Here is a 120,233-nt window from a genome sequence, read left to right as displayed (position 1 = left end):
CTTTTTTCTCTATCACTTTGTGTACCTGCAGGTCAAGACGACCCGTGCCAAAATGTCATGTTTTCCCTAGTTCAACGAGAGCCAAAACAAGAAAATCAAATTTCTTGGTTCTTCCATCGCTCCGGTTTTCCTCAAACACAAATTTTATTTTGTTTGCATTTTGTTCCAGGTAAAGATCCTATGAACAACTTTTCAAATTGATGTTTCGTAAATGATCTCATGTGTTCGAATGAAAATCTTCCAGAGAGAATATGTTTTAGTAGATTGATAATATTTCTGACGTTAAAATAGAAAAAGGAGTCAAATCCCATTCCTTCGTATGAAAGTCTTCACGACTGTTATATTTCTGACGTTAAAATAAAAATGAATCAAATTCCATTTCTTCGTATGAAAGCCTCCAAGACTGTTATATTTAAATATACAAGAAGACTTCGTTATTTTGAGCAATTTTATCTCTCTATTTGACTATCTATGACTTATAATCAGGTCTACAATGCATGTAATGAATGAATTAATATAAAATGAATGAATATTGTTGACTGTTTTTATGACAGTATGTGTGTCACGTCTTTAATACATATTCGTGACCTGTAGACTTACTTAACTAACTTGCCGTCATAGCAAAATGTTTTCATGCTGTTTTATTTTCTTCCATAGTTTCCATATTTTGACAACCAGGATATGAATGACACGAAAGCGCAGATACTGACATTTCCTCCAGTTTCTACTGCGTATTGTACGAATAGCTGAAAAATTGTCTGATTTAAGCTTTAAGTTAATCTCGACAACCGCAGAAAATAGTATACTATTTGTGGAGTCGGTTAATGAGACACAATTCTAGAGAGAATATCTATACTAGTACGCTGCACATGTAATTATCAACGACGTGTGGAGTCTCACGAAATGGCATCATCACATTAAAAGATCAAAAGTTTGACACGAAATATAGTACAATTCCATAAATTCTTTCACTAATTTTTCTTCCATATAAACCATTGTACAAAACAGCACGGTAGTTTCATGTACTTGATAATGTGAAATATCATTTTAATCCAGTTGTATACATCAGACCAAGTTGACAAATGTTGAATTATACACACTCATATACAGTGGCTATACATATTTAACACTCATATACAGTGACTACACATATATATTTAACACTCATATGCAGTGGCTATACATATTTAACACTCTAATACAGTGGCGTGGCTATACATTTCACACAGTCGTATACAGTGGCTATACATATATATTTAACACTCATATGCAGTGGCTATACATATTTAACACTCATATATAGTGACTATACATTATATACACTCATATACAGTGGCTATACATATTTAACACTCATATACAGTGGCTATACATTATACACACTCATATACAGTGACTATACATTATACATACATGTACTCATATACAGTGGCTATACATATTTAACACTCATATACAGTGGCTATACATTATACACACTCATATACAGTGACTATACATATATATTTAACACTCATATGCAGTGGCTGTACATATTTAACACTCTAATACAATGGCTATACATTTTACACACTCATATACAGTGGCTATACATATATATTTACCACTCATATGCAGTGGCTATACATATTTAACACTCATATATAGTGACTATACATTATACATACATGTACTCATATACAGTGGCTAAACATATTTAACACTCATATACAGTGGCTATACATTATAAACACTCGTATACAGTAGCTATACATATTTAACACTCATATACAGTGGCTATACATTATACACACTCATATACAGTGGCTATACATATTTAACACTCATATACAGTGGCTATACATTATACACACTCTTATACAGTGGCTATACATATTTAACACTCTTATACAGTGGCTATACATATTTAACTCTCATATACAGTGGTATACATTATACACACTCATGTACAGTGGCTGTACTTTATACACACTCATATACTCAGTTCCAAAAGAAAGTGTGCATTTTTTAAGTTTAAATATTTCAAAAAATTCCCCGACGTTTTTGTTTCATTTTTTCATACACTAACTCTCAGGTATAACTCAAATCTAAAATGCACACCAATTTGTTTACGAACTGATTTAAATTTTGGTACCAAACATTATAAGTTTTCATGAAAATAACCGAGAAAAAATAACAGAAAACTAAGTGCACACTTTCTTTTGGAACTGAGTGTATAAAGTGGTTATACATATATTTCACGTGAAATAAAAGCTTACATTAAACCACTAAACCTCATTTTTTGAGGATGTCTCCAAAAGAGATTTTTTTCTGAATTATGTCGTATTAGGAAGAAGATTTTCGTCGGATTAAAAAAACTTTGACGGGGCCAAAAACTATCCGAATCAGTATCCGCTCAGGCAGGCGCATCAACAAAGTAAACATTGCTGTCGTTAGAGGTACGGTAGAAGAAGATGGTTGATATGCTATTTCTCAAATAGATCACACGAGAAGAATTTCAGAAGGGACCGTCCATCATATTCTGACTGACCGTTTGAAATTAAAGGCCTGTCCCCCATTTGTTGACACCAGACCGAAACTACAAGCGTTTAAACTGCTTCAAAATCATGCTTAGAAAATTTCTGAGCTGCACGTTGGAGACGAGACTTGTAGTCCCCGGGCTACTATAGACATCCCTTCACCCCCTAGGGATTGTTGTTCATTATTATATTTTGAAAACTATAAGTCTGAAGTATATTTTGCAAGATGTTTGCCAATTTTAAAATTGAGAATGAAGTCGTGACAGCGATGAATTTACGTTACCTAATAATATCCCTAAGAGTCAAGCTTATCTCAAGCTCTTGATTTAATATGTGTTATTACAGTTCATACTCGAGAAGTAATAGCAAAATGTGAAGGTAAATAGTATTCATATACTTTATTTATCCATTCAAAGAACATAGGTACAGTTCTTCACAGCTGTAATGGTACAGTATCATAATTGTAATGTCCGTTACATACGTTACAATAAATATAAATATTTAACTCTAATGTCCATAGATATATGTGAATTATAAATAAACTGTATTTCATTTAATAATTAGTAAATGTGCCTTTTACAATAGGGAATGTGTAAAAATAAAATGTAACATCTGTAACTTACGTTACTTGATACTATGTTATTACAATCTGTGAAATGTCCCCTCTACATTCATCGTAAAATCAAACCGATATTTAAAGAGCTAAAATGTAGCGTTCCTTACGTGAAGAACAAATGTATGAATATATATATAAGAATTTCCTGTGACGGATGTAACATACATGTTACATATGTTACCACAACAGATATCTAAGTAATATCAGAAAGCCTGACAAATGAAAAAAAGTTATATAGTAACATAAACATTAATAGCTCTACATTGACACAGTGAAACACTGTTGTATATAATACATACTTGATTTGGAATCATACCATAATTATACGTTATTGCATGTAACACATTACATTTGATGTAGGTAAAGATTACATTAATGTGTTTATCACAAGAACTTGCCATCCAGCTGGCTTACGGAAGGTCGGTGGTTCTACCCAGGTGCCCGCTCGTGATGAAATAATGCACGGAGGGGCACCTGGGGTCTTCCTCCACCATCAAAGCTTGAAAGTCGCCATATGACCAAAAATGTGTCGGTGCGACGTTAAAACCAACCAAAAAAAACAAAACAAAAAAACTTGTAGAACACGAAATGCCGCCCCCCCCCCGCCCTCCCCCACCACATGATGCATTCAGCAACTGCACAAAGAACAGAAATTTTACGGTCAGTGACCTTGACCTTTGACCTACTGACCTCAAAATCAATAGGGCCATCTGCTGTTCATGATCATCCATAATTGTAACGAAATTCCCAACAAAATCGTAACTGTACGTCCTAGAGATGTTCCACGGATGACAAGCGCAATACGACGGAGTATTCGGCAAAAATGTCGGGATCTGAGGAGCAGTGGTCAAAATTTCGAATGATCCGTCGTTATGACACTATACGTTCCATCAAGCAAGCCAAAGCCACGTATAACTTAAAACTCGCAGACAACTTGAAACCTGCACATCCTCTTCAAAAGACTGGTGGAATACACAGAAGCCTTTCATAACTAAAGATTCTTTTGTTTTTATTCCACCCCTCATCGATCCAATCATGAATATGCTAACCACAAGTGACACGGAAAAGGCTGACCTTCTGAATACGTATTTTGCAAATCAGACTCAACTAAATGATGACGGTAAAACTCAACCGTATCCAACCATCCATCCTATCGAACGCCAGCTATCATCTGTGACTCTTATCCCGAATGAAGTTGAGGATGTTCATAGAAACTTGCAAATAGGCAAGGCTTCTGGTCCCGATGGAATTAGTAACTGTATACTGTGCGAGGCATCTCGGCAACTTTCCGACCCTCTCTGCTCCTTATTTAACTATTCTCTGCATTCCGCTAACGTTCCTCTGTCCTGGAAAGACGCTAACGTGTGTGCTGTTTTCAAAAAGGCGACTCCTCTCTCCAAAACAACTATCGGCCTATATCTCTTCTCAGTTGTGTAGAAAAAGTATTTGAAAAAGTGTTATTTAAACATATTTACAACTACCATCATGACACAAATTTTCCCACTCCGGCGCAGTCTGGTTTCTTACCCGGCCATTCCACTGCCAGTCAATTGACCTTCCTCTACAATACATTTTGCAAAGCTCTAGATGAAAGGCTTGAGGTAAGGGCTGTCTTTTTTTACATCAGTAAAGCTTTTGACAAGGTTTGGCACTAAGGTCTTCTTGTAAAACTACTATATATAAATGCAGGTATTACTGGATCTCTACTAGAATGGTTTTCAAATTATCGTTTCAACAGACGCCAACGAGTTAGCCTTCCTGGAACCTCTTCCACTTGGGAAGGTATTGGTGCTGGTGTCCCCCAAGGATCTATTCTTGGGCCTCTTCTTTTCTTGATTTTTATCAATGACATTGTAGTTGACATTAGCAGTGAGATCAGTTTGTTTGCTGGTGATACTAGCCTTTATATTATTGTTGACCGACCTGAACAGGCAACTCAGTTACTATAGACGGACATCCAGAAAATATCCAGATGGGCCGATACATGGTTAGTACAGTTCAACACTGCAAAATCTGAATCTTTACTGTTATCTCGCAAAGCGAATCAACATTTACATCTACCCCTCTTTATGTCAGGACTCCAAATTCCTGAGGTTTTCTATCATCTACATCTTGGTGTCACTCTGTCAAATAATTGTAAATGGCATCATCATATCACTTACATAACATGTAATGCTTGGAAAAAGGTTCATGTTATGCGCAAGCTGAAAATGGTCTTAGATCGAAGATCTCTTGACGACCGATTCTGGAATATAATAATAATAATAATAACTTTATTTTCTGAAGGCTACATACTATGTGTACAAATACAGATATTATATAGCTTATTTCCAGTATGGCCTTCAACTGATATACATTCACACATGCACACAATCATAGTCAATTTATAATTAAACATTTATACAAAAATACACATATCAGAAGTACTTAAATTTTCTCGACAAACACGTCTCAAATTAAAGAAGTCTTAAATAAACGTAATATAACAATAACTATGTTTTAAAAGAATTACCATGCGTCTCAAAGATTATACATGACAATTAAGATGTACAAAAAAAAAAGTCTGTCCCATAAGATAATAAATAGTTCCAGATTTGAATAATAAGATATATGCAGATGTAATCTGGAACAATTGCACAGGATATGAAAAGGAACAACTTGACAAAAATGAAAATGAGTGTGCCAGAATCGTAACTGGAGCCACCAAGTTAGTATCACTGCATGACTTAGACAATAGGTGAATTGGAAAACACTTGAAGATAGAAGGCGCGACCACAGAATTATTATGTTTTTCAAAATGTGCAGAGGCACCGCTCCTTCGTACCTGATCAGTCCCGCCAGTCGTTAATTCAGTTTCCAACTACAGTCTTCGTAATTCCGGTGATCTCCGCTCGGTGGCATCTCGCACAACGCAATACTTCGATTCCTTTCTTCCTTTGACTGTACGCGAATGGAACGATCTTTCGGATGACATCAAGAATGCACCGTCGCTTAAAGTGAGTTGAAGAGGCGTCTAAAGGCCGACCAACGTCAAACTTCCTCTTATTATTATTGTGGAAGTAGAAAAGCACAATTTTTTCATGCTAGACTTCATATGAAATGCAGTGGACTTAATTATCATCTGTTCTTACGAAATATTGTGAACTCTCCGCTTTGTCAATGCGGACAACCCGAGACCAGCCCACATTTTTGCTTGAATGTAGACTGTATTACCTTCCTCGGCATGTTATGTTAACTTCTGTTGGTAATTTTACCCATTCTATCACTGTTAACACCTTACTTTATGGTGATACTTCTCTGTCTGATATTGTCAACAGACAAATCTTCACAGCTGTCCAACAGTTTATCCTTGGGAGCCATAGGTTTGTTTACTTGACTTGCGATCTGACCCCAACACTGTTCTGACAAGTCTATCTCCAGACAACAAGACTGTTAAGTATATAAAGCTAGAAGTGGTTTGGGGCAACTGAGCTTTTTCTCTACATTTCTTCTCCCTTCCCTTTTATTCTAGTGAATATAGTTCCTTATACAGTATTTTATACCGTCACCTTTATCGTTACCTAATTTTGCTAAAATATTTTAAATACTAATAATGCAATATAATAATACTTTTATTTCATCTTTTCTTTCCACTTTTGTGCATTTTTTTTCTTTCTTTCTTTTTTTTTCCCTTTCCATGAATTACTCAGCATGTGTTGCACATTATAAAAGCCATCCGTAAGATAATAACCCCCTCTCCTCCCTTCCGCACAGATAATAACCCCCTCTCCTCCCTTCCGCACATTTAAATACTCTGTGGTTTAGGTTGCATAATTAATACACATGTACCGAGCTGTTGATACGTAACTTCATACGATATCGAACTCGAACCCGATTCCTCTCGATTCGTATTCATTTGCTCCACACATTATAAAAATCAGCCAAAATTGACTCGCTTTCAAAAAATTGCTGAGATAATTACCATAGTTTGTCAAATTATTGCCCCCCCCCCCCCACACACACACACACCCTGTTCCTACGGCCCTGACAATTATGTTAGTATTTTCCTTATTAATAAAACGATTCTATCTGTACATTAAGTAGTGTAAAATGTTATACATTCTCGTCATCCTCTTTAACTAAATCTTAAACTAAATCATGTAAGCGAAAATGACAGCGTATTGCGACTTCACAGTATAATGGGCGTAACATTATATCACTAACAGTAAGATATGTTAATCTAACGTTTTCTTTGGTTGTTTTTTTTTTCTCCAGCAAAGTGCACACCGTCCATTTTCTTTATACAATTGATAAAAAAGGTGTTGCTTGTCCGTTAAATTTCGTAAACTTCCGGCTAATTTGGAAACGATCATACACCGTGCTAATGTGGGTCTCTGTCTTATGTTGGTAAGTTGATAACTAGTCTTCTTCTCCTTCTCGTTCGCAACTACACTGTCAGACCAGTAGCCTCGATGAAACTTGTGGTCTGCCGCAGATCCTCAATGCCTCCTTACAGTTTCTGGTGGATTGAGGTATCTATCGGCCAAGTCGCAGCTCGCCCCTGGTTATGCCTTTTACATCTCTGAAGTATATGCTCCGCAGTCTGATATTCCTCACCACATGGACAAGTTGGCGATGGTGCCATTCTGTATTTCTTGTACATGTGAGCATTGAGCTTGTTGTTCCCTGAGCAAAAACTGACCGGCATCATTTGTTCAGACCGATCAAGGAGATGAAAAGCATCTTCCTCTATCCTTGGTCTCGTTAGTGCCTAGATGATGGTGACTTTCTCCTTGTAACTCACAGGTTTTGTTGGTTGTTCTGACGGAGCTCCTAGCTTAGCCAGTTTGTCTGCCTTTTCATTGCCTGCAAGTCCACAATAGGATTGAATTAACTGAAGTGCTACTTTGCAGGTTATACTCAGGCTCTGCATGGCTAGCTGCGGAGCTTTATTGTTGCTCAGAGCTTCCATGACAGACAGTGCATCTGTGAGAAAGACGACCGAGGAGCTTTCTTCTGCCGAGTCTTCAACCATTGGTTGGTTGGTTGATAACTAGTGATTCAGAAGTAAAATTCATTGTCAACCGGAGTGCTTTATGACTTTGTTCATGGTGAGATTTTAGTATAGGTGAATGGTCCGGCGTCCACCGTCCTTCGCCAACAGTTTAACTTAAACATCTTCTCCTTTAAAACTATTAGACACAATTGCACCAAACTTGATCAGCAGCATCCTGGCATGGACCCCTATCAAGTTTTTTTTTTCAAATGGTCCGCCTTGGCCCCAGAGCTAATAATAGAAAACCTTTAAACTACTTCTCATGAACCGCTCGATTGATTTTCATCAAACTTGGTCTGTAGAATCATTGTAACGTCCTCTCCAAGTTTTAAACACCTGACCCATTTTAAGGGCCGCTAGAGTTAGAATTAGAAATACTTTTAAACAATTTCTTCTCGCGTTCAGAGCGCCAGATTGATCATCATTGGACTTGCTCTGTAGCATCATTATAAGGTGGTCTTCTCTCATATTTCTTCAAATGGGTGTAGTCGGCCCTTTTAAGGGCCTTCTTTAGGGCTAAAAATAAAAATATTTTTAACGACTCCAGGTACCCCCTGGAAAATATTGAAATACGGGTATGAAATGGTGGCCTCTGGTGCATTTTTTTGGTCTAAATTTTAAGATATGGGAGGGGGTCCCCCCTTAGTTTAGGGGGTCAGTGGGCTGTCTTCCTGGAAATTTTTGTAATATAGATACGACATGGCAGCCTATGTGCCTATGTGTCACAGGGTGAGAAAAATGTGCAGCCAGACCGGGACTCGAACCTGGGACCTCGGAATACCGTTCCGATGCTCTACCGACTGAGCTATCCGGCCGCCTACACATTTTCTCCCCATTTTAATATTCACGTTCTATACCGTGACATACTCCCCCGCTGTATGAAATTCGTCCTCGAATTTCTAATGGGATACAGAACAAGGTAAACATGATCTCGCAGTATATTCAGTCACGGTCCCACGTTGGGCGCCAAATGTCACAGGGTGAGAAAAATGTGCATCCAGACCGGGACTCGAACCCGGGGCCTCGGAATACCGTTCCGATGCTCTACCGACTGAGCTATCCGGCCGCCTACACATTTTACCCCGTTTTAATATTTAAAAAAAACGAGGAAGAATATCCAACAGGAAAAGCCACGTTCAAAAAACGCAGCCTCCCCAAAGACACACACGAACAACTCTCGCACACCACACTATACCGTGACATATGTTACATTTTTTTGGACTCAATTTTGAGGTACTGTAGGGGGGACCATGTAAATTACTTATCTTTTTTAATCCAAACATAATGTCAATGTCTCGAAATGGCAAAGGAACAAATGGAAAGACGTAATTAGTTGAAAACATTATGTGAAACGCGATGGGCTGTACGTTCTGAAGCATTATACACGTTCAAATCGGCATTTTCTATAGCCTACTCAACTTCCGGACAGTTGGTCGCAGAACATGGGGATTCAAAGGTTAGAGCGTATCAATGCACCATTGAGAAGTTTGACTTAATTGCGACATTAGTTACAACTGAACATGTTCTATCAGGCCTTGTCGGTCTATGTAATCTTGTATCTGGCAGAGACTAGACGATGAAAAACACGCTGGGTTGGAAATAATAAGGCCTCGTCCAACATCACCCAAACTCAACGTTTAAACAATTCTGAACGTGTTTGCTTCCATGCCGGTGTCAACTGCTACAGCTGAGCGATCATTTAGAACCATGTGTCGGGTGAGACCTACCTAAGGAGCGCTATGATAACTAAGAGGCTTTCTGGTTTAGGACTCCTGTACATGTTTTCGTTCTTGTTGGATTAAACGTTGCACCGATACATGGCAGGTCATATGGCGGCTTTCCAGCTTTTTAATGGTGGCCGGAGGAAGACCCCAGGTGCCCCTCTGTGCATTATTTCATCTCGAGCGGCACCTGGGTAGAACTGCCGACCTTCCGTAAGCTAGCTGGATGACTTCCTCCTGAACATTTACAGAGAAAAATAACTATGTTCAAAGACAGTACTTGACATATTTTCCCAGAAAAAAGATAGGAAACGGAATTTCATAATCAATGAAAATATGTAGAGTATTTACTTTGAATATGGTTTTACCATTTACGCCTTTTTCAAAACTAAACCTTAATGTGAGTACATGTCAGTACTGTACACTATATATCAATAAAAATGCAAATTGATTTTAGTTAAACTTGAAAATTAATTAAGATGTATGACTCAATATTACATAAATGCGACTCATGATAAACGGTTTAAAATCAATTTTAAACGCGCCATTGGCCTTCCTCATTTTAAAATTTTTCCAGGGGGGCATGCCCCCCGACCCCCCTAGAACGTTCACACCTTCGGTGCTCAAACCGCTTTGCGTACACGTTATTTTACCCTAGCTACGCCACTGAAATACATGTATGAAATGGTAGCCTCTGGTGCATTTTTGGTCTACATTTTAAGGTATGAGAGGTGTCCCCCCTCCCCTCATTTTAGTGGGGTCAAGGCCAGGGCTCTAAAACGAAAACAAATAGAAAAAAATCTCTATACTGTATACATACTGACAGATCTCTGTTGAATTTAATGTATCAGTAGACTCTACTAGAGCTATAGGAAAAAAATTCATTTTTTTTTTCGTTATAGGATTGAAAACAGTGGTTCTTAACTTTTTTAATATGGGTCGGGGCCCGGGGCCATGGGACGGGTACCTGTGTTTAAAGCCTTCGTGCGACGCTGCTTCAACTTGTGATGTCACCCGGCGGGAATTATACGGAAGTTCTTGTTATATTACGCATGCGCAAATTAATCAAAACAAAAAATATGGCGTCTAGCAAAACTACGAAGGAAAAAATCCAGTAAAAACTTCATTTTAGAGCTTTATATTACACAAACAAAGAAGTATTTTTTGCACATGTATTGTCTACAAGAATGCTAGACCTTGAGGTTGTACCCGAACGATCTCTAGGAAACGAACAATGGGAGTTTATATTGGGTGAGTCTCAACTGTTGTCAGTGACCCAGAAATTACGGTTGTCAAAAACGTAAACAAACCACTTTCCCCTTGATAAAGACGTTCAGTTCAGTATTCTAAACATTTCACAGCTTACCATAGAAAAAAGCAACTTAGAAGTGAAAAATAAATCGTCTGATTTCATTTATGTGTCCTACACAATGGGTTGAACTTGAAGGTGAAGGTTTTCTCTAAAACAGCTGATGTTCATCAGGTCTAGTATATTCCCCGATTGGTGCATCATGCACCGATCGGTGTATCATGCACCAATTGGTGTATTAAGCGATACACCAATCGGTGTATCAACACGTAGGATGCTATTTTAAAACAAAATATTTCGAGAACCGGAAAAAACCGCATTCCGATACCTTCACATGTTGTTGATGAGATCGGCCATTTTCTGTCGTCACAACACTTTTTCTGACAGACTGCTGCGTTTCTTGCGTTATTTACATTGAATGCACTGTCACATAATTATAATTCATTGACAGGTAAACAAACCTTATTTAAATACCCCAACTAATGTGATTTTTACCCAAATTTCCTTCAATAACCTTTGCCTTAAACAATCGTAGCCGTGTTGGAATCGGATCTACGCTTATAAAGCTACACAAATTTCCCAGCATCCCAAAATTTGAATGACATGCGTATTACCTTAATATATATGGTGTACCTGTAGCGACATAATAAAATAAGAAATAAATTTTCACAGTGTCAGTTTTGAAACCTCGTAATGTTCAAACTTAATTTAACAGTTGTATTATCAATAAGAAGTGATATCAAAATTAGTAACATGTTGGTGTATTAATGATTTAAGGCCATCCTTAAAAAATTGTTTGTTTGCAGTAACGCGACCCAGAATTTTTAGTGTGGGTAGGTAGGTAGGGATTTTTTTTTTTTTCGTTTTTTTTTTTTTTTTTTGTATGCTAATTGTACAACAACTGCATTTTCTTTTTAACCCTCTGGTTTATACACCTTTTGGGTACTAACACTTCTCTGTACAATGCTAACTTGATTGTAACATATCTGCAAGGGTGATAGTTTTCACATAGTATGAATACTAATATTAATATCACCTTTTTAATAACAATAAAAATAACAGATAGCCTGACACCAGTCAGAAACAGAGTTTATTATCTCCATATGAAACTTAAAAATTTAAGATTATCAATATATTAAACAAAAATAATTGGCGAGACCTTTTGAATGTCCTTGCACTGGCTGGGGTAATAAAAAAACATTACATTCCTTAGGATTCCTACTCCAATGGACAGCATTGAAGTACATAGCAAAATCTTTGATATTTTACCCTGTAGACCTGAGTCTGATTACTAGCACCGCACTCCTTCAAAGCCTATGTATCATGTAATTTTTAGACAATACTTAATTGTTTTACATTGTTTACTCAGGGCTAATATTTTAGGGAGAAGTCATTTCTTCCTCAGCTAAGATTATGGAGAAGTGGAGAGATTTTAGGGAGAGGTGGAGTGATTTTAGGGAAACGTGGAAAGATTTTTAATAGCGCCATGACATGCAAGTTGAAAATGGAACTAAATATACTTATTTTTTTGTATTATTTCCTGTCTTTGTTTAACTCTATTGATTTAAAGTAAATAACAAATTCACTGAAAATATCACTGATTCTGTTTTCTTAACCTTCAATGTAAACCTAATTTCTTATCCTTTTGAATCTAATGTGATTAAACTGCAAATTATAATTTTTTTTTCACTCTTGCAATGATTACCTTAACCAAGAAAAGCCTAATCTGAATATGAATACAATTAAAAAAAGCTAGGTTAATTCCATATCAGCAAAAAATAAATCAAGCTCCCAGTGCTAATGCACTCAAAGTCAAAACACAAAAACCCATAAAATCATTTCACAGTCACTTCTTGAATTAAATACATGTCAATAGCAGTGACATCACTATGACATCACACAGAATACAGTCTTCTTTGATCTGCTGGTATCTTCTTTGATCTGCTACTGTTGGCACATTAAAAGAAACAGTTGTCAAACAGGTGAAACCCAGTTTCTGATGGCAGGTGTCAAAAATTTGCATGAATTTCAGTTACATTATTTAAGTCACAGAAAGTTTCAGTAATAATAACTATGTTTTTAAAGTCTGGGTTTTGAAAAATAGGAAAAAGTGGACCCATGGAAATTTAATTTCACTTAAATAGGAAAATCTAGAAATGTAAACATTATGGATTTCTTTCGCTGGTTTTAGTCATTGCATTGAAAGGATGTTTAACTTTTGTAAATAAATTTTCAGGTAAGAAAATTTTGTTTGTCTAATTTTTTTGACGTTTATTGTGCTCTTTCCAAGTGACTTGTGCAGTGTCACTGCACTTTTATCCTCGGGGCAGATTAAAAAGATTACGCAACGACAAAAGATCGAAACTAAAATTATTATTTGTTTGCAAAATTGTTTGAGAAATTATGATAGAATGATATCCAAGAATTTATCTATCCCAGATGATTTACGTACGAGAAAAATCATTATTTTACAAATCTAAAACGTCTGCAGTATTGCACAGATAACACTATGTACCACGATTTGTTGTGGAATTTTCTAAACAACTTCTTGCATGAATTTTTTGTAGTATATCAGGAAATCGGCAGGGCGTTCGGTAGACCCGAGGTTCTGGGTTTTCACTCGCTCTTATCGAGAAAAACTCGTATTTAACCTGCACAAAAAATGTCCCGTGCGTCGGCTTGACCCGAGGAAATTTTCTTTTATGCGTCTGAGTTTGAAAGTACTGCCCCTTGTCAATCAAAATCCCAGTGAATTCCAATATTGTTCGCCGCCATAAGCGGAAGTATGGCAGTAGGCGGAGCTTGGTGTATTAATCAGCTTCTGGCAGATGTCAATCATGCCACGCGCCGACTGACATGTGGGCTTCTCGCGGTTTGTATTTGGTACAATAATGTCCGTCATTGCCAAAGGTATTTATTGATCAATGTGTAAAAGTTAATTGATAAACAATGCATAGAAGAGCAGCCTATTATCGTATTTGTGTCACTTGTTCATTAGCGGTATACAGAAAGCGTAACATTCACATATTTTGTTTCTTATCGGTCATATCGATTATTCATGTAGTTGAACCTCAACGAACACTGTCTAGAAAAACTTAGCGATACAAATAGTTACCCAAAAGAAATAACGAAACAGGAAAGAATAAAAACACGGCACCGATAAAAAAAAAAATCCGAGTTTTGGGTTAAAAAATTGTTTGAGTCGCGGCGATATTCGTGAGTCGGTCGCGTTACTGCAAACAAACAATTTTTTAAGGATGGCCTAAGCCATTATGTTATATAAATCAAGAGTGGATCAAGGAGTTTGGTTAATAATTATCTAAAGCTTTAATTCCTTTAATTTCGATATTATCTGTCCTCTGTGATGATTAGCATGGATTTAGTGACATCAGACATGTGTCATTTTCTGACTTGCTTTCCCTTGTTTACAATCTGTTAAAATATGTATTATCACAATGGCATAAGTGCATTTATTATTACATTTTGTAGCTTATACAACACTTGCTTAGAATTTTTTTTTTTTTTAAAAATCATTATTTGCGGTAATTTTATATTTTGGTTTATGTCATTTTTTTGGACACCATACTTTAGTCTAATTTTCTGACAGATGCTGATTTTTCGAGCGTTCAGGCGCCGAATCAAAGGGAAATCACTCAAAATTACCCGGCTATCAACATGGCGGAACACATGCTGCAGTGGCATTGAGAAATCTTAAACAAAAATGCTTTTTAACACTAGAAATTGTTGTGTACGACAATAAATAATATTTAAGTAGTACATGTGAATGTGTTTTATCACTACGTTACCTAATACAATTCAAAAATAATGAAATAATTTGAAAACTTCACCTCGGAGGGTTGTTCTTTAGTTTTTCCCATGATGCGGAAATATCAAATACATGTGAAATAACGGTCAGTTGATAAATTTTCTTAGCCAATACGCTGATTGGTGTATTGTTGAATACACCAATTGGTGCATGATACACCGATCGGTGCATGATGCACCAATCGGGCAATATACTAGACCTGTTCATGAGACAAGACTGAGGAACTTAATTTTTTTAGGTACCTTAATATATGCTATTTATATAAAATTACTGTAAAAAATATTGTAACTGAAGATGTATCAAAGATAGAAAGTTGTCACATTGATCAGTTTGAATCAATTCCAGTTCTAACCAAAGAAGTATAAAATACACAGAATGGCAACCGGCTGTAATCTCGCGTGAATCGAGGTTATCTTAGTAAAAACAAACATCGGCGAGCATGGAGTTACAATATGTACCTTTAAAACTACATTTAAAATACATGTTAGCTCCTAAAACAACAATAGTTAAATTTGAAATAGTCTTATTTTAGACACAAAGTACATGTTTATTGCCATCAAAAGAAGCGTGGTCATACTTTGATAATATATTTACCGATGAATAATTGCTTTCACATACAAAATGGCGCGTGGAGAAAGCGTCACTTCCGGTAAACAAGATCTCATTCAGTTATCACGGGATGTTGGCGAGATCTGCTCTATATGCCTTTCAAGTTGCCGATCTTTTTTTTTATATCTCTTTGTTCTAACTTCTATTCCCATGACATCAGTTTTTCGATGACATAAGGAATCAAATGATTGCCAAAAATAGGAAAGGAGAATAATTAAATTGCCTGCTTGTCAAGCAACAAAACAATACAAGACTTTCACTTTGTGTGTGGTTATTATCCAGAAATCTGATTTTTGCAAGTTCATTGCGGATAAAAACTGAAGTTAATTGAAAGCTCCTGCTCGCGTTTTACGAATTATGTATTCGATTGTTCATGCCAATCACGCTTAAAATCTATACTGTACATTGAATTTAGTACAAAATCATCTTCTATCACGTGAAACAGATATTCTAATATGACTAACAATGCTTTAATCATCACAACGATATAGTGTTGACGTCACATCAACATGATATTTATAGCGCCATGTATACATCTAGAAATAGCGCTTTTAAATTTGATCAAATAATTTACTTAATAGCATGTTTAAAATGAAATGTCACATTGAATAATTGTCTTGATTAATTTACATATATATTAAGTTGGTTATTTGCTTCGCAGAATAATTCACCATCTTTTGCACCCAAACTGATCTCTTCTCTTCCATTTCCGGTCCTGGCGTGTATAAACAAAGGAGGGTGATGACCTAACAGTTGGCGACATGCATGCGTGAAGAAACAGTTCTGTCATATTTGATCTAAATTTTACAATAAAATACATAGTAGAATTGAAATAATTTATAGCAAAACAGTGTTTTAACACAATTTATACACTAGGGCAGTCTAACGTCATTCGAAATAATTCACTCGGGCTGCACCCTAGTGAAATATTACGCCCGGCGTATAACCGCCCATCATGTATAAATAGTGTTAAAATACCATTTTGCTATAAATTAATTTTTGATTGTTTTGATTTTATCAGCATTTAACAATATTCAAGGCCATTTTATATATTTTCAGTGAGTTATTGGTAAGTCCTGTTCAAATTTGCGTTTATTGAATATCATTGATTTTTAAACTTTGGCATCTGACATAAATTGGCCAAGCTTGATGACACTCATGTTGACCTTTTTACCCAACCAAAACATTTATCAAGGAACAGGGGTCATATAAATCAGAGCGCAGTATTTTTAGCCCACCATCATGATGATGGTGGGCTATTAAAATCACTCTGCGTCCGTGGTCCGTCCGTCCGTCATTCCGTCCGTCCGTCCGTCCGTTAACAATTTCTCGTTATCGCATCTCCTCAGAAACTACTGGGGGGATTTTGACCAAACTTTGTCAGAATGATGTATTGGTACCCTATTTGTGTCCCCCTGAAAATCAGACTGGTTCAACAATTTATGAGTGAGTTATGGCCCTTTGTTTATTTCTATAATTTATATAGATTTATATAGGGAAAAACTTTGAAAACCTTCTTGTCCAAAACCACAGAGCCTAGGGCTTTGATATTTGGTATGAAGCATCATCTAGTGGTCCTCTACCAAGATGATTCAAATTATTTCTCTGGGGTCAAATATGGCCCCGCCCTGGGGGTCACATGGTTTATATAGACTTATATGGGGAAAAACTTTGAATAACCTCTTGTCCAAAACCACAAGGCCTAGGGCTTTGATGTTTTGTATGTGACATCATCTAGTGGTCTTCGACTAAGATTGTTATAATTATACCCCTAGGGTCAAATATGGCCCCGCCCTGGGGGTCATATGGTTTACATAGACTTATATAGGGAAAAACTTTGAAAATCTTCTTGTCCAAACCACAAAGCCTAGGGCTTTGGCATTTGTAATGTAGCATCATCTAGTGGTTCTCTACCAAGTTTGTTCAAATTATCCTCCTAGGGTTAAATATGGCCCCGCCCCAGGGGTCACATGGTTCATATAGACTTATATAGGGAAAAGCTTTTAAAATGTTCTTGTCAGTAACTACAACATTCAAACTTGGACCACATGTAATTTTTGAGTGGCAAGATGAACCTTGACATGAGTTGACCTTGATTTTGACCTAGTGACCTACTTTCACATTTCTGTTAGCTACAACCTTCAAATTTGGACCACATGCATAATTTTGTGCACTGGAAAAAACTTTGACCTTTATTTTGACCTAGTGACCTACTTTCACATTTTTGAAGGTACAGGCATCAAATTTGGACCATATGCATAGTTTCCTGTTTCAAAATGAAATTTGACATTGATTTTGACCTAGTGACCTACTTTCACATTTCTCAAGCTACAGCCTTCAAATTTGGACCACTTGCATAGTTTTGTGTACTGAAATGACCTTTGACCTTTACATTGACCTAGTGACCTACTTTCACATTTTTAAGGTACAGGCTTCAAATTTGGACCACATGCATTGTTTTGTATTCCGAAATAAAATTTGACCTTGATTTTGACCTAGTGACCTACTTTTACATTTCTCAAGCTACAGCCTTCAGATTTGGACCACATGCATAGTTTTGTATACCGAAACAAACTTTGACCTTTACATTGACCTAGTGACCTACTTTCACATTTTTGAAGGTACAGGCTTCAAATTTGGACCACATGCATAGTTTTGTATTCCGAAGTAAAATTTGACCTTGATTTTGACCTAGTGACCTACTTTTACATTTCTCAAGCTACAGCCTTCAAATTTGGACCACTTGCATAGATTTGTGTTGTGTATGGAAATGAAATTTGACCTTGAGCTAGTCAGTAAGTCTTGAAATTTGGAACACTCAAAAATGGCACATTGGTGGGCGCCAAGATCACTCTGTGATCTCTTGTTACTGTATGGTATAGGTTTTTTAAAAAGCATGACATGACCAGTAACAACAAAGATGGTTGTGTCTTTTAAACTATTTCTGTGCTTCTAAGTGATTAAATAAGACTAAGAGTGTCACTGAAGTACCAGTTTTGGGATTAAATAAAATATGTATTAAACGGTTTGTTGATATTAACTTATTGATTTACTTCTCAATTTTTAAAAAATTAAATCATGAAATGAGGACACGTGTAGAACTTTGTTTATTCTACCAAAATAATACGTGACCGCTGCTTGACATGCACGGGATATGCAGATTAACTGGAAATACTGACATCGTCGAAAACAGATATCCATCGAAAACATAAGTTGTGGGGATATAATTTAGCCATTGCCAAGATGTCCCTAAGCAGCCTGTTTCTGACCACCTATTTTCGACCGTCTTAAACTGTATGATAAAAATCTTTACCAGCCAAATTTAACAGTTGCGATTGTTTCATTGTTTACAGCGGAGACAGAACATACATTGTACTAGAAACTTATTCTTCCTAACTTATGATACTTAGAAGTTTATATAAATTCCTTTTTTGTGTCAGTACCATGTTTTCAGAAGACTTTTCTTATTACCAAAAAAACTTTCATGTTCTCTTGGCTATCACTTATCTTTACTTAAACCAATATTCATTATTTACATATCTTTTGCACTAAATGTATATTCCTTAATTAATGTTTCCTATCAAGATTGTGAAGCATACCATACAAAATTATTATACCAATGCAACTCTGATGCCTTAGTACCCCAACAACAGTTTTCTTAATTTTCAGAGCATTTTGAAATATTTGGAGATTCAATAGCTTAGCAGTAAAGTACATTGTCATCTTTGACAGTTATCAATGTAGCAGATATGACACCTAGGTTTTTTCTTGTTAATGTGCACATGATATAGCTCTTTATATAATGCTTTTACTTTACCCTACCTGTCAGACAAGTGTACCTACAGTATACTGATCTGCCCTGTTGTTTTGATGTTTGTTACCAGACCTGATTTGTGAGTGTACAAACAAATCGTCCGTTGCAAAGCTATATATGCTATATCACAATCCTCTAATATTTTTATGACTCTAAGTCAAATACTTTTTTAGATGCATACAACACAAACTTGCATACCCTCTATGCATATTTTGGACTCAAAGGCCATAACTCCAGTCTGACCAGGAGAAATCTTGAACAAAACCCCAGGTCCACAACTTCACATGCTGAATACTATTCCTATGATGTTTCATCAACATAGGTTAAATACATTTTAAGATACATGTACGTTAGACACAAGTTAATGCTCTTTTAGAATATTTTTGACTAAGTCTAGGGCCATAAATCTTGTCTGGCTGGATGAAATGTCTAACAAAGCCTGAAGTGCACGATATCACATGCTGTATGATATTCCTGTAATGTTTCATAGACGCAAACTATAGACATTTTTTATTCATAATTTTACTGAGTCAAGGGCCATAACTCTGGTCTGGCTGTGTGATATCCCAATTAAAACATTGGGTGCACAACTTCACATGCTGAATAAGAATTCTGTTAGGTTTGATGACTCTGGGTCAAATACTTTTTTCCTTCAAAATTTTGAGTGGGAGGGGGTGCACAAAAATAGGCAAAAAAAACCAACCTCTCGTGCTACAGCTTGCAGGTTTTAATCATTTGGAAATCCTTCATTATATATTTTAGGTATGCCATTTTACCAAGCAGTAAATATACTGAAAAGACAAGACCGAGTGATCAAAGGAGTTCAAGTTTGGTACAGCAATCAGGTAAATAAATAACATTTCCTAGACAGAACAAGTACATACTGTCATCCTACGAATATAACACGCACATTTTTATGCCCCCAAAGGGAGGCATATAGTTTTTGAACAGTCTGTCGGTCTGTCCGCAATTTTCGTGTCCGGTCCATATCTTTGTCATCGATGGATGGATTTTCAAATAACTTTGCATGAATGTGTACCACAGTAAGACGAAGTGTCGCGCGCAAGACCTAGGTCCGTAGCTCAAAGGTCAAGGTCACACTTAGACGTTAAAGGATAGTGCATTGATGGGCGTGTCCGGTCCATATCTTTGTCATCGATGTATATATTTTCAAATAACTTGGCATGAATGTGTACCACAGTAAGACGACGTGTCGCGCGCAAGACCCAGGTCCGTAGCTCAAAGGTCAAGGTCACACTAAGACGTTAAAGGATAGTGCATTGATGGGCGTGTCCGGTCCATATCTTTGTCATCGATGGATGGATTTTCAAATCACTTGGCATAAATGTGTACCACAGTAAGACGACGTGTCGCGCGCAAGACCCAGGTCCGTAGCTCAAAGGTCAAGGTCACACTTAGATGTTAAAGGATAGTGCATTGATGGGTGTGTCCGGTCCATATCTTTGTCATCGATGGATGGATTTTCAAATAACTTTGCATGAATGTGTACCACAGTAAGACGATGTGTCGCGCGCAAGACCCAGGTCCGTAGCTCAAAGGTCAAGGTCACACTTAGACGTTAAAGGATAGTGCATTGATGGGCGTGTCCGGCCCATATCTTTGTCATCAATGGATGGATTTTCAAATAACTTGGCATGAATGTATACCACAGTAAGACGACGTGTCGTGCACAAGACCCAGGTTCATAGCTCAAAGGTCAAGGTCACACTTAGACGTTAAAGGATAGTGCATTGATGGGCGTGTCCGGTCCATATCTTTGTCATCGATGGATGGATTTTCAAATAACTTGGCATGAATGTGTACCACAGTAAGACGACGTGTCACACGCAAGACCCAGGTCCGTAACTCAAAGGTCAAGGTCACACTTAGACGTTAAAGGTCATTTTTCATGATAGTGCATTGATGGGCATGTCCAGTCCATATCTTTGTCATTCATTGCTGGATTTTAAAATAACTATGCATGAATGTGTGACACAGTAAGACGACGTGTGGCCACAAGACCCAGCTCCGTAGGTCAAAGGTCCTAAACTCTAACATTGGCCATAACTATTCATTCAAAGTGCCATAGGGGGCGTGTGTCATCCTATGGAGACAGCTCTTGTTTACCAAGATTCTGGTCTCGAAGGACCAATGTGTCTTATATATGGGGATAGAAAAACACCAAACATTTCCCCAGACTCAAAAATTAAGAAAATCGATCTTTGTTTACACCGTGTACCTTAATATTGAAGAGAATTCAATAGGGGGTAAATGACTCGGGCGTAGCTAATAGCCGGTATCGGGACCCGGCATTTTGAATTACTTTTGTATCAGATGTAAAATTTAGAGCTCACGTTAACTCTTAAGATATCATAAATAAATGCTGTTTTTCATTAAAATATATTTTACAACGCATTTTCGTAGCTGATCATTAAGTTTTTAACAAGACCTGTGTAAAACTTTCCCGGCGTATTTTCACACATTTTGAAACTCCATATCAGGTTGCCTGGAAATCGATTATCTAGTCTTTAAACATAATTTTGATAGTTGTGTTTAATCCTCCTGTACATCGAGAAATTTACGCCCGAGACATTACTTATCTTACACCTACTGTCACAATCTGCAAACAATTAATTGTTTTATCATACCCGGAGGCAATTGTAAACATGTGCATGCGATATTTTAGGCTGAGCCAATATGTCGCTGATCCGTATTGTTCAAAACAATTTGCAAACCAATCTTAAAATTACGTCATTTTACCGCCGTGTGCTGAAGTGTACTTTTGTTTTCACTGGCATCAATTTTCATGGAGCGATCAGAGGAGGCGGCAGTTTAGTGCTTACACAGAGTTTATGCTTTTCAATTTAAATACTTGCACAACATGCAAAAACATCGACAATGATTTAGCAAAAACCGGCGAGTTTGTAGAAACTATAGCGAATTTTGGACAAACATAAGTTCTGATAAGTGATAAGTGGGTATAAGCATTTTTCCAGAATTCTGCTGATATTTTTTCACTGCGTCCTATACAAGAGTGCGCCCTGTAATTGGCCGATTACGGTATATATGTTAGGTATGAACAGACATTAATACCAATTTGATTGGCATTGTCAGGGGGTGCAATCCTGAACATATTTTTTGCTAAGTTTGCAACTTGTTAACCAGTGTGTATTTGGCCAAGTAGAGAGCATTAAAACTGTATTTCAGAGGATTTTAGTCCTTAACAGATTTCTCACCCTCTGACACTAGGATATTATACGCTGCATATTTGGGTATTTACGTAATTAAAGTTGCAGAAAACCCAATTAAATCCATACAGTGTGCGTACTGAAACACAATTTAAATTCCTTATACCTAGTTCATTAAAAATTGCTTGTGTATGGCATTTTCTGTATTATATAACGGGTACGAGTCTTGACACTAGACAACAGACTGGTTATACAGTTGCTGTTTATCAGAAAAATCACAGGACCATTCAGTCTGATTGGTGTTCTATGGACGCTTTGTAAACAATAATTATGCCGATAAGCTAATTCTAGTACTAAAAGAGGTCACAGAAAAAAAACATTGTTGCAGCAAAAACAAACAAAAGGATATTTTGTTGTTCAAAAAAGACAGTTGTCTGTTTGTGATGATATAGTGTGACTGATACTGGTCAACATCTTATGGGAGAGCACATCATTTTGGATATTGTGGATGAATTGATCTCCAAGTCCAACTGTATTAAAAGTGCAAAAAGCACAATGGAACAAAGTATCCCAGAAAACATTAAATATTAACCCAATACCCAATTACTTCTGAAAAGGCTGGGTAATAATACTTTTTTTACCCAATTCAGAATTCCAATACCCAATTAAAAAGTGATGGGTAAATACCCAGTTGCACCAAAAGCTTGTCTGGAGCTCTGCATGATTTTACATGCGTAACTGTTATTTTAAGGCAGTGCTATTAATTATAATTTATAGCCGGTAAGTCGAAAGCAGTTATTTGTTGAAAATGTGTTTTTAGCTCACCTGAGTATTTTGCTCAGGTGAGTTTTTTTAATCACCCTTGGTCTGTCATTATCAACATAATAATGATTATTATGATAATAATGACTTTGTTTCAAGGGGCAGTTGGGCATGCCAGTCTTCCCTGAGAAACAGAAAGTATTAGATTATGTATACAGAAAAAATACATAAGTAAACAATAACACTGAAAGACATGACACAGCATAATAAATAGTTGAAATTTGATGTCACAATAATGAATTCTCACAACTCATGGGACTGTAACAATTTGTTGCCCACCAGAGAAGCACTGTTTTAGGTAGATATTCTTAAACAAGTTTAAGTTTTAAGAATTCCTTATGTCAAAAGGTGGTACTGGTAAGTGTCCAAAGTTTAGATCCTGTTCATGCAAATCTCAAGTTAAGGTTTTGGCACATTTTGCCTCAACAACATCTCCTGTGAAATTACTGGCAGAATTACACCAAACATGGTCTTTATTATCTGGTCATATAACTCTCACAAGTTTGTTCAAATGGTTCTGCCAGTCATGCTTTCCTTGCCATGTTTTCTCATTATGTCTCCTCCCATACCCCCCACCGCCACTGGGGGAGACATATTGTTTTGCCCATCAGGCAGTCCGAGCTCACATTTGCATACTTGGGTGGCTCTAGGAACAATAGGTAACTGTACTTTTTCTTTGTTGTCATTCATTCCATAAGGCTTTTATGTGGCTATTTTTCTCTTATATAGCTAAAAGAACAAAAGAGAGAACAAAAAAGTAGCCACAAAAGTATCCATATGTATGAATGTCCGTCTATCACACTTCATTTACGATTAATAACTGGAGAACCATTTGACCTAGAACCTTCAAACTTCATTGGGTAGTAGGGCTTATGGAGTAGAGGACCCGTATTGTTTTTGGGGTCACTCCATCTAAAGGTCAAGGTCACAGGGGCATAAACATGGAAAATCATTTCGGATCATTAACTTCAGAACCACTTGACCCAGAATGTTGAAACTTCATAGGATGATTGAACATGCAGAGTAGATGACCCTATTTATTTTGGAGGTCACTCAATCAAAGGTCAAAGTCACAGGGGCCAGAACATGGAAAACTGTTTCCAATCCTTAACTTGAGAACCGTATGTTGAAACTTCTTTGGATGGTTGGACATGCCAAGTAGATGATCCCAATTGCAGTCAAACATCTGTAGCTGTTTGACTTTTTCTCCTGTCCCCTATTGGCTTCTTGCCTATTACTACTGTGCATTGGGGGAGACATGCGCTTTTCTACAACAGCATCTTCAAGTTAAATATTCGTTATCATCAGCTTACTGAAAAACAGCAAACAATATCTGGGGGAAAGAAGTCAAGGTATACAAAGTAACAACAACTGCTTAAGAAATATTTAGCTCATATGCTTTTTTTTTTTAGGTCACCTGAGCCAAAGGCTTAGGGTGAGCTATTGTGATCGCTCACCATCTGTCGTCTGTCCGGAGACCGGCCACACTTTCATTTAAACAACATCTCATCCTAAACCACCTGGCCAGTTTTGATAAAACTTCACAGGGATATTCCTTGGATAGTCTTCTTTAAAAATTGTTCAAGGAATTGAATTCTGTTTAGAACTCTTGTTGCCATGGCAACCGAAAGGAAAATCTTCGATTATCAGTAAATAGGGTGTTATAAATATTTTCTTGATAAGAATAGGTTTATTCCTATTAAAGGTACTGAGCTCCAGATTTCGGCTTAAGATGATTTTTCTTCCAAATTGAAGTTTGGTCATATTATGAACATTAGCATACAAGTTTTTTGTTTCTAAACGATGGTAAAAATGCCAAATCAAGAATAAAAAAGATGACCACGTCGGGAATTGAACCCCGACCGCTCTGGCAGTAAAAGAAGTTTTCCACTGTTGTTACCAATACTGCTATGGAGTATTCAGTGTTTAATCTGTGTTAAATATAGATATTTATAATCGAGGCAGTTTACCTCGAGCAAAGCATTACAAACACTTTTCGATTTTCATCGTAAAAAGTAATAAAAACAACTAATTCTCATGTGTTTCTGTTACATAACTAGTCTGTCAGTATTTAAATTTCAAAGCATTCTTAAGAAATACAGAATTAATTTCTGTATTTCTAAAAAATCTTTTTTTGTTGTTGTCGAATGGGGGCCTCCGTGGCCGAGTGGTTAGAGTCGTTGACTTCAAACCATTTGCCCCTCATCGATGTGGGTTCGAAACCTCATTTGGGGCGTAGAATTCTTCACGTGAGGAAGCCATCCAGCTGGCTTACGGAAGGTCGGTGGTTCTACCCAGGTGCCCGCTCGTGATGAAATAGTGCACGGAGGGGCACCTGGGGTCTTCCTCCACCATTAAAGCTGGAAAGTCGCCATATGACCTAAAATTGTGTCGGTGCGACGTTAAACCCAACAAAATAAATAAATAAATGTTGTCGAATGTTCTGGAGGCCAGTGCCTTTAAAAAATACGTAACATAAATATAAATACATATAATATATTTAAGTGCTTAGATGACATCCATTCCAAAATAGTTATAAAGTACAGTGCATTCACGATGCTACGAATCGCAATTTAACGAAATACCGGTATACTAGGAAAAGGTTTTGTGGTCCCGTCTGCTTTCCTTCTTATTTCTATGTTACAAATTCGCGGTTTTACGAAAATGCAATTTTACGAAAAATGCGCTCCTACGAATGTATTTTTATGCCCTTAAAGCATGTTTTCAACTTGTTTAAGTTGCGATTTTACGAATACCTGTATCCTCTAAATTTTCACACCTTCCATAACGGCGTGAAAACGCTTTAGAGTGGAAAGTGTCACTATCATTTGGCTGGGCGTAAACAGTAATTAAAGTGTGAAAACTTAGTAATAAAATTCGAAACACATACGCTGTACACTATGGCAAAAGTTAGTGGTTATTTTTTTCTCCTATAACTATCAGATCGGATGGCATACCAGTCACACTTGCTTCGATATACGTCTCAAACAATCACTGCATAATGAAAATAAAAAAAATATTTAAGTCCTGATCGTCTGTTTATAGTCGTTTTATTATTCCAAACAATTCATTAAAGGGTAGCTGAGGGTATCGGAATATGCAGTTTCGATTTTTTGTTCTTGTGCAACATTGTACCCTATATATGTTTAATGTATAGTGAATAAAAAGTGAAGAAAAAAACCCGTTTTACATTCCAGATACCATCTGAGTTCAGATTTGAATAGGATTTGTAGTAAACCTAGATGTACATATAAAATTGGTATACATGTATTCCTATACGAAAATCACGTTTAAATATCATGGGTTACGACGTGTAGATATTAATGTGTTGTATATTTCCTATGATACGCTTGAACGAAAATGCGATATTACGAAAAAAACGCCCGGTCCCTTGGCTTTTCGTAGGATCGCGATTGTACTGTATATGACAATTCAAACTGTTAAATAAATAGAGGATATTACATGAGTGTCTTTTCAGATTGAATTTATTAAATGAGTTGAATAAAATATTAAAATGCGAGGCACTGCCGAGCATTTTATCAGTTTTATTCAATGAGTTTAATGAATTTGGTGTTGAAAGTCAAAATGTAATATTCTTTGTATCACATGTTAGCTTTTTCTGCTGAAAAATAAAAAATTCTACTTTCTCTAACTATCATAAACAAGTCTGTTTGATCAACATCTCCTATACTTTTAATGACGTTGGCATCAAAGCTTTAATATAACAGTAGTGTATTATCAATTTCATGTAATGGCTTTATTTCACTCCAGCTACGTGAAACATTTGATAAAATATCATGTATGAAGATTATTAAAATATATATATATTTCAATATTTTACGAGCGTGGAATTGTGCTATCAGTGACTAGAAATAGATTCATATTGGAATGGGTTGAATCAAGTCACAGCACAGGAATACTTTGTCATTAAGTTAAAAATGGTACAACACTTGATTCCACTATTTGCACTAAATGAACACATGAGTCTTGGCAGGATATCTTGTTACATTCGTTCGTACTTCTCCGCTATATGGGAAATCGGCAGTCAGAGCTTCTCAACGCATTACATGTCACAATCAAGTTTCTTGTCATTAGTAGGTCATTAGACCAGTGGGTCAAAATAGGCAATTTCTCAGGAAGTATAAAGTGCCATATTTAACAACCGCAAGTTAACCACAACATCTTGTCACAGTTCGAGTGATTACTTATTGTGAGGCATTTTTAGAACACAGCGTTATTGCTGAGAGTTAAAGTATCTCCTCAAAAAGAAATCAAGTGGTTTGCAGTTGTTTTCCGTATGTATATCGTAGACTTTGTGTAAATTGTCATGTTTGCTTGTTCCCCGGTGTATCCAGATGTTTAATGAATTTAACGAAGCTAAGTGTTGGAGGAAGTTGAATTAGTTGTCCGTTTCACTCACACATGAAATGAAGTTTATTATAGGAATTGCACTTCCTTTAGTATCTGTAGTCCAGAGAAATAATTTTACACTTTCAAGATGGGCGTTCAGATTCAGTTGAAAGTAATGATTTCATACTGATCGGAATGACATTTTGTTTTGTTATAACGTAGCAGTATGATCAATTTCCAATCCCTGATTCCAAATGGCTGCTTTAAATAAATTGTTGTCAAAGAATTGAAAAAAAAAAAGTTTGATAGCACATTGAACTTATTTTCTATCTGTACAAAGGCGAATGTTCCCGGTGTTAGGAGACAGTAATTGTGAAAATACTTCATCCTGCACATAGAACCCCTTGGGGCGTTGGGGGCGTGCTCCCATGCAATGTTACTGACATCTCAATGCAGTAAACCACTTTTTGCACCAAGGTTAGACACCGAGGTGACAGACTTAAGCTTTGTTAATAAAAAAAATATTCAACTCCCATGCCTCATCTTAGCTACTGTAAACTCAGATTCATTGTTATATTGGGAAGTTGTCACTTGCTTGTGGAGAACAAATTGGTAAGTGCACAGGTATATATTTCAGTGCTTTTTATACGCCCATTTGAAAAACGGGACGTATTATGGGAACGCCCCTGGCGGGCGGGCGTGTGGTATGGCGGGCGGGCGGGCGGCGTCCACAGACTTTGTCCGGAGCATATCTTCTACATGCATGGAGGGATTTTGATGAAACTTGGCACAGTTGTTCACCATCACGAGACGGAGTGTCATGCGCAAGAACCAGGTCCCTAGGTCTAAGGTCAAGGTCACACTTAGAGGTCAAAGGTCAAATTCAAGAATGACTTTGTCCGGAGCATATCTTCTTCATGCATTGAGGGATTTTGATGAAAGTTGGCACAGTTGTTCATCATCATGAGACGGAGTGTCATGCGCAAGAACCAGGTCCCTAGGTCTAAGGTCAAGGTCACACTTAGAGGTCAAAGGACACAAGAAAGAAAACTTTGTCCGGAGCATATCTTCTTCATGCATAGAGGGATTTTGATATAACTTGGCACAAATGTTCACCACCACGAGGCGGAATGTCATGCACAAGAACCAGGTCCCTAGGTCTAAGGTCAAGGTCACACTTAGAGGTCAAAGGATACAAGAATGAAAACCTTGTCCAGAGCATTTCTTCTTCATGCATAGAGGGATTTTGATATAACTTGGCACAAATGTTCACCATCACGAGACGGAGTGTCATGCGCAAGAACCAGGTCCCTAGGTCTAAGGTCAAGGTCACACTTAGAGGCCAAAGGTCAGATACAAGGATGACTTTGTCCGAACCATTTCCTCTTAATGCATGGAGGGATTTTGATGTAACTTGGCACAATTATACACCATCATGAGATGAAGTGTCATGCGCAGTTCCCTTTTTAGAATTACTTCCCTTTGTTGTTACTATAAATAGCTTATATTGTAACTTTTTCATTACTAGTCGTAGGGAAAAATTGAGACCACTTTTCTGTAGTACAACATGCATGCTACATCCAATTATGAGGTGTATTTTGACCAATCTCTACCTGGTAAAGATTTTTGTGTGGACTTACAATTTTTTTTTGGATTTTTTTTTTTTTTTTTTTTTTTTTTTTTAAGATTACCTTCCCTTAGTTGTTACTATAAATAACTTATATTGTAACTTTTTTATAATTGACCGTAGGGAAAAAACAAGACCACTTTTCTGTGGTACAACATAGATGTTACTTTCAAATTTTAGGTGTATTTTAAGGTATCCCTACCTGGTAAGGAGTTTTTTTGTGGACTTAGAAAAACAAAAGACTTACAATGATTACTAAACAACCACAAAATTAAAATTCCATTTGCAAATACAGGTGCTAGAGTAAAGAAATTTGCTGTGACGGGTGTATATTCAGGGCCCTCGTTTGCCGATTTTTGGGGCCGAAATTCGGCCCCATTCCCCCCTCGAAATAGTATGTTTCTTTCCCCCCAAGTATAGAAAAATTCCCCCTCGAAAGAAAAAAAAATCAAGAAAAAAATCGATACCCGATAGTCTTAGGAGCCCGGGTCCGGGAGATTTTCAAAAGACGCTCAAAGGACCATGATAATTGCCTGTGCGTCACTCGGGACCCGGAGACATTTTCCTTTGATAATCCTTCCTCTTATCAGTCATTTCCCAAAGTAAAACTATGTCCACGATAAACACGTGTATTCAAAGTAAACACTCGCGGTCATGCCCTCCTTCCTGCCTTTGATCTTCTGCTAAATTCCCGCCCTTTATCCTGTGGACATGCCACGCTGATTTTTCTTTATCAGCAAGTTACGTCACGGCGAGTGCACATAGGTAATGAGAATCAATGAAGTGTTAACATTAATTCATTGATAAAGCGTTACCCGTATTGAGCCTGCATACTGTCAAAAAAGGCGCCAATTATTAAATTATCGTAATTAAGCGACCAGCTGATTACCGAGCATGTGAAAAGTGTCCTGCAAGATTTCTTCATGCAAACTTTAAATTAGATCATTGTTTAATGATTGTACCTTAACTTCAACGAGAAAATCCACAAATTTAAATGAATTTGGAAAGTAAAAATAAGTATAGAATGTCCATTCACGATTCTAATTACACCCGATGACATATGCAATTTTTCCAAAATTCACTTAAAAACTTGACTTTCAATGCAATTTTTAATGAAAAGTAGCATCATTATTTGAGGAACTATCTCTGGTTTACCTTAGTGGACCAAGTAACTGGCAAAAAACAACATTTCAGACGACATTCCAGAAGTGTACCAGTATCCGGATAGTACGTTTTTGGATACATTTTTACAGAGTGTTTTAGCACTTTTCTGCTAACAAACAAAAATATTGAAGAAAAACCTCATCAAATTAAAATGAATTTTGATAAAAATTTATTTACAATATGAGATTATATGACCTGAAACAGAATTGTTATTATGCTGTAACATGTTCTTGGTTGTAGTAGCTATTAATTACGTAGTATTACTTTATAAGAAAATATAGTCAATTGTATCGATGTGTTGGGGCAGGACTCTTGTATTTTGAAAAGGGACCCTTCAAAATTTGGACCCAAGGGTCCCGGGACTCTTTGGTTTTCAGGTCTAGTGGAACCCCTGGTTTTACTGATCCGTATAATACGCTCGTTTTTCAGTTCCCCGGGTGCGTGTATGCAAAGTTACTTCCCTTTGAAAAAAAATGTTGCATAATGTACATCATACAGTAAAAAGATCACAGATGCAACTGGGGCGAAATGCGCAAAAATAGATTTGCTTTTTAAGCAGCATGCTCTCAAAAAACAAACTACTGTCACGGACACCGCTGTTTCATCAGGGCCAGACATGCACAATCAGGTAGATATGACGAAGGGAAGCACTGCTCCGGCTGCTGCTGAGACAATGTCCGTGGATACTGCTAGTGCTTCCGTTAATGACGACATGTGAACCTCGATTGGATGTCACCTAATTGATTTAATAAAAGAAAATAAAAGTTGCCTGTTTTCAATAGATTATGTTCTGTACAATACTTCAGATATATTCACATTAGTTTGATATCTGTAATACTCAATTGACCTTAATTTAAGGGGTTATGTTCAGATGTCATATCTCCAGAATGAATTCCCCCCTCCCTTGAAAACGACGCGAAATTCCCCCCTCCAAGGGCCCCGGCCCCAATCCCCCAAAATGTAGAGAGGGCCCTGTATATTGTGACATTCTGGCACTCTTGTTAGTCTTAAAAGCACGGTTAGAGGGGCTATGAGGGTGGTGTTTAAATAATTAGTACATAGAACAAAGGTCACTTTTACTAAATACTGTTCTTAAAATTTTTGAGATGTATGACGTTGAGCTTTCTTGTTTCCTTGACAAGAATATGTCACTGATACATTGGTCTGCATCTCAGTTTGGTTAATTTTTCGTATGAAAGCTGGTATCTCAGTAACTTCTAGTGGGAAGAATTGAAACTTTACACACTCATTTACTGTGGTAATCTGACCTGCAAGTTCTCATAACTCTGTTCAGCTTTTTATGCAGAACAGTGCCCTTTGCCAACTTTAAGCAGTATAAAGAGATACACAGAATTGTTGTCCATTTTAAATATATCCTTATGTCTATGTTTTTATTATCTTAACCCTTTTTTATTATAACATTTTCAGAATATTAAGGCGATGGTGTCCTCTGACAGCTCTTGTTAACAAAGGATATTGAACTGTCTGTTTTCCCAACAAAACACTGATACTCCTCCACACAATTTTGTTATGATATATATTTATTTTGTAATGAAAAATGTTGTTTTGAAAGAATATTAAGTAGCCTATACATAGTTTTTGTAACATGAAAATGAAAACTACTTAGATATACTTTATTGATGTTATATTATTATTTCTTGGCTTGTATGAAAGCATTAATGTTAAGAGGGAATAAACATTCTCATTAAAAATTACACAAGCTGCATTTACGTATTAAAGTGCACATAGTTGTAAACATTGTGTCACTTAAAATGCATTTACTATGATAGATGTTTGTACTAAGTGTTCTAACTTCAGTGACGTCAGATTGTCAACAGTTTGACGATAATCGGCTTTAATTGCAAGTCATGCCCTCAGGTTGTTATCATATTTACTGTATTTTCATTACATACGTAACTTTATGTGCTTGGCTATGTAAAGTGCCTAACCAATCATTGCTCTTGAAATATTTTATGTTGTCTAATGAATAATTAAAGCTACACATTTAGGCTCACATCAGAATGATGTGTGGAAATAAAATAAGGGTTTGTCATGAAACTGGTATATCTCTGTTTGAAAAGTATGCCACAGAAAGTATCTTCAAATTCTATTGCTCTTTAGGCTTGTAAAGATTGACTAACCTAAACAAAATTACATTGGCTTCAATATAAAAATGTCTGCCAAATCTCAGTGTTTGATACAATTTAAAAGTTTGAAAAACATTAGGCTATTAATTTTCATTAAGCTGCCGTATAAGTCAGTTGGTATTTTCTAATCATCTACCAACATTCATAATATTAATCAATTTGTACATAATCTAATGATGTACTAGGTCATTTAATTTGTATATAATCTAATGATGTACCATTGTATATAATCTAATGACGTACCAGGTCATTTAATTTGTATATAATCTAATGATGTACCAGGTCATTTAATTTGTATATAATCTAATGATGTACCAGGTCATTTAATTTGTATATAATCTAATGATGTACCAGGTCATTTAATTTGTATATAATCTAATTACGGTATAGACCAAAATTAATGCTTTACAGATCTGAATCATCTACCAGCATTCTTAATAGAAATCAATTTATATTTTATCTGTGATCCATAACCTAATGATTTACCAGTCTGCTCTGTACAAGTGATTTAGTGTATTCTTATTTTCTACAAGTCTGCTTTATAGAAATCATATTAATATGTATCCTAATGTTCTAGCAGCATGCCTAAATCAACATGCATAAACTTAGCATCAACCAGTCTGCTTAAAATATCAGTTGATTCATTAGTGTGTTTATTCTAATTATCAACCAGCTGATGTCAATGAATTACCTCAGGTACCAACCTGTTTAAGAAGTTAATAGAAAGCATTTTTTTATATTTTATATATTTTAATGAGCTACCAACCTTTGTAATATATATTAATGGTAATCTAAGATATGGAAAGAGAAAATCAGCAATTTTGGTCAATATGAGGCCATGTGTTTGTGCAGAAATTTTCCCATTCATCTCTCTCCAGTTGTTTTTCATCATCATTACTGGACATACAAAAATTTTCTTTGCTTCTATTCAGAACTAAATATCCTTGCAGCTTTTGGCTCAAGTGGTCATTTACAGTTTGACCATTTAAGCCACATGCTAGCCTCTTTTCTTAAAAACGTACTCCGTGTCATATTTGAGCACAGCAAATTGCTGACAAAATTTTGAAGATCTGAATAAACTAAGGCTTGCAGATTTAGTATTTTTTAATGGTTCACTTTTGCACATGTAGTTAAAATAGCGTTTTCTGTGTAAACATTGTAAAAAAAGTAATGCATCAAATAATTTCCGAACAAATGAATGTTGCATCTGGTATCAAATTGGTACAGTTTGCATCTGCAATAAAAACTGTTACAGAGTTTGATTAATTTTAACCAAAAGTCCTGTTTAAGTTGTTGTAGAAAGAAGTTTGCACAGTGTGAAGCAGCTTCCTAGTGTGTCAGAGTCCTTTCTATGATGTACTGAGTCTTGTTTTATTTTATGAGTCTTTAAAGCGGCATGCCTCGAGATCGTTCGACAACAAAACAATTTTTTTTTTAGGTATCTTGAAATAAATACTATTTCTTAAGAAGTTACGGAAACACATGAGAATTTGCTATTTTTTACTACTTTTTACGATGAAAATCGAAAAGCATTTGTCACGCTTTTACTCCAGGTAAACTGTCTCGATTATAAATATCTATATTTTGAAGTCATTATTCACTACTTCAGCTATAGCGCTATTGATTACGATGACGGGAAAAATGTCTTTATTGCCGCAGTGGTCCAGGGTTCGATTCCCGACGCAGTCATCTTTTTTGCTTGATTTTGAATTTTTAAAATATTTTAAAAATTCATATTCTAATGTGACCAAACTTCAATTTGAAAGAAAGATTATTTTTAGCCAGATCTGGAGGCATGCTGCTTTAAATTTGGTTGACAGTCCTGTTTTTAAAAAGTTTTACAAAAATGTTTGCAGTAACAAAAAAATATTAAATTTTGTATGTTCTTAATGTTGAGCCCCCTTGGATAAATGACACTATAGTAACTATGTCTAAAGGTGTTTGTCTTCCATCTCTTATTAAGGTGTAGAAGTTGTCAGTTGCTTGTTGAACACTGGTTGAGATATTTACTGATTGTAGTTAAATATGTATTTTTGAAAATTCATTAGATATTTTGTTCTAATTGTTTGAATTTTTTTCAGGGACCATTGAACATGGATTTGGTGATATATTTGTCTCAGGATGGGATTCGACTCATATTTGATCCAGTCTCACAAAGGTTAAAGGTGAGAAGGCCCTCTGTTCATATGTAGTAAAACTCAGAAGCCAGCCTGCTAGATGCAGGTCTTCTATAATCTTAACATATAACTTTTGAACCTTTTTCCTTTGGAAACGTGGAGTTGAATATATTTTTCAAAGATATGTTCATAACTGGCACGAGAGGTAGTGATTTGATACAGTGTTTTCTGGTTTTGCAGTGTATATGAATTAGAAATATATAATCAGATGTCACCGCCAGGCTTCCATAGTTTTCAGATTACACTTATTTTCAGCTCACCTGAGCACAGAGTGCTCATGGTGAGCTATTGTGATCGCACTGTGTCCATCGTGCCTCCGTCGTCATACGTTTGTCATCAACAGTTTAAACTACATCTCCTCCAAAACCACTGAATGGATTTGGATGAAACTTGGCCTGGATGTTCCTTCTTTTGTCTAAAATGTTTGGTAATATTTTGACTCCATACTTCCATCAATTCTTTGAATGGTCAAATGCGCTGTCACTCTTGGTTTTGAAAAGAGTCTATGTGCCATTAAATCCGTGGATTAAGATAGAATTTTAGCGTAACACACATATATTTCTATTAATAAATACAAATTTTAACTACGCAAGCATATAGTTATAGCAACAGAGGTGAAACCTCTTCCAATAACATTCAGTAACAGTTCTAACTCTCACCAGAAATGCAAAAAGGAAAATTGTAAATGTTTGATCTGGGAGTCTCAGTTAGTTACAAAAAAGTTTACTAATTTGAACTGTTAAGCTTATTTTGGGGACATTTCAAATTCTGACAAACTTCTTTCAGCAAAGATTTAATTTGTTCTTCATTATTCCGTCTGCTTGAATAAATTTAAGGAATAACTTGACCAGGGGAATGTTCTTGTTAAGGAAAGGATATTAATATTGAAATAATATCAGGTTGATGAAAGAACGCCTTTTATGTAAAAATCATGCAAACAGCTTAGAGAGACAAATCCGATATAAATTAAACTGTTTGATCTGAGAGTCCATCTTGCGATATATTAATGGTCAGAATCAATGAATTATGGGGAAGAAATGTTCATTTTGTATAATAAGGTGATTGGGTCGTGATATTGAACAATTATTCTATAAGTGGATTGGAGAAGCTTGATTAATTTCAAAAGTCGGTGTCAAAAGACCGGCACGCTCCAAGCGGAAAATATAACATTTATCTCTTGTAGTCATCCCCCAAAAAGACAAGATGAGAATTACGGTGTAATGTTGACTGCTCGTTATTGAATTGATGAAATATCTCACTTTTCATATCATGTCTGGGAATTTCGGCTGTTTTGAATGCGATAGGAGGGGACAATACCATGTCTCCATGTCTTGCTTTGATGAAAAAGATGTTCGAATTTTACTGTGACAGAAATTAGATAATATCAGATTTCTTTATTGTGAGATATCCTTTTCAAAGAAGAGAAATTATTCTGGCTTGTGTCAACCCTTCACTGACCCACGTCATGCATTATGTCATGGTTCATGACGGCTTAATCTTTCCTTTGCCATTTTAAATTAAAAAAAGTTATATTTCAGTACGTCTCATCTTATTGTAGAAATATGAGTGTTTGTAAAAGTTCCACAGATTTAAAATCTATGCCTTGTTTTTGCTTTAAATGGGTTTTTAAAGATTTATCTAGAATCTTCTGCGGCTTTTGTTTAGAAGTAGAAAAAGTCAGCCTCATTGTCTTGTAGATCAGTTTTCTTCCTTGTAATATTTCAAACCAAAGTAGGTCTGGTTTTATTCCACAGTAATAGTGTCTGATAACACCTTTAATTTGATAGTAAATAATACTATTGTCTGTATTTTGTCTTTGAAATTCTGTGTCTTTACTATGAGATTTAAAGACCATTAATTATTTTGTTTTCACGATATTCTTTTCTTATTTCTTGAGATCACTGATCAATACTTCAGAGGAAAATAAAGAAAATATCCGAATGATAAGTTAGTGATATCTCAAAAAAGGCATATTTATTCAGGGATCAAATTTAGCAGTTGCTAACTCAAGAAATTCGAGTAAGAATAAAAAAATATAAGAATAAAAAAATACGAGTAGGAAATCATGGCACTTGAATCAGTTTTGCAAACATGTTCGAAAATCGACAAATTCGCTCAAACTGTCCTTTGTGCTTTAAAAACTCCTTTGTTGTTAGTTATTTTACTGATAATCATGTGACCGCTTGTCTTTATACAAATGTAGTTATTTGATATCTAAGTAAGTGTCTAGACGATATTTGTTTTCGTTTTGGTCGGTGATTTGCAACTTGAAAAATCGAGAGAAAAATAACATGTGTCTTTGGGAGAAAAAGGCCCATGGAGACCGAAAATGCTAGCAACACTACGGACAGTGACCCAAAAGAACCTAAAACTTTTTAGTCCAGCCAAAAGTCCGAATAAACATTGAGTACTTTGGATCTTACTTCCGACAACAGGAATTTGTCAGTGGTCTAAAATTTTAGAAAGTAAGGTGTCTCACTGGTACATTGACAAACAGTGACTTTATTGTGAGAAATTTTCATGTCTGAAATAGTCAGAAAGTGGATAAGTATGAATTAATAACAAAAACTGTGAAAGTTTTTAGCTCACCTGTCACAAAGTGACAAGGTGAGCTTTTGTGATCGCACGGTGTCCGTCGTCCGTGCGTGCGTCAGTCCGTAAACTTTTGCTTGTGACCACTCTAGAGGTCACATTTTTCATGGGATCTTTATGAAAGTTGGTCAGAATGTTCACCTTGATGATTTCTAGGTCAAGTTCGAAACTGGGTCACGTGCCGTTAAAAACTTGGTCAGTAGGTCTAAAAATAGAAAAACCTTGTAACCTCTCTAGAGGCCATATATTCCACAAGATCTTCATGAAAATTGGTCAGAACGTTCACCTTGATGATATCTAGGTCAAGTTTGAAACTGGGTCACATACCTTCAAAAACTAGGTCAGTAGGTCAAATAATAGAAAAATCTTGTGACCTCTCTAGAGGCCATATATTTCATGAGATCTTCATGAAAATTGGTCAGAATGTTCACCTTGATGATATCTAGGTCAAGTTCAAAAGTGGGTCACGTGCCTTCAAAAACTAGGTCAGTAGGTCAAATAATAGAAAAACCTTGTGACCTCTCTAGAGGCCAGATTTTTCATGGGAACTGTATGAAAGTTGGTCTGAATGTTCATCTTGATGATATCTAGGTCAAGTTTGAAAGTAGGTCACGTGCCTTCAAAAACTAGGTCAGTAGGTCAAATAATAGAAAAACCTTGTGACCTCTCTAAAGGCCATATTTTTCATGGGATCTGTATGAAAGTTGGTCTGAATGTTCATCTTGATGATATCTAGGTCAAGTTCAAAACAGGGTCATATGTGAACAAAAACTAGGTCAGTAGGTCTAAAAATAGAAAAACCTTGTGACCTCTCTAGAGGCCATACTTGTGAATGGATCTCCATAAAAATTTGTCAGAATGTTCATCTTGATGATATCTAGGTCAAGTTCGAAAATGGGTCACGTGCCATCAAAAACTAGGTCAGAAGGTCAAATAATGAAAAAACCTTGTGACCTCTCTAGAGGCCATATTTTTCATGGGATCTGTATGAAAACTGGTCTGAATGTTTATCTTGATGATATATAGGTCAAGTTTGAAACTGGGTCAACAGCAAGCAAAAACTAGGTCAGTAGGTCTTGAAATAGAAAAACCTTGTGACCTCTCTAGAGGCCATACCCTTGAATGGATCTTCATGAAAATTGGTCAGAATGTTCATCTTGATGATATCTAGGTCAGGTTTGAAACTGGGTCACATGCCTTCAAAAACTAGGTCAGTAGGTCTAAAATTATTAAAATCTTTTGACTTCTCTAGAGGCCATATTTTTCAATGGATCTTCATGAAAATTGATCTGAGTGTTCACCTTGATGATATCTAGGTCAATTTCAAAACTGGGTCACGTGCAGTAAAAAACTAGGCCAGTAGGTATAAAAATAGAGAAACCTTGTGACCTCTCTAGAGGCCATATTTTTCATGAGATCTTCATGAAATTTAGTGAGAATGTTCCCCTTGATGATATCTAGATAAAGTTCAAAACAGGGTCACGTACCTTTGAAAACTAGGTCAATAGGTCAAATAATAGAAAAACCTTGTGACCTCTCTAAAGACCATATTTTTCAATGGATCTTCATTAAAATTAGTCAGAATTTTTATCTTGATAATATCTAGATCAAGTTCAAAACTGGGTCACATGAGCTCAAAAACTAGGTCACTATGTCAAATAATAGAAAAAACGACGTCATACTCAAAACTGGGCCATGTGGGAAGAGGTGAGCGATTCAGGACCATCATGGTCCTCTTGTTATAGTTTATTCTTAACTTGAGTCGGTAACCATAACAGCTGTACATAAAACAACAAAAAGAGTATAAAATTTAGCACATAAACAGCCTTTAAACAATTGCTAGTGGAACCCAACATTTTGCTAGTGGAAAAAAAATGGCACTAGCAAAAATTGCTAGTGGGAAAAAAAGTAAAAAAATGAAATACAACTGATTTAATTGTTCTCAATAATAAAAGCTCTACATTTGAAATGAATGTTACGTTATGTAAGTTATTGTACAGAATATGAGTAAAAAAAATTTTTTTTTAAACCCACATTATTTTACCCACAATGTGACTTTAGTACAAAAAAAATATCAGCTTCCTTGGTTGCACCACACATGTACTAATGCAAGAAATATCGGCTTCCTTGGTTGCTCCACACATGTACTAATGCAAAAAATATCAGCTTCCTTGGTTGCTCCACACATGTACTCATGCAAAAAAATATCAGCTCCTTGGTTGCTGTACACATGTACTCACTCCACACATGTACTCATGCAAAAAAATATCGGCTTCCTTGGTTGCTCCACACATGTACTCACTCCACACATGTACTCGTGCAAAAAGAAAATCAGCTTCCTTGGTTGCTCCACACTTGTACTCATGCAAAAAATATCAGCTTCCTTGGTTGCTCCACACATGTACTCATGCAAAAAATATCAGCTTCCTTGGTTGCTCCACACATGTACTCATGCAAAAAAAAATATCAGCTTCCTTGGTTGCTCCACACATGTACTCATGCAAAAAATATCAGCTTCCTTGGTTGCTCCACACATGTACTCATGCAAAAAAATATCAGCCTCTTTGGTTGCTCCACACATGTACTCATGCAAAAAATATCAGCTTCCTTGGTTGCTCCACACATGTACTCATGCAAAAAATATCAGCTTCCTTGGTTGCTCCAAACATGTACTCATGCAAAAAAAAGTTTTTCAGTAAGATACAAAACAAACCCTCAACATCTGCCAACATTATATATGTAAAGGTTTTTCTATAAGAAAAAAAAACTTGTCAGATTATAATATGTTAAGTCTGTCTATAGAATGAAAAAAAAAAAACATCTGTTCACTTTCATGAACTGTAAGGCAGAAGCCTTGTTAAGGCTTTCTGTAAAAAAGGAAAATACAGTTCAAATAGTTCAAATAAATATAATCCTCCATTTTGTGTAATTGGTTGCCATTTTGATAAATGCTCATAACTTTCTTATATTTAAGCCAACCTTGAAAATTCTTTCACTTCCACGGAATTAAGATTAGAACAACCTTGCCATAAAGTTTTGTAGAAAAAAAAATCACTGTCAACTTGCATGATTAGCTACATATTAAACTGTTTACATTTGTAAGACTTGTTCAGTAAGCAGAGACAGAGGACGACTGTGTTAATTTGTAAGATTCGTTCAATAAATTGAGACTGTAGGAAGGCAGTGACATTCAGCTGAAGAAGGTTTTATCAAGCTTCCACCATCGGTCAGTGTTCTCAGTTACATACAGCAGTTGTTCTATGAAGTCCTAGAACTCTTTGTTTGTAATTGGCCAGGAAGATGTTCTATGAATTATATTTCAAGCTATAATAAGAGTTCCTTTCACAAAATAAAAGGATGCATGGTACACTCACCGATGTCTTGCTTTTATCAGCACTGGTTGTTTTCGGTAGATTTGTGATTTGCTGAGTTTATGTCATTTCTATCAAACATAGACCAAGATTTTTTGCTGCTGACTTGAGCCAGAAATACAAGAAGACTTTAGATCTGAAAGATGTTACAGTACAATAATCATATCATTTTAGAGACCAAGATATCATGAAATACTCAGTAAGAACGTGTGAACCTAACCAGTGCATTAAAACAGAATTAAATACTCAAGGCAGTCATGAAAGCAGTCCCATTGCAGCCATAAATTACAATCGGAAATAAAATATTTGTTGGCAAAATAAAAGATACATTTGCAGCAAGTTCTCATTGTTCATTTACTGACCCTTACAAAAAATGCATAATTTATTGAATTAAAATGTCTTTAAGTGGACATTAGCAAAGAAATGCTGTTATAAAAGTCTGGTCATTCTTGGAGTTGATGACATTTTTCAGAAATGACAATTTTACTGAAATGCACCCATAGAGTGTTATATTACATTTGGAACAAAGCAGTGATGGTGCAAGATTGAGCATTTAATATCCCTTTAAAGAAATAAAAGTCAGCGTGAAGATTATAAAAGAAAATGATTAAAGAGAGTACAGTCATTAATGCATTTTGTGGTGTTTTATGTGCAGTATTTTATGGTGAATATATATTATTATGAAGGCATAAAAAACATAAATGAATTGTTGTTGAAATGATATTGCAAAAAATCATGAAAATGTGTTGGCGGGCTTCAGTGTGACTTATTAAGTGTGATAAAAGTGATGAATTTAGTACTGAAAACCCTGGTAAGCATAACAGGGAAAGTACCGGAAAAGTACGTAGTTGGTCGTAGTTGGTAGAGAATTTGTCCCAAGTGAGGATATAGTTTTCTCTTCGAGGATTAGACACAGCTAATTTATTAGTGGAAACTGTGGCTTACTTATGAAATTACTTATGAAATAACATTTTAATAACAAAAAAGGAGCACGTTTATACTGTATGTTGTAACACACGTGAAATAATGGGATACAAGTTAGGAGGCAGAGAAGAGGTCCCATGCAACAATGTTTTCAAAAAAAAAAAAAAAACAACTTTCATTGTGATGTTAGCAAAATGAAATAATTAGTATTTAACAAAGAATACTGCACCTCACCATGATTCAGCTTAACCCTTGTTACTTCATGAATATCATGTACATGTAAAAACAATAAAATGTCATACAAATGACTATAAATATTAAATACCACCTCTGTTTTGTGGAGCCTTGATAGTCTCTGTCTGTCTGTCAGTGTCTGTCTGTCTGTCTATAGCTTATCACTGCTTCTCACAAACCTTTGGCAGGATTTCAATGAAACTTCACACATATGATGTTTGGAGATAAGTTTTGCATATCTTCAATTTGTCCTGCACAGATTATTTTTTGAGTTTAAAGCTTCTTGAAGGTCATTTTTTAACGAAATTTTTCTGGACTACTTCTCCTGTACTGTAGGTGGACTTTGATTGAAATTTCATAGGAATGATCAGCCTTGTTTTGCACATAATTTACAGGTTTTATGGTCATATGTTTAATATGAACCTTAGATTATACATAAATGCTATGTCGGAATTGTTCTAAAAAAATGCTGGCCAGATTTCAGTGAAACTTTACAGGAGTGATTGGTTTGAAGCTCAGTTTTGCAATTTGCAGGCATGTCTACAGGCCTGTGTCAAGCTTGTATATTTATAATGGAATTATGGCCTCTGAAGATCGTCTTTGATTGAAATTTGTCTAGACAACTTCAATCTATACTTTTGGTTGGGTTTGAATGAACTTTCATAGGAATGAGCAGTACCACATTCTTTTAACTACCTGACAAAACCTGCCTTAGCAAAATTAAATACGTGGGGATACATATTTCTTTCAAAAACAGTGTAGATTTTTAGCTCACATGAACCAAAGGATGGAACTCTTGAAATGCTCCTCATTAATAGGCAATGTATTTGTTAAAACATATCTAAAGAAAGGAAAAAAAAACAAAAATGTCATTTTTATAGATAGTTTAAATTCACTTTCATTATTATACTGGTTATATTTTTTTTACAATTTGTACAAGGAATGAAAATAAAAGTTATTCAGATATTAAAATAAGAAATGAGAAAATATAATTTGGAAAATAATTCATCTGTTAAAAAATACAGTTGTCTTCATTAGACTGTTGAAATCTTAACACACCGGGGTTTTAGGAAGGCAGGGGTCATTGTGAACTCTATCCTGCTGGACATATGGACGGAATAACACCCCTTCATCTTATAAAACAGTTTTTAAAGCTAATAAAACACACAGTGAACAAAAGCTGGTGACAATAAAACTGTTCCTGCTTCTGTTATAACTCTTACTTTTGTAAACAACTTTGACCCCACACTGGTAAATTCACTGGAGTTCAAAATAATGACCCGGTTCAAATTTTTCTTTATGAAGTGTCTATTGTCAAAACGCATTGTGGCACACGACTTTCAGGACATGGTTTCGGTCATTTTTACGGGGCAACACAGAACCTCTTAAAACAGTAATTAAGCAAGGGAAAAGAAAAGCTCCAATAATTGATGAAGTTCTTAACATTAATGATACCATGCTAATTTCAGAAGGGGTTGAAAAATGACCATAGTTAATTAGGCTTTTCCATATTTGCACTTTAAAGGTGGTCAGTCACGTTCATGCATTAAAGGTGGTCAGTCACGTTCAGGCATTAAAGGTGGTCAGTCACATTCAGGCAACATTTTATGACATTTTTCATATATATTATATTCTGTTAGAGATTTATTTAAAGAACAAAAAGACACAGTTCATAGAGTTAGATCCCTGTTAGAAATATATGGTTTATTATTTTTTAGCTCAACTATTCGAAGAATAGGGGAGCTATCCTACTCGCCACGGCGTCGGCGTGAGCGTGATCGTCACACAAATGTTTAAGTTGACGTACCACCCCAAATATTATCAGAGTCCATTGAGATATTTCATATTTTGCATACTTGTTAACCATCATGACCCCAGTCTGTAAAAAGGAGTAGACAACTCTGTCAAGCATTTTGACTGAATTATTGCCCCTTTTCGACTTAGAATAAATGTTGAAGTTTGCATACCACCCCAAATATTTTCAAAGTCCATTGAGATATTGCTTTCATATTTTGCATACTTGTGTACCATCATGACCCCAGTCTGTAAAAAGGAGGAAGCAACTCTATCAAGCATTTTGACTGAATTATGGCCCCTTTTCGACTTAGAATAAATGTTAAAGTTTGCGTACCACTCCAAATATTTTCAAAGTCCATTGAGATATTGCTTTCATATTTTGCATACTTGTTTACCATCATGACCCCAGTCTGTAAAAAGGAGTAGACAACTCTATCAAGCATTTTGACTGAATTATTGCCCTTTTTCGACTTAGAATAAATGTTGAAGTTTGCATACCATCCCAAATATTATCAAAGTCCATTGAGATATTGCTTTCATATTTTGCATACTTGTTTACCATCATGACCCCAGTCTGTAAAAAGGAGGAGGCAACACTATCAAGCATCTTGACTGAATTATGGCCCCTTTTCGACTTAGAATAAATGTTAAAGTTTGCATACCACCCCAAATATTTTCAAAGTCCATTGAGATATTGCTTTCATATTTTGCATACTTGTTTACCATCATGACCCCAGTCTGTAAAAAGGAGGAGGCAACACTATCAAGCATTTTGACTGAATTATGGCCCCTTTTCGACTTAGAATATGCTTATTGTAATGTTTAAGTTTTACTCATAGCTTATATTATACTATCAAGCACTGAGAATAGTCAAGCGCGCTGTCCACTGACAGCTCTTGTTAGTAAATTTTGTAATTACTGCCCTTTAACATGAAAAGTATTTAAGAAATTGACTATTGCTTTTGATTGCATTATAATTCCTTTTTTAGCTCATCTGATTTTTTGAAAAAAAATGATGAGTTATTGTCATCACTTGAGCGGTTGTCGGCGTCGGCGTCGGCGTCGGCGTCGGCGTTGCCTGGTTAAGTTTTATGTTTAGGTCAGCTTTTCTCCTAAACTATCAAAGCTATTGCTTTGAAACTTGGAATACTTGTTCACCATCATAAGCTGACCCTGTATAGCAAGAAACATAACTCCATCTTGCTTTTTGCAAGATTTATGGCCCCTTTTGTACTTAGAAAATATCAGATTTCTTGGTTAAGTTTTATGTTTAGGTCAACTTTTCTCCTAAACTATCAAAGCTTTTGCTTTGAAACTTGGAATACTTGTTCACCATCATAAGCAGACCCTGTACATCAAGAAACATAACTCCATCTTGCTTTTTGCAAGAATTATTGCCCCTTTTAGACTTAGAAAATCAGTTTTCTTGGTTAAGTTTTATGTTTAGGTCAGCTTTTATCCTAAACTATCAAAGCTATTCCTTTAAAACTTGCAACACTTGTTCACCATCATAAGCTGACCCTGTACAGCAAGAAACATAACTCCATCCTGCTTTTTGCAAGATTTATGGCCCCTTTTGGACTTAGAAAATATCAGATTTCTTGGTTAAGTTTTATGTTTAGGTCTACTTTTTCTCTTAAACTATCAAAGCTATTGCTTTAAAACTTGCAACTCTTGTTCACCATCATAAGCTGACCCTGTACAGCAAGCAACATAACTCCATCCTGCTTTTTGCAATAATTATTGCCCCTTTTGGACTTAGAAAAATCATTTTCTTGGTTGAATATTATGTTTAAAACAACTTTTCTCATAAACTATCAAAGCTATTGCTTTAAAACTTGCAACAGTTTTTCACCATCATAAGTGGACACTGTACATCAAGAAACATAACTCTATCCTGCTTTTTGCAAGAGTGATGGCCCTTTTTAGACTTAGAAAATCATGGGTAGGACAATATTTCTATTATACAAAAAAAATCAGATGAGCGTCAGCACCCGCAAGGTGGTGCTCTTGTTTGACATTTGCATTTAATAGATATTTGGATATTTCAACAATTTGAACCAAAAGACAAACTTTGAAATAGTGTGTTGTTTCCGAATTCATTCATTTCCAATTTGCTTAACCAAGATAGTCAAAGGGAGGTAATATCAGTTTATCAAACTTTCATTTCTAATGAATTGCAACTAAGTATATATTTTGTCTATGTAATTAAGTATTTGAAAAATATTGGGCAACTAGTATAGGAAATTCAAATTTTAAAATTCTTTAAGTAAAATTCTAACATGTACTAAACAGTAAGTGAACAAAAATAAGAATAAAGCATTTGATTAAAATCTGATTAACCACCTTTAAGCAAAATCATCAGGAAGTCTCCTGATTGTTGTGAGATTTTTATACGCCCAAAGGGATGTATTATGTTATACCCCCGGTGTCCGTCCGTCCTTCTGTCCGTTAGCAATGTCGTTTCCACTCTGTAACTCTTGAACCCCTTGAAGGATTTCAATGAAACTTGACACAAATGTTCACAACACAGAGACAACATGCAGAGCGCATGTTTTGAATGTCTCGCTTCAAGATCAAGGTCACACTTAGGGCTCAAAGGTCATATCAGTTTGTTTCGTGTCCGCTCTGTAACTCTTGAACTGTTTGAAGGATTTCAAAGAAACTTGGCACAAATGTTCACCACATTGAGATGACGTGCAGAGCGCTTGTTTCAGATGACTCACTTCAAGGTCAAGGTCACGCTTAGGGGTCAAAGGTTATATATGACTGCTTTGTGTATATTGCTCTGCATTGCAGTACTCTTGTTTTTATTTGGCAGATCCCTTTTTAGCTCGACTATACGAAGTATAAGGAGAGCTATCCTACTCGCCCCGGCGTCGGCGTCTTTCCGCGTCCCCACCTTCGTTAAAGTTTTTTAACACTTTCTCTTTTTAGCTCACCTGAGCCAAAGGCTCAGGGTGAGCTATTGTGATCACTCACCGTCCAGGGTCCGTAAACTTTTACTTTAAACGACATCTCCTCATAAACCGCTAGGCCAATTTCAGCCAAACTTCACAGGAATATTCCTTGGGTGAAGCTCTACAAAAATTGTTAAAGAATTGAATTCCATGCAAAACTCTGGTTGCCATGGCAACCAAAAGGAAAAACTTTAAAAATCTTCTTTTCAAAAACCAGAAGCCCTAGAGCTTAGATATTTGGTGTGAAGCATTGCCTAGCGGACCTCTACCAGATTTGTTCAAATCATGACTCCGGGGTCAAAATTGACCCCGCCCCAGGGGTCATATGATTTTACATAGGAAAATCTTAAAAAATCTTCTTCTCAAAAACCAGAAGCCCTAGAGCTTAGATATTTGACATGTAGCATTGCCTAGTGGACCTCTACTAAAGTTGTTCAAATCATGACCCTGGGGTCACTTGATTTTACATAGATTTCTATAGGAAAATCTTCAAAATATTTTAAAAAATAAACCAGAAGGCCTAGAGCTTAGATATTTGACATGTAGCATTGCCTAGTGGACCTCTACAAAATTTGTTCAAACATGACCCCGGGGTCAAAATTGACCCAGCCCCAGGGGTCACTTGATTTTACATAGGAAAATCTTTAAAAATTTTCTAAAAATACACAAGAAGGCCTAGAGCTTAGACATTTGACATGTAGCATTGCCTAGTGGACCTCTACAAAATTTGTTCAAATTTTGACCCTCCCCCTCCCCCGCCCCGGGTCAAATTGACCCGGCCCCAGGGGTTACTTGATTGTACATAGGGAGATCTTCATAAATTTGCTAAAAATAAACCAGAAGGCCTAGATCTTAGATATTTGATATGTAACATTGCCTAGTAGACTTCTACAAACTTTATTCAAATCATGACCCCCGGGTAAAATTGGCCCCGCCCCAGGGGTTATTTGATTGTACATCGGAAAATCTTCCAAAAAATTTCTAAAAATCATCAGTTTGACATTTGAAACATGTAGCTCATATTACTCAGGTGAGCGATCCAGGGTCATCATGACCCTCTTTTTATGCCCCCGAAGGGAGGCATATAGTTTTTGAACTGTCTGTCGGTCTGTCAGTCTGTCGGTCGGTCTGTCTGTTGGTCTGTCAGTCTGTCAGTCTGTCCGCAATTTTCGTGTCCGGTCCATATCTTTGTCATCGATGGATGGATTTTCAAATAACTTGGCATGAATGTGTACCACAGTAAGATGACGTGTCGCGCGCAAGACCCAGGCCCGTAGCTCAAAGGTCAAGGTCACACTTAGACATTAAAGGATAGTGCATTGATGGGCGGGTCCAGTCCATATCTTTGTCATCGATGGATGGATTTTCAAATAACTTGGCATGAATGTGTACCACAGTAAGACGACGTGTCGCGCGCAAGATCCAGGTCTGTAGCCTAAAGGTCAAGGTCACACTTAGACGTTAAAGGATAGTGCATTGATGGGCGTGTCTGGTCCATGTCTTTGTCATCGATGGATGGATTTTCAAATAACTTGGCATGAATGTATACCACAGTAAGACGACGTGTCGCGCGCAAGACCCAGGTCCGTAGCTCAAAGGTCAAGGTCACACTTAGACGTTAAAGGATAGTGCATTGATGGGCGTGTCCGGTCCATATCTTTGTCGTCGATGGATGGATTTTCAAATAATTTGGCATGAATGTATACCACAGTAAGATGACGTGTCGCACGCAAGACCCAGGTCCGTAGCTCAAAGGTCAAGGTCACACTTAGACATTAAAGGTCATTTTTCATGATGGTACATTGATGGGCGTGTCCGGTCCATATCATTGTCATTCATGCATGGATTTTAAAATAACTACACATGAATGTGTGACACAGTAAGACGACGTGTCGGGCGCAAGACCCAGCTCCGTAGGTCAAAGGTCCTAAACTCTAACATCTGCCATAACTATTCATTCAAAGTGCCATCGGGGGCATGTGTCATCCTATGGAGACAGCTCTTGTTTCTACTTATCTCTATATTACTTGATTGATTTGATTCAAACTTAAAATAGTTATTCCTCATCATCACCCACATCATCTGACATAGGGCAATAACTCTGGCACCAATTTTTCATGATTTATCCACCCTTTTTTACTTAGAACTTCAGGTTAAAGTTTTGATGCACTTTCGCTCTATCTCTGTTATTGCTGAATGGATTTGATTCAAACTTAAAATAGTTGTTCAGCATCATCACCCCACATCATATGACACAAGGTGCATAACTCTGACACAAATTTGTCATGAATTATTCCCCCTTTTCACTTAGAATTTCAGGTTAAAGTTTTGATGCACTTTCACTCTATCTGTGTTATTACAGAATGGATTTGATTCAAACTTAAAACAGTTGTTCAACATCATCACCCGAACCATATGACACAAGGTGCATAACTCTGGCACCAATTTTTCATGAATTATTCCCCCTTTTCACTTAGAATTTTAGGTTAAAGTTTTGATGCACTTTCGCTCTATCTCTGTTATTACTGAATGGATTTGATATAAACTTAAAGTAGTTGTTCAGCATCATCACCCACACCATATGACGCAAGGTGCATAACTCAGACACAAATTTTTGTTGAATTATTCCCCAGTTTTACTTAGAAATTAACGTTAAATTTGATACATTTTCACTATATCTCAGTTATTATGAAATGCGTTTGATTCAGACTTGAAGTAGTTGTTACACATCATCACCCACAACAATATGACACAAGATGCATAACTCTTGCACCAATATTTAATGAATTAATTGCCCTCTTTTTGCTTAGAATATACTTATGTAGTATTTTGATACACATTACCTCTCTTATTACTTAATATTTTTGACACAGACTCAGGCTACTGTGCAATATCTTCATACACCATTGGAGTCATTAAACATTCCAGTGACAGCTCCAGTTTCCTCAGATGTGCCCAGTTTCACTATCCAGCATCGAAATAGTAGAGCGCGCTGTCTCCTGTGACAGCTCTTGTTTGTTCACTTACAATAATTTTTAGCTCGACTGTTCGAAGAATAAGTAGAGCTATCCTACTCACCACAGCGTCGGCGTCGGCGTCTCACCTTGGTTAAGTTTTTCGTACCAGTCCACTTTTTGACAAAGTCTTTTGAGATAAATAAACTTTCAACACTTGTTTACCATCACCATGGCCAGTTGAAGGCAAGAGCACATAACTCTATCAAGGATTTTGGCTGAATTATGGCCCCTTTTGACTTTGAAATCTTGGTTAAGTTTTTCGTACCAGTTTCAGATTTTGACAAAGTCTTTTGAGATTAAGCTTTGAAACTTTCAACACTTGTTTATCATCACTGTGTCTAGTTATAGGCAAGAGTACATAACTCTTGAATTTTTTTTTTGAATTTCTTCCCTTTGTTGTTCCTGCCCTTGGGGCTTCAGCAGTTAGGTTCTTTAAATTTTGCACCCATCCTCTGATGTAACCCTTTCGGGTGTATATTGCCCTGCTTGGCGGTGCTCTTGTTTTATATTAGAAAGTACTGTGGTATATAACTAAATGTATGATTAAGGGAGTATTATAAGAGAAGATTGAGTATTTTCTTGAAATTGTAAAAAGTGTTATATTACATCATTAGTACAGTGATGTGAAAGTAATAGAATTTTAGCTTCATATTTCAGTATATATAAAATTCTGCATTTTTAGGTTTCTTTTCTTTTTTTATGCCCCCGAAGGGAGGCATATAGTTTTTGAACTGTCTGTCTGTCGGTCTGTCCGCATTTTCGTGTCCGGTCCATATCTTTGTCATCGATGGATGGATTTTCAAATAACTTGGCATGAATGTGTACCACAGTAAGACGGTGTGTCGCGCGCAAGACCCAGGTCCGTAGCTCAAAGGTCAAGGTCACACTTAGACTTTAAAGGTCATTTTTCATGATAGTTGGGCGTGTCCGGTCCATATCTTTGTCATCGATGGATGGATTTTCAAATAACTTGGCATGAATGTGTACCACAGTAAGACGACGTGTCACGCGCAAGACCCAGGTCCGTAGCTCAAAGGTCAAGGTCACACTTACACTTTAAAGGTCATTTTTCATGATAGTTGGGCGTGTCCGGTCCATTTCTTTGTCATCGATGGATGGATTTTCAAATAACTTGGCATGAATGTGTACCACAGTATGACGACGTGTCGCGCGCAAGACCCAGGTCCGTAGCTTAATGGTCAAGGTCACACTTAGACGTTAAAGGTCATATTTCATGATAGTGCATTGATGGGCGTGTCCGGTCCATATCTTTGTCATTCATGCATGGATCTTAAAATAACTACGCATGAATGTGTGGCACAGTGTGGCGCAAGACCCAGATCCGTTGGTCAAAGGTCCTAAACTCTAACATCGGCCATAACTATTCATTCAAAGTGCCATTAGGGGCATGTGTCATCCTATGGAGACAGCTCTTGTTTCCAAACATATTTGATATTTCCATGTAGTCTGAAAGAATTCTGCTTTGATTTTTTCATTTGCACAGTGTAATTACAGTTATTTGATAATGCATTAAACAGAGGAAAATACATGGGTGATTTTTTCTATAATTAAATTTATATAATGAGTTGAATAAAATGATAAAATGCGAGGCTCTGCCGAGAGTTTTGTCAATTTTATTCAATGAGATTAATACATTTTGTGTGGAGAGACACAAATGTAATATTCTTTTTTATCACATATAAGATTTTCCTACTGAAACATCAATTTTTAGCTCACCTGAGCCAAAGGCTCATGGTGAGCTATTGTGACCGCTCAATGTCCATCGTGCGTCGTGTGTCCGTCAATATTTTCTAAAAAAATCTTCTTCTTTAAATCTACTGGGCAGAATTACACCAAACTTAACAGGAATGATCCTTGGATGGCCCCCTTGCAAAATTTTTCAAAGAATTGAATTCCGTGCAGAACTCTGGTTGCCATGGCAACCGAAAGGAAAAATTAAAAGAAATCTTCTTTTCAAAAACCAGAAGCCCTAGAGCTTAGATATTTGGTATGAAGCATTGCCTAGTGGACCTCTAGCAAATTTGTTCAAATCATGACCCCCGGTGTCCAGGGGTCACTTGATTTTACATAGGAAAATCTTAAAAAATCTTCTTCTCAGAAAACAGAAGCCCTAGAGCTTAGATATTTGACATGTAGCATTGCCTAGTGGACCTCTACTAAAATTGTTCAAATCATGACCCCGCCCCAGGGGTCACTTGATTTTACATAGGAAAATCTTCAAAAAATTTCTAAAAATAAACCAGAAGGCCTAGAGCTTAGATATTTCACATGTAGCATTGCCTAGTGGACCTCTACAAAAATTTTTTCAAATCATGACCCTCGGGGGTCAAAATTGACCCCGTCCCAGGGGTCACTTGATTTTACATAGGAAAATCTTCAAAAATTTTCTAATAATAAACCAGAAGGCCTAGATCTTAGATATTTGACATGTAGCATTGCCTAGTAGACTTCTACAAAATTTGTTCAAATCATGACCCCCGGGGTTGTACATAGAAAAATCTTCAAAATTTTCTAAAAATAAACCAGAAGGCCTAGAGCTTACATATTTGATATGTAGCATTGCCTAGTGGACCTCTACAAAATTTGTTCAAATCTTGACCCTCCAGGGTCAAATTGACCCAGTCCCAGGGGTTACTTGATTGTACATAGGGAAATCTTCATAAATTTGCTAAAAATAAACCAGAAGGCTTAGATCTTAGATATTTGATATGTAACATTGCCTAGTAGACTTCTACAAACTTTGTTCAAATCATGAGCCCCCAGGGTAAAATTGGCCCCGCCCCAGGGGTTACTTGATTGTACATCGGAAAATTTTCCAAAATTTTTCTAAAAATCATCAGTTTGACATTTGAAACATACAGCTCATATTACTCAGGTGAGCGATCCAGGGTCATCATGACCCTCTTGTTTTTCTTTCTTTAATACCGAGTAAATTTAACCAACATCTCCTATACTTAAAATGACGTCAACGTCAAAACTTTATTACACTTGTATCATATGAAAGTTATGTAATGCCTTTATTTTATTCCCACGATGTCAGACGTGATAATAAACAATATTAAAGACCACAAACTAATGAATTATTAATTGTAAAGAAAAAAAGGACAAAGCCAAGCATAAATAATTTACAATTGTTTATTTCAAAACAAATTTTAAGATGAAATACAAAATAGTAACTTTTCTGTACTGGATGAGAGACATTATTGTAAGGCATTGTTATTGTTTTATGTACAGAATAAAAATATTTTAAGTATTTAGAGGCTAAATTACAATTTTTGATAAGTTATAAAATACCTATTTTGTCTAGTAATAAACAGTTTTCTCAGCTTCTTTATGTGCAGTTTATAACTTTTGTCTTGCAATATAAAGAACAGATATTCGTAAAATTGTTTACATTGAATTTTTATTGCATTTTAGTAAAAGTAGAACTGAGTTTATTATATATACCATACTAGATTTCTTCAAACTTTTTGCACTTGTTCAAAGTTTAATTACTAGGAATTTAATGTCAAAGAAAACCCTGTTCAAAGGGACATAACTGGTGATTGCTTATTGTGAAAAAGTGGAGGACTGTTATAGTATATGAAAAAGAGTTGTAAAAAAAGAAAGAATCCCAGATAAATAGATGCTATTTTTTAGCCCATTTGCGCATAAACTTGGAGCCAATGGTATTTTTCACTCATGCAATGTAATTTACATAAAATAAGACACTTTACGCGCTCATATTCTCATGCTTCGAGTTGTTTACTTGAAAACGAAAGTTGGGGGTTTATTCTGCAGAACAAGACTGCAATCATTAATGTGAGGGTACCTGACTTCAGTTTATTTGCATTTCACTGCATACTATTTAAAACAATTTTTTGTTTTCGTTGTATTGAAGCCAATGTATGGATGTCCTGTGGAAAATAGGTCTATGACAGAGTGAAAATCTAGAAATGGTATCAAAATGGACCTGAAGTAGCTGAAATTTTATATGAAACAAAGATGACAAATAACGTGAAATAATTAAAATTGATATCTTTATCTTGCATTGTCCAAAAACATTTGTACCAGCTGATTTCACTTCAATATTACATTGAAGTTAATGATTTTGATATGTTCTTGAGAGCATTTTGCAGTTTTAATAACTAATGTGGAAGTTTTATATCTTTATTTTAGGACATTGAGACACTGTTTATACCAGCTAAGCTGACAAATGGAACCTGATGTGATATTATATTAGCTGCTGTTGTATAATTTCAGGTGATAGAAGTTAACTGTTTGAGTAAAGTCAAGTTAAAATACTGGTAAGTATTATGCAATCAGTATCTTGCCAGATTTTCACTTAACTTAGTTTGTAATAGGAAAAATGTTCATGTGCAATAAACAAAAATTAAACCCTCATGAAAATCTCTGCTTTTACAGTAAATTAAATCTGTAAAAAAAGATTCTTTTGAAGCATAATGCACAACCATGCAGAATGATAGCACACTTTGTTTTACTGAGGTAATGAATTGTGAAACATGACTCACGCCCTAACTCGACTGAAGAGGAACTCTATAAGACACTAACATTTAATGGACTTTGTGATCCCAAATGATCAGAAACGATAACAAAAATAGATAAAACTTGAAAACCCTGTATATGCCACTGTCAGTATTACATTTTGTCAGTAGCGAGCAACTTGTGAAAATTATCTGATACATGTAATGAACTCTTTGTGAGTTTGATTAAGGTAGAGGACACATTTCATTGTTTTATTTACTTTCAGTGGGGTACATTTCAACACTAGTCAGATACACCCCACTATAGAACAGATAGACCAGTCATTTGGAGCAACCCACCCAGGAGGTAATCTCATTGTTGTTCCTCTTAGTGTCCTAATATCTTAGCAGGTTATTTTACATTTGTATTATTGTATGACAGTGATCTAACAGAAACTGTGTTCAGCTGTAGTGCTTGGTCCGAAGTTAAAAAATCAAGTTAGGAGAATAGTCACAGATTGCAGCCTTGCCACTGGTCAGTTTGAAGATACAGTCAACCAATCAGATACTTGGGATTTTTAGACTGGTCCCCAGATTCAGTTTTAACTTTAAAGGTCTGAAAACCAGACTTTAAAATGCTGAATTATTGTTTTGCTTTATTACTGTTTGATAAAAACAAGTTATAATGAAACTTTGCATGAAGCTAGAGACATCACAGCAAAATTTTATCAGCTTAAATATATACATATATACACATTATACTGGTATGGTGTACTGAAAATATGGCAAATTCAAACATTGATTATGGGCTGTGTATGGTGAAGAAACATCACAGATCCACACTGTTTGATTTACCATGTCAGTGCAAGAAAAAAAGTGAACATTTGCAAGTTGAAAGATCAATACACGTTACTGTTACATGTATTATGAATTCTATTGTTTTCAGTTTACAACTCAGAGAAGCAGCTTTTTGTGTTGAATTTTAGAGGACTGTCCTTTGACTTTCCTATTGAGTCAAAGTTTGAGGTAAGAGTCATAAATTCCTAGGCATGAAGTTTCATGATTTTGGCCAGAACACCTGTTTGATAGGGATATAAATTTTTAGGTTTCATTTGTTGAAAATAAAATGAATTGGAATTTTACTTGTTTGTTGAGATTTAATTACATAGATTGATGCAATCATAAAATTGATGCAATTAGTCCCACACACATAAAATTTCATTAATAAGTTGACATTATTTAATTAGTCTTTAAGTATTTAATTGTTGAAAAAACTTTTAGAACTTTTCTGTCACGCTTGTTCATCAGTCTTGATGGATTGTTAAACTTGGTCTGTAGCATGGTTCATTAGTCCTTTCTCAAGGTTTATATGATCCTATTTTAACCCTTTTAGGGGCCACAAGAGTTAAAAATAGAACAACTTTTTCTTTTGGACGTCTGCATTGATTATCACTGAACTTGTTCTGTATAGCAACTTTGCATGACTGTTTTGTTCAGCTGGTTCTGCTTAATTTATTTTAGAGGCTACTGAAAATAAAAAAAAACAAAACCTTAAACAACTCATTGCCATGAACCATTTGAAATATCTTCTTTTAACTTGCTCTGTAGCATCCTTGAATGAATCTTTCTCAGTTTCATTGAAATATCTCAGCTTGACTGCAGGTTGGGGCTGCCAGAGCTAAAAATGAAATGCTTAACACAACTTGTCATGAGCAAATTTGATATGTAGCATCCTTAGACCTTTCTCAAGTTTGTTTCAGATAGACACAAAAATTTGACTGTCACAGCAAGCAGGAAGCGATGGGGCAGTAAAAAAATACAGGGGTAGGGAGAAGGGTATGTGTAGGGTTGAGGGATGTGGATACTTAGATACAGAATCAAGAAATTGAACAGAAAGTGAAAAAAAAAGCATTACAGGGGCAGAGATGGGTGGTGGTGTTGGCAAGTGGCAGGACGTGGTTGAGGGGTTTTAAGATGCAATATAAAGAAATCAAACTGAAAGTAAAAACATTGAAATTGAGGTTGACTGTGACCTTGACCTTTGACCATAGACCCTTAAAACTTGTGCTTAGTCATCCTATAAAGTAACAAAGCTATAGTTGTTGTACTTTGTGTCTTAGAGTCTGTAAACAGAAATGTTGACACACAAACAACACCATTCCAAAATCGCATCCTGTGTTTTAAAAAATGGGCTTATAAAAAGCTTTAAATAACTTACATAAATCTTCTAAATGGATGTTCCGCAAACTTTGTCAGAAGCAACCTTGGTGAAAAAGTCAAGGTCCCCCTCATGTGAGTAACATTGGCTTATCTCTTCCCATTGTTTGATAAAATTTGTCTGGATTACTCCTATACTATCAGTAGGATTTGATTGAAACTTGTTTGGAATAATCAGTAGCAAGCCTAGTTACCTAGCCAGTGTGATTTGATTGAAACTTGTTTGGAATGATCAATAGCAAGCCTAGTTACCTAGCCAGTGTGATCTGATTGAAACTTTTTTGGAATGATCAGTAGCAAGCCTAGTTACCTAGCCAGTGTGATTTGATTGAAACTTGTTTGGAATGATCAATAGCAAGCCTAGTTACCTAGCCAGTGTGATTTGATTGAAACTTTTTTGGAATGATCAATAGCAAGCCTAGTTACCTAGCAGTGGAATTTGATTGAAACTTGTTAGGAATGATCAATAGCAAGCCTAGTTACCCATGTATTATGGGTTTTTACAGTTAAATAATTTTCACTGAGTTAGGGCCCTTTGATTATTATACATAGGTTTGTGTGGAGATTCTTGTCCACCATCTCCGAAACTGCCATTCAGATTTCAGTAAAAGTTCATAGGAGTTATCAGTATAAAGCATTGTTGTGCTTGTCATTGGTATAAGTACAACGTAGGGTTGTGTATAGTCAGAATTCAAACGAATATATTAGGTGGTCAGGTTGTTCTGCCTTTACACTACTGTGCCTCCAATATAATTGCATATATGCCTGGTTGTGTTGAGAATGTATATACAGTTAATTTGTGTGTGTTCGGGTTTAACGTCTTTTTCAACAATTTTTCAGTCATATAAACGACGGTGTCTACTTGTAGCAGTGAGCGCAATGCCCAACTTTATAGTGCTGCCTCACTGGAATAACACACCGTAGACACCAGACATGATACCCCACCCAGTCACATTATACTGACACCAGGCTGACCAGTCCTAGCACTACCAACTTGATGCTGAGCACCAAGCGAGGAAGCTACTAGTACCATTTTTAGCTCATCTGATTTTTTGAAAAAAAATGATGAGTTATTGTCATCACTTGAGCGGTTGTCGGCGTCGGCGTCGGTGTCGGCGTCGGCGTCGGCGTCTGCGTCGGCGTTGCCTGGTTAAGTTTTATGTTTAGGTCAGCTTTTCTCCTAAACTATCAAAGCTATTGCTTTGAAACTTGGAAGACTTGTTCACCATCATAAGCTGACCCTGTATAGCAAGAAACATAACTCCATCTTGCTTTTTGCAAGATTTATGGCCCCTTTTGTACTTAGAAAATATCAGATTTCTTGGTTAAGTTTTATGTTTAGGTCAACTTTTCTCCTAAACTATCAAAGCTATTGCTTTGAAACTTGGAATACTTGTTCACCATCATAAGCAGACCCTGTACATCAAGAAACATAACTCCATCCTGCTTTTTGCAAGATTTATGGCCCCTTTTGGACTTAGAAAATATCAGATTTTTTGGTTAAGTTTTATGTTTAGGTCAACTTTTTCTCTTAAACTATCAAAGCTATTGCTTTGAAACTTGCAACACTTGTTCACCATCATAAGCTGACCCTGTACAGCAAGCAACATAACTCCATCCTGCTTTTTGCAATAATTATTGCCCCTTTTGGACTTAGAAAATCATTTTCTTGGTTGAGTATTATGTTTAAGGCAACTTTTCTCATAAACTATCAAAGCTATTGCTTTAAAACTTGCAACAGTTTTTCACAATCATAAGTGGACACTGTACATCAAGAAACATAACTCTATCCTGCTTTTTGCAAGAATGATGGCCCTTTTTAGACTTAGAAAATCATGGGTAGAACAATATTTCTATTATACAAAAAAAATCAGATGAGCGTCAGCACCCGCAAGGCGGTGCTCTTGTTTACGTCTTTGGTATGACGCGGCCGGGGATCGAACCCACAACCTCCCACACTTGAAGCGGACGCTCTACCACTAGGCTACTGAGGCAGTATATATATAGTTAGAATACTCTGCTTCTTGTAATACTTTTCTTATATCTTTGTAGCTGTGCTATGTTCATGGCATAGGAACCTTACTGCTTCTTAATGGAGCCTCAGCTTTAACTCAAGAAGGTGTATTTCCACTTGTAAATGTATTCTGTCTTCTATATTTGCAGCCTCGCTATGCTCATGGCCTAGGATCTTTACAGTTTCCCAACGGAGCCTCTCCAGTTGTCTCAAGAATGTGTATATACTCCGGTAACAGTCTGCTTGAAACTAGGTATACTGTTTACCCTTGTCTGCTTACCATCATTCGATTGTGCGCTTGTTAGGTTCTTCTACACATTTAAAGGCATTGGAATGAAGCCTCATTACACATGATGAATATGGAGTGCAGCTGTGCATATATTTTCTTTAGGGTCTATCCAGGTAGTCATTACAGCTAAGTGGTTAAGGTTGCTGAAATTGAACCACTTGCTTCTGACTGTTGTCACTTTGTGGGTTTAATCTCTCCTGTGTGATCATGTGAGCAAGTTGTCCCATTACTTTGCTGAAAGTCGGTGGTTCTACCCAGGTGCCCTCCTCCACAGACACTTGGGGGTCAGAACCTGTCCTCCCTCCCAGTCCGCCCCTGCCAACCTTCAACCAGTATATTTTCGCTTTTTAAATCAAATTGAGCACATGTCTCGATCATACAACAACTTCTGTTACCATTTCAATATGTTTAAAAAATCTCCCATATACCATCAATGCTCAGAAAAACTAAAGACAACTTACTCCGAGCATTTTCAACACAAAATAGCTTGTCCAAGGAATAGGAGAATAGATCCCAGCTTGATGTTGCGCAGTCAAATTTACTACACAGAGCCGGGACACAGACAATATCGTCAGCGGTTAAAATAAAAATACTCGCTCATGACGTCAACTGCCGCGGTGGCCGAGATAGTACAGACGCTGGTTCTATGAGCTTATTTTTGGGCAGGGCCGCATAGCGGGTTCGCTCCGCGCTAAGGGCGATCTTTATTTTTACATATTTTTTTTTATATCTTGAGAATATAATGTTTTAAAAGAAAATGAAAATATTATATTAAAAAAAAAAAATGCCCGAAGCGCGAAGCGAACCCGTGGCCCTGCCCAAAAAATTTCTTTTAGAACCAGCGTCTGTACTATCTCGACCATCGCGGCAACTGACTTTCTAAGCAAGTATTTTTATTTTAACCGCTAACGATATCGTCTGTGTCCCGGCTCTGTGTAGTAAATTTGACTGCGCAACATCAAGCTGGGATCTATTCTCCTATTCCTTGGACAAGAAAATAGTGTTTACATTGCGAAGCAAGTTGTCTTTAGTTTTTTTGAGCATTGATAGAGTATGGGAATTTTTCAAACATGTTGAAATGGTAACAGAAGTCATTGGATGATCAAAACATGTGCTCAGTTTGTTTTAAAAAACAAAAAATATATTGACAGAGGGTTGTCAGGGGCGGCATGGGAGGGGGAGGGGTGCTGACCCCCGAGTGTCTGTGCCCTCCTCTGCCTGAAAGAATGCCCAGAGAGGCACCTAGCATATTCCCACACCATGCTGGAAAGTTGCCATGTGACCTCAATTGTGTTTATGTTAAAACCTTGAAAAGAAATAAATGTCGGGTTTGGTGCAACCATGACCACATTAAGAACCCTTGGGCAAAAATATAAGTTAAGGCATTATTGGTTCACAATTTGAGGTATAACTAATTCCTTGCTTTAAAAGGGATTCCAATGAAGCTTCACATGTTTGAAGCAAAGATGTTAGCATCGGTTTTTTCAAGCCAGTCCAGGCATTGCATAGTCTAAGCAAAAAGTATACATTAGCATAGAAGTACTTACACAGTTATTAATGGAAACTAAGCTCGTATGTGGGTGTACATCCCAATCTTTATAGGGTCAGTTGAGGCATTGCAAAGTTACTTGTGGTTTGTATATACTGCGTTATTGGTACATTTATCAACATGTTTTATTGTACCCCCCGACAACAAAGTTGTAAGGGGGCGTATACTGGTTTCAGGTTTTGTCTGTCTGTCTGTCTGTCCGTCTGTCCGTAGACGCAATCTTGTGCGCACCATCTCTCCTTATCCCCTTGACAGAATTTAATGAAACTTCACACAAGTGATCAGTACCAACAGTAGATGTGCATGGGGCATGTTAGGTTCTTTTAGAAAAAAAATTTGCAGAGTTATGGGACTTTGTTTTTTTGTTACTATACTATATACATAGACACAATCTTGTGCGCACCATCTCTCCTCATCCCCTCGACACAATTTAATGAAACTTCACACAAGTGATCAGTAACAACAGTAGTTGTGCATGGGGCATGTTAGGTTCTTTCAGAAAAAAAAATTGCAGAGTTATGGGACTTTGTTTTTTTTGTTACTATACTATATACATAGACACAATCTTGTGCGCACCATCTCTCCTCATCCCCTTGACACAATTTAATGAAACTTCACACAAATGATCAGTAACAACAGTAGTTGTGCATGGGGCATGTTAGGTTCTTTCAGCGACAAAAATTGCATAGTTATGGGACTTTGTTTCTTGTTAACATACTATGTACATACAGTCTGCATATGCAATCTTGTGCTACCTAATCTACCAAACCCTTGCACACAATTTAATGAAACTTCACACAAGTGATCAGTACCAACCCTAGTTGTGCATGGTGCATGTTACATTCTTTTAGATAAATATTCTGCATAGTTATGGGACTTTGTTTTTTGTTACGATACTGTATACATACAGTCTATATACATACAGTCCACATAATTATGCAATCTTGTGTGCGTCAAATTGCAATGTACTGTGTCAGTGCATGCGGGGGGTACATTCATCACCTTTAGTGATAGCTCCAGTTGTTACTAAATTTAGAAAAACATGTCATATTGTTACTTATTTTGGCTGTAATAGCATAGCAGAATTTTTCTACATTGATAACTTTATTTCAGAGCTCCACCTTTACCTATTACATGTTACCATGGCAACTGTTATGTAGATTGTTTAGAGGTGATCAGGGACAGTAAGCTGACCAGAGCCCTCAAATTTATTCTTTTCACTGAAGGTAACCATTTGACATCTTCCACAAAAAGAAGTATGGAAACCAATATATTACAAACTTACTTAATGAACAGCATATGAAAACATATCTTGGATCAAAGAAATTCGATAAAATTTCAAAGTAAATTTTTTTCTAACCTGGACAGATACAAGTAGTTTTTATGATTTTTCAGACATAAAGCTTTACCAAAGCAAAATAACAAACAAACAAGGATAAACAGAATTGAGCTGTGCCATGAGAAATCCAACTTAGTGCGTTTGCAACCAGCATGGATCCAGACCAGCCTGCGCATCTGCACAGTCTGGTCAGGATCCATGCTATTCGCTTTCAATGCCTATTGCAATTAGAGAAACCGTTAACTAACAGCATGAATGAATGATTTTTTAAATGTGAATCAAAATGTTCATGGTTCAACCATTAGCGAACAGCATGGATCCTGACCAGATGCACAGGCTGGTCTGGATCCATGCTGGTTGCAAACGCACTATTTTGGTTTTCTCATGGCGCTGCTCAATTGTTTCTGGCCATTTTCTCATGAAATCATGTATCAGCCTGATTGATTTTTTCACACACCAAGATGCCAATTAAGTAAAGTGAAAAGAAAGGGACTTCATTGTTACATTTGATCTTACCTGGTTATCATGAGAGAGAGATACTGTTTTATGCTGAGAGTTTCATATCTGTTTAATTGTATAGCTCTTTGATTAAATGCACATGAATATATTCTTTGTAAAGTAAAAAAATGTCATTTTTTTTTCGGGTTGAATAACACATTTCGTAGAACTCACATTTTTGTGACCCTTAAAACTGAGTTTAGAGTGGGCTTATAGCTTTTTGTTTAGTATTGATTTTTTGTATGTTTAGGTAACGAACCAGGGAAGTTGTTAGATCCAAGAAAGAAGATTGTTGAAAGAATTGTAAACTTTGGTGATTGTCCAAATGTAAGTGTCAAGTTGAAACTTTGGTGATTGTCCAAATAACAAGTGTCAAGCTGAAACTTTGGTAATTGTCCAAATGTAAGAATCAAGTTGAAAATGCTGATGCAGCCATTTTTACACTTCATTGCGATGCATATCCAGAGCAAGACAGACCCCTTCTAAAATCTGTTTGACATACATTTTGCTAAAATCAAAAAATATAGTAACAGTTCCTAAAAAAGCTCTTACGGACAACGCTGATCAATATTGTGCTGAATGTCAGACATACATCTACTTGATATCTCTGGAACTATTTTTCTGGAGTTGTTATAATGGAGAAAATAGGTCAGATTAAACATTATCTGGATAATGTTCCCTTAATGATGCACATTAGTTTTTGTCTCCTGCTGGTAAATTAATGCTAACAGTATATACAATGTTGTTCATGTCTTTGTTTTGTAATGAGTAAACATGTAGTTTTTTGTTAATTAAGGTGTCTCATGAAGATTTGTAGCAAAATGCTGATTGGGTGAACCTTCTACTACTTTAACCTTGTATGTAAACAAATGATAAATTAATGAAATGTACATGAGGTTCTACCAGTTATAATTATAATACTGAGATTTTGTATTTTTACTTTAACCCTTTACCACACAGAACAGAAGCCAAAGTAACCTCTTTTACATAACACTGATAAGTGATAATCAATAATCAATAATCGGTATATGGCTGATAAAGGTGACTGTCTTATCTGAACAGAGGTGTTGGCATTATTTTGTGATTACACACACTTATGTTAAAAATGTCATTATTTTAATATTTTCTGTAAGTTTGACATTATTTTTGTCAATATAAAGTTTATAGCAGTTTAAATTATCTTTCCGATGATACAAAATTTATTGTAGTTTCTCTTTGAGTTTCGAAGATATAAAGTGTTAAAGTACGGGAATATATATTTTTAGGCATAAAATTCTGTTTTGGATTACTTTCACATTGAAATTCATATACAATTTCATTTTGATGCTTGAAAGTTTGATTTATAGTTAATAGACTTATCTTCCGAATCGGAATCGGTAAGTAATTATATAAAAAAAAGACGACCATCAAACTGAATAACACTACAAAAATAACGGATCATAAAATTTCTGAAAGTGCAAAAAGATCGCTGAGATCGAGACTCGTAACCGACTACAGTATTCTTGTGCTAAAAATTAAAAATTTTACGATAATATTACGTAATATTTTGATGATCAAACGTCGGTACATCACGGGTGACTTCCGCAGCAATTAACTCTTGGGGTGTCATAAAATATTTGAAAGCCGCGGTCCTTCTGTTTTGATTAACACTTCCCGTTATGTAAGGCCATAAATTCCAAGCCATCGTGTACACAAATTGTTGTTTAGGGGAAATCCGCATGTATCACGCGTGACCTTCATGACCTAACACATTTAAAAATACTTTGATGTTAAATGGTTGTTATTTTTAGAACGAGGAAAGCCCGCGAACCGGCCAGTTGCAAGCAGTTTTCTCAGTAATTTTCCATGACGTAGCGTCGTGCACATGTAGGAAAAAACCCCGGTGTCTTTCTTTGCAAAGTACTCGATAAATTTAAATAGTAACCACATGATCTTGTACGTAAATAATGATGACGAAATCCCATATTTTGAGTTAGTAAACATCCGGAATTTGTTTCTTTAGGAAAAGAACGAAAATAAAGCGATTGATTATGAGACACGGGATAAAACGATTCTGTTCAAATGGCCGTTAATCGGTATAATACGTTTCTATCGGGGAACCGATAGACTCGGGTCAATACGTTTCTGTTCGGTAATCGATAGATACGGTGATAAACGTATCCGTGTGGGAAAGGGTTAATGTGAGTTTTACATCATGAAAATTGAACGTAGATTTAATGTTTTATGATCTGTACAGGATGTGATAAGTGCCTTAGGCTGCCCGGAGAAAGTATTTTACAAATCAGATGATAAAATGAAGATTCATACCCCTGACGCTCATAGACGGGTTCGGGCTAAATCATCAGACTACTTCTATAACTATTTCACTATGGGAGTCGTACGTATCCTGCTTTTGTATCATTTTTGTCAAGCAGTAAAACCTGCCTTTAGCAACCACTTACTATAAGCAGCCAGTCAGCTCACTTCTCAAATTGACTTATTGCTCTAATTTCAACTCATGTTAAGCAGGCACCTAAAAATGTTAAGTAGACTTTAAAAGAATTTTAGAACACAGCTGTAGGAAAATTGAAAATAATTGGTTGAATATGAAAGTAAAAGTAACACCTTTTATAAACTTTAATTTGCATCAGGAATTTATAAATGCCTTGGAAATTGTAGCTTTGTTAGTTTAATTTGTCACATGATGTAAAATTACTGTGAAATCATTATTTATGGGTAACTTATTTTCTCCTGGATTTTTAGCTCACATGTCACAAAGTGACAGTGTGAGCTTTTGTGATCGCGCAGCGTCCGTCGTCCGTCGTCCGTCCGTCCGTGCGTCCGTGCGTAAACTTTTGCTTGTGACCTCTCTAGAGGTCACATTTTTCATGGGATCTTTATGAAAGTTGGTCAGAATGTTCATCTTGATGATATCTAGGTCAAGTTCGAAACTGGGTCACGTGCAGTCAAAAACTAGGTCAGTAGATCTAAAAATAGAAAAACCTTATGACCGCTCTAGAGGCCATATTTTTCAAAAGATCTTCATGAAAATTGGTCAGAATGTTCATCTTGATGATATCTAGGTCAAGTTCGAAACTGGGTCACGTGCGGTCAAAAACTAGGTCAGTAGGTCTAAAAATAGAAAAACCTTGTGACCGCTCTAGAGGCCATATTTTTCAAAAGATCTTCATGAAAATTGGTCAGAATGTTCATCTTGATGATATCTAGGTCAAGTTCGAAACTGGGTCACGTGCCTTCAAAAACTAGGTCAGTAGGTCAAATAATAGAAAAACCTTGTAACCTCTCTAGAGGCCATATTTTTCATGGGATCTGTATGAAAGTTGGTCTGAATATTCATCTTGATGATATCTAGGTCAAGTTTGAAACTGGGTCAGCTGCGGTCAAAAACTAGGTCATTAGGTCTAAAAATAGAAAAACCTTGTGACCTCTCTAGAGGTCATACTTTTGAATGGATCTTCATGAAAATTGGTCAGAATGTTCACCTTGATGATATCTAGGTCAAGTTTGAAACTGGGTCACGTGCCGTCAATAACTAGGTCAGTAGGTCAAATAATAAAAAAACCTTGTGACCTCTCTAGAAGCCATATTTTTCATGGGAACTATATGAAGGTTGGTCTGAATGTTCATCTTGATGATATCTAGGCCAAGTTCGAAACTGGGTCAACTGTGGTTAAAAACTAGGTCAGTAGGTCTGAAAATAGAAAAACCTTGTGACCTCTCTAGAGGCCATATTTTTCACAAGATCTTCATGAAAACTGGTCAGAATGTTCACGTTGATGATATCTAGTTCAAGTTTGATACTGGGTCATGTGCCTTCAAAAACTAGGTCAGTAGGTCAAATAATAGAAAAACCTTGTGACCTCTCTAGAGGCCATATTTTTCATGGGATCTGTATGAAAGTTGGTCTGAATGTTCATCTTGATGATATCTAGAATAATTTCGAAACTGGGTCAGCTGCGATCAAAAACTAGGTCATTAGGTCTAAAAATAAAAAAAGCTTGTGACCTCTCTAGAGACCATACTTTTGAATGGATCTTCATGAAAATTGGTCAGAATGTTCATCTTGATGATATCTAGGTCAAATTTGAAACTGGGTCACGTGCCGTCAATAACTAGGTCAGTAGGTCAAATAATGAAAAAGCCTTGTGACCTCTCTAGAGGCCATATTTTTCATGGGATCTGTATGAAAGTTGGTCTGAATGTTCATCTTGATGATATCTAGGTCAGGTTCAAAACTGGGTCACATGAGCTCAAAAACTAGGTCACTATGTCAAATAATAGAAAAAAAATGACGTCATACTCAGTTCAAAACTGGGTCATGTTGGGACAGGTGAGCGATTCAGGACCATCATGGTCCTCTTGTTTGATTTCAGGATGAGCAAAATTAAATTTAAAGGAAAAAAATGTAATTCTGTTTAATTTTACAACTACAATTTGAAATCTATCAAGTTACGCTTGAATGAAATAGTCTGTTTATAGTGGAAACTAAGAGTAACATACCCATGAAAATTCACACTAATTTTACATTCAAAAATTCATGTCTAAAAGAAGTAGCCCTTTTGGCAAAATGTTGTTACCATGAAGTTCAATTATTTCACAGTGTGAAAAAAACCTTGCTATATTTCAGGACATTTTATTTGATGCAAACACTCATCAGGTGAAGAAGTTTGTACTTCACACAAATTATCCAGGTCATTATAACTTCAATATGTAAGTACTTTTTGAATCTGCCTTAGCAGCCACCTGTATTTAGCAGCCATTTGCCTTAAGCAGACAATCACAGCCTTAACCATCCAGTTAGCTAACTTCCCAAATTGACTTCTTGTTTTAATTTCACCTTGTCATAAGCATCCAGTTAGCTAACTTTCAAAATTGACTTCTTGTTCTGATTTCACCTTGTCTTAAGCATCCTGTTAGCTAACTTCCAAAATTGACTTCTTGTTTTAATTTCACCTTGTCATAAGCATCCAGTTAGCCAACTTCCCAAATTGACTTCTTGTTTTGATTTCACCTTGTCTTAAGCATCCAGTTAGCCAACTTCCCAAATTGACTTCTTGTTTTGATTTCACCTTGTCTTAAGGATCCAGTTAGCCAACTTCCCAAATTGACTTCTTGTTCTGATTTCACCTTGTCTTAAGCATCCAGTTAGCCAACTTCCCAAATTGACTTCTTGTTCTGATTTCACCTTGTCTTAAGCAACCAGTTAGCCAACTTCCCAAGTTGACTTCTTGTTCTGATTTCACCTTGTCTTAAGCATCCAGTTAGCTAACTTCCAAAATTGACTTCTTGTTCTGATTTCACCTTGTCTTAAGCATCCAGTTAGCCAACTTCCCAAATCGACTTCTTGTTCTGATTTCACCTTGTCTTAAGCATCCAGTTAGCCAACTTCCCAAATCGACTTCTTGTTCTAATTTCACCTTGTCTTAAGCATCCAGTTAGCCAACTTCCAAAATTGACCTCTTGTTCTTATTTCACCTTGTCTTAAGCATCCAGTTAGCTAACTTCCCAAATTGACTTCTTGTTCTGATTTCACCTGGTCATAAGCATCCAGTTAGCTAACTTCCCAAATTGACTTCTTGTTCTGATTTCACCTGGTCATAAGCATCCAGTTAGCTAACTTCCCAAATTGACTTCTTGTTCTAATTTCACCTTGTCATAAGCATCCGGTTAGCTAACTTCCCAAGTTGACTTCTTGTTCTCATTTCACCTTGTCTTAAGCAGTTAGCTAACTTCCCAAGTTGACTTCTTGTTCTCATTTCACCTTGTCTTAAGCATCTAGTTAGCCAACTTCCCAAATTGACTTCTTGTTCTGATTTCAGCTGGTCATAAGCATCCAGTTAGCCAACTTCCCAAATTGACTTCTTGTTCTGATTTCACCTGGTCTTAAGCATCTGGTTAGCTAACTTCCCAAGTTGACTTCTTGTTCTGATTTCACCTGGTCATAAGCATCCAGTTAGCTAACTTCCCAAGTTGGCTTCTTGTTCTGATTTCACCTTGTCTTAAGCATCCGGTTAGCTAACTTCCCAAGTTGACTTCTTGTTCTAATTTCACCTGGTCATAAGCATCTGGTTAGCTAACTTCCCAAGTTGACTTCTTGTTCTAATTTCACCTGGTCATAAGCATCCGGTTAGCTAACTTCCCAAGTTGACTTCTTGTTCTAATTTCACCTGGTCATAAGCATCCGGTTAGCTAACTTCCCAAGTTGACTTCTTGTTCTAATTTCACCTGGTCATAAGCATCCTGTTAGCTAACTTCCCAAGTTGACTTCTTGTTTTAATTTCACCTGGTCATAAGCATCCGGTTAGCAAACTTCCCAAATTGAATTCTTGTTCTGATTTCACCTGGTCATAAGCATCCAGTTAGCTAACTTCCCAGATTGACTTCTTGTTCTGATTTCACCTTGTCTTAAAAAGCCAGATTGTGTCACTGTATTGTATTTCTTGTCCTAAATTGATACGTGACAAAATGCATCTTCTTGGCATCAGTTAAACTGTAAATATGTTTATCTAGATGGATATGACCTTATTATATAAAATTCTGTTGAAATACAGAGATATTGTTTCTAGACAGGAGATCATTATGTGCTAAAAGCATGTATGTTAATTCCTGGCATACATGACTTTTGGCATGTTTTCAGATATAACGCTGAGAAACGGTGTGTCATAAAATGTCAATTTATATACATTTTACTGAGGGAAAAAGTAGTTATGTTTGGATCATTAAAGAAGTCAGTTATGTAGTTAAATTAATAAACAAAAAAATTTATGATGCATTTTAGCTCACCTCATTTTTATGCTTTTAAACTCCTAAAGAAGGTGGTGTATATTGTTTTGCTCATTGTCTGTAAGTCCTGTGTAGACTGTTTTGTTTCCAAACAATAACTAGAGAATGCTTGGCATCACATTGGTCAAACTGAAAAGGATGATTGGCTGTGGTCAAGTAATGATTCCTTTTGTTTTGGTGGTCAGTAGGTCATGGTAACAGAGAACATTTTCTGCTCAATGACTAAACAATGCTTTGGTCTACAAGCATCAGATTTTGTAAGACAATTGCCTCCGGTCAACAGATGACCCTTACTGTTTTGGGATATTGTAGGTCAAAGGTCAAGGTCACACAGACTTTGAGAACAAAAGTGGGTTTCTTCTGAATAACTGAAGAACCTTCTGGCATGCAGTAGTTAACCTTCATTGGGGATCAGTATGTTAAAGGTCAAGGTCACAGCGACCTCTTTCAAGTCATGTTTGGCTATCAGTCTTCATGTAATTGTTGACTATAACCATTATGCGACCACCATTATTAGCTCACCTGAGCAATGCTCAGGTGAGTTTTTCTGATCGCTCGATGTCCGGCGTCTGTCTGTCGTCTGTCGTCTGTCTGTCCGTCAACATTTAACTTGTGTATGCGATAGAGGCTGTATTTTTCAACTGATCTTCATGAAAATTGGTCAGAATGATAACCTTGATGAAATCTAGGCCGAGTTCGAAAATGGGTCATCTCGGGTCAAAAACTAGGTCACTAGGTCAAATCAAAGAAAAACCTTGTGTATGCGATAGAGGCTGTATTTTTCAATTAATCTTCATGAATATTGGTCAGAATGATAACCTTGATGAAATCTAGGCCGAGTTCGAAAATGGGTCATCTTGGGTCAAAAACTAGGTCACTAGGTCAAATCAAAGAAAAACCTTGTGTATGTGATAGAGGCTGTATTTTTCAGTTGATCTTCATGAATGTTGGTCAGAATGATTGCCTTGATGAAATCTAGGCCGTGTTGAAAATGGGTCATCTGGGTTCAAAAACTAGGTCACTAGGTCAAATCAAGGAAAAACCTTGTGTATGCGATAGAGGCTGTATTTTTCAATTGATCTTCATGAAATTTTGTCAGATTATTACCTTGATGAAATCTAGGCGAGTTCGAAAATGGGTCACCCGGGGTAAAAAACTAGGTCACTAGGTCAAATCAAGGAAAAACCTTGTGTATGCGATAGAGGCTGTATTTTTCATTTTATCTTCATGAATATTGGTCAAATGATTACCTTGATGAATCTAGCCAAGTTTGAAAGTGGGTTATCTGGGTTAAAAAATAGGTCACTAGGTCAAATCAAAGAAAACCCTTGTGCATGCGTTTAGAGGCTGTATTTTTCAACTGATCTTCATGAAATTTTGTCAGAATGATAGCCTTGATGAAATCTAGACCAAATTTTGAAATAGATCATCTGGGGTCGAAAACTAGGTCACTGGGTCAAATCAAAGAAAAACGTTTTGTATGCGATAGAGGCTGTATATTTTAATCGAGGTTGATGAAATTTAGTCAGAATGATTGCCTTGATCAAATCTAGATCAAATTTGAATATAGGTCATCTTAGCTCAAAAACTAGGTCATTAAGTCAAATTGAAGAAAATGCTTGTTTACACTTAAGAGACCACATTTTTGATCCAATCTTAATGAAAATTGGTCAGAATATTTGTTTCCATGAAATCACTATGTCAAACATGTTTACACTGTTATGGTGTTTTTATCAGGTGAGCGACCTAGGGCCATCTTGGCCCTCTTGTTTTTCAGGTCATTTGGTGAAAGGTCATACAGAATAACATACCCACTTGGTGTATCATTCGTATAAAGCAGTCTATAAAATATGACTTGAAATGGAGATGCTTGGCCTGTGTAAGGGGCTACTGGAACTAAAAGTTGAAATATCTCTATATGACTTTTTTCCTTGAACCAATTGGTGGATCTACATGAAACTTGGTCTGTAGCATCCTTGTAAGGTCCTCTCTGACCAGTTATATGTTTTTAGTTTGCCTGAACATTGTTCAGGGTGAACTATTATTATATGTCAATGGTCCTGTATCAGCCATTTTAAACATCTTCTCCTCTGAAACCCCGCCCTAAGTTTCACTGCATTTACATGCACATATAGGTAAAACTTAAAAGATCTTCTTGTCTAAAACCTCAAGGCCTAGGGCTTATTTGCATATAGTATTATCTATAGAGCCTCTATCAAGATATGATGTAACCATTTGAGTCAGATGAGTGATAAAGGGCAATCTTGGCCCTCTTGTTTGTGCTGAACAAAGATATTAGTGTGTCATAGGTATATTTGAGGTCAAATAGTCAATGTCAGGTGAGCAACATGGGGCCTCTATGGTCCTTTTGCTTAGAAATGTCATTCATATCAAGGATACAACACAAAACCTAGTCTGTTGGCATCATAAATCCACTATTCACTGTGTTAGAATACAAGTTTTCTCATTAAAGATTTTTAAAAAGGAACTGTCTGGTATATTTTTCCTGATTCAGAGACAGAATTTCAGGCAGTTAACATCATTATTAAGTGCAGATAGCTTCATTGTTATCATTTGCTCAATTTATAAACATAATTTTTTTTATCTTTTGTAAGTGTTGTGCATTTGTCATTTATAAGATAGAGAGAAAATGTATTCTCCATATGCTGATAAATACTTCTTAAAGAACAAAAATTCACAAATTGATTATGATCCCAAAAGTTACCCTTTTCCATAACTGTTTTTAGCATTGCTCAGGTGAGTTTTTGTGATCGCTCGATGTCCGGCGTCTGTCGTCTGTCGTCTATCTGTCAACATTTAGCTTGTGTATGCGATAGAGGCTGTATTTTTCAACTGATCTTCATGAAATTTTGTCAGAATGATTACCTTGATGAAATCTAGGCCAAGTTCGAAAAGGGGTCATCTCGAGTCAAAAACTAGGTCACTAGGTCAAATCAAAGGAAAACCTTGTGTATGCGATAGAGGCTGTATTTTTCCATTGATCTTCATGAATTTTGGTCAGAATGATTACCTTGATGAAATCTAGACCAATTTCAGAAATGGGTCATCTGGGTTCAGAAAGTAGGTCACTAGGTCAAATCAAAGAAAAACGTTGTGTATGCAATAGAGGCTGTGTTTTTCAACTGATCTTCATGAAATTTTGTCAGAATGATAAACCTTGATGAAATCTAGGCTGAGTTTGAAAATGGGTCATCTGGGGTAAAAAACTAGGTCAATGGGTCAATCAAAGCAAAACCTTGTGTATGCTACAGAGGCTGTATTTTTCAGTTTGATCTTCATGAAATTTAGTCAGAATGATAACCTTGATGAAATCTAGGCTGAATTTCAATATGGGTCAGAATGATTGTATTGATGAAATCTAGGTCAAGTTTGAATATGGGTCATCTGGGGTCAAAAACTAAGTTACTAGGTCAAATAAAAAAAAAACCTTGTGTGTGCGATAAAGGCTGCATTTTTCAATTGATCTTCATGAAATTTTGTCAGAAAGATTACATTGATAAAATGTAGGCCTAGTAAGAAAATTGGTCATTTGAGATTACAAACTAGGTCACTAGGTCAAATCAAAGGAAAACTCATGTGTATGCGATCGAAACTGTATTTTTCAGTTGGTCTTCGTGAAATTTGGTCGGAGTGATTGCCTTGATGAAATCTAGGTTGAGTTTGAATATGGGTCATCTGGGGCCAAAAACTAGGTCACTAGGCCAAATCAAAGAAAAACCTTGTGTATGCGATAGAAACTGGTTTTTTTTTTCATTTGATCTTCATGAAATTTTGTCAGAATGATTGCCTTGATAAAATCTAAGTCAAGTTTGAATATGGGTCATCAGGAGTCAAAAACTAGATCATTAGGCCATATCTAATAAAATACTTGTTTAAACTCAAAGAGACCACATTTTTGGTCCAATCTTAATAAAAATTGGCCAGAATATTTGTTTCCATGAAATCACTAGGTCAAGCATGTTTACACTGTTATGGTGTGTTTCTAAGGTGAGCGACCTAGGGCCATCTTGGCCCTCTTGTTTATAAAGTTGTAGAAGGAAAGCAGATTTTATATAGATGCTGAAGTGTAAGGTCTTTGATATTCACTTTAGACCCCAGACAGTCTTGGATTATGGCCCTTGAATTAGGCCAGGTTCGATGATGGGCGTATTTTGAGACAGTCTGCCACTCTTGTTGTCATTTTTATGCCCCCGAAGGGAGGCATATTAGTTTTCAACTGTCCATCTGTTTGTTAGTTCGTTCCTCACAACGTTAACTTTTGCATGAAGGCACTTTACTCGCGAACCACTGCACCCAGGACCTTCAAACTTCACGTGCTGATAGTACTTATTGAGTACACGACCCCTGCTGACTTTGGGTTCACCAGGTCAAAGGTAAGGTCACTAGGTCAAACGATAACTTTTTGCATGAAGGCACTTTACTCGCGAACCACTGCACCCAGGACCTTCAAACTTCACATGCTGATAGTACTTATTGAGTACACGACCCCTGCTGACTTTGGGGTCACCAGGTCAAAGGTCAAGGTCACCAGGTCATACGTTAACTTTTTGCATGAAGGCACTTTACTCGCAAACCACTGCACCCAGTACTTTCAAACTTCACACCCAGGACCTTCAAACTTCACGTGCTGATAGTACTTATTGAGTACACGACCCCTGCTGACTTTGGGTTCACCAGGTCAAAGGTAAGGTCACTAGGTCAAACGATAACTTTTTGCATGAGTACACGACCCCTGCTGACTTTGGGGTCACCAGGTCAAAGGTCAAGGTCACCAGGTCATACGTTAACTTTTTGCATGAAGGCACTTTACTCGCGAACCACTGCACCCAGTACTTTCAAACTTCACATGCTGATAGTACTTATTGAGTACACGACCTCTGCTGACTTTGGGGTCAAAGGCTAAGGTCACCAGGTCAAACATTAACTTTTTGCATGGAGGCGCTTTACTCGCGAACCACTGCACCCAGGACCTTCAAGCTTCACTTGCTGATAGTACTTATTGAGTACACAACCCCTACTGACTTTGGGGTCACCAGGTCAAAGGTCAAGGTCACCAGGTCAAACGTTAACTTTTAGCATGAAGGTGCTTTAGTCGTAAACCACTGCACCCAGGACCTTCAAGCTTCACATGCTGATAGTACTTATTGAGTACACGACCCCTACTGACTTTGGGGTCACCAGGTCAAAGGTCAAGGTCAAGGTGCTGCGGGGGCATTTGTCACCATTAGTGACAGCTCTTGTTTTTTTCTATGTAAATCATATTGTTCTGAGGGTTATATTATCATGTTGATGATGTTGTGTTGTGGAAAAAGTTCTTAGTTGCAAATTTTTCCTGATATGTGAACTGTATAATATTGTAGGTATTGCAGATGTGAATTCAAGATTCCAGTGATTATCGAGAGGGAGAAACCACAGCCACTTGCTCAGACAGGAGAAATTGAGGAGGAAGAAATTATAATAACGGCATACTCAAAGGTTCACTTTTTTCCTGATAACAACATTAAAACTCCTGAGGAAAAGCATGATATTGTAAATCATTTTATTTTGTAGTTTTTGGAGGCACCTCCATAGCCAAAATATCACTTGCCTCTCACTGATGTTAGTTTGAGTCTTGCTAGAGGCATAAAGTTATTCATGTGAGGAAGCCATCCAGATAGCTTATGAGAGGTTGTTTGTTCTGCCCAGGTGACAGCCCATGATGAAATAATACACGGAGGGGCACCTAGGGTCCTCCTCCACAATCAAATGCTGGAAAGTCACAATATGACCTAAAAATGTGTCAGTTACATTAAACCCATCAAAGAATTGTAGTTTTAGAAAACAAAAAATGTGGTTAATTTTGTTGTTTTGGCCAGACTGGCTGTTTTGTGTTTAGTGTAACGGATTATGACCTTTCAACATAAAAATGAATTGAGCCGCGCCACAGGAAAACCAGCATAGTAGCTTTGCGACCAGCATGGATCCAGACCAGCCTGCGCATCCGTGCAGTCTGGTCAGGATCTGTGCTGTTCATTAACAGTTTCTCTGATTGCAATAGGCTTTGAAAGCAAACAGCATGGATTCTGGCAAGACTGCGTGGATGCGCAGGCTGGTCTGGATCCATGCTGGTCACAAAGTCACTATGTTTATTTTCTCGTGGTGCAGCTCAATTGGAGTTTTATGTGTTTGCTAGGATCTATTTAATTTTGATGATTGACTCCCTTAAATCCATGCCAATTAGTGATCTACAAATATTGGTGATTTCACAGTATTTCATGGGACATGAGTTTGTAGATTTCAAAGTAAAGAAGATATTAAATTGGAATTTTATTTGTTCACCTTAGCATGAAGTGCATAGGGTGAGCTATTGTGATGGCTCAATGTCTTGAGTCCATCTGCACTTTTCTTCAAATGAAATCTCCTCTGAAACTGCTTGTCAGAATTGCACCAAACTTGGTCAGAAGCATCCTGGCATGGTCCACTATCAAGTTCTGATTGGCCCCTTTTAGGGGTACACCAGAGCTAAAAATAGAAAAAGACTTCTTCTTATGAACTGCTTAATGGATCTGCATCAGAAATGCTTTGTAGCATCACTATAAGGTCGTGTGCCAAGTTTGTCCAAATTGGGGCACTTGGCCTATTTTAATGCTGCTAGAGCTAGAAATAGAAAAAAAGCCTTCTTCTCATGTACTTCTTGATGGATCTTCATTAAACTTTGTCTCTGCATTATTGTAAGGTCTGCTCCCAATTTTTTCAAAGCGGAGTACCAGGTCCTTTTTAGGGCCCCCCTGGAGTTAAAAATAGAAATACCTTCAAACAACTTATTCTCATGAAGGGCTTGATGGATCTTTCACCAAACATGGTCCGTAGCATTATTTATAGTCCTTTTCCAAACTGTACAAATTACGGCATAGGGCCTCCTTGTAAGAAGCAGTAAAGCTAAATATAGAACTACCTTTAAACAAAATCTTCTCATGAATGTCTGGATACAGATAAAATTATAATCAGATCTGCCAGAACACCCTCAGCCAGTTCCAGTGGTCTGTGTGTACTTTTTTCACCAAATTTTAAAGACCTAAGACGCATTTAGTGTTTGAACTGTTTGTCATGTGTCAGAATCAACTTGTGCTGCCTCTGGAACTTTAGACACCTGGAGGGTATTTAGGTCCTGTTCCAGAGTGCACACTCTCTAGCTTGCTTAACTCTGAAATCGAGTGGTCTAGGTCTGTCATGACCCTCTTGGTTTTAGCTAACCTGAGCACGAAGCTGGTGTGATTGTTCTCCATCCGTCCGCACTTCTCTTCAAATGACATCTCTAAACCCGTGTGGTGGAAGCTGATGAAACATGGTCTGGATATTCCTTGGGTAGTCTTCTTCCACAACTGTTCAGACAGTTCTGTTTGGTTGTACATAGGGGGGCCAGAGCTCTCCTATTCAAGCACTTGTTAGATTTTGAAATAATTTCACATAAAAGGTCCTTGGGTAACCCGCTACCAAGATTGATAAAATTATTCAGATTTGTCAAAAAGAACATGGCCGCCATGGAGTGTGGTATTTTTCCCTACATGTATATAGTGGGAGCTTAAAAAATCTTGTATGAAGTTGAAAGACTGGATTTTGAAAATATTTCACACAAATAATCCTTGTGTGACACTTCCAGGACTGTTCAAGTTATTCTGATCCACTTTAAAACATGGCCGCCAGAGAGCATGGTCACTTTCCATATATGTACAGTACAATTTATATTTAGAGGCCACCTAAGGGAAGGCTAAAAAGTGGTCTCTTAACACAAATGGTCTCCTAATACAACATAATTTGTTCTTTAACAGCACAACTGGGAACTGAAAAAGTGGTCTTAATGAAAGTGCTTAATAGAGGTGGTCTCTAGAGCAAGTGTCTGTATATAGTGAAAACTTTAGAAATGGACTTGTGTGAAACTGCTGGTCCGATGTCCAAATTTTATTCTGGTGAATATCGGATGAGTTCTTACTTTACTGATCTCTATTTTCATCATATTAATTTGACATAGAATTAAGAATAACTATTCCTATGATAAGTTTTCTTTTACATTTCTTTTCAAAATGAGATTATTTACTTAATATTTCAGTGGGACGCAGTGCAAAAGTCATTGGTAAGACCAGATAATCGCCCTGTAATTTTGAACAGAGCTTCGTCAACTAATACCAGCAATCCGTTTGGCTCTACATTCTGCTATGGAGTGCAGGATATGATATTTGAAGTAAGTTTTGTGCTAACATGTGCAAGTGTTTTAATCCTGCACTGCATGTAGGATAGAGACTATGAAGTGAAATTTTCAGCATTAAGAAACTAAAGAGGAGTGTAGTGGTGGACTCGGGGTGCTTGGGAGTCCAGATATACCGGTACTTACAATTGCTGGTGTTGAGGTCACTTGTACTAATAATAGGTAATACTTGATTGCATGGAGACTAAGGTTCAGCTGCATATTGGCTTGCTTAGGTCAATCAGAAATAAAAAAAAAATGTGTTTGCTCAGTTAGAAATGAGTCAGGTAGATTTAACCAGGTACACATGTAGATTGCATAGAAACCAAAGTTTTATTGCTGTTTGAATTGCTTGGGTCAAAGTTATTGTTGCTAAAATAGAGAAAAGCTTTCAACGAGTTAACTGTTGTTTGAAATTAGGCTTCAGGAATGAGAATAGGAACAAAAACTGATATCTATTTGATGAATTTATGCCCCCCATTTCCAGTCAGTAACTTGAGAACCACTTAACCCAGAATGTTGAAAGTTCATAGGATGATTGGTCATGCAAAGTAGCTGACCTCTATTGATTTTGGGGTCACTCTGTTAAAGGTCAAGGTCACAGGGGCCTGAACATTCAAAGCCATTTCCAGTCAGTAACTTGAGAACCACTTAACCCAGAATGTTGAAAGTTCATAGGATGATTGGTCATGCAAAGTAGCTGACCTCTATTGATTTTGGGGTCACTCTGTTAAAGGTCAAGGTCACAGGGGCCTGAACATTCAAAACCATTTCCAGTCAGTAACTTGAGAACCACTTAACCCAGAAGGTTGAAAGTTCATAGGATGACTGGACATGCAAAGTAGATGACCTCTATTGATTTTGGGGTCACTCTGTTAAAGGTCAAGGTCACGGGGGCCTGAACATTCAAAACCATTTCCAGTCAGTAACTTTAGAACCACTTGACCCAGAATGTTGAAAGTTCATAGGATGATTGGACATGCAAAGTAGATGACCCCTATTGATTTTGGGGTCACTCTGTTAAAGGTCAAGGTTGCAGTGGACAGAAAATGTAAATCCATTTCTGGTCAATAACTTGAGAAACATTTGACCTAGAACCTTCAAAGTGATAGGACATACAGAGTAGATGACCCCTATTGTTTTTGGGGTCACTCCATCAAAGGTCAAGATCACAGGGAGCTGAACATAGAATACTATTTCCGATCAATTACTTGAGAACCACCTCACCCAGAATGTTGAAATTTAATAGGATAATTGGACATGCAGGGTAGATGACATCTACTGATTTTGGGGTCACTTGATCAGAGGTCTAGGTCACAGGAGCCTGAACATGGAAAATCATTTCCAATTTATAACTTGAGAACCACTGGGTCCAGAATGTTGAAACTTATTGGGATGATTGGACATGCCAAATAGATGATCCCTATTACAGCCAACCATTGGTGTCACTTCGACTTTAGTTTCTGTCCCCTATTGACTCCTTGCCGATATGACTATGCATTGGGGGAGACATGCACTTTTCTACAAAAAGCATCTTCTATTTTTTTCTGCTTGTAGCAAGAGAAAAATAATTTTATGCATTTATCCTACAGCTGTTTGATAAAAGATAATAATTCATTGAATTTGCTTAACATAATGTGTACAATTTTGACCAGGTGGTGAAAAGTTTGGATAATGTGCAGATATATTCTGGATTATTTTTAATTCAAGATTTGTTCTGGTTATAAATATTAGGGAAAAGAAAACATCAAATTAATATATGCTTAATATTACTGTAGAATAATAGTTCTGAGCTTTTCTCAAAATGAGCTTTTGGTCATGTTCAGCTTACAGTTTGCAAAAAGACTGCTATGATAATATTGCAGCAGTGACCACATATAGTAATAATGTTACAATGGTACTTTCAAAACTCTTGAAAGTATTGTAGAAGTGACATCAGATTGTACTAGTATGCCTGGCAATATTGAAATAAGATAGTAAAAAAAAAAATTCAGTAGAACTCAAGAGAAAAAAAAGGTATTTGTCTAGTAACAATATTGCTATAGTACTTTAGAAAGTACAATTATATTGCTGTAGCTGTTTCCCATAGTAACATTATTGCAGTAGTACTTTTGCAAACAGTGGCATCGAATGATAAAAGTAATGCAGCAGTGTTAATTACTATATTGAAAGTATTTTGATTGTGGTGTCAGGAAGTAATTGTATCAGGGTTGCCACTGACCTTGAAAAGTTGTGGATTTTTTTTTCCCCAGGGTCAGTGAATTGTCAGGGAAATCTTGATAATGGTCAGTGATAACTGAAATTTTAGAAAAGTCAGGCGAAATGAAATTCAGGGTCAATGTTTAAAATGTTCAGTGGCTTTGGCAGTCTTCAAGCAGTATTTATAAGTATTTCCAAACACATTTTGGTGTAGTTGTGTGTAAACACAATTTATATGTGTTTGAATCAATTTTGTTTTTATTTTGGAATTTTGATGAAAGTTTGTTACATCTGAAACAAAATGAATACAAAAGGGTGGATTTGTTGGCTGTAGCGGAGGAGGAGGAGGCCAAAAATATATGTTGGTATTGGTCAGTAAAAGTATGGTTTAGTCAGGGAAAACTCTGGGAACTTCATTTTCTGAACTAAGTGGCAATCCTGTTGTATGGCAATAGTAATTACTGAGATTATGGGAAGTATTGCAACAATGATATATGATATTTTCAGTATTGTAGTTGTTCTTTATGCCATTAGTGTTTTCATGTTACAAAATTCCTATTTCAGGTCATGCAGAACCAGCATATAGCATCAGTCGCCATATATCAACAGAAACAAGTTGCTCCTGTTGCCGTCTCTTGACAAATACTGTTGCCTAGGTTACTCACTGCCCTGACCAATGATATCGCAGTCTGCTAGTCACATGATCACATCTCTAAAAAACTGCCAACTAAATTCAATCGGCGTTTTTGTGTCTAAAAGTGTTCTAGACTATCTTCTAGTAACTCATTATTGCTAGCATATATCTAACGTTATCTGTATACACCTTCAGTATAATCGTGGCTATTTAAATGTAAAATGTATGTGTTGTAATTCTAGATAAGAAATGAACATATGACAAATTTGATGAGAGGGCCTATTGAAAAAAAAGTTACGGTAATTTTACAAGAATGTTTGAAATGAAAGAACAAATCCAGTAAAGATGGTTGCAGTTTGATGACAAAATTCCAGAATTGCAGCATGAGACAGTTATAGGATAGCATGTATATTGATATACACATAAGTGCTGGAAATGAATAAATCAATGCGGGAGAGGTGCTTGCAGTGTATTGGCAGTATCCTAGAATCCAGGCATCAGATATATTTGATATATTGAAAACAGCCAATATCTGATAGGAAATCGGGCATATGCTTTCGCGGTGTAGGAAAGGTTTTCACAAACAAGGGACACAAGTTGGCAGAGAGGATTATTTACATTTCAACTGTGTATGATTCACATGTCGGACTGAACATGGAATTTTTCAATTCGTGTTTTTTTTTGCTTTGTTAAAAAAGGTCAGTGAAACCGATGTATATGTTTCAACTCTACTCAAATACAGATCTCATAGCTTTCATCTGTAAGGGGAAAAAAAGTTGTAATACTATTTCATACATGTGTCATATAGGTACCTTGTATATTCTGTCTATGTTGTTATGTAATCAACAGACTTTTCATAATGTTCATTCCATTTGATTTAGAATAGATTGACATTCACACGGAATGGCATTAAGAATTAATAAACATAATAAATGCTGTATAATATAGTGTTTGATATGTATAAAATGTATTGAAAAAAATATGTACATATGTATCAATATGTGAATTTAACATGCATTTTTTTTCAAATTGTCATTTACTGATATTAACATTTTTACATTCTTTGTTTTTAATATATATATAAATGTTTTACTCTAGTAGCATTTTAAAGTCAAAGGATGTTTGGTTTTATTTATTTTACATTGCGAAATACACCTTGACAGCGATTAGAGTGTTGTAAAAAATAGATCGTGTTGGAAAATGTGGTCTTTAATTTTGGTGAGAGAAATATAGACAGTTCTGTTTTTTTACATGTAAATATTTTTGCTCAATAATTTCCATTATCTTAGAAGATTTTATTTCAATTCAGACAAATCCATTCAAATTAGATATTGTGTTTAAAGACATTGGTATAGAATAATTTCATCGACATTTGTATCACTCGAGTCCTGTAATTTATCACAAACATTACTGATTTTATGTTGCTTGTTTATTTATGGGAGTGCACTAGTAACGACAATTGCCATGCAGTCATGTAAATCTTGTATGCTTTTTCGACATTCTTGACATATGTGTGCATACCTGGCTTTCTGTACCTGTCGAGGAATGCTGAAATCATTATATGAGCCGCACCATGACAAAACCAACATAGTGCATTTAAGACCAGCATCCGCACAGTCTGGTCAGGATCTATACTGTTCGCTTTCAAAGCCTATTGCAATTAGAGAAACCATTAGCGAACAGCATGGATCCTGACCAGACTGCACGGATGCGCAGGCTGGTCTAGATCCTTGCTGGTCGCAAATGCTGGTTTTCTCATGGTGTGGCTTATATACAGAAAATGCGTAATTGATAGGAAATTGATGATTGTCATGACAGACCCACTACCTATAAGGAAGGTTCAGAGCATTTATGGACAGAAAGTCCTTCCAGTTATGATGTAAAACATATTTTTCACATCTCATTGATATGCATAGAGAAGGCAAATGGATTGTTTCTAACTTTGATAAGGTCTGCACAATGCTGACCTGATTATACTATAGGTATGCCAGTAATACTTAACAAATAATCAAGGCCTTCGAGTTGTTTATCGTCTTGATTTACCACGGTTCAGAGTTCAGATGCGTAGGAATTGAACCATGAGGGTGTTAGCCCTTGTGGTATAATACTGAAGCATCTGAACGATGAACGATAGTAAATTAGACGATAAATCACTAGAAGGCCTTGTTTGTTTTCATTCTGACATGCTCATTGATATATTTTAATAAACATTATGCTGGACTTCATTTACATGAGGAGTAATGTATCGGACGTCATGCGGCAATTTTACATCATAGTGCACTCTTACCGGTCCGGGCGTCAACCGTTGTTTATCGCAGAATATACAGAGCTTGATTTTCTTCTTTGTTTAACTGGAAATCAAATCGAGCCATGTTAGAATGCTGTAAAATTTGATATTCCACTTTCTATATTTTATTAAATTTAACCACCAACTCAGTAAACTGTTTTAGTGTTTGATGGTTGGATTTTTAATGGGACAATTGTGACATGCTTTTGCGACTTTTCAAATTGTCAGATGAAATTTTTATTGCCAGATTTTGCTTGGTAAAATGTCTCCTTTCTGTTCCAATTAATTTGCTCACTAAAATAGTACATAAAAATCATGGATCTATTTCATTGAAAAAAAGAGCTGAATATCCTTTTAAACTTATCCAGTATGTATGTGGTGATTGCAAAAAATGAAGAAAGAGTGATTCCATAAAAGAGTTAAATTCAAAGATGTACAAGTAAACAATTGATAATGTATAAGGTCAATAACAGCAACAAGTTCTTTTTAAAAATGATCGACTTGCAGCAGCCATATTGTATGAATTCTTTATAAAAAAATCCATATTTGGCTATAAATGTTACATTTCATATCTGTATAATTCATTTGGCATTACTTAAGAAAGGTTAAACCTAAAAAGATATTTTAGGAAAACTTTGGCATTTTTGTGTGAAGAATCTGGGTTATTGTTGTTTTGGATATGTTGCTTGATTCATACTGGAAAAAAAGTAAATTATTGCAGTGTCCTGTGATGCTTTTTGGGTTTCTTAAGAAATGGGAGAATTTTCATTGAAATATTTAGCTTTGAAATAAGGAAAGCAAATTCCTGTTTCAAACAGTTTACTCTATATCTAAATTTGTTGGATTTAAGGAGGTTGAAAAAGGTACAAAAACTTGAACAAAATTGTTCCAGTTATTTACTTTTGGTAACAATTTAGTAAATGGAAGTTGAAGTATGTCTTATTTGTAAGTTAATGAATTGGTGCCATATGAACTTTCAATACATATTTCTTCATAGCTACAAACTCGGCTTTATAATGTTTTTCTTAGTCGCTGTTAAAAACTGAGTTTTGGGACCAGTCTTAATACTCCATACTCTGATTGGTTGCTTCTTGGGACAATCTTGGAATTGACCAATGGAAAAGTGGCATTTTAAGACTGGTCTCTAATATCAGTTTGGTAATTTTGAAGTGGTCTTTAATCTCAATTTTGTAACACTGAAGCAAGATTTACACACAAAAACTCACAAATTAGCATGAAAATTCTTTTACTGCTGATTTTCAGCTACAGTTGTTAAGTTCATTAGACTGCTCTTGTTTAAAGACTTGCAAAACTTTTTTGATCTCTTCAGTTGCTGAATGCAATCAAAATTCATTGAAACAGAAATCCTTGCTTTGTTTTTCTTAGAAGTAAGACTTGAAAACATGAGTCTTTGAATGAAATGTTCAGCATGATTGTGCTAATATATATATATATATATTTATGTATTCTTGCATTTTGTTTAGAAAGGTAATGTGATAAACTGTAAACCTGAAAACAATTTCTTGCTTTTCAAGTTAGCGAAATTCACAAGGACAGTATACTTAGAAACTTTAAATCTTGTCTAGCTATGTAAAATATTTTTAAAATTGCCAAGACATGAACGTTTAGAATCATGTAAAGGTCAATGGAAGGAAAAATGCAAAATTTTACTGTAGCAAACACTGCTAGATTTACAGTACACAGCACTTCTGACAATAGCCCACTGTGGCTTGGTGGGCTCAGTTAAGTGTAGTTGAAGTGTCTGTGTTAGCAAATGAGATCATCTTAGAGATGTATATCTATCTTGACATACATGTTCAAAAGTATTGAGGATACTATAACTTTCTCAATTAAATGTTTTTATAAGTAACAATTGCTTATAATAATGTTTTTTTTTTTAAAATAACAATTTAACCCATACCACGCTGAACACGACTGATTCTGCCTTTGCGACCAGTGTAGACCAAGATCAGCTTGCACATCTGTGCAGTCTGATCATGGTCTGCACTGTTTGCTATTCAGTCAGTAAATTTTCCATAAACACTCCTTCAAATGATAAATGGTACTGCCCTAATTGGAAGATGGACCAGTCCATTATAGAAATATAGCATGGTAAGGGTTAACCAGCTAATAAAAAGGCTGCAGGTCTATGGTATGTTAGATGTTGCGGATGCCAAGTAATATAAAATTATGAAGCATTCTCAGAGGTTTAATGTTTTCCAGTTTTTAAGTTTGCAAATTTGAAAAAAGTTCTTGAAAAATTCATTTACAATCAAGTTCCAGTCTTATCTTTCAGACTTCCTTTAGTCTTTCTGTTTCGGTCTACAGGACATACATTATAACCATAAATCTATCACAGCTGAAAATTAAATACAATGAACAAAGCTCAAAATGAAATAAATGCTGTAAATTATTGGCAGAGAAATGCTGGAGATTTTCACATTTTTTTACAGATTAAGTGTGAGAACTCTAGAAATTGCAAATAGACCATTGTCCCACAAATTTAAAGGTAAAAGTGACTGGAATTTTCCCCAATCTATTATGTAAATAATATGATACTTTTCTGAAACTTGCAGTTAATTCCTTTGTTTTTCTTTCCACACTTCTACATGGTTTGCTGAATGTATATTTTTATCTTGCCATACATTGCTAGTGTTAAATGGTTAAATGTTGTATTACCTCATTGATAATTTTGATTTTAATGCGATTTTATGTTATCCTGAATTAGCAGTCTTTCAATTTTATCTAGTATTTCAATTGATCAATTTAGTTTTTAAAGCCGCTGTCCTGAAAGTAAAGTTTAAGATGTACATGGGCTGATAAATGAAATGTGAGCAAGGGAATTTTAGAGTAGAATATATGTTGTAAATGTAAAAGGACGTTAATATTTGATAAAATTTTGATTAAAGTTTTGAAGTGAAATACATTATTAATACATGTGTGTAAATAACAGATGCTAAATATACTGTTAAGATACTGGTATCTGTTCTGTTCATACAATGGAGATAGTTTATATGATGTGGTGCAAAAGTATGTATGGAGTGAAATTGGCCGGTATGAGAATCACATTTTGTCACCTTAGCGCAAAAAGTGGATAACTGCGTTGACATATAGAAGACACTTATCCACTTAGTCAGCAGAGGTGATGCATTTTGGGTAAATATGGAACAAACATTCTTTAAACTGCTTTTCTAGATCGGTACTTTTTATTGAATTAACTAGAGTTATATAGATGTTTCCATATTTTCTTTATGTACATTATTTGTTAAAGTAAAAACTGAAAACTATTTACTGTGATTTTTAGCTTTTATCATGCATACTGTTATTTATTTTGGATTTATTCAAACCATTTTCAATCCTGTATGTGAAAAAAAAATAAGAATAAATCTATGCATAAAACTCAAAATGTTATGTTGTTTACATGAATACAACTTTGTCACTTGTCACTGATAAAAAGAATTAATTTAGATCCAAATGAGTTTTTATCATAAGATGTTTAACTATATGCAGACTGACTGATGGAGTGGTTTGGTTGTTTGGCTTATACAGGCGTTATAAATAGTTTTGTGCCCCCCCCCCCCCCCCCGCCTACCACACCCCCAATTTCCCATTATTTTTGTCCATCTGAATTTGCATATTTAAAAAAAGTATTTGACCCAGAGTCGTCAAACCACCAGGATTGTTACTCAGCATAGAAAGTTGTGTACCAGGGTTTTTAGTCCCCTACTGGTGGAACACCGGAGGGGACTGAAGGAATGGCGTTAGTCTGTTCATCTGTCTGTCCATCTGCAAATCTGGTTCCTGCAATTACTCAAAACGTAGTCAAGCTAGGTTCATAAAACTTGGTAAGTGAATAGAGGGCAATATGTAGATTATGCACATATATGACTTGTTGGTGTGAGAGTCCACAGACTTATTGCAACAATTGAGGCAAAAAGAAGTTGATACTTTTTAAATTAGCGATCGCCCTGTGTCCGTCGTCCGTCGTCATCATTCTGACTGTTAGCACGCTAAGGTCACAATTTTGGCTCAATCTTAATGAAACTTAGTCAGAGTGTTATCCTCAATAAAATCTTGGACGAGTTCGATAATGGGTCATCTGGGGTCAAAAACTAGGTCACCAAATCGAATCAAAGGTAAAGCTTGTTAACACTCTAGAGGCCACGTTTATGATCATATCTTCATGAAACTTGGTCAGAATGTTAATCTTGATGATCTGTAGGTCAAATTCGAATCAGGATCATGTAGGTTCAAAAACTAGGTCAACAGGTCAAATCAAAGGAAAAGCTAGTTAACACTCTAGAGGCCACATTTATGACCAAATGTTAATGAAACTTGGTCAGAATGATCGTTAGGTCAAATATAAATCTTGGTCATGTGGGTTCAAAAAGTAGGTCAACAGGTCAAATCAAAGGAAAAGCTTATTAACACTCTAGAGGCCACATTTATGACCATATCTTCATGAAACTTGGTCAGAATGTTAATCTTGATGATCTTTAGGTCAGGCTGAAATCTGGGTCAGTTGGGTCAAAAACTAGGTCAACAGGTCAAATCAAAGGAAAAGTTTTTTTAACACTAGAGGCCACATTTATGACAATATCTTCCTGAAACTTGGTCAGCATGTTAATCTTGATCTATAGGTCAAGGTCGAATCTGGGTCATGTGGAATGCGACCCTACTTTCTTGTTTTTTAAGATACAGCCTTGAAATTTGGATGACATGTACAGTTTTGCACACCGATCTTAAAACTGACTTTCAGTGACCTTGAATGTAACTTACTGACCTACCTTCTTGTTTTTTAAGATACAATCTTGAAATTTGGATGACATGTACAGTTTAGCACACCGATCTTAAAACTGACTTTCAGTGACCATAAATGTGACCTGCTGACCTACTTTCTTGTTTTTTAAGATACAGCCTTGAAATTTGTATGACATGTACGGCTTTGCATACCGATCTTAAAACTGACTTTCAATAACCATAAATGTGACCTGCTGACCTACTTTCTTAATATTTTAGTATCCGTTTGACATTTGAAACATGTAGCTCATATTACTCAGGTGAGGGATCCAGGGACATCGTGACCCTCTTGTTTAGAAAGAATATTTCATGTCCTCCATGAAAACCCATTTTTTAAGTGTCAAAGCTGTGCGTATCTATATTTTGTTCACATATGATTGTGGTAGGTTAGGTAAAACTCAATTATAGAAATATTAGGGGGGAGGAGTAGGTTAAAGTTTACATCTACCTTTTTTCACTGTTTGATTATAGTACTTTTCTGATTGTCAGTAAATGTATATATGTCAAACAATGTCAGTAATAAGAAATTCATCAGAAAGGAATGAAGGTCAAACTTGATATTCAAGGTCAAGTGCCAAATTTATGTAAAAATCACAAAAAGTGCCATAGTTGACTTTATTTTTATTCGTCAAATATCGTTGTTTTCATATTAAGTCATTGATCTTATTTATGTGAAGTGGTCAGTTTTGATCCTAGAGGCATGATCTGAACAAATTTGGTGGAGCAACACTACACAAAGCTACATGCCAACTATCTTGGCTAAATGGTATGCGGTTTTATGCAGTAAGATTTTTAAAGATTTTCCTATAAAAGTCTATGTAATACCAGCGAACCTCAGGACAGGGCTGGAATAGGACCACTACACCATGCTACATTCAATTTTGTACTTAGATATTAAAGGGTTTTTTTAAATATAAAAGTTTTTTTTTTTTTGGTGTTAGGGGTGTGGGTTTAGAAATAACAAACAACTTGTGTTAGAAGAGGTAATTGGTAAAGATTATTTATTCAACAAACATCTCCAGAAAACTTGCCTTCAAGTGCAGACGTGGGGTTTGCAAGAGACGTAGACGATGAAATCGAAAATGACAAAACAGCATTCCTTTTATCCAGAGCCCCAGTAGGGACCTTGGTATTTTCTCTCACAGGGTTTACTTTAATGGCGACGAGGTAAATTGGGAAGCGCGGGCTACAGTGACCAGTTTATGTAGAGCATGCGGTATTTGCATAGGCCATACTCTGTTGGAAGCTGAACAGTTGAAGCCCCGCTCTGCAATTTCACTGTAAAGGAAAGCTACGTGGCCGGTTGTATAGAGCATGCGGTATTTGCAGAGGCTATACTCTGTTGGAAGCTGAACAGTTGATGCCCCGCTCTGCAATTTCAATGTAAAGGAAAGCTACGTGACCAGTTGTATAGAACATGCGGTATTTGCAGAGGCTACACTCCGTTGGGAACTGAACAGTTGATGCCCCGCTCTGCAATTCCACTGTAAAGGAAAGCTACGTGGCCAATTAAATAGAGCATGCGGTATTTGCAGAGGCTATACTCTGTTGGGAACTGAACAGTTGATGCCCCGCTCTATGGTTCCATGATAAGGTTTAAGCCTTCAGAATTAAAGTGAGGAGTGTAGTGATTCGAGGCTTAAGCCCGGTTAGTTCAGTTGGTTCTTAGTAGAGCATTTGAATTGCAAGCAGGGGTCATAGGTTCGAATCCTACACTGGGTAGATGATTTTCTCTCCAAAATCCAACAATGTAAACCCGGGGAGAGAAAATACCAAGGTTCCTACTGGGGCTCAAACCCCGAACCTCGTTATCTGTAGGCGGACACTCTAACCTCGTCGCTAAAGGGTTAACCCGACAGCAAGGCTGTTGGAAGTGGTATATAAACCTACTATCACTACACTTCTCCCCCTTTACTTTTCAGAGCTCCCTAGCTCTCCAGAATGACACTCCATGCCCACCGCACGAGTCCGTCAAACATCCTCTTTGCCATTAAAGTAAACCCTGTGCAGCAAAATCGAGCCTCTCTTTCATTAAGTAGTTGAACAACCAAAGAATACTTTTTAGCTCAATTATTCAAAGAAAAGAGACAACTATTGGACTTGTCCATTCGTGAGCGTCCGTGTCCACGTCGGATACCCGATTTGGTTAATTTTTTGTATGTAAACTGGTTTCTCAGTAACCACTAGTATAAATGAATTGAAACTTTACACTCTTATTCAGTGGGATAAACTTACTTACATTGCACGGGTTCAATAACTCTTTTTTTTCTTTTTACAAAAGTATGCCCCTTTTTCTACTAAGCAATATCTGGTTTAGTTTTTGTATGTAGTATCCACTAATGGGAATGGATTGAAATTTACAAACTTATTCACTGGAATGAATTGACTTGCACTACATGGGTTCCAGAACTATTGAGAGAATTATTTGTTTTACTTATTTTTCCATTTAAATATGAAAAGTGTTTGTAATGGGGTACATGAGGTAAACTACCTTAATTATAGACCTTTATATTTGCGTATTTCTCTTAGGTGTATTGGTCAAGAAATTGGGAAAGTGTTTTTGCCGAGGCGGCCTATGTTCGATTCCCAACTCAGGCTTGTTTGTTTTCTTTATTTGGCATTTTAAGATAGATTTAATTCAGAAACAAAAACTGATGTTCTAATGTTCATGATATGACCAAACTTCAATTTTACAGAAATACCATTTCTAGCCAAAATCTGGAGGTCAGTGCCTGTAATGTATTGGGAAACTTATCGCTCAGTTAAGATGGTATAGATGTCTTTACAGAGAGCTATTTCCTTAGCAACAGGAGACAATTTTCGCGCATGCGCATTCTATGTAGGGCAAAAAGACATGACCGCACAATGTAAATTACGTTAGAGTTATATTGTATTTCAATCCTAATAAAGATAAGAACGACCCGGCCTCTTACAGACCAATATCATTAACATCAACATTTACAAAATTGATGCAAAAAATGATTGAGCCACGTCTATGCTCATTCTTAGAAAACCTCACATCCTATCAATCTGGATGCAGGACCGATCACTCCTATGAAGATAACCTAGCTAGATTTGAACCGGTTTTTAAAAGAACACAAATAGAGGGCAAAAAATAATTAGCACTATTCTTGGATCTATGCAATGCATTTGATAAATTATGGAACGTGTGTGTGTGTGGGGGGGGGGGGGGGGGGGGGGGAGGGGCTCTGAAATATCTTAAGCCGATAAATATTAGGGGTAGAATGCTTAGATGGATTAACGATTTCCTACAGAATAGACTCATAAAGGTCAAATTTAACTTTTTCTGAAATAATAGAAACGGTAAACGGCTGTCCTCAAGGTAGTGTATTAAGTCCAATAATCTTTTGTCTCTTAATGAATACCTTTGATGAATGCATCAAGAAATTTAATACAACAAATACCACTACTCATGCTAACATTTCCCAATTTGTATATGATTCCGGTACTTGGGTAATCTCGGGGGAAAGCTACTGAGGCAGTTAAAAAAGCAGAATTAGTTCTGTTCTTGATGCAATCAATCAATGGAGTAAGGACTGGGGCTTTATTGTCAACCCGTTAAAACACAAGAGTCTTACTTTCCGAAGTTATCCTTTAACAATCACTAGCTAGAATACAAAACCACAGCTAAATTCTTGGGTATGATATTTGATAAATTCCTAACATGGGACGCGCGTATTCAAAATCTAATTGCCCGCTGTCAAAAAGATTTAAATGTTATGCGAGCGATTAAAAGAAAACAATGGGGCACTGATAAATCATGTTTAAAACAGATCTACCAAGCACTAATTCTTAGTAAAATCCACTATGGCAGCATTATATACAACTCAGCAACTGACACCAGGTTACAAAAACTACAGGTTATACAAAACAAGAGGGTCATGATGACCCTGGATCGCTCACCAGAGTAATATGTTTCAAATGTCAAACTGATGATTTTTAGAAAATTTTCCAATGTACAATCAAGTAACCCCTAGGGCGGGGCCAATTTTACCCCGGGGGTCATGATTTGAACAAAGTTTGTAGAAGTCGACTAGGCAATGTTACATATCGAATATCTAAGATGTAGGCCTTCTGGTTTATTTTAAGCAAATTTATGAAGATTTCCCTATGTACAATAAAGTAACCCCTGGGGCTGGGTCAGTTTGACCCTGGGGGGGTCAAGTTTTGAACAAATTTTGTAGAGGTCCACTAGGCAATGATACATGTCGAATATCTAAGCTCTAGGCCTTCTGGTTTATTTTTAGAAAATATTGAAGACTTTTCTATATACAATCAAGTAACCCCATGGGGCGGGGCCAATTTGACCCCAGGGGTCATGATTTGAAGAAATTTTGTAGTCTACTAGGCAATGCTACATGTCAAATATCTAAGACCTAGGCCTTCTGGTTTATTTTTAGAAATTTTTTGAAGATTTTCCTATGTAAAATCAAGTGACCCCTGGGGCGGGGTCAATTTTGACCCTGGGGTCATGATTTGAATAAATGTTGTAAAGGTCCACTAGGCAATGCTACATGTGAAATATCTAAGCTCTAGGCCTTCTGGTTTATTTTAAGAAATTTTTTGAAGATTTTCATATGTAAAATGAAGCGACCCCTAGGGCAGGGTCAATTTTGACCCTGGGGGTCATGATTTGAACAACTTTAGTAGAGGTCCACTAGGCAATGCTACATGTCAAATATCTAAGCTCTAGGTCTTCTGCTTTTTGAGAAGAAGATTTTTTAAAGTTTTCCTATGTAAAATCAAGTGACCCCTGGGGCGGGGTCAATTTTGACCCCGGGGATCTGATTTGAACGGTGACGTCGTTTTTTCTATTATTTGGCATAGTAACCTAGTTTTTGAGCTCATGTGACCCAGTTTTAAACTTGACCTAGATATCATATAGATAAAAATTCTGACCAATTTTCATGAAGATCCATTGAAAAATATGGCCTTTAGAGAGGTCACAAAGTTTTTCTATTATTTGACCTAATGACCTAGTTTTTGAAGGCACATGACCCAGTTTTGAATCTGATCTAGATATCATCAAGGTGAACATTCTCACCATTTTTCATGAAGACCTCGTGAAAAATATGGCTTCTAGAGAGGTCACAAGATTTTTCTATTTTTAGACCTACTGACCTAGTTTTTGACCGCACATGACCCAGTTTCGAAGTTTACCTAGATATCATTAAGGTAAACATTCAGACCAGTTTTCATGAAGATCCATTGAAAAAAATGGCCTCTAGAGAGGTCAAAAGAGTTTTCTATTTTCAGACGTACTGACCTAGTTTTTGACCGCAGTTGACCCAGTTTCAAAGTTAATCTAGATATCATCAAGATGAACATTCAGACCAACTTTCATACAGATCCCATGAAAAATATGACCTGTAGAGAGGTCACAAGTTTTTTTTTTATTATTTGACCTACTGACAAAGTTATTAACCGCACATAACCCAGTTTCAAACTTGACCTAGATATCATCAAGGTAAACATTCTGACCAATTTTCATGAAGATCCATTCAAAAGTATGGCCTCAAGAGAGGTCATAAGGTTTTTCTATTTTTAGACCTACTGACCTAGTTTTTGACTGCAGTTGACCCAGTTTCGAACTTGACCTAGATATCATTAAGATGAACATTCAGACCAACTTTCATAAAGATCTCATGAAAAGTATGGCCTCTAGAGAGGTCACAAAGTTTTTTTTATTATTTAACCTACTGACCTAGTTTCAGATGGCACGTGACCCAGTTTCAAACTTGACCTAGATATCATAAAGGTGAACATTCTGACTAACTTTCATGAAGATCCATTGAAAAGTATGGCCTCTAGAGAGGTCACAAGGTTTTTCTATTTCTAGACCTACTGACCTAGTGTTGGACCGCACATGACCCAGTTTCGAACTCGTCGACCTAGATATCATCATGATGAACATTCTGACCAAGATCCCATGAAAAATTTGACCTCTAGAGTGGTCACAAGCAAAAGTTTACGGACGGACGCACGCACGGACGGACGGACGACGGACGCTGCGCGATCACAAAAGCTCACCTTGTCACTTTGTGACATGTGAGCTAAAAAAACCTATCATGAAACAGTACAAAATGTCACACCCATCCCCATAGATACAAGTCTCACAAAAATATCAATAAAACTGATGGTAAACAGAGAAGTCAAATTACCGCAAACTTGCACATTTTACGACATTACTCTGACTGCATGCAATTCTATACTGATGGCAGTAAAGATCCTTAAAATAATATAGCTAGTTTTGGCAGAGTAGCCTACCAGAGTACAGGTCACAAAAACAAGAAATAACACTCAAAACAAACGGTCAAGTATCCATCTACACATTGTGAATTAACGGCCACTGGAATAGCCCTTGGAATAATATATAGGAAAAAGTACACTAGAGTGTTAACAGTCCAGGGTTTCCATTCTCATCCATCAGATGTTCGTCAAAATCCCGAGACGGGCAACCACGGTAGACCTCTGGTATGCGAGAATGAGGGTTTCCATTGGGCACATTTTTTTTCCGCCACTTAAATTTTTTAAAGAAAAAGGTGCGAGCGGCAGAGGATCAATAATGTCGAAAAAATTAGAATTAATATAATATCACACAATTAGTTCAGTTTTTAGCTCATCTGATTTTTTGGGGAAAAAAATGATGAGTTATTGTCATCACTTGATCGGCGTCGGCGTTGCCTGGTTAAGTTTTATGTTTAGGTCAGCTAAACTATCAAAGCTATTGCTTTGAAACTTGGAACACTTGTTCACCATCATAAGCTGACCCTGTACAGCAAGAAAAATAACTCCATCCTGCTTTTTGCAAGATTTATGGCCCCTTTTGGACTTAGAAAATATCAGATTTCTTGGTTAAGTTTTATGTTAGGTCAACTTTTCTCATAAACTATCAAAGCTATTGCTTTGAAACTTGCAACACTTGTTCACCATCATAAGCTGACCCTGTACATCAAGAAACATAACTCCATCCTGCTTTTTTCAAGAATTATTGCCCCTTTTGGACTTAGAAAATCAGTTTTCTTGTTTAAGTTTTATGTTTAGGTCAGCTTTTCTCCTAAACTATCAAAGCTATTGCTTTAAAACTTGCAACACTTGTTCACCATCATAAGCTGACCCTGTACAGCAAGAAACATAACTCCATCCTGCTTTTTTCAAGATTTATGGCCCCTTTTTGACTTAGAAAATATCATTTTGGACTTAGAAAATCAGTTTTCTTGGTTGAGTATTATGTTTAAGTCAGCTTTTTTTCATAAACTATCAGAGCTATTGCTTTAAAACTTGCAACACTTTTTCACCATCATTTGAGGACGCTGTACATCAAGAAACATAACTCTGTCCTGCTTTTGCAAGAATGATGGCCCTTTTTAGACTTAGAAAATCATGGGTAGGACAATATTTCTATTATACAAAAAAATCAGATGAGCGTTAGCACCCACAATGCTCTTTGTCACAAATTGACATACGGGCCTTATTTTATCTGTAGTGTAAATGCAGGTATTGCATCATCTTTTTGTAAATTTTTGAGTTATTGAGGTAAATGTCAGATTTCACGCATGAAATACCTCTCATATTTTTCTGTATTTCATAACTTAAATTTCCATGTAAATTTCATTAAATTCTGTTCAGTAATAAGAAAGTTGATATTTTATAAACTTCAGTAATTCATGTTTTTATCCCCAAAACCACTATAATGGGCCTCAAATTGTCAATTTAAATCCGCGCCAAAGTAGTTAGATTTCCCGGCTATATCGTGAATCCCGTGGAAATGAGTTTACGCATAGGTCGTGAATCCCATGAAATTCAGTATTTGGCGGGACATTATCCTTTAAATAGACTGGACTTGATATGCCTTGCGCACACCACCTTCCGACATTATAGACGAATCTATGTCTGATTAATTTTTCTTCCTAGAAATTTATGCTCGATCGAGGTAAGAAATTTATTTGTTAGATTTTTGTATGATTTTTGCATTACGATTTTTATTTGGTAAATTTTTGTGCATTCTACAGAATTCTGTAACATTTACTTTTCGGCATATGATTTTTGCTAGTTTCGGTATATCAGGATAATTTATTAAATTTTTCAGACTTTTGTAAATTATTTCGAAAGAGGAATCTAAAATGTTTCATTTATATAAGATGTTAAATTTGTACTGAAATTTGTAACATGATAATTGTAAAGTACTTTGTTTCAAAAACTTACGTCAAACATTTCGTTGTTATGGAACGCCATTACTGCATTGTATTGTTATGTATAAATCTATATGACAAGTCTAGTACCATGTATATATTATTGTAATATGAAATTGTGTGCCAGTCTATAGCACATCTAATTAATGTCCGTTTTAGTGCACGGCATTAGATATTATATGGATGCCAACATGATATAACGTTTGATTTATATTGAATTTTGTTAATTTGTAGTTGTAAATAATGGCTGCAGTTTATCATTTCCATTACTATAATGTTTCATCATATACTTTTCATATCATTTCATACTTTAACTTTAGTCTTTTAAGTAAGTAATTTTTGTAATAATGGAAGTAATTAGTGACGTATTTTAATAATGTGACGTATGAACTTAGTAGCACATATATTTTGTATAAGTAGCACGTATTATTTATGGGAGCCTACGGAGGTATGGTGTACCCAAAGGAGCAGTTTTATGCCCTGACTTATTTGTTTTGCTATGGTGCTTACCATATGTTATATATTTTAGCTTCTTCCGCCAGACGATTTTACCTGGTGATGTCATAACCCGGAAGTACAATGCCCGAGGTTCACTTGTCTTCACTCGCCTGGATTTGATATTCCCAGCGCAGAGCTTACGTCCCATGGTTGTGCCGTAAACCGCAAAGACGCTGATTTTTGTTATCCTCTGAAGTCAGCTCAGGGATGCAATCACCTACCATCATAGGGAGCCAATACGGAATCAACGTATTCACAGTTTAAAGGGACTTTATTTCAAGATACGTTTTGATATTGTTTGTGCTACTTAAAGTTCGCAATTAAATTAAAGAACTGTACCACGTCACATTAGAATGGAACTATACGAACTTTGTATCTGGTGATACTGAACTTTTATTTTTTTTTCTTATAATCAGTTTTTTTTTCATATCATCTATTCATTGTAAATAATCATCTTATGTAAATAAATTTGTAAATATTGTAAAGGGTGTTGATTTGTACATTCCACAAATAACTCAACAAGCAGATGCATACACATTAACATTGATTTATCATGTAAAGATAAGTAGTCAGTTCAAAATTATATACTTTTTTTTTCAATCTCTTTTTCATTTCATACTTTAACTATGCAATTTGCTCTTGAACCAGTCTATCCTAATATCACATTGAGTCAAAAATAGGTTTTAATCTTAATTCTCAACCATTTTCAAAACAAATCTATAAAACTATCCCTATATATAGTTTGCCAATTTTGAATTATTTTTAAAGCGGTGTGACGACCATACAAGAAGATCTACATACAACTAGACAACATAATTTTAAAAGATATAACCTGAGAAGACGTAATTATATTAAATGAACAGAACTGAGAAGACGAAACCTTATACCATCAACAAGAGGGCCATGAAGGCCCTGTATCGCTCACCTGACCTACATACCTAAAGATCATTAAGATTAACATTCTGACCAAGTTTCATTAAGATTGGGCCAAAAATGTGACCTCTAGAGTGTTAACAAGCTGTTCCTTTGATTTGACCTGATGACCTAGTTTTTGATCCCAGATGACCCAATATCGAACTCGTCCAAGATTTTATTGAGGGTAACATTCTGACCAAGTTTCATTAAGATTGGGCCAAAAATATGACCTCTAGAGTGTTAACAAGCTTTTCCTTTGATTTGACCTGATGACCTAGTTTTTGATCCCAGATGACCCAATATCGAACTCGTCCAAGATTTTATTGAGGGTAACATTCTGACCAAGTTTCATTAAGATTGGGCCAAAAATATGACCTCTAGAGTGTTAACAAGCTTTTCCTTTGATTTGACCTGATGACCTAGTTTTTGATCCCAGATGACCCAATATCGAACTCGTCCAAGATTTTATTGAGGGTAACATTCTGACCAAGTTTCATTAAGATTGGGCCAAAAATGTGACCTCTAGAGTGTTAACAGTCAAATTGTTGACGACGGACGGACGGACGGACGACGACGGACGACGGACACAGGGCGATCACTAAAGCTCACCTTTGAGCACTTCGTGCTCAGGTGGGCTAAAAACTATATGAATGCTCGCCCACATAATTCGCACATACTTTACTACACAATGATTGGCTCGGGGGCAAATAGGTCACACTTCCAATTAAACAGGCTCTGGTGTCATAAAAGATGCCTTTTACTTTGTCAAGTACGTTTGTTTTTTCTGTTCATTTTTCATTAGTGTTTAACAATATGTTTTTCAAATGTTCATTACATAGCAAAATTATTTTTGACAAGTTAAATATGATTAAATGCAATCAATTGATTAATTACTTAAATTTTCACCCCATTGAATGTAATAAAAAAAACGTATTTCACATCTATTTATAATAACTGAAAATGAAATTGTCAAGTTTGTAAGCACTTTTTAAAATTATAATTTTTTCCTGCTTTCTATTTTTTAAGATAATAGTAGTTTCATGTACCTGTATGTTATGCTCGCCTAACATCCACTTTTTTGGTTTATTTATATTTGTTTTTAGTCTCAATTTCTTTAATGTAAAATATAAAGACGGAAATATAGTGTTGATCATATTTTCATATATTATGCAAAATAAAAGAATAAATAACGTAGTGTCCTGTATTTTACATGATTGAAAAACAGAATTAAACCAAGTTGTTACTCTGTATGTAACCTGATACATATATAAGACGACTGTATTTGCTGTTGTTGTTTACCGGTACTTAAAATTGGTGTAAAATAAATCACCCTTCCCACTACGTTTTTACAGTAGATATCTAATCCTTGTTTTTTATGATCGGTACCTCCCGTGATACGATAAGCGGAGATAGCCGAACCATAACGATCTGCAACACTCGCTAAAAATATCCGATAGTGATCGATATTTAGCTAGACGGTCGAAGGGAGACAATAATGTATAGCGTTGATTTCGATAAACAAGGAAAGATAGTTGAATCGATTTTTGCCCAATTCTTCAGTATGTATGGAGTTATCCGGTGGCGAGGATAAACAAAGCATAAACACACACACAAAAACTCGCTACACATATTTGGTTATATTTACTGTAAATATAGTAGATCAGAAATATTAAAGAAAAAGGTATTGTCAGTGTGCATCAAACTGAAAGACAGGTCTTATAAAATTGCCAACGGTCAACTTCCTACACCCCACTCTAAATCCACAATTAAATAGAACCTGATCTTACTTCCCTATGAGCTGGAGATTTGTTGCATACCATGGATGATATAAGGCATGGTCTCGAAAGTCTGGAAAGCATCCCCTTCAAACTAATGGCAATATGTCCCCAACCATGCTGAATATCAACCGACCAAAACCTATTATTTTCACTAAAACTCATTAAAAAAACAAACAAACAAACAAAAAACAAACAAAAAAAAAAACAACAACAAAAAAAAAAAAACACGACAACTGAACAAAAAGAAGAAAAGTCCGGCTAAATTAGTCACAAGAATCACTAGTGGCGAGGATAAACACACACACACACACACACACACACACACACACACACACACACACACACACTAAGATAAGATAAGATAAGATAAGATAAGATAAGATAATATCTATTTTAATAACGTCGGTTACAGATAAAAGTTACAACATAAGCTTTAAGCTTGTATCCAACATAAACATATTATCCTATAACATACAAACAAACTCTCTGCAGGGTAACCCAAGTAAAGAAAAAAGATGGCAACAAGTCCCAAACACGTGGCGTACCTTCCGACTAACACACATCAGATTGACTGAGTGCTCCGAGTAATGTGATTAATATTTCTAAACATAAATGTAAACAGGTAAGGCAGATGTTCAGTCAGTTGAAGGACAAGTCTAGAAAGTGCAGTAGTAATACCCTGTCCCAAGTAAATAAAACCCCACTTATGAACTGGATACTGACTGAGCATTATAGATGATATGAAACTCCCACCGTGGACTGTTTGCTCCACATAATGAACAATAAAAGACATGCATGACATAAACCCGGTAGAATATCATCTCGCCAAACCTATACTGTATATATCTTATATCTTAAAATCATAAATCATAATAAGAAGACACACGGAACTTAGCAATAATGAGAACCAATCAAATTAAGGCAGCGATTTTTTCAGCCAATCAAATGAAAGCTACAGAAAAATTTAGAACGTAGGTCACAACGAAAGTTTAGACCATTTTTGAAACAAAAGAAGAAAATGCATACTTCATATGAAAAGATAAAAATAACTAGAAAATGCTTTTGTAAAAAAGCGCATGTCTCCCCCAATGCAAAGTCCTATAGGCAAGAAGTCAATAGGGGTCAGGAGCGAAAGTCAAAGAGACACTGATGGTTGGCTGCAATAGGGATCATCTACTTGGCATGTCCAGTCATCCCGCTAAATTTCAACACTCTTAGCCTAGTGGTTCTCAAGTCACTGTTCAGGCTCCTGTGACCTTGACCTTTGATCAAATGACCTCAAAATAAATAGGGGTCATCTACTCTGCATGTCCAATCATCCTATTAAGTTTCAACATTGTAGGTCAAGTGATTCTCAAGTTATATCCAAATGATTTTACATGAACAGGCCCCTGTGACCTTGACCTTTAATAGACTGACCCCAAAATCAATAGGGGTCATCTACTCTGCATGTTCAATCATCCTATGAAGTTTCAACATTCTGGGTCAAGTGGTTCTCAAGTTATTGACCGGAAATGGTTTTCAATGTTCAGGCCCCTGTGACCTTGACCTTTCACAGAGTGACCCCAAAATCGTTACGGGTCATCTACTCTACATGACCAATCATCCTATTAAGTTTCAACATTCTGGGTCAAGTGGTTCTCAAGTTACTGACCGGAAATGGTTTTCAATGTTCAGGCCCCTGTGACCTTGACCTTTAATGGAGTGACCCCAAAATCAATAGGGGTCATCTACTTTGCATGTACAATCATCCTATGAAGTTTCAACATTCTAGGTCAAGTGGTTCTCTAGTTATTGATCGGAAATGGTTTTCAGTGTTCAGGCCCTGTGGCCCTTGACCTTTGATCTGAGTGACGCCAAAATCAATAGGGGTATCATTACTCTTCATGACCAATCATCCTATGAAGTTTTCAACATTCTGGGTCAATGTGGTGCTCTAGTTATGATTTGGAAATGGTTTTCAATGTTCAGGCCTGTGACCTTGACCTTTGACCGGACGTGACCCCAAAATCAATAGGGGTAATCTACTCTTATGATCATTATCTAAGATGTTCAACATTCTGGGTTAAGTGGTTCTCATAGTTTTGATCGGAAATGGTTTTCAATGTTCCAGGCCCGTAGACTTGACCTTTGACGGATGTCGACCCAAGATCAATAGGGGTCAATATATCTTCATGACAATCATCTATGAAGTTTCAACCATTCTGGGTAAGTGGTTCTCTAGTTATTTGATCGGAATGGTTTTCAATCTTCAGGGCCCCTGTGACCATGACCTTTGACGGAAAATGACCCAAAAACAAAGAGGGGCGTATACTCTAGCAGCCCTACAACCCTATGAAGTATGAAGATCTCGGTCAAATGGGTTCACAGTTATTGCTCGGAAATGAAGTGTGACGTACGGACGGACGGACGGACGGAAGGACGGGCGGACGGACGGACAGGGCAAAAACAATATGTCTCCTAGGGGAGACATAAATACAATAGTATTAAGCATCATTTTTTATTAGATAAATACACTGGTATTGCAAAAACCAAAGATGGAGCCCTACAAATACGAAATATGCAATAAATGAAACACAGTTTTCCGTTAAGGTTTTTTCTTATAGACAAGTAACAAAAAGAAGAAAAGTAATAGGCAGTATAGTTAGAATGCAAGAGCTACAACATGTTTATAGTTCATAACTATTTGAAAATAGCTGACATTACAAAAATCATAACAGAAAATAAATATGAAGAAAATGAGAACAATTATTAAATCTAATACGTTAAAACAGGCTCCTATTTGCCTAAATGGGCAAAATAAAATCAAGCAAATATTTGTTTCAAGCTAAGTTATCGTGTTGTCCTCACTTTTTTTTTATAAAACACATATACATAATTGTAAATACATTTTGATGCTTTCCAAGTAAATTATTTAAAAAAATCTCTCTAAAACTTTTTAGAACTTTTTGGCAAATCTTTGGATATCTTCTTCTCATTTGGCATACAATTTAGACCATTTTCCAAATGCAAAATTCAGTGGCCCCCGAAAGGGATGTTTTGTTTGAGTGGTCTACAGGCGACGTAGGCCCACCCTCACCTGCTGAGGACTGCAACAGATGGTTAAACAAACGACTCAGCCCAAGCCTCTTAAGGGAAGATACGCTCAACGTGCTTCAATTAATGAATAATCAATAACATCTGAAGTTATACAAGGTTTCATTTTGCATTTCTATGTAAAGAAAAATATTATTGATCAAGCCAATAATAGAATAAATCAGAAACTAATTTTCACAATTAATAAAATAATGAGAAAAACTTTCTTAAAGAGATATGCAAGTTTTTTTTTTCAAAAATTCTGTCGGGAACTGGGATAATTCTGAAAAAATGTGACTTTCACTATCTAAAGCAGGCCAGAAATTACTGTAGATAACATTTATTTAAATTTGAAAACAGTTGTGCATTTTCAAAAGATACCCAAACAATAGCATGAAAAAAGTCAACTTTGGCAACAAATGAAAATGAAATTGAGTTATAGATGGAACACAATAATTTTTATATTAATTTTTTCTGGGGGTCAGCACAAGAACTCATGAAGTTTTTCCTATACTTGTGTTTTTATTATCATATTATTTTTAATATTATTACTGTATCTTTAATCATTCCTTAGGTAATATAATAATACATAATAATAATAATAAAATTATTTATATTATTATAACATTAGAGTAATAGTTATTAAAATCCTAATATAATATCTAACTAATGATACTATTATTATCATTCACCAATCACTGACGAAAAAATAATTTCTTTCAACTCAACTGCACACAATCTTCATGGTCAGTTGGAAAGTCCCTGCGGTGCTAATTGCCCTCTAATCAGTTACTGTTACATTAATTGCTGATAAGCAGCAGATAAAGATGCGAGTCGAGGGGGGGGGGGGGGGTGGGGGGCACTTATATATTAGTGAATCTAGGCCTTTAAAAACCAGGGTGAAGACTGGTTGAAACAGAACAGTCCGAAGACCATGGCGATGAGATTTCAACGACAGGACTGGTGTGGCATCGACGGTACAATCTCGGTTCCTTGGCATAGCTCCGCTGGGGACTCCAGAAGCTCGATCAACAAAGAGTAGGTTACCTTCTTCTACTCCTGCTATATTGTTACGCTATTAACGCGTGTCGGTCCGGCCGAAGTGCTTGCCTTTACCTAGTTGACTCTAAAACTCAGACTCCGAAAGTCGTTTAGGTCTCAATTGGCCGCTGTACTTTAAAACTTTATTTTTACCAAAGCAGATATAAAAATAAGAGATTAGCAACCTTAAAGGCATTAGAGCAAATCTCGCCTACATCAAGTGACAACTGAATTAGATCTCGTTTCCGGCAGTGTGAAAGTTTCTCACGCGCCATTTTGTATGCGAAAGCAAATTATTAATCGGTTAAATTTAATTATACCGTATTGAACACGCTTTTTCGCTGGTAAGAATCGTCGTACTTTGTGTTAAAAAAACTAATTACAACATTTAAACTAATGTTCTATTGTTTTAGTAACATACCAACTTTTAGTTAACATCTCTAAACCGATAAAGCGGGGCGATCTAAACAATTATAAAAAATCAATAAAACCTTTAATCAATATCCATCGCATACGGGAGCCATTGTTGATTTCCGTATAATCGTTGTTGTTGTAGTAAACACTGTGGCAAAAATCGATATTAACAGCTTTGGTCATTATCTGATGCATTTACAGGCGGGCGAACAAAATCGAAAAAATTATATAATTACTTTATAAATTGTCAAATAAAAGTAATATTTAAGAAGATGACATATGTTATCGGAAATATTTAGAAAATCGTTACATTTTATACATCGAACACATGATTTACTTTCTTTTAATTCATGAAACATCATGCTAACATATAACTATTTAACAGAAAAGAAACATTTTCGAACAGAAACTGTCTGTAAATAAAAAAATATTCATGAATAAGAACCATGTTATCTAAAATATTAAAAAAAGGTATATTACTTCCTCGATACGCGGCTTTTCTTTACACTATTATGACATTAGCGTATGGCTTTTGTTCTAAAATATTTTCAAAATTCTAAATCACTAACGCTTTTCGATTTGTATGTAAAAGTGTTAGTAAAAAACAGCAAATTCTCAGGTATTTCGTAACATAAAGTTTGTCAGTATTAAGTTTTGAAGCCTTCATAAGAATATAGCTTTTTTTTCAAGATATCTAAAAAAGTATTTTTTTTTGTCGAACGGATATGGAGACCAGTCGCTTTTAAAGAAAAGAAAGGTATCGAAATACGACTTATACCTTTAAAAGGATATACTTACCTTACCATTCTGGACACGATTGGTTCTTCTTTGCGATTCGGTGTAGATCATGATCAGTCTGCACGGATGCGCGCAGACTGGTAATTCATCTGCACTGTCTGCCATTCAGCCAGTAACCTTTTTGTATGCACCCTTTTCATAGTACTTTGTCCACATTGAAGACTGACAAGTTTATTATTGTAATTTAGCATGGTAAGGATTATATCTTGGGCATCTTCTTGTATATTTATTGTGCCTAAATAGAAATAATATATTTGGTGATTGAATGGTACTGCTGACAAAATACTACTACCATAGTATACTTTTACCTATAAATATTATCGTTACAGAAAAAAAATCAAACCTATAAATAACAATAACTTAATCAATATCTTCAATTTTAGACAGCAGACTTAACTAAATTATTTATTATAGAATAAATAAAGTTTTTCGTGAAGAAATTTGAGCCAGATCTATTACTCAGTTAATGTTTACGGAACAAAACTTATTAACGACGTGAAATCTATATTGTACTCTTCATACGATTCATGAAATAAAGTGTAAAATGTAAAAAACAAAGTTCTGAAAGAAAAGGAAAAGATATTAAAGACAGAAGAAAAGTGAAATAAATATATTAAAACGCAAAACCATTAAAACCATAAAAATACCTACCCTTGTAGTAAGTGGTTGTAACATTATTTTTATGACCCGGCTTGATTGCTCTCAAACAACACTGAACGGGATACTGTTAACCCTAGGCTATATTGTAATACACAATAAAGTCAAAGGGTAATTTTAAATATTTGTTACAATTAAATTATTTTATGCTTGATGTGATTGTGTGCAATTTGGGGACTAAAAACAAATAATAGACATCGCAATTTTTTAAAGCGAAATGACTTAAGAATGTACCCAAAAAACATGCATTAATTTAAGAAAGAATACAGAATATTATATAACAAACAAAGAAGTATAAAATAATTTTATAGCTACTTTGATACAAAGGGAGATCGGAAAGAAGCAGAATTATCAGTTCATCAAGGCTATCTTCAAATTTAAAGTTTGTCATATTATGATAATAGAAAATGATTTTTTTTTTTGTTTCAAAATTATTTAAGAATCCCAATGAAGAAAAAAAAGATGACCCCGCGTTGGAGATCGGACCGGACCGCCCGCAGCAATAAAAAAGTCACAAGCGGCATAAATAATATAGGTGATATAGGTATTGGAAATTAATTATCGTATATTTCTAAAAATGCTTTGAAACTCAATTACTGACAGTACTATATTTTTACGGGAATAACACATGGAGAATTTGTTTGCTTTAAGTATCTTTTTTTTCGATGATAAATTAAAGCATTTGTATATTTTAAAATGCGAATGTAAACACTTAATCCTCCATAGCGTTATTTTAAACGACAGCAGATCTAGGTTTCGGCGTTTCTGAGTTTAAACATTTAAATTTTTTAATTTGGTCTTATTACAATCTCAGGTTTTTTGTTCAATGTGAAGTTGCCTACAATCATTTAGGCTTTGAGCTAATAACAACTTGAACCGGACAAAGTCAGGCTAGCAGACAGACAATATTTTCCTTAACAGCTTCGAGTACTTACGGAATAACGGCGGAAAACGGGATTTTTTAAAGAAATGTTCACTGTTCACAACTAAAATGCAAAAAGGACCAAACAAACCTTATCAAAATTTATAAACATAAAAAAAAATTCCCCCACATACCGAAAATGAATAATTTTTCTACAATTTTTAGGGGTATCGAATTTTTGATTATTTGCGGAAAATATCTCATTTTATCTGTTATATTTGGAAAAAAGTCATTTTTTTTAACCCGTTTCCTACAGAGTCTATATGCAAATGAGGTGGGTCTATTTCAAGTAAACAAAGGACCCCCAACCACATATTTAATTTTTTAAATAATATTCATACATCTCCGCAGGAATAAAGTAAATTTAATATAGTGGGGTATCGAATTTTTTGATTTCCAAATAGAACTTTTTTTATTTAAGTTAAGTGATTTTTTCCTTCTTTGTTCATATAGGCCAAATTTATCGATTTTCGATAGATCGATGTTACTAAAAGTTGGTAATGGCTAACATGTATTTTAAATGTAGTTTTAAAGGTACAAATTGTAACTCTATGCTCGCCGATGTTTGTTTTTACTAAGATAACGCCGATTCACGCTCTGACACGAGATCACACGAGATAACAGCCAGTGTGATCTGTGTATTTTATACTTCTTTGCTTATAATCATAAACTGGCAACAAAATTCATTATCTTTGAACAAAAACTATCGGGAAATTGCAGAGAGGTAACCAATACCCTACACTCAACCAAAATCACACTTTAAGAACATGAAAGGGGACATGTTCGCGGTCTATACTCTACATGGCATTTCTATGCCTCAATGTGTCTGAAAGGGCGGATGAACCGTTTTTAAACTTAAACACTAACTGATTGACTGACTGACTGACTGATTGATTGCATTTCAATATTTTCCATCAATAATGAGTCTGTTTTATAATAAATATCCACCGCAAGACAAAGGAAAATATATGTAGATCTTTGTCACCCACCAGTGATATACTTCTTTAACTAATGGCATTATCATGATGATTTTGGATTCATTAATGAACTGGCAATAAACTATTTTGCAGCAATTTTGATCTCGACAAATTGAGGTTAAGAAAAATGAAAAAAAAAGAGGATATTTTCCATCAATTAATTTTTTTGTTTGATTTCCTAACTTGATCTCACAGAACTTACCACCTGTCGCAATTAGCGTATACATGATTTTTGTAATAATTATAATTAAAAGTCGGAGTTGAGAATAAAACGTTGAGTTAACAAAGTACAGCCTTTGATTTGTATGCAATTATACCCCAAATGTGGATTGATTTCATTCCGTATAAAAACTAATTAATAATAATCATTCATCTTTTCAAAAATGCTGTTTTTATTTCTATTGATCTTGGAATTTTAAAGTTTTTATTGACAACATCAAAGAGGTTCGGGATGGTGTATGCACGGTCAAATGTAACTAGAGGGGGCGGGGTAGCGCAGGTGTTCTACACTTCCATTCTTCATCGGTTGCTATACGACGTTCTAGTTCCTTAGTGGAATTCAAGTTCATAATTATTCTTTTAATTAACGGGTAATGACTTCTGCGCACGATACATTTTCAAAATGAAAATGATCCAGCATGTAAACATAAGAGATAAAAAAATAGAAATTTATATTAGGTATTTTCCGTCAGTATGTAGTTACGAATTTAGATTTTTATAAAGTTTTACACTTTTATTGTTCTAAAAGGAAATGCTCATTAAAGCTTCAAAATATATTCTTACTAGATGTCACGAGAAATGTTTATTTTTGATTCACAAAACAGCTCCGCCACGTGATATAGTGATATATTAATCCAGTGGGCGTTCTTATTATGACATTGATGACCAAAGGGCATTAGAGTATGTCACATCAAAGCCATCCTATATGCTTCAGTAACTTTTATGATCCGCTCTAATAAGGGGACATTTTGGGGTCTTGATTACTTAGGCGACCATGTCATTTGCAAATTGACTGCGTAAACCGAAACTAGACTTGTCTTAGCGCTAATAAAGACCCTTAGGTCATGCGTTGAAATATATATTGTACATTCGTCGGCTTGAATTATGATAAACATCGCATAAAAAGTGTGAAACCTTAATAATAATAATAAGAAGAATCTTTATTATGCAATAAATCAAACAAGATCCATCAGCGTATCTTCAATATACATACAAAGTAATAAATATAACATGTATGGCAAGATAGCAGATATGTAAATACAAGTTTAACAATTGTTTCAGTAATTCATAGGAATCAGTTACTACACAGTTTTCGGAGAGACAAGAAGTGTAGTAGTAGGCGTAGAGACTGCGTACATGATATATGGGATTCCCAACGAATGGAGTATGTATATATTATTTTTGTCTTTAAAAGAATCTAGAACTTTATGAGATTATCAAAACTATTTCTAGCCATGTATTGAAGATCAACTGTTGCACTGCATTTGTTAACAATCTCTTTGACAATCCATGAAAAAGAGGAGAGAAAGATTGGATCTCTTAACTCCCCGTATGTAAAACTACACTTAGAGCCTTTCTCTGAAAACATGCAATGAGTAACCTATTTTTTTTCACTCATCTTTGATATCGAACCCTGCTTCGATCAGATCGTTCTTGACTACTATCATAAACACTTTCAGTTACTATTACCAAGATCAGAATACTGTGCAATGTTCAGTATGTGCCATTCCAGTGATACACTTGGCTAGTTGAAGATTGTTGCATTTAAAACATACCCCACCCACTCGATTTATAATGGGAAATAGCACCCAACCTTGCTGGCAGGTCAGCAGGCAAGATTTTATTGTTTGGGAATTTAACAGCACAGACTGATCAGCTGGCATCATTTTATTTAGATGATCAGGGTCTACACCAGTTGGAAAGGGTAGGTAATTTAAGCACTCTTGAAAGAAAAATTTGTAACACATAGAGTATAAATTCGCTACCAAAACTATATGGCAGACCATTCGTTCATTGTATTTGTTTAATACAAAATATTTACATCCGTCTTAATCTTTCCTACAGGAAATTATGATGGTCATTTCGTATATGAACAGCAAAATGAAAGGCGTGTAATTTACGTCAACGCTGCTTATTGATAACGGACCGCTGCTTTGACGATGTCCGCATATAGTCAGAGACCTTAGATGACGTCGTAGTTGTTCCGTCTTGTTAACCGAATTGCCGGGAAGCTGACTTTAATGTTAAATGCAACAAAATGTGTGCAATTCAAAATAAAATCTTGTTCACAACTGGAAAGGAAAAATATGTAAAGAAATGATTTTTTCGGTGTTCATGCGAAATGATCGACAGAATAGGATCGGCAAATTTAACATGAATCGCTAGCTTTGAGAATTCTATATAGGTACTGTAATCATAACTTAAGGCATAATCACGTAAGGAACTGTATACCAGTTTAATAGTGACCCTCTCTTAACCTGTATAAACTTTCTTTTCAGGAAACTTTAAATATCACAGTGTTTTTGATCGATTTGAGATTTAAAATAATTACAAATTTTCTGACGTTTTTTCCCCATATTTATTCAGCGGGTACTGTACCTGAATAAACAATAATGTGTTTTTGTGCTCTGAATCCTGGAACGAGTTTACCTCTAAATAAATGTACAAAGTCATATTTTCCTATTGGTATAAAACATAATACACTTCTAGATAAAAAACAAAACAAACAAACAACAACAAAAAAAAAAAAAGCGTATACAGTGTTATGCTAAAAATACCAAGTATTTCTGTCTGACGTTCAAATACGTATATACGAAGAAGCGTACGTTAGTTTCTTGACGTATATTTATTCTTTATCATAGTCTCATCTGTGTACAAACAATACATGCACATAAAATAATCAGAACATTAAAAACAACAGTACACAGTCATTCAAAACATTAGAATTATAAGAGACTTTATTATATAACACTATGTCTAACATTTACATGTACATATAATTACAACGATAAAACCAAGATGTTGTTGCTAATCACTTCTATGTCTAACATTTACATGTACATATAATTACAACGATAAAACCAAGATGTTGTTGCTAATCACTTCTAAAAAAAAAGTAATAAAAGTATGACCTACAATTGCAATGAAGCACAATACAACTTCCGAAAAGACAGCACACTCGACTTCTTTCCGTGCTTGACTCTGAACTGAACCATTGCCATTGAAAGGGATAATGTCTATCCTTGTGTAGACTTTGACCTTTGACATTAAATGATTATTTTAAGTCTCACCTCCAAAGTAATTGATAATAACATATATAATAGATTCTATTAAGAACATTAACCAATACAATCCAAGTTAAAAGGTGCATACCTCCATTAAAATTCATACAGAATTATAGAAATGAAGACTTAGATAGTAAATAACTACCTAATCTATATTTGATAGTAACCTAGACATCTGCCTTTAGAAAGAAAGAAAGAAAAACAGTTATGGGATGGTAAACAACAACTTAATTTTCAGAAGCTTTGGTAACAGCGATAAAAATAAGTTGACTATATCAAAAACACTAACCAAAACAAATTCTAAGTTTAAAGGAAACTTAACTCTGCCAAAGTACAAATCAGAGTTATGGGGATTGTCCACGTACGATTTTGCTCCAAGTTCTGATCTATCTCGTACTTAATTTTGGGATGAATATACGTGGTTTAAAATTCATAACAATATTTGTGATTAATTTTCAGATGAAGGATAAACCTCCCATAGATCTTTCTCCGGCAGATAGGTTACGGTGGAATAAAAATAAAAAGAAAGAAAAACAAAACAAAAAGCAGACAAGCTGTCATTAAACATAGAAGACACCAACAAATAAGAAATAAAAGTATCTACAGAAACTAAACAAAATTCAGCAAAAGAAAGACATCAGACAATTAACAAAGGAAAGAGTACGGAAAATTTGAACAAAACAATCCTCTGAAAGAGAAGGCAGAATAATAGCCACTAAGCCATTTAAAAAAACAGCATTGAATGCAAAAGAGCAGGGCCGTGAAATGTGTAAAAGATACTATTAAAATTTATACACCTGAAAAAAGGATCTGAAATTATATATGCTTTAATATCGTCAAACAGCTCTAACTCCTTAAAAAAAACAAGAAGGCGAATGATAAAAGGTAAAGGTTAAAAAAAATCGTGAAAAGGTCGCAGGTGCTGTTTTGTCTGACGTACAAAGTTCATTGTTTATTAACGGAATGCAGAACAAAAAGTCGTCTCATGTTTAGTAGGCAACAGTATTGAAACAAATAAACTATAAACTGCCCTAGCTAATCAGTCCAGTTTAAACAGGCAACTGGTGAACAAAGCTTTGAAACTTAATTAAAAGGTAATTAGTGGCGATGCTGTAAATGTACCGTACACGTGCAAGACAAGAAAAGACAAATTGAGCGAAGGCATCCGTAATAAAATAGTGGAATACTGGGTCAAAAACAGTCAATCTCTCAAAGATAAAAGAGAGGTTATTAGAGAACGCATACATAGAAAATCCAAAACAAAACACATCTTAACATCAACACAATTAAGTATCTATATAAATTCCTGCTATTAAAATAGGTCAACTGCTATTAAAATAGGTCAACGACTCTTTGAATCTCTTAAACCATACTACATTAAATCTGCAAAAAAAGAGAGAAAAAAAAACAAAAACAACAACAACAACAACAACAAAAAATAAAACAACAAAATAGAAATAGAATTACCCACGGTGGGGAAACCAAGAATGCAACGTCATCAAAAAGCAGCGCAAATGAGCTGGCCACACACAAATTTACGTCGATTCAGGTAAGAAAAGTCTTGTAACTTTTTTATTACTGCAGCTTTCGACTCGAGATAAAGAGCACCGTACCCGGCCTGGAGTATACTATTCTGCGGTAGTGTTCCATATTGTACGTATAGCTTGGTTTTTGCTCGAAAACGCGAACAGTTGGCAAAGAGGGTATGAGCTGTACCACACTTTTGTCTAAGAAAGTGAGTTTTGACCGCATTTTCGTGAAATGAGGACAGATTTGAAGCTCATTTAAGGAGGTAGGTTACCTTGTTACAAGGGTAAATTCAAATTAATTGAAACGCTGCATTATTTTTTGTTTCGTGTAATATGAAGTTTTAACTGCTACAATCTCAATTTCGTTTGTCTCTGTCCCTTCAAGTTCATTTTTTATCCAGGTTTGAAGAACATGACCCTCCAAAGGTATTTCATATTGAAAGAAGAAGGAAAATATGGATATTTAACACTTTTCAGTATATTTTAGTTTCATTGATATCCGTAGAAGTCTGCATAACTGATAATTTTACTAGTATGCACGTTAGCTTCCTAATATAAGCTTAAAATGTATATGTCGCGGGGCTCGTGTTTCCATGGTAATGCATTTTCTCTCATTTTTAAACTACTATGTATAAAAATGTGGGTTTTCGACGGCTTCAGTGCCATTTTGTTAATGACCAACATGGAATATTTGGGTAATATTATTAGCAAAATACAAAGCACTTTACATGGTACCCTATTTTTCTTAAAGTTTAAGTAACCATGGCAACAGAGATGTTTAAAATAGCTTATACCTTGCTTTTTGTCGTGATTTCTTATAAAAAATATTGAATAAGATTATCTTTCTAGTTGATGTAGCTTTAAAACATATTATTTCTAACGTAAGTAATATTTTCTTGTTATTTGCATTTATTCAAACAAATTTCACAGCTTAGAATACTTACAGCAGTACCGTTCGTCTGGCATTTTTCATGGAAAAATCGCTAAGCATGCTGCTGTTATTCTCATAGATATTGTTGAAATGAAAATAAAAAGCCGAAGCTGTGTTTCTTAAATAGACCAGTGTCAACGCTTTTGAATTTTACATTTAGACACATAGGTCACGGGCTTTGTTCCCATGGTAACATCAATTCAATTCAAGAAACCACAATTTTCTACTGAAATTTGAACAACTTTAGATCTTACTTTTAGTGTATAAGTAACAAATTATCAACGGAACCTGAAAAATAGGTATTACGAATCAAACTGCTAGATTTTTTATTTGAAAATGGCCGTAACAAGTAACCTTTCACCCAACTATATTCCAAATAACATTGGTTACCATCATTCATTTTCTTACATTCCGCATAATATTTCGATATAACTACATAATAGAAGCAAAATATTGATTATTATTCAGAGCAAAAGACTAATAAAAATATTTTAGCAAATAATGGTTATTTGAAAAAAGTTAAAATAAAGAAAATGCACAGAATTACGTACTTTCAAGATAAAAGCTATTAATTTTGCGCGGTAACTGACACGTAACGTCATGACGTCAATGACGTCATTTTAAGGCAACATTGTTTTGAAGCGTTTCTGCGGCAATTTATTCATTATTTCTGCATTATTAAACCAAAAAGCATCAGATCGAAGACAGGTTCATGATTTGTTTTCAGAAGAATGAATATACAAACACATTTAGTTTGTCGTAAACGTCGTCGTAAATCGTCACGTTAGCTTCCGGTTGGACATGCGCACATACAAATATGAAGGTAACCTACCTCCTTAATATCAGTGACTAGCATAATAGTCAACCATTGCTTAATTTTGCTATTTTCAAGGATATCTGACGATATTTTATTCAAAACAAACACCGTTATTAAAATGAGAACATCCACACTGACGACTTTGTTGGAGAACATCCACACTATTATATAAGGAGTGATCGTGTTTGTAAACAAATCCATTGTATTTTCTATTTTTAGAACTGATAAGACAAAGACCGGGTGGGCCGACGCCGAGTGTCCATGTTTTTTGTAAACAGTGATGTTTTTCTAACGGCTTAAACTTTCTTAAAACACAAATAATATCAATAATTTTTTAATCAATGGAAAGTGTATAAAACAAGCAATTTATTGATTACTTTTGATTATAAATTCGAAATTAAATGGATTAATTATGAACGCTTAACTTACAGTGTTTTTTCAAAATGTTTGGAGGATCGCTCCGCCGCTATTAAAATCCTATGTCATTTAAAACGGATATTCATTTTTAAAAGATATTTAAATGGGAAAATATGAAAATCCTAAGCATTCCAAAACTTTTTTAATTTTTAAAATCCATAAATGAGCGAAAAAGTTATTAAAAATTAAAAATTCAGATCCCATACACAAACGGTGTAAAAACATTTGTTTTACCCACCACCAGATAAACAGGTATTTATGCGTGACGTCATGGCGATCTCTCCTAATAGATGATTATGTTTTATGGGAAACTTTGTCTTATATTACTGAAGAAAGTCTGTGTCCGCCTTATTAACTAATGATAAAATAGTTAAGAATGTCCTGTTTAAAACGTGATTGTACAAAATGTGGTGTAAGTAAGATTAAGTTGATGGCACAAGAATTGGATGATGGTACAAGTTTTGTAACCTGGAACAGGTATGAGTATGTTTTCACAGGTAAGAAAGACAGAAACGGTAAAGATATAAAAAAGCAACAGTTTGTAAAAAAAACTTCCACAATTAAAGAAATATGGGATTACATCAAAAACTCACTTTCTATTTTCCCATTACACAATTTTTGTGTCATTGGCAGAAACAACAACTACATAGTATTGTAGATAATTTACCGGAAGGGCACGTTGTCAGCCAGCAGTTACAGCAATTAAATGCTACTACTGCCAGTACTTAATTAGCAATTGATCACCGACAATTACAGCATGTACTACTAGTAGTTAACTGCTACTACAGCAAGCAATGCAATTACAGCATTCCAAAATGCTGTTATACCAGTTTGACGTTACTGGCATCGGGCATTTAGTACATCAGTGTCCTACATGTAATACTGCCAGCAGAAATTGTGTCACTAAAATCAGTTTATCAGTTTCCTGTAGATTTACTGCCTCGAAATTTATTTGTATAGTTAAATATTCCACTCAGTGCAGTTTCATATGTTTCCTATATGATATAAATATCTTCTGAATAAGGAATTTGTGAGGTTTTATTAGCTTCGCCACATAATGGAACGTCAAACATTACGCTTGGCGACGCCACGTTCTAAGCGTTGACGACAAAAAGCTTGTGTGCTAAAGACTTTATTTCGCATCAAATTTTCGTCATTTTCAATCAATTAAATATTTACTCGTAGTTCATAAAAAGAGTAGATATAATACCGCTCGCTTTAGATATCTTTTCTGATATATTCTTTTCGATCTAAGCTAGAATGAACACATTGAAGAAAAATGTATAATATATTATTATAGAGAGAAAATATAAGGCTAAGATTTTGTCAGCATTCGACCGTATTCATATTTAAGCGCCAAAATAAAAACTTCCATTTAGGAAATATCTAGGTCACGTATCGGTAGAATGGCTCCACATTCAAGGCAGTACAGTATAATATCTAGGTCACGTATCGGTAGAATGGCTCCACATGCAAGGCAGTACAGTATTATATCTAGGTCACGTATCGGTAGAATTGCTCCACATGCAAGACAGTACAGTATAACATGTAGGTCATGTATCGGTAGAATGGCTCCGCATTCAATGCAGTACGGTATAATATTTAGGTCACGTATCGGTAGAATGACTCTTCATGCAAGGCAGCACAGTATAATATCTAGGTCACGTATCGGTAGAATGACTCCACATGCAAGGCAGTGCAGTTTAATATTTTGGTCATGTATCGGTAAAATGGCTCAACATTCAAGGCAGTAAAGTATAATATCTAGGTCACGCAACCGTGAGATGACTCTGCATGCAAGGCAGTACCGTATAATATGTAGGTCATATATCGGTAAAATGGCTCCACATGCAAGGCAGAACAGTATAATTTCTAGGTCACGTATCGGTAAAATGACTCCACATGCAAGGCAATACAGTTTAATATGTAGGTCAGGTACCGGTGAAATGACTCTGCATGCAAGGCAGTACCGTATAATATTTAGGTCACGTCTCGGTAAAATGGTTCTACATGCAAGGCAGAACAGTATAATATTTAGGTCACGCATCGGCAGAATGGCTCCACGTGAAAAAGGCAGTACAGTATAATATTTATGTCACGTATCGGTAAAATAGTTCTACATGCAAGGCAGAACAGTATAATTTCTAGGTCACGTATCGGTAGAATGGCTCAACATGAAAGGCAGTAAAGTATAATATCTGGGTCAAGTATCGGTAGAATGACACTACATGCAAGACAGTACAGTATCATATCTAGGTCACGTATCGGTAGAATGACTATACATGCAAGGCAGAACAGTATAATATTTAGGTCACGCATCGGTAGAATGACCCCACGTGAAAAAGGCAGTACAGTATGATATTTATGTCACGTATCGGTAGAATGACTCTACATGCAAGGCAGTACAGTATCATACCTAGGTCACGTATCGGTAGAATGACTCCACATTCAAGGCAATAAGTGTAATATTTAGGTCACAAATCGGTAGAATGGCTCCATATTCAAGGCAGTACAGTATAATATTTTGGCAACGTATCGGTAGAATGACTCTACATTCAAGGCAGAACAATATAATATCTAGGTCACGTATCGGTAGAATGGCTCCGCATTCAAGTCAGTACGGTATATTTTTAGGTCACGTATCGGTACAATGACTTTACATGCAAGGCATAACAAATATAATATCTAGGTCACGTATCGGTAGAATGACTCTACATGCAAGACAGAACAGTATAATATCTAGGTCACGGTATCGGTAGAATGGCTCCACATTCAAGGTAGTACAGTATAATATTTAGGGTACGTATCGGTAGAATGACTGTACATGCAAGGTAGTACAGTATAAGTATTTTTGTCACGTATCGGTAGAATGACTCTACATGCAAGGCAGAACAGTATAATATCTAGGTCACGTATCGGTAGAATGACTCCACATGCAAGGCAGAACAGTATAATATCTAGGTCACGTATCGGTAGAATTGCTCCACATTCAAGGTAGTACAGTATAATATTTAGGTAACGTATCGGTAGAATGTCTCTACATGCAAGGTAGTACAATATAATAGTTAGGTCACGTATCGGTTGAATGACTCTACATGCAACGCAGAACAGAATAATATCTAGGTCACTTATCGGTAGAATGACTCCACATGCAAGGCAGAACAGTTTAATATCTAGGTCACGTATCGGTAGAATAAGTCCACATTCAAGGTAGAACAGTATAATATTTAGGAAACATATCGGTACAATGACTCTACAAGCAAGGTAGTACAGTATAATATTTAGGTCACGTATCAGTAGAATGACTCTACATGCAAGGCAGAACAGTATAATATCTAGGTCACGTATCGGTAGAATGACTCCATATGCAAGGCAGAACAGTTTAATATCTAGGTCATGTATCGGGAGAATGATTCCACATGCAAGGCAGAACAGTATAATTTCTAGGTCACGTAGTGGTAGAATGGCTTCACATGCAAGGCAGTACAGTATAATATTTAGGTCACGTATAGGTAGAATGGCTCCACATGCAGTGCAGTACAGTATAATATTTAGGCCACCTATCGGTAGAATGACTCTACATGCAAGGCAGTACAGTATAATATCTAGGTCACGTATCTGTAGAATGACTTCACATGCAAGGCAGAACAGTATACTATCTAGGTCACGTATCAGTAGAATGGCTCCACATTCAAGGCTGTACTGTGTAATATTTAGGTCACGTATCGGGAGAACGACTCCACATGCAAGGCAGAACAGTATAATTTATAGGTCACGTATCGGTAGAACGACTCCACATGCAAGGCAGAAAAGTATAATTTCTAGGTCACGTATCGGTAGAATGGCTCCACATGCAAGGCAGAACAGTATAATATCTAGGTCACGTATCGGTATAAGGACTCCACAAGCAAGGCAAAACAGTATAATATTTAGGTCAATTATCGGTAGAATTGCTCCACATTCAAGGTAGTGCAGTATAATATTTAGGTTACGTATCGGTAGAATGACTCAACATGCAAGGTTGTATAGTATAATATTTAGGTCACGAATCGGTAGAATGACTCCACATGCATGGCAGAACAGTGTAATATCTAGGTCACGTATCGGTAGAATTGCTCCACATTCAAGGTAGTACAGCATTATATTTAGGTTACGTATAATATCTAGGTCACGTATCAGTAGAATGACTCCACATGCAAGGCAGAACTGTATAATATCTAGGTTACGCATCAGGAGAATGGCTCCACATGCAAGGCAGTACAGTATAATATCTAGGTCACCTATCGGTAGAATGGCTTCACATGCAAGGCAGTACCGTATAATAGTTAGGTCACGTATCCGTAGAATGGCTTCGCATGCAAGGCAGAACAGTATAATATCTATGTCACGTATCGGCAGAATGGCTCCGCATGCAAGGAAGTACAGTATAATATCTAGGTCACGTATTGGTAGAATGATTCTACATGCAAGGCTGTACAGTATAATATCTTGGTCACGTATCGGTAGAATGACTCTACATGCCAGGCAGTACAGTATAATATCTAGTTCACGTATCGGTGGAATGACTCCACATTCAAGGTAGTACAGTGTAATATCTAGGTCACGTTTCGGTAGAATGGCTACACATGCAAGGCAGTACAGTATAATATTAAGGTCACGTATCGGTAGAATGGCTCCACTTGCAAGGCAGTATAGTATAATATCTAGGTCACGTATTGGTAGAATGGCTTCGCATGCAAAGCAGTAGAGTATAATATCTAGGTCACATATCGGTAGAATAACTCCACATGCAAGGCAAAACAGTATAATATTTTGGTGACGTATCCGTAGAATTGCTCCACATTCAAGTTAGTGCAGTATAATAGTTAGGTTACTTAACGGTAGAATGACTCAACATGCAAGATAGTACAGTATAATATTTAGGCCATGTATCGGTAGAATGACTCCACATGGAAGGCAGAACACTATAATATCTAGGTCACGTATCAGTAGAATTGCTCCGCATTCAATGTAGTACAGTATATTATTTAGGTTACGTATAATATCTAGGTCATGTATCGGTAGAATGACTCCACATGCAAGGCAGAACAGTATAATATCTAGGTCACATATCGGGAGAATGACTCCACATGCAAGGCAGAACAATATAATTTCTATGTCACGTATCGGTAGAATGGCTCCAAATGCTAGGCTGTACAGTATAATTTTTATGTCACGTATCGGTAGGATGACTCCACATGCAAGGCAGAACAGTATAGTATCTAGGTCACGTATCGGTAGAACGACTCCACATGCAAGGTAGAACAGTATAATTTCTAGGTCACGTATCGGTAAAATGGCTGCACATGCAAGGCAGTACGGTATAATACTTAGGTCACGTATCGGTAGAATGGCTCCACATGCAAGGCAGAACAGTATAATATCTAGATCATGTATCGGTAGAATGATTCCACATGCATGGCCGTACAGTATTATATCTAGGTCACGTATCGGTTGAATAACTGCACATACAAGGCAGTACAGTATAATATCTAGGTCACGTATTATTAGACTGGCTCCACATGCAAGACAGTACCGTATAATATTTAGGTCACGTATCGGTAGAATGGCTCCGCATGCAAGGCAGTACAATATATCTAGGTCAAATATCGGTAGAATGGCTCCGCATGCTAGGCAGAACAGTATAATATCTAGGTCACGTACCGGGAGAATGGCTCCGCATGCAAGGCAGTACACTATAATATCTAGGTCACGTATCGGTAAAATGAATCCACATGCAAGGCTGTACAGTATAATATTTAGGTCACGTATCAGTAGAATGACTCCTCATGCAAGGCAGTAGAGTATAATATCTAGGTCACGCATCTGTAGAATGGCTCCACATGCAATGCAGTACAGTATAATATGTAGGTCACGTATCGGTAGAGTGGCTCAACATGCAAGGCAGTACAGTATAATCGGTAGAATGGCTCCACATGGAAGGCAGACAGTATAATATCTAGGTCACGTATCGTAGAATTGCTCCGCATTCAATGTAGTACAGTATATTATTTTAGGTAACGTATAATTCTAGGTCATGTATCGTAGAATGACTCCACATGCAAGGCAGAACAGTATAATATCTAGGTCACGTATCGGAGAATGACTCCACATGCAAGGCAGAACAGTATATAATTTTTAGTCACGTATCGGTAGAATGGCTCCAAATGCTAGGCTGTACGTATAATTTTTAGTCACGTATCGGTAGATGACTCCACATGCAAGGCAGAACAGTATAGTATCTAGGTCACGTATCGGTAGAACGACTCCACATGCAAGGTAGAACAGTATAATTTCTAGGTCACGTATCGGTAAATGGCTCACATGCAAGGCAGTACGGTATAATACTAGGTCACGTATCGGTAGAATGGCTCCACATGCAAGGCAGAACAGTATAATATCTAGTCATGTATCGGTAGAATGTCCACATGCATGGCGTACAGTATTATATCTAGGTCACGTATCGGTTGAATACTGCACATCAAGGCAGTACAGTATAATATCTAGGTCACGTATTATTAGACTGGCTCCACATGCAAGACAGTACCGTATAATATTTAGGTCACGTATCGGTAGAATGGCTCCGCATGCAAGGCAGTACAATATATCTAGGTCAAATATCGTAGAATGCTCCGCATGCTAGGCTGAACAGTATAATATCTAGGTCACGTACCGGGAGACTGGCTCCGCATGCAAGGCAGTACACTATATATCTAGGTCACGTATCGGTAAAATGAACCACATGCAAGGCTGTACAGTATAATATTTAGGTCA

The 120,233-nt window shown here is 36.0% G+C and overlaps 1 protein-coding gene across 1 annotated transcript; it reads left to right on the top strand.

Moving 5' to 3' along the window:
* Positions 1-10,956: 10,956 nt before the first annotated feature.
* LOC123548744 (phagosome assembly factor 1-like) lies at positions 10,957-85,760 on the top strand. Its single transcript, XM_045336255.2, has 14 exons — positions 10,957-11,142; positions 20,212-20,294; positions 34,829-34,912; positions 54,083-54,126; positions 54,591-54,670; positions 55,250-55,329; positions 58,684-58,787; positions 61,486-61,598; positions 62,460-62,536; positions 64,446-64,586; positions 66,837-66,919; positions 74,374-74,488; positions 77,100-77,231; positions 79,998-85,760. The coding sequence occupies exons 1-14, from the start codon at positions 11,079-11,081 to the stop codon at positions 80,070-80,072; spliced, it is 1,275 nt and encodes a 424-aa protein (XP_045192190.1). The 5' UTR covers positions 10,957-11,078; the 3' UTR covers positions 80,073-85,760.
* Positions 85,761-120,233: the final 34,473 nt, after the last annotated feature.

Source organism: Mercenaria mercenaria, chromosome 6 (genome assembly GCF_021730395.1).
Source record: "Mercenaria mercenaria strain notata chromosome 6, MADL_Memer_1, whole genome shotgun sequence".
NCBI classification, from domain to species: domain Eukaryota; kingdom Metazoa; phylum Mollusca; class Bivalvia; order Venerida; family Veneridae; genus Mercenaria; species Mercenaria mercenaria.
Note: the sequence above shows the minus strand (reverse complement) of the source record. Positions and strands in the feature narration are given on the sequence as shown.

Excerpts from the sequence above, each read along its gene's own strand:
- LOC123548744 (XM_045336255.2), top strand. The coding sequence starts at position 11,079 with ATGCTAGACCTTGAGGTTGTACCCGAACGATCTCTAGGAAACGAACAA. Across the intron at positions 54,671-55,249 it reads TGGAGCAACCCACCCAGGAG|TTTACAACTCAGAGAAGCAG; the intron begins GTAATCTCATTG and ends TATTGTTTTCAG. Across the intron at positions 66,920-74,373 it reads GGTCATTATAACTTCAATAT|GTATTGCAGATGTGAATTCA; the intron begins GTAAGTACTTTT and ends ATAATATTGTAG.